The sequence below is a fragment of the Scleropages formosus genome, chromosome 12 (genome assembly GCF_900964775.1).
Source record: "Scleropages formosus chromosome 12, fSclFor1.1, whole genome shotgun sequence".
Lineage (NCBI taxonomy): Eukaryota > Metazoa > Chordata > Actinopteri > Osteoglossiformes > Osteoglossidae > Scleropages > Scleropages formosus.
Genome location: NC_041817.1, coordinates 21,042,852 through 21,187,030, shown reverse-complemented (window position 1 = coordinate 21,187,030; position 144,179 = coordinate 21,042,852). Strand labels below are relative to the sequence as shown.

The 144,179-nt window shown below is 44.7% G+C and overlaps 4 protein-coding genes across 12 annotated transcripts; 1 reads left to right on the top strand and 3 right to left on the bottom strand.

Moving 5' to 3' along the window:
- Positions 1-12,241: 12,241 nt before the first annotated feature.
- On the bottom strand, positions 12,242-55,900 carry LOC108927892 (anosmin-1-like). Of its 3 annotated transcripts, none has more exons than XM_018741519.2 (14): positions 55,563-55,900; positions 47,382-47,429; positions 30,181-30,243; positions 29,678-29,900; positions 26,323-26,507; positions 24,805-24,934; positions 22,364-22,560; positions 20,573-20,717; positions 19,976-20,122; positions 16,643-16,731; positions 15,432-15,603; positions 15,115-15,335; positions 13,890-14,031; positions 12,242-13,403 (listed from the first exon to the last, which is right to left on the bottom strand). In XM_018741519.2, the coding sequence occupies exons 1-14, from the start codon at positions 55,752-55,754 to the stop codon at positions 13,345-13,347; spliced, it is 2,013 nt and encodes a 670-aa protein (XP_018597035.2). In that variant the 5' UTR covers positions 55,755-55,900; the 3' UTR covers positions 12,242-13,344. The 3 variants fall into 3 exon arrangements, with proteins under 3 accessions (XP_018597035.2, XP_018597042.2, XP_018597048.2); XM_018741526.2 differs by having other exon boundaries at positions 19,976-20,119; XM_018741532.2 differs by lacking the exon at positions 47,382-47,429.
- A 16,559-nt stretch (positions 55,901-72,459) lies between these two features.
- Positions 72,460-99,579, top strand: LOC108930811 (F-box-like/WD repeat-containing protein TBL1X). Of its 4 annotated transcripts, XM_018746228.2 has the most exons (17): positions 72,497-72,574; positions 79,967-80,030; positions 80,415-80,537; positions 91,344-91,448; positions 93,002-93,147; positions 93,413-93,620; positions 94,242-94,374; positions 94,543-94,684; positions 94,968-95,031; positions 95,204-95,301; positions 95,621-95,681; positions 96,099-96,220; positions 96,303-96,377; positions 96,530-96,657; positions 96,841-97,006; positions 97,264-97,365; positions 97,564-99,579. In XM_018746228.2, exons 4-17 carry the CDS (start codon positions 91,391-91,393, stop codon positions 97,588-97,590), a joined length of 1,530 nt encoding a protein of 509 aa, XP_018601744.1. In that variant the 5' UTR covers positions 72,497-72,574; positions 79,967-80,030; positions 80,415-80,537; positions 91,344-91,390; the 3' UTR covers positions 97,591-99,579. The 4 variants fall into 4 exon arrangements, with proteins under 4 accessions (XP_018601773.1, XP_018601744.1, XP_018601753.1 ...); XM_018746237.2 differs by lacking the exon at positions 79,967-80,030 and having other exon boundaries at positions 72,557-72,574; XM_018746257.2 differs by lacking the exons at positions 79,967-80,030; positions 80,415-80,537 and having other exon boundaries at positions 72,460-72,574.
- A 468-nt stretch (positions 99,580-100,047) lies between these two features.
- On the bottom strand, positions 100,048-109,146 carry gpr143 (G protein-coupled receptor 143). The gene is made up of 9 exons (XM_018741288.2): positions 108,644-109,146; positions 106,309-106,418; positions 105,953-106,047; positions 104,938-105,030; positions 104,677-104,786; positions 104,441-104,549; positions 103,162-103,279; positions 101,773-102,025; positions 100,048-100,849 (listed from the first exon to the last, which is right to left on the bottom strand). Exons 1-9 carry the CDS (start codon positions 108,897-108,899, stop codon positions 100,746-100,748), a joined length of 1,248 nt encoding a protein of 415 aa, XP_018596804.1. The 5' UTR covers positions 108,900-109,146; the 3' UTR covers positions 100,048-100,745.
- Positions 109,147-113,674: 4,528 nt separating this feature from the next.
- Positions 113,675-132,835, bottom strand: mospd2 (motile sperm domain containing 2). 4 transcript variants are annotated; one of them, XM_018745632.1, is made up of 15 exons: positions 132,750-132,835; positions 132,569-132,629; positions 130,945-131,100; positions 129,681-129,767; positions 128,724-128,878; positions 126,396-126,456; positions 125,861-125,899; positions 125,641-125,765; positions 125,030-125,203; positions 119,521-119,639; positions 117,200-117,290; positions 116,653-116,749; positions 115,677-115,806; positions 114,374-114,476; positions 113,675-114,196 (listed from the first exon to the last, which is right to left on the bottom strand). In XM_018745632.1, exons 1-15 carry the CDS (start codon positions 132,780-132,782, stop codon positions 114,047-114,049), a joined length of 1,581 nt encoding a protein of 526 aa, XP_018601148.1. In that variant the 5' UTR covers positions 132,783-132,835; the 3' UTR covers positions 113,675-114,046. The 4 variants fall into 4 exon arrangements, with proteins under 4 accessions (XP_018601148.1, XP_018601156.1, XP_018601173.1 ...); XM_018745640.2 differs by having other exon boundaries at positions 132,569-132,626; positions 132,750-132,815; XM_018745657.1 differs by lacking the exons at positions 132,569-132,629; positions 132,750-132,835 and adding an exon at positions 131,225-131,257.
- Positions 132,836-144,179: the final 11,344 nt, after the last annotated feature.

Here is a 144,179-nt window from a genome sequence, read left to right as displayed (position 1 = left end):
TCCCACGCTCGCCGGCCTTTTTTATGAGTGTGGAATCTGCAGTAAACTGGACTATTTCAAATGAATGTGGCGTTTCGCATCAGCAATTGATCAAGATTTTATGGTCATTGATGAGCGCCACGCCAGCGGTGTCACTAGAGAATGGGATCACCCAGCCCTTGTTGTGTGCCTCTCAGCATAATGCTTCATGAAAATTCATGAGCAAACATAAACTCTGATTCCATAATAATATCCCTTATATGTGAATCGCTTTATTATTCATCCCCTCCCCTAATCTTGCTGTTTTATCTTATGAGTCTCCAGTCCGTGACTAATTTGGATTTATTATTTTGAATATAATGTCTTCTCACTTTTACTATTTATTGGTGGTACTATTCAATATATTAAAGTTAATGTTTCCCAAACAGTGTCGTTAAACATCTTTGACAGATTTAATGATTATTTTTGCTAACTGAGTCATTATTTTATTAGAGCAGTGCTGAATAAGTTGGCTGTCTTCTGCTGATGTGATGGCAACATGACAATAAGAACCTTTAGGTGCGATTTTGGTTCGATTTCAAAGTCTAGATAAGATGCCATGAGCGCTACCTGCAGTTGCATCCATGAAAGGTGTAGAAGGGAGTTTGTTGTAAATTTTATTCCGAAGTGGAAAGTTTTCAAAAGCTTTTAAAATGAAAGGCTTGAGAATTCCAACCATTAAAGTTTTTTCCTTAGACACATAACTACATCACTTAATCAACCTTGAGGAACCCCAAGTACCACTTCATGGTGTGTCATTAACGGAAATGTTGTGCTATTTTTAAAAACATGCTGTGTTTCTCCTGTTTTATCTGGTTTCATGGTCTTCATGAGTTTAATAAAATATTTCTTTTAAAATGCAGATGATTGAAGGTTTTATCAGGCTTGCTCTATGCATGTGTATTTTGTTTATTGTATCATTTGTTGCCGTGGCAACAGATGATGACTTCTGTTCATTTTATCTATTTATTTTATTTTATTCTATTTATCTATGGATCTATTTGTTGATAGATACATTTATGGAGTTTGCTGTTCTCCCCGTGTCTGCGTGGATTTCCTCCGGGTGCTCTGGTTTCCCTCCACAGTCCAAAGACATGCTGTTCAGGTTCCCCCATAGTGAGAGAGTGTGTGTGTGTTCCACTGCTGTATGGATGAGTGACCCAGTGTAAGTAATGTATCTAGCAGTGTAAGTCACTTTGGTGAATAAGGTGTGTGGGCTGGTAACACTACGTAGAGTTCATTGGAAGTCGCTTTGATGAAAAGCATCTGCCAAATAAATAAATGTAAATGTAAATAATTGATCTTTGGGGAGCCTTAGTGTCCCCTTGCTGCTCAGTGTGCAGGACTGCCCCCCTGACTCCCCCCGCAAAATTTATAACAAAATTATGCTGCTGTTTAAGTCTATTATTTAAGTACATTTTGACTACAATGTGAGCTGGTAAAATTCCAGTATTTTTATGTTGTACGGGACCAACACCCTGCAGTTGAAGACCGCTGAGATCGTAATTTTTTTTTTCTTTTTAACCAAGATCTGTTGCAATCTAAACATCCCAGAGCCTCATTTGTGTTTAAGGATCATGGGACAATAAAGAAAACGGAAAAAGCACTTGACCACCGGCGCTGTCCCCGGGCAGGCTGACAAGCTCGCTGCAGCACTAAACCGCAGAATGCGCAAGTCTGCCAGCTCGAGAAGGAAGGGGACGTTCCTCTCGCTTCCCCTTCTAAGCCTTGCCGGGCCTTTCCGTCACCAGCCTCCAGCATCCCTGTTCAAATAAAGCATACCGCTGACATGTTGTGATATACAGTTATCCCACACAAATCCATAAAACATCTTCGCTCAAAAGCAACAGATGTGGAAGGTGTTCTTATTGCATTTCTGCCCGTCTATCAGTCCGGTTATTAGAATGTTAAGAAAAATAAATTTCTGCGAAATAAACGAAAGAGAGCCGCGCAGAGCGGACCTTATTTGAGCTGTGCTCCGACAAAAATGTGCGGTGGGTCTCCCAGACTTGTGTGCTGAAAGTCTGTCACACAAGATCAGGCTTGTTCTAGCGCTGTTTATTTTTCTAAATATTAAATGGGACCCTGAGGATGTTATGGCTCACTCCAGTTTATTTTGGACTTCAAAGGTAAAGCGCTGAATTGATTCAGTTGCTCCATTGTTGGAACACATGAGCAGGATTCTCTGCCTGGTCCTGTTTCGGGAGATACGGCGGTGGAGAGATCTAGCGATGGGTAGCGATGCAGTGTATCCTAACATTACTGCAGCTGTAGCCAACACCAGCCGCAGCGGTCATTTAGGACCATAAAGAATTAGACGGAGTCATTTTGTTTTGGCATATCATGGTTTGCATGCTCACATGGGCATAAAGAGCTAAAGTTAAAGCTGAAATGACCACTGATGATCCTAAAATGACCATCTTTTAGAAACAATTTAAACATCCACTACTCAGAAGCTTTTCATTTCGAAATCCAGTGGTAATTATAGTTTTAATGTGGAATCAATGGACGTTGCACTGTACGCACAATAAAAATAGTCATCATCATAGTCATGTTTCATAATTATATCATAATTATTATTTTCAGGGCAATTCAGATTGCCTGACATATAAATCCAAAAGAGAAAATGCATTAAATGGCCCGAAGCTGATAACTTCATCCAGAAAGTTTCTCAAAGAGTAAAACTCATCTCCTGTTTGTGATGAGACTGGAATCACTGTGCCTTCATGACCACAGAAAATTAAAACAATGGTGTGCAGTGATTTTAACAGAAGTTGCAAATCTTCCATCACACTAATCCCTTTTTTGTTTTTTTTTTTTTCAATAATCCCTGGCCTAAAACCCAAAGATGTTCACTCGATTTGCACGACAGAAAACATGCATACACTGTGCATATAACAACGTGCTGCTTTAACCCCGTGGGGAAAAAAAAAACACAGCTCAGCATCGGAACTGTTCAGTGAAGGTCACGACTGGTTAATTCAGTTTTAAATGAAAACATATTTATCCTCTCTGGCTCTCCTTTGACCCTTTATTTGACTTATTAAATGAGTATCCAGATACAAAGAATGCCATTTCTGCTTTTTTATAGTAATCACTTTTTGGTCATTATTATGAAACTCAATATTTTTAGGGAATAAGAGGAAGTGGAACGCCTCCAAGTCAGTGACCTTTATCAAGACACAAAGCTTTGTTGATCTTGTGGTGGAATTCCAGTAGTATTATTCTGCCATTTAAGGCAAAATATGATTTTTTTTTGTCTCACTAAAAAAGATTGGCATTAGAGGAAATTGATCATGTCTAGTTTTTATAGAAACCCTTTGAGGATGACATTTATTGCCACCGTGCGCATCTGACCCGCGTGATTTCCGCTACTTCTGAATGTACACATATTTTTTGCATGAAGCCATCTGAAGCACCACAGACACCCCTGCTATGAGCAAATTTAAAGTTCTGCCTTCCAGTGACATGTTCCATGAGGTCATGTATTAATGAAGGGTTCGGGCAGTACGCCCATGCTGAGCGCTGTCACTGCGATGAGCACCGAAGGGCTCTTGTGACACGCTGAGCTTGAATATTGACATACGGATTCCAAAACTGGTTTGTCAGGGTATCAACGGGCAGTACGCGTGATTTGTTTCACCCGCAGATCTGGCAGGCCGAGCGTTGTTTTGCAACATACATTTCCCGGTGCGCAACAGTCATCCACGCACAAGCAGCTGTAGCATATTAAACTGTGCCTTTCCCCTGAGAGTCAAAACCCACTTTATAGTCTGAGGCAAGCCATATTAGAGGGCATATGAAATTATGTTCCAATTCTGGGACTCTAGATTCATTAGAGGCGATGCATTCTTCATTAAAACTTCTCTGACCCCATTTGTTCAAGCACTTGAAGGATTCTGTACATGAATGTCCTTTGAAGAAAAGGAACACAAGTAAACTGTTCATTTATTTATCGCTGATGTCTTACTGGAGATTAGGATCTAAACATAAATTCAATGGGGCAAGAATATAACATTCATGTTCTCAAGAAAAATGTTTCAGTTGGGTTTCATTGTTCATAATGGGTAAGGGGGTGAGGTGGTGCGGTGGTGCAGTGGGTTTGGTCGATTCCAGCTCTCTGGTGGGTCTGGGGTTCGAGTCCCGCTTGGGGTATCTTTTGACGGCCTGGTGTCCCATCCTGGGTGCATCCCCTCCCCCTCCAGCCTTGCGTCCTGTGTTGCCAAGATAGGCTCCGGGTCACCGTGACCCTGCTTGGGAGAAGCGGTTTCTGTGTGTGTGTATTCTCAAGAAAAATGTTTAAATAGGGTTTCATTGTTTGTAGTGCGGGGGCGCGGTGGCGCGGTGGCGCAGTGGGTTGGACCGGGTCCTGCTCTCCAGTAGGTCTGGGGTTCGAGTCCTGCTTGGGGTGCCTTGCGGTGGACTGGCGTCCTATCCTGGATGTGTCCCCTCCCCCTCTGGCCTTATGCCCTGTGTTGCTCTGGTTCCCAGTGACCCTGTATGGGACAAGCGGTTCAGAAAATGTGTGTGTGTGTGTGTGTGTTTGTAGTGCATGGCGGGGTGTGGTGGTGAAGCGGGTTTGGCCGGGTCCTGCTCTCTGGCAGGTCTGGGGTTTGAGTCTTGCTTGGGGTGTTTTTCGACAGACTGGCATCCCATCCTGGGTGTGTCCCCTCCCCTTCCAACCTTGCACCCTGTCTTGTCAGGTCATGCTCCGGCTCGCCGCAACCCCACTTGGGACAAGCAGTTTCAGACAGTGTGTGTGTGTCTGTTCAGGTTCCCCCATAGTGTGTGAGTGACAGGGAGAGTGTGTTCCACTGATGTATGGATGAGTGAGTCATTCTAAGTAGTGTATCTAGCAGTGTAAGTCACCACGGTGAATAAGGTGTGTGGGCTCATAACACTACATAGTACATTGGAAGTTGCTTTGGAGAAAAGCGTCTGCTAAATAAATAAATGTAAATGTTTGTAATGCATGTCATTTTTTATTGCAGAAATAGCAGTCATGAATGCATGCATGACACTGATTTGTTTGGGTATCAAATTCGGTAAAGTGCTGTGTTGTGTAACCTCCAGTAAAAAGAAAAAAAATTCAGGACAATGTTGTAGTCTTAAACCCCAGTTCGGTGTCCCTAAATTGCTTCATCCAAAAAAATCTGAGAACACTGAACGCCGTGAGCTATTTGCAAGCCATCTGATGGAGCTCTCCTTCGCTGACCTACCTGGAGGAAAGACCGGCAGGCGCGCTCCTAATGCCACCACCGCTTGCCATCAAAATGTCAGTCAGGCTTCTCCTCGCTCTCTGCTCCGCTGAAGCCTATGCTGTGGAAGAGCGAGGGAGAACAAGAGAGTGAGAAAACATCTCCTGATTCCTCAAAGCAATCTTCCCGGAGATTTATGAAACAGCAATTCAATAAGGTTATGAGTAGAGCCGAGGCGGTGGGTTTCAATGACAGGGACTTCAGGGATATATACAGGCAGGCCTCCCTAGCCAGAAATGGAAGTTAGATGTGACTTAATTATTTCCTGTGGTTCCACCTGGGCCAGACCGTGCTGACCACCACACGTCGCCATGCCGCAGAGCTATATGGAGCAGATTCAATCATTCGGAGAGCAAGAGATTCCCTGCAGACAAGGACAACCTTCTGAAGAAAGTGTACCAGATAAATCACAATGCAGAGGTGGAGGGTCTGGGTTAAAGCCCTACATTGGAAGAAATGCAATCTGTTGGACCTTGAATTGCATAGAATTCCAGGAACAGGGATAATTGTTCTATTCAGAGTTTGCGTATTCAGTTCCTGGCAGAATTATACTGAAGTATATGTTGTGACAGAACCACTTTATGATGTGCTTATGCTGGTTGTATGAAACTCGCAGCAGTTCTTGTTTTGCAAAGAGACACTGAAATCAATCAAATGTGAAATCCAGTGGAACAGGACAGGACAGGACAGGAGAGGATAGGTCAGGACAGGACAGGATAGGTCAGGACAGGACAAGACAGGACAGGATAGGATAGGATAGGATAGGATAGGATAGGATTTATTAATTTCTGCAGGGAAATTGAACAGGTTTCTGTATCTTTTTAGACTTTCAAGCAAAATGGTTCTCTGCAGCATCTTTAGATAGTTAATGAGGGATGAGGACATATGAAAGGCTTCAGATTTGCAACAAATTCCATTGGCAATAAAGTAAACAGGGCAGCATAGTCATCCAGTGGGTAGCATAGGTGTCTTATAGCTCATTGCTTGTGGGGTCAGACTTCGGTTTGAATCCATGTCAAAGTGTGCAGAGTTTGCCTGTTCTCCCCATGCTTGTATGGGTTTCCTCCGGGTGCTTTGGTTTCCTCTCACAGTCCAAAGTGCTTCAAGTGAACTGGTGATTCTAAATTGCGCTTAGTGTGTGCATGCATGAGCGAATGAGTGCGTAATTACCCTGTAATCTACCTTGCCTTCCACCCTATGTTTCCAGGGTAGGCTCGGGACTACCGTGACCCTATTCTGAAGAAGCAGTTATCGGAAATGAATGGCTGAATGGATGAATAACATAAATTGGAGGAAATACTACACTGAACAGAGCAACAGGAATCAGAGACATCTGGGAGAAATGGCTCCTTTGCAAAGCTGCTACTCAAAGACAGTCTCAGAATCCACTCCTGACAAGAGCCAGACTGAACAGAGGGCTATACCATTGGCTGCTGCCGTCACCACCACCCTCCAGACCACCATGTTCTCTGCCAGAGGTTCTGCAGACAACCAGCAGAGTGGTTAGTTAATTCTATGTTTGGGTTTCAAATTGTCTTTAGGCATTATGGTTGTACGGTTCTCATTTTGTTAAAGTAACTGCGTCGATCAAGCAACTGTGACGTACCTGTTTTTTGTTTTTCTAAAGGGCATGTGTGGCAAATGAATCACACGTCATCCAAAGAAAATGAAGAGCGGAAGCTAAACGCTATCAAACAAAATCGTGGAAATGAAGCGTTAAATTCGTGTGACTGTTAGCCCTCTTACTCTGTCCATTACTAAGAACCAAAACATTGAGCCAAATCCACGAACAAGGATCTAGGGGGAAAAAATCAAAGAACACGTTAAATAATGAGACGATGAGGGAAAATTGTCAAGTGATATACAAAAAATGAAAATTAAAGCAAACAAAAAATCTTCCGCATAAATGTATAACAGGTGATTTCCCAGTTAGGTTTAAATCAATTTCACACACTGCAAACACTGCACAATGCTGCCGCTAAGAATGTCGTGCAGCCCAGGCTGGAATGAATGATATAAAGCCTAAAGAAGTTGGTAGAGACAACAAGATAACAAGAGGTCCTCCTGCTAAAAGGCCATTTGGTTGAGCTAAGACTTTCTTACTGCAGACGAAATTGAAAATTTTAGAAAAGGTCTATTTCATCTAAAGAAAAATGAATATTTTTCTTACACTTGAGTGAGAAGGGCGAAACGATTTCATTACTGCTTCACACAGTTTGGGGTGACGTCAAGCGTAGGGAGAAGAGATGTTGGCTGACCGTACGGCAAGGCACCTGGGGCTATATCAGCAGCAGGCTTTTTAGAACTGTTTTCCTTTTCCCGGTGAAATGTGTATGAAATATAAGTTACATTTTTCTCTTCTTGCCTCTCATCTGTGCCTCGGTCCAGAGTGGATTGCCTAGGGACATCTCTAGATGTCCCTCACTGGCAGACTACTTTTGGATGGTCTCAGGGGGCCACCCGCTGAGGGGTGTTACAACCCCCCGGCCTAGTTTCGAGAAGAGCGAAAACAGCAACACGGCCCGCCTGTCACTAACACATCATTACCAGTGAAACATATTCGCTCTCGTTTCGCAAGTCGATGGTTCCGACGTCCTCCAAAATTCACAGAGGACCGGCCAGAACGAGTATCTCGGCACACACGTGTTTAAAATCAGAGTGTCGACGGAGGCTTTCTTATTGGTGCTGAAGGCCTGCAGTGATACATGAGGAAACAGGGCTGGGAAGCTGACGGCATTCTGGCAGCTGATATACCCTTTGGAGTTGCAGCAGCACCACTGCAGTCTCGCAAAAAAAGCTCGGGGTACCACAGTCACGCTCATCACCCCGAAACAATGGGAACGTAGATGATTTATGCACAGGTGGATCACATGAAGTGCTCTATTTCATGGATATATGCAAAGATAATAACTTCACCCAGGATTTCAGCAGAGAGTGACTGTATCAAGCATAGCAGAAAAACTACGATTACAACTTTGTCCAAGGCTATGTTAATCAAGGCACAGTGCAAAAATCCCTTGTGCTAAAGACCTTGCTTTGCAGGGACACGGAAAGCATCAATCAGACCCCAATGGAGCAGAAAGGGAAAGCAGTCGGCCTTCGTCCCTGACGTTCATTTCAAGATAATGAAAACCATCTGCTCTCGACACTAGCATTTAACATCATACAAGAATATTACTAGAAAAAAACACATAAAAGTTAGTGCATTGAACATGGCCAGGTTCTTCAGAGTGCCACAGGGCAGAGTGCTCGGTTTGTTGTGATTATAATCAATGGTGCTTGGAGTCGTCAGGGTGGAAACAAGCTTTGGGGCCTGTTGGCGCGCTCGTGGGCCACGTCTCGGATCACTGGAACCCGTGTTATATATTGAACATTCTCCCAGGTCCGCTTGCATTCGCTCTCTGTTCTGGTTTTTTCCTTTGTGTGTTAACAGCACATACTATTGCCTTAACACATAATATTTCCAATTACTGTTCTGATATATCATTCTTAATGGAGTCTGAAGAGAATGATCCCTCCCCCTCCTTCCTGATGTCTAAATAATGAACAAAATAACTGAAAACATGAAAATCTCTCATTCAGAAAGACCTGACTGGTCCAGGAGCTGTGATCATCTCCAGTTCCTTTCATTCCACATGTGATTGGGTGTTTTTCCATTGAGAGGGAAATGGGTTTGCTTGGTATTATGGCAAGTACATTGTTGCATCCTTCGTATTATATTATTATTTCCCTTTCCGCACTTTCTTAGTATTCAGTATTCATGACATATGCAGCTGTGGAATTTGCTTTGGCTTTTATAAAAGCTCCTATTATATTGGATAGTATTAAATAAATATTGGATGGGTGCTTCCCGCTTCTGTGTAAAGGATGGCTGTGTAGATAAACTCTCGAATTGCTGTTCTTCAGGGCAGTCAAGGCTGGTCCCAACATGACCTTCTATAATCTGTCACACGTGGCCACTGTATTTGAAGTGTGGGCTCTGCCTAGAGGTGTGCCGCTTTGATCTCATGCCTCGGTGGGATCTGGGATCTCAAGCCATTGCAACGTGATGGCCACCGAAGGCTGCCGAGGAGAGCAGCTCCAGAAGATTGCGGGTTAGGGTATTATTGACGGGATTATATTCTTCTGAGGATCCTCGGTTCCACTTTGGGCCTGGGTGCCCTGCTCTGCACTCGAGAAAATCTACTTACTGGAGCTCACTCACCACACTGCAGGGAGACGAAGTTTTTACTGTTCCATCCGAAGGAGTAAAGAAAAGCTGTTAGTGGGAGACACACCTGTTTTGTGATTTTTTTTCTTCGAAAGGTGGACACAGATGTCATAAAAAATGTGATATTTTACAAGCTATTTTTGCAAACTTTTAAAAATGTTTTTTCAAAGTTAACACGCATCAGTAAACCAGGGAATGAACTGGTGACTTTTTTTCAGTATCAAAGATGTGAAATGTCACTGATAGCACCTTCATGGTGTAGAGCAGAAGAGGATTGACTCCATGTTTCTTATCTGAAACTCTGTAGGGTTCCTTGCTGTCAAGGGGATTTGTTTTCAAGGCAGAGGGCTTTAACAAAAGCTCAGACATCCTCAGCTTCCAGGGATGATAAAGTTGTGTCTCCTGAGAGACCAGTGTCTCAATGTCACTGTGCGGCTCACTGCTACAGCCAAGAGAACTTGGAGAGAATCAATGGAAGTAAGGTTTGAAAGGGATCATCTGTGAACCATGCCGGTGTAACCCCCCACAACCTTGCATTACACAGGTAGGCACTCCATTGTGATGCATGCTGGGAATGGAAAAAGACCTCTCTGGCCATTATGGGCATTAAATGCTCCTTTTCCAGATTGCTTCTGTGCATTAATATGGGGCATGATCATCTTGGATTTTCATTAAGATCAGAAAAAAAACAGGCAACTGGATATTGTACGCTTGCAGATTTTTCTTATGATTTTCTCCAAAGCACCTCACATTATTCTTTACAGTGGTTGACCTGTTTATACAGATGGCTATTTTTACTGTATCAGTTATGTTAAGTCTCTTGATCAAAAGGTAGAGCAGCAAACCGTGGGATTTGAACCTGTGCGGGCAAGGCAGCAGTGCTAACCTGTTTGAAACCCGCTGCCCTAAAGGTTCCCTCCCAATGACTCCAACACTCATTCACTCCAGGACCACATTTAGTGTCTGCGCCCAGCGGCTAACACACTTCGGTCATGTGACTCCAGAGCCCTAAGGACAAATGGCAAGTTTTCAGACAGCGGTAAATTGGAACGCATACCCCGGCGATGAGGCTGTGTCTGAGTGAACAGGGTACAGGTTGAGCCCTCATAATCAGCTCTGCTCTGGACGGAGGGAGGGGCACATGTCACGGTGCAGGCGAAACCACAGCAGGTGACAGAAGCAAAATAGCATGCGAGCCTGGATGGACATCAGGGAACTGTTCAGTAGCAGACTCCAAATGAGTGAAATGTAAGCATCTGATTCAACTTTGAATTCAAGGCGCCAACATGTTGTTTTTCTTAAATGTGGAAACAACATCACTAATTGCTGTAATTTCTTAATGTCACGCATAGTGAATACAATTTCATTTAATACTCCCCAGCCAGATGTCATTAGAGAAAAATCTCGACATAATACACAACCCATATTTCATTGTTTTGTCTTTGTTTCTTGCTGCTTGGAAGCCTCAATTTTCTACGGATCACTTTGAAAGGAACTATGAGAGAACGCGTATGAAACGTGAAAAAAAAAACACTTCACTGCTACATTTAAAAAAGAGACACAATTCTGGTATGACTGTAAGAAGGGTGAGAGCTGAGAAGGGTTGTGATATCCTCGGCCAAAGAGCTGCAGCCACACTGCAGGAATACTCCACTTGATAACTGGATGCTGCCGAACTGGACCACCTCAGCAGAAGAGGACGGTCAACATGGACTGGAGCAGACTGAAATGTAAGAGCCACTCGTTCCCCTCAGAGGACCAATCTGGAGATAATAACCAGTCTTTGCATTCCGGAACATTCCCAGGAACCCTCAGCCAAGTGTTTGAACATCCAACTGGAATTGGGACAGCCCAGTTTATGACACATAAGTGACAACCTCTATCATAGCATTCTAAAATACAAAAAGTCCACTGCAGAGGACAAAATCAAAGTGTCAAGTTGACGACATATTCAATGTCCTCTCAACACTTACGTTACATATAGAGCTAAATTCCTCACCATTTAATTCCATTTGCTGCATGATTCCTTAGCTGTATTATATTTCCATTGTGGCCTACATGGTATTTGGCAGAAGGCGTAATCCAAAAGGCCGCTGGCTACGTTTCGAGAGTCGAAGCCCTTGTCTGAGGTCAGTAGTGCAGACGTGGGGTACGGCTGTAACGGTTCGCCACACGCAAACACTTTGGGTATCTCAAGCATGAGGGAGGCCTCCATACAGGGTACGGACCAGGAGCTGGGACGAGACAGACCTCCGGTGACAAGGCGTGTGACCCGAGCCTCGCGCCAAGTCGAGCGCAAACACGCAACCCTGCCAAGCTCTATATCCTGCCTTGTACGTGGACTGCATCGTTTCAGACGACAGCTGAAACCATTGGACACTAATCATCCTGTACGGAACACGGAAAGTAATAACCCATACAGCAAAAAAGTGTGCGGCACGCGACGCTGATTTCCAGTTTCCCTACCAAACCGGCTCTTAATTACTTAATTACGCTTCTTTCATCACGTTGCTGTAATCAGGAAAATCTCTCGTACTTATATAGTCCAATAAATCAGCTGAACTCTGACCAATAAAACATCAACCAATGTTACATTAGTTACGGAAATAACCAACATCATATATCACATAACCCAGTATTTAAAAGAAAATTAGCAAAGCAGCAGATTGTCAAATATATTATTTCATATGATCCACATGGCTACATGCACGCTACGTTTAAAACAGCGGGGAAAGTTAATATGAGGTACATAAGGATTCTTTTATTAACTGACAATATGTACAGCACATTTTCTGACACAAAATATAACATGGAACATGACACAGACTGTATTTACAATTCACTTTTTTACAAAATGCCTTTACAATAATTTTTGCCATTTAAAGAGTGACGAAAACACGCACGCACTCACACACGCATCGAACTTTGTAATACATACATAAATAAATAGACATTTATTTACTGTACCACAAGTATATTTCTACACGAAATTAAGCACGTAACACATAACTCCATTATTTTCACTCTAAATTATCGGTCTATTACTAAACTGTAGATATTAATTTCCATAGAGATGTCTATTAGTCACTTAGCATAATCTTGATAATATATTCAAAAGAGGTAACATAGATGTATTGCAGGCCTAGAACTGGACAATATGTTTTGTCATGCAAAACCTTAGAAAAGAGGTTTTAGGCTGTGGACTTCTTTACAGCTTTAATCAAAGGGATTTCTACATGCAATGCATATTTAATGTCTTTCCGGTCAAAACAACATTGGCTTTAGTTACGCAGTCCAACAGTACTGTTTACGACCTTTCCTTTTCTGACACGATGCCGCAAACATTTGACCTGACGAGTCTCCTTACGGACATTTATAATGATTCTCTTTTCAATTCTGCTACGCAGCCTTCGTTCTTTTTTGATTTTTTTTTTTTTTTTTTTGCAACGTTTCCTTTATTTGCAGACTGACGGTTAAATGATTCTGACAGAAATTCCTCCAAACCTCACCGTTATCCCGACCACACGTCACAAAGATGCATTCTCAGTTCGCACGGTCGCGGAGCAGCGGTCTACAAAGTGCAACTCTTGCTGGGTCGTCATGATGTGGCCCCACATAGGTGGGGCTTGGCGAGGAGCAAGACAAGTGTGGGCTTGGGCTGACCCGGGCGTGATGAGCGGAATTGGGCCGAGGGCCAAGCGCGCGCCGACCCGACCCACAGACGATATCCCGCCGCACGGAAATGGACAGAAACACGGGAGTCCCATTCAGGTCCTGTTCACTTTTAGTTTTGCACTCCTTCACTTTGTTGTGGTGGCCAGTGAGACCAGGTCTGGTTCTGATGGTCAGAACGGAGCCTCAGTGCTTCTCTGCCGGTGTCCTCTGGTGATGCGGGTGATGTTGCCTGAGTTTCGGTCCTGAAATCACCGTCCGGTAGCAGTATTATTTCAGATCCCCATGTACAGTTACATTTATTACTCCAGCTGACACTTTTTTCCAAAGTGACTTACAATATTAAGTTGCTTACAATTATATACCTGTTTACACAACTGGGTAACTTTTTTCTTTACTGGAACAATTTTGAGGTAAGTATCTAGCTCAAGTATCCTGGTACTACAGCTGGTGGTGGAATCCAAACCTGCAGCCTTTGGGTCCAAAGGCAGCAGCGCTACCCACTATGCTACCACCTCCCCCAAATTAAAAAATACATCACAAATGAGCTGCAAAATTATAAATTATAAATAGAAAAATTATATAATTTAGACACATGGCTGAACATAACTTGTAGAGCCTCAGCTAACATGCTGCATGCATTTTATTTTGAATTTAACAAATTGCTGTCTGTGAAGCAATGGCCTTAAACACTCTGCCACTCGCTACCCCACAATGCATCAAGCACTTACGGTGTGGATGAACCGGCACTACAGCGGGTGTCTGGAATGTCTTAAAGGTGGCCGGACCCTCCCCTCCAGTGGTTATCACCTGGACTTCCAATCTATAGTACGTTGCTGGTCGCAGGTTCGAAACCACCAAGAGATTGTGGTCCTGAAAGAGACAGGACAGATAACCGGGGAATGTCTACAATTACAGTTCCATTGTATTTACTTATAGTTATGGAATAACCGGTAATGACAGAAGCATAATTTTCAGTACCTTCAGAAAGTCATCATGTACACTATTCCTTAAATAACTATGGACAAGCAAAACTGTTAATGGCTGCAGTTCCACACTACATCATTGTATTGGTATAACCAGAGAACTCTTTAACAAGTACAGTGTGAAATCATATTGTATTTTAGCACAAGACCTCATCCTTTTCCTCTTGCCAGAGATTTTCCTAATCCTGAATTATCCTGGCTTGCCTCAGGCTTTCTCCTGCCTTGTCCCAGACCTCCCACACAACAGCAGTGAATGGGAAACGTTGACTCATCTTTCCACGTTTAATCATTATTTGAATGCACTTTCTGGGAGATTAGCTGAATATAAACATAAAAATCCGAAGCCCCTCCACGCTGGGGAGACTTGACAGTATGCCAAGGGCAGATATTGTCCAGAGTAAATTCAGCATGGCAAATAAGAGCTCTAAAATCACAACATTTTTTTATTCCTTCTTGCATGAACATCTCAATGGAAGCAGGGAAATCAAAATGATCAACGCAGGTGGTGCAGAACAGGACCTTGATGCTCTTAAAAGAGATTACGTGAACTTTAGGGTTTTGGACTGACAAAGTATGCTGCCTGGGGGGGCAAAATGCTAGCAGAGCAATAATCAAGGCATGATGACACCTATATTTACGTTTACTTATAAAGCTATCGCTTTTCTCCAAAGCTACTTACAATTTTAGAGGACTTTAAAAGATTTACCCTTTTATTTAGTTAGGTCATTTTTACTTGTGTAACTTACACGTACATTTACATTTATTCATTTAGTAGACACTTTTGTCCAAAGCGACGTACATCTCAGCAAAAGTACAATTCCGAAAATCCAAAGTATTCCGAAATATAATGCACTATATAACTTAGGGTGTGTACCTTACTCAGCCACTACACTACCTGTTGCTCTGTTTTATATGATGCAAAAAAAACACTTATGAATGTGTTGAGACAGAGGAGCACATGGTGACGTACTGGCGGCAGTATCTGAGACTGGGAGATGATGCTGTTGGGTAAGCTGTTCTGACGGCTCTCTGTTGTGACCTCGGCCCAGGTGACCTGGAACCCCGTAACGAGTTGGTGTGGGAGGGGCCTCGACACTTTCCAAAAAAAGTTCCCCGTGATGTTTCCCTCGTGGACAGAAAAGGACGCTGTGAGATTCTCCGTTCTGGTCAACACTTTGGGAAGCGTTGTTCCTGAAAAGGAAGACAATGACAAACGTGTCGTTTCTTAGCAGAACAAAGCAGCTTGAGCATCATTGATGAGGCAGCGTGTTGGAGCTTAGAGCTTACCTCCTTCTCCGTGACAGTGGATGGGCTTGTGGCTCTTTGCCTGGACAACAGAGCAAGGTGGGGTGAGAAAGGTAGTGGTCTCCGCCTTGGATCGCCCCTTTGACTTAATCGTATGGACGGCGACTTTGTACTTGCAGGCGAACAGCAGGCCGGGGAGGTTCACGTAGTTTTCCTGAACCAAGAAACCCATTTGTAAGCCTGCTGACCTTAGTATTGCTTGCAGGCCAGTGCCCAAGGAGATGAGAAGATGGCCGAGAATGTTTACGTTCACAGTTATTCATTTAGCGCACGCGTTTCTCCAAAGTGCTGCACGTGCAACTCGGAATAACCGAAAGTGCCATTCACAGCAAACAAATGATTCTCGAAGGACAGCTAGCTTGTCCAATGCCACAAATTTTGCCTGCGCACAAAGTACAAGTAGCTGTCTATAGAACTGAACGCGATAGGGAGCAAATTCCACTGCATACAAAAAACTGAGATTTTGCAGATTTTCAGTTTCGGACCTCTCATGAGTGGGACCATGAAGCAGTCTGATCACTTTACCATGCTGTAGAATACAATACATACGCTCAACTACACAAACACACGAGACTTAAAGTGTTCCGGAAAAATGGCACCCGACTTCCGAAACCCTGTAAATCCAGAGAAAATTAGACAGTAGGTGTTTTTAACCTAGAGCCTCTTCACAGGACAAACATAATGATCTAAGCTTCAGGGGCACCAGATTAAACCCAAGCAGGGTGTCTCATAACACAGTAACACACATGTGTTAAAAAGCAAAAAAGAACTGCTTTGGAATTTGGTCTGACATACAGTAAAAAATATTGCCTAGCAACAAGGAAAATAGTGCCTAAACAATGTGTTGATTACCAAATTACTGCCATCATCTGGGACGGAGAGCGAACAACGTCCCCGTCAGGATCGAGACTCTTCTCGCAAGCCAAGGAGCTAAACTCCCCGTTCCCGGAAACATGATCTTAGAAAATGTGTTTTAGTGGGCACCGGGCCATGTGTTTCTACCGTGTTCCGGGCTTTAAGAGGGAAACTTTTTAACGAATGAATGAAGAGGAAAATTAAAATTACTACAGTAGTGGTTTCCTAAGGATGTCTTACTCTGATACATATATATCTATATACAGAAAGCTTTCCCTGCACCTGGCCAAGTCTACTGAGCGTTATATCTCACACACGCAGCATTACTCTTTTCCTACCTGGGTGACAGATTTGCCCGGCTCTGTGGTCTCATTGTGGCTGCAGAACTCCGGCATCCACTGAACATTGTACCGCCTCACTCCCGGGTCTGGATTCAGAAGGAAACAGTGGGCATTTGGTCCATCGATTTGGTCACCCCAAACAATACTGACATGTTTGTTACCGAAATGAATCCGCTTTTTGAAAAGGATCACACTGTGGCACAGTGAATCCATCCCTTGCGGAAATCCCATGTGGCCCATATGGTAAAGTGCAGAGAAGGAAACATTCTCCAGACTCCCACGTCACTCCACTAGTGTCAGTTAGCCTAACCTTTTCATCAGGCTTATCAAAAGCCATTAGGAGACCAAGGTCCTGCCCCTGACTGCAAGAATGACCTAGTTGATATTTCCACCTGCAGGCTTTCTCCTCTAATTGTCCCTTGTCAGCACCATCGGGCGAAATTCGTTGGGTCACATCTTCAAAGCGTGCGCTGATTACCGCACAGAAGCCCTCCGTTGAGAAAATCAGCAGTGTTTACATTCGCATCGCCTCATATTATTCACATGCACTACTACTCATCAGCCTGTCGCTTGGATGGGAAGTTATACTTCAGCATTAATAATTGAACCATGCCGCGCTGGCCCCTGGCAACGTGCTGGATTACGGCGGGGAGATAAAAGGCCTTTGAAGGCTCTGACACAGATCCGGCGCTCCAGAGCTAGCAGCGGCTTGGAAGCAGAAGACAGAAATTATAGGCAATGGAAAGGGGAAACAAAATAAGATCATTAAACAAGACGTACTGAGGTGAGCCGACAAGGTAGGAGAGGGATCTGCGAGCGTGTCAGTCGGGAGGGCTGCGGTCGTGGAGAGCAAATGGCAAGAGAAACCGTGAACATAATTAAGATACTATGAAATGAAAAGCCTATCTGCCTTTGATTTACCCCCACGAGGTTGACGGAAAAATGTGCCCATAATTTACATGCATTCTAAATTGTCAGTGGATGATTAAGCTGTTCATGTGAAATACATGCCAGTAATACCGCACAAATCACAGAGGATAGAAATCCAATATCCCGAATGACCGTTAGCATTCAGCTATCCCTGCACCGTTCCCTTTTTTCATGGCTGAAGTCAATGTTCTGTTCCAAACAGAACAGGTGTCCAAGTAAGTTATTAAGTATTAAACAGGAGTTCGGAGTACGAGACCAGCCCGCGCTCACTGCACCCCCATTCTCAGCACGTAATCTCCTACCTTCAGCCAAAAAGGCTGGCTAACCTTAACCCAACAGTGAGTGAGTGTGAGTCCACTTTTAATTCTGGTTTGGAACTCACAGAACACCAACCACTCCCCTATATCGAATAGCACAGTCGAATATTAATTCGAAACGGTGCAAAGGGGGAGGCGCTACGTTCTGTGGGAATGGGCCGGATAATGACGCTGAGGGAGGATGAGGAGAAGAGAGAGGAGGTTTGGATGCGGGAACCAGCTGTCTCCATGTGAACTCCAAGAATAAAGTATTGCTCCCCCGAGCCCTACTACGTCACATCTAATCTCCATTATCTCACACGACGAATAAGACTGTCCATCTTGGACAGTCGAAAAAAAATAGGTGAGCAACAACCCGGACCACAAGGCAACTCACTACTCCAATTATTAAAATAATCCTTGGGCGAAAATGAGCCTTTTTAAAACCAGTAAGGTCTGCATTACTTCACTACCAGGTATTAAAAAAAAAAAAAAAAAAAAAAACAAAGAAAGCAAATATTCTACTTCCTCCTTAAATTTCATGGTAAAAAAAAAAACACAAATAATCTTCACAGAAGCATGAAGAGAACTGTGCTGGGTTACTAAACGGTACTGCAGTATGTAAAATAAGAAAAGGTATTACTGGAATAGAAGATATTAAATCAGCCTGGTGAGTTCGAAAGAGAGAGAAACGTCTGGTCACTATAAATTGTGCATAAACTGGAGGGCCTTGTCCATTCTGTTAGTGGTTCTCTCATCCAGGAAGGGATGCTGGTCCATAATCTCACAACACTGTGGCCCCGATTAGCTACAAGCCCACTTTGATTCCACTAACTGCTCTGGATAAGGGGGGGGTGAGGGAGACTGACCTTTTAAGGATTCAGCAGAAGGCTTCTTGATCAGGCCTCTCAAGGCCCCAGGGACTCCTTTCTTAGTTATGTGGAGTCTGGCTTTTGCGATGACATGTATTATTAACACAACACAGATGGCTGAATGAGATTTGACAGGCTACGCTTAGGGTTTGACTCCTGATGCTTCAAAATTTCCACTCTGATATAGACAGAAAGCCAAGATATCAGCACCATCAATTTAATGCCTCGAGCCTCGTGCACTGCTTCTTTCTGAAGAATGATGTCAAGTCTGGTAAAACCAAACTGACATCTTTAATGGCAATAGGCTTTTCTGCACAGGGTAACTCTTGAATACACCTGTCACATACTGTCAAACAGTAGACCATGTGTCATGTTCATTCTCAGAACAACACAACCTGAACGTCAGCATGTCCACAACTCATCCATTGTCAACAACCGCTTGTCCCAAGTGGGGTCGCGGCAAGCAGGAGCCACACCCGGCAACACAGGGGGCAAGGCCATGGGTGGAGGGGGTACACACCCAGTCCATCGCAAGGTCCCCCAAGCAGGGCTTGAACCCCAGACCCACCACACAGTGGGCCCCAGATGAACCTGCCACACCACCACACCACCGTAGCCCCCCATCTCCACAATTTCCACCTGGAATATCCAGGGCTGCATTACTCTTCCATATATATCAATTCTCATTTCATAAAATCTTTACTCACTTATCTTGACTTCTAAGCTCACATCCCACACCCTACTACTGTTATAACACCCTTAAGCAAGGTATTTAACCTGAATTACTGTGTAAAACAAAAACTGGGTCATGTATTGTAAACCCTTTGGAAAAAAAATGTTAGCTAAGCATTTTTGGTAATACTAATAGTATAGTTCTGTCTATCAGACTGCCTGCCTCTCTGTACATATATTCCTTTTTCTTCTGTGTCTATCTATTTATAAACATGTATTTCTCATTGTTGTGGTAATTAATGACTAAGGATGTAGAATTCCTGTCCAAATAGAGATAATGAGAAAGAATACTTTTAATTTTCTGCTGATGAATCCATACAGGTACTGATCACGAGTATTAGTCATTAGGGACTGATCACTGCACATTGAACACCGAGTATTAATCAACGGATGTGGACTCTTTGGACCTCGGGTATGGGTCACTGAGTAATGACTTCTGGGTACCAAAGATTGGACTTTGACTGGGTATTAGCTTAAGTATTTAACAATGTCTTCCATACCTTGTGTTTTCTTCCAGTAGACTCGGACTTGCAGCTGTCCATCCTGGTAGAAGGGTGTGCCCACCTCCAGTGCGGACAGGGGTCGTTTTGCAAGGCTGCCTCCTATGGACAGCATCTCAGCTTTCTTCCCCTTTAACAATGGCTCTTCTTTGGCAAAGAGAGAAGAGCAGCAGCTGTAGCAGTTTGTCTGTACAATGCTCTCAAACGGGCAGTACTACTAAGAGCTAACTAAGCAATACCGAGAAAAATCATCCACCAATTAAACTATTATTGGCCAACACACAACAGGACAAAAATACATCAAAGATAGGGTGCCATTCTCAAGATTGTTATCCAAGCTTCAAATTGAAAAAATTAAAGCCAATAAAATATAATTATTCCAAATAAAGCAGTAAAAGACAGAGGCCAAATTTTTAAACTCAAAACACGCACTCCACAGCAGGGAACCAGGCCAGTCCATCCATTTCACACAACAGATTAAACATCTCAAAGCTCAGTACCAAAGGCTGTAGACCAGGGGTGCCATTTTTATTTTTTATCTCGTGTGCTAAAACATCTGGAAGATTGCAAAATAACCAACCTAAAAAAAATACATACTTGTGTTGTTGGGCTGGGCCGTGCCAAAGCGGAGGGATGCTTTGGAGCTCTTCAGACGAACCTGCCCCCAGTAGCTGATGGCCTGCAGCTCCACAGTGTAGCTGCTGTTGGCCTGGAGACCCTCCAGATCCACGAAGCTGTGGGCCTGCAACAGCAACAATGCAAACCGGTAACAAACAGGATCCTGCCCAGGTCGCCCGAGGCTCGCCGCTGCCGTCCAAGCCGTTAGACTTCAGCGGCCAACCGCAGCGCTTCCAAATGGGCTCTCGAGACGGAAAACATTGCCGTTATTAAAAGCACATGTGCGCTGAGTGACACTGTCCAGGGCCAAGCTGGTACTGTGTGATAGCACTTTGCGTAGCTGTGAGAAAAACCCCACTGTCGGACATGGTGGGACTTGGCCTTGAAGCACTAGCACTGTGCTACCAGTTCCTGACTAACTGGTTTGACATCCCAAACATTGAAGTAATATCCAAACCTCATACTTCTCTGGCAGAGAAATATGTTTTTTGAGCAGATTCATAGTAGTATAACCTTCCCGCCTCCCATTCCTGCTTATGAAGTTCTTGTGATCTACGGAGGGTTACTTGTATGTGTGATTGATAATGTGATAGTTAATATTGATTGTTGTGCTAATGCGATTTGCTGACTGGCTTGGCTGCAGCTCTTACTGGTAATATGTTGTACAAACCATGAATGTGCCCAATTTTTTGTACCATTCTGGGAGTGCTAGGAGTGGTATACTAGCTCTACAGTCTAGGACACACTGGTGTAAAATCAATGAATCGAAAAATAAAAAGGTGGAGGTTAAGTCTTCCTGGAGATGTCTTTAACAGTGATTCCAATCGTTAAACGACTGATCCCATGAGAGTGCATTAGGAAGTGAATGAAAGTAAATGAGCTCAAATTACAAAAAAAAAAAAGAAAAATTTTAATCAAAGCGGATTCTCGATCAGCTGCTATCCGAAAACCGTAGTGGATGGTTTCAGTAATATCTTCCTAACTGGACCTCCTACACATGAAAATGCACAACCTCCTGAAGAAAGCAAGTCCTCAAGTGATGCTGATCTTTGCTTGGCCTTATATCACATCAGTGTATCCAGAATTTTCAAACTAGAGTACACTAGCCATGATTGTGTGGCCCTGTGTTGCTTTTAGTTCCTCAGATAAGTACATGATTGAATCTCAAAATGTCAAGGCACATTCCACTTATTTTTGTTACTTTTATCATAATCATTAGTCTCCATATCACCTTTAATAACCACATCTGCACAGCTAACCACAACATTAAATGCAGCAATTTTTTTTCTTAAAAAACACTGTTACACAACCCTTGTAATATTTTGCCAAGTATTCAGTAGAATAAACTGCATATGTAAATACCATAAAACAGAGCTGCAGTTGTATAGATTATGATAATTACCTGGAAACGCCTTATCGGATCCAAAAAATCTCATTATTTAAGGAATTTCAAATGCCATGGTGCTTTCAGTAAAAGGTTAACCATGTCACCTAAACATTTTAAAACACTGTATTTGCCAAAGGTAATTATACAATAATTTTGCACTATTTTGGCATGTAGCCGATCAATTTAATAGTTTATACAATCAAAGCAATGGCAGTAATTTTTTCTTATTTCCACTCCAGTGCTGTGACTTTTTTTTTTTTCTTTTTTTTTACAGTGTTGTGGCTTGCAGCACAGGCCTGAAATGAGCTTAGTCTAAACAGTGTCGCCCAGGCCTCAGGCATTCTCCGCCTGCCAACACATTGGCAAGTGATGGAGATAATTACCCCGCTGGCTGTCTTTCTCCTCTTCTTCCTGGCGCTCTTGCCACTGGCGGCCCAACTCCAGAAAACCTTGTAGTGGTGCACCGGGATGTCGGGTTCTTCAGGCAATGTCCAGCTGAGTCGAGCGGTCATTGTTCCCTCCACAGTCATGCTCACATTAGTGATCTTCAGGTTGACTGGAGTAGGTGGTGCAGAGGGATCTATGGGGACACCGAAAACTCATATCAGGAATAGCTACTGGACCACTATTTCGGCAGGATGCGCAAAAAAAAAAAAAAAAAACAAAAAAAAAAAGAAAAAATCAAATTTTTTGTAAGCCAACATGGAATTAAATCAATACCAGTGAACTGCTCATTTTCCCTTACATCTAGTGACATGGGTCATGAGAACACCACATCTGTAGCTATGGATATAAATACGGGAAAAACATGAGACGGAAAAACTTTTCTGCGTTTGGTTTGGAATCTGCTGAAAATGGTTATATTTATACACTTCTATATACAGTGGATTAACTCCGAAATATGTATTAGTGGAAGCGCAAGCAATTTGGTGACTGAAATTCTCACTGCTACAGTGATGTTCTTTTTAACTTTTGATGGTTTTTTTTTTCAGTTTTTGTTACGCAATATGCAAATTCTCTATTGTCCTGCTCGATAAACAAACAAGTTAGCTAAATTTAACCAGTTACATTAACATTTATTCCAGCCTGTCTCAGAATTCTTCCGAAAACAGACTTGTTTGGAACTCACTCCAACAATCTAGAGCAACAACGTCTCAGAGGCAATATTCTCCCTTGGGTGCGAAACGACACACAAAAATAAAACGAGTACTTATCCGAAGGGTAAGCTAGCCGATTTTTCGGAATAATTTTAAAGGAACAACTGAGGTAAATTCCCCGCTGAGCCAAACTACATGGTTCCTCTCGCCGGCTTTGCCGTGGGACTATTCGTCTCTGTCAAGCACACATGACTGATTCGCATGCCTCAAATTGCACCTTGAAACGTGGCGCTCATCATAACGAGATTCGAATGGATGGTGGCTGATGCAAGGACCTCTACATCGTCCTTCTCTTTTTTTTTTTTTTTTTTTTTTTCAGCGTTGTCAGCCTGGCTCGGCCAAAGAGCGCCAGATGTGTATCAACCGCCTTTTAATGAGGAAATGATTGGCCGTCAACTTCTCAGACCATTTTCCGCTTCCACCTGGGACACGTTGTAGGAGCTGGAAAGCACATCGGCTCAGAGAGCAGCATAATATTATGCAAGCAGGATAAACAAGCATCCACCGTTTTTGAAAACCGCCCCAAACAAATTACTGCGGCGAGGAAGTGTAGAGCAATGATGCGCCCTGGCTGTGTAAACAAACTCCATTGCATAATCAGATCATTATTTCAGCTCTGCTCATTTCATGGCAATGACCACTGCCCAAGACAGACAGCTGAGCTTTTGTTGGCTGATTAGGGAAGTTTTTACAGCTCCAGAAGTGGATGATTCAGATCCATCTGGGTATCCATACTTACATTACGATCCCTCACAGTCTGGCTTGTCAGAGCTGTCATCGTTTTATGTTGTTTTTCGCACTACCCAAGCGATCCATGGTACCTGATCCTTATTTTCACTGAACCAATACTTGAGTTCGATCAACCGCAATCTAGACATGACGCCCTTCCACACAGGTGTGCGTAACCCTATGCATGCTGAGAAAGGAAACTACAACACCTGATGCAATAATGGAGAATTATTCATCATATACATTCAACATAAAGCACTCATGACACCCTAAAAGCAGAGATCTCAGAGAGAGCATCTTAGCTTTTACCTCCTGTCCAGTGACCAAGAGCAACAGTGAATTTAGATCCTGTAACATTTTTAGTAATTTAAACACAGTACAGATCCCTTGTGAGGTTAAATTCAGGCAATCTTTGTGCTTTCAGCTATTTCAGCCGAAGGATATTGATCAACTGGGGAGGCAGGGAGGGCCTGGATGTAGAAAACATGGTAACTGTTATGAGATGAGAAAATATTAATCTTTAAGGCTTTGTAACCATAACTGCTTAGTGTAAACATGCTATTTTTCATACGTCTCAAAAGGTCCATTTGGGGATGCTATTATTATGGGAGAAGACTATTTTAAATGCACTTTCATTGCACTATTTTCAAATTTGTAATATATTTTAATATTTGCAATATAGTTTCCGATTTATTTTTAGTTTTAATTTTTACTCTCACTGACACTGACATTGTGTCTTTCCTTCAAAGGTGTTTCAGTACCTAAACCACACCGGTGTTTTGCATAGACAGCAGACCAATTCACCAGGTATTTGTAGAGGTAATCTAGATTTTGATGTAAAATCCCTTGTTCAGGTGGTATTGAAACTGAAGTGATTCTGTGTCAGCACAGCACAAGACACAGCCACTATCAAAGCGGGCCCACCCAGGCGGACCCACCTCGAGAAGAGCGGAAGTGCTTGCTAGGGGCTGTGAAGCCTCGAGTCCCATGGACGTTGACTGCAGCCACGCGGAACTGGTACCACCTGCTGGCTCTGATGTCGGCCAGTTGGAGCCGTTCTTCTGCGGTCTGACAGGGACAGATGGGAAAGGGATTAGCCCAGGGGTGACCGGGGGTCTCACATTCACGGTTCACGTGTGAGCTCTGCACCATCAAACATGACCTCTTCTCAAAAAAACATCTTACGCAGAAAAGACGCTGAAAAAAAAAAAACATTTGTACCATGTTGCTTTGTTTAATTAACCATAGGTCCCTGATGAAATAGATGAATACGATACGATACTCGCAATAAATGAAAACCCAATGACTAGTATAAAGATAATATACAGTGGAGTGGAGTGTTCAATATGCAGAGTAAGCCATTCTTAAACGAAGTCAGTTCTTTGATCACAAAACAAGCACCTTCTTGTTGAAGGGCCACTATGTCACAATTACAGAAATAAGTGTGAAATGCAGGCAGAGTACTGGTCAAAAGTTTGAGTACAGTGGCTAGAAACCTGATTTTTCTGTGTCAAAAAAAAGCACAGAAAGAGAACATCTGAGTGGAAGTTTGTGCTATGGTGCTGTTTCATAGCTGTTACATACCATACACTTAACATAACATTCATATATACACACACACACACACACACACACACACACACACACACACACACATTTTCAGAACCGCTTGTCCCACACGGGGTTGCGGGGAACCGGAGCCTACCCGGTAACACAGGGCGTAGGGCCAGAGGGGGAGGGGACACACCCAGAACGGGACGCCAGTCCATCACAAGGCACCCCAAGCGGGACTCGAACCCCAGACCCACTGGAGAGCAGGACTGTGGTCCAACCCACTGCGCCACCGTGCCCCTCCCCCCCCCCCATATATATATAATACCTTTACCATGCATGTGGCAGTTTCAACCAGAATGGATATGATAGCACACTTCAGAGACATGCCACTCCGTAAGGATTATGGCTGGTTGAGCAATCCCTTATTCTACAGCAAACTCACACACACACACACACACACTGTCTGAAACCACTCATCCCAAGTGGGGTCATGGCGAACCAGAGCCTAACCCGGCAACACAGGGCACAAGGATGGAGGGAGAGGGGACGCACCCAGGATGGGACGCCAGTCTGTCGTAAGGCAACCCAAGCAGGACTCGAACCACAGACCCACCAGAGAGCAGGACCCGGCCAAACCCGCCGCACCCCCTCTTCTACAGCAAACTAACATCCCAAAATATGGCACAAAGTTGTACAAGAACAATCTGGTCAAGAAGGAAAATGAAGGAGAATTCAAACTAATAACTTTTCTGGAAAATGTTGCTAATTATGAAAAAGTCATCTCTAGTAAGAGTACTCAAACTAGTCATTATTATAGCATGTGAGGCTGTGTAATGTTTGTGAGTAACAACACTGAAATTTACACACAAGGTCCGTATCTTATGGCTGCTGTGACCACGTACCTGTGCAACCGTCTCCCACTCCGAGGCATCGTCCTCACTGGGGTGTATGCCGTAGTTCCACCTACGCTGGACCACGTATAAAACAGGCTCCACAGAAATGTTGAACTTTGAGGACCAGCGGATCTCCAGCTGGCCAGATGGGAGCTCTGAGAAACTCAGGTCTTTTCTGGGTTTCAAGGGAGCACCTGGGCATAAAGCAGTTTGCCTTGAGATGTCTTATACAATGTGGTATCATAAAGACAAGTCTTCTTACATACATCGACACTCATTCACTCACCCGCTATCATTAACCACTCATTCAAGAGGTGGCGGTGGTCAGGAGCCTATCCTAGAAACACAGGAGATTAGGCTACTCAAGGTAGACCCTGGACGGCATACCAGTCCCTCACAGGTACCATATCAGTAGTGCCAGTCAAAAGTTTGAGTACACTAGCGCAACTCCATGTTCTACATCTCCAGAAATTCTAGTTCATCGCTTGTTCGAATTTATTTACAATATGCCCTGTTAAAAAATAAAGAATTATCAAGAAAACAGACTCAAACTTCTGGGTGGTGCCAAATGAGAATCTGAACAAACCATGTGTGAACCGACTGAGTTCAAGTGGGTTCATTTTTACATTTATTAATTTAGCTGACGTTTTTCTCCAAAATGACTTACAATTATTTTGTATTACAATTACCCATAAGCTTTTTTTTTTTTTTTTTTTTTTGCTGGAGCAATTTAGGATAAGTAGTTTGCTCAAAGGTATTGCAGCCAGAAGTGGGACTCAATCCTGCCACCTTTGGGTCCAAAGCCAATAGCTCCGACCACTATGCTACCAGTTGTCCCCAAAATCGTTGAGAAACTGTCGATGCTGTAAGAGTCCGATAACAAATAGACTGAGATGAAAAAGCCAAAGGTTAAACATATTCCACTGTTATACAAGCAGGGGGTTGCTTTAATTTGTACTAGCGTCCGAACACCCCACACACAACAGCTCAATAAAAAAACCACACCGGCACTCAAACCCAACCCAAATGACTGCTCTGTATGGAGCACTTACTGGATCCCTTAGTCAGCTCACTTCATCCCCCAGGGAATCGCTGCCAACTCCCCCCTCCCAGGCCGACGCATATCTCGACAACACCCCCCGCGATGCTGCTGTCTACACACAGCTCTCCCTAAGTGGCTCCATCTCTAATCAGCAGCTCCGCCAATTTCCAAAGATTACACTCATATAGTTCCTGTTTCGGGGGGCGACTCGTACCTTTTTAAAACAACTGCTCTCCGGCATAAAGTTTTCACATTCCAGCACAAACAGACCCCCGGTCAGGCTCCTTGGATTCTCCATTGTTATAATTACCGTTGTATCCCTCCCATAATAAATGTGTGAGAGACTTCCTACAAGTAATTCCTTAAAGGCGCACTAGCTGTTACCCTCCTCCCTTCTGTACGACTTACATTCATACGCAGAGTTCACGTTCTCACATTACAATCCAAAGACACGAGCAGAAGAAGACAAAGGTAAACCACTCCTGTACCCTCCCTCACCAGGAGACCCATGCGAGCGGTCACCACAAGTCATACTGACTGCACCTCTACTGGACCGCACCCTCCCACAGCTCCCGTACATACGTAGGCAGCGAGCGGCAACTTTCACGTCTGCAGCAAATTTCTATTTCAGTTGTTTGTTTCTTTGGGGCAGATCTGATCCTATGAATCAACGCCTTTTCGAATCAGTCTTTCCAGATCTCGGTAAACCGCTCAGTTTTGAGAGGAGTCTTCTCGTGACTGGAATTAGCCGAACCAGGTACTCGAGTGCCCCCCCAAGACCAGAGTTAAGGAGCCGCACTTTAGTCCAGTGATCCTGACACGTAAGCGACATTCCGTCGACTGCGAATTCCCAACACACAGGTGGTTCCACTCTCAAAGAAACCCTCCTTGCCACATAATGTGACTTCCTAATACCCTGAATCCCATGGGGGTGCTGGCTTGGGAAATAAAGCAGCAAACAGAGCTCAGCGGGGTCCTTCGAACGGATGGGAATGTTTCCAACAGGCTGTGTTACCACAACGGTCTCAGGACACTTGATTAAATTACAGCCCATCAAAGATTTACACCAGCACATCAGTTCGAACAGCACTGCTCGTGACAGATATAAATAAATCATAAGCTGAGGATATGTGCCTGCGGGTGCTGTTACTTTGCTTAACGTATTTGACTTTCCATTTCCCTGGCTAAAGAAATTCTACCAAAAGCGATGAAAAAAAGGAATGGCTACAATTATAATGTCTTCAGCTATATGAAATGCAGAAATAAGTGCTTTTTTAATGCTCATACCATTACGGATTCTTTACGAGATCTTAAAACTTGCGTGGCTCTACATTCATGGAAGAAAACAATAGTGTTTTCACTGGTGAGGGGAAATATCATCGCTTGTACATGTGTACAGTACAGGATGGAAATCTGGAAATGATGAATGTAAATGGCATTACATCATAAATTTTGCTCCTTCCCTGCTTTCTTCACAAATGCACTCTGACATGTAAAACCTGGGGCAGTCGCACCTTTTCAGTGTCATCTTCAGGACGCATTACGGGGGGTTGACCCCACCTGCGCGCACACACATGTGAGAGTGATCTCAACCGTGCACCCGCTCAATTTCACCACACTCGCTCTTACTAATCGCTTCCAGCGATTGTGCAGACAATCCCAAACACACATCTCAAAATTCCACACATAGAAACAATTACACTAGTTATACTGAAGACATAATTAGGTCTTTAACAATAAGCAAAGCGGCACTGGAATTCAATGAGAAAAATGGGGGAAAAAAAACACATGCACAAAAAGTGCAAACCTGGCAGAAACACATATGTCCTGGGATTTGTGCACCGAACAAAAGCGCAGCTTTCGGACCACCTTAAAAAACTCCAGTACCATCACATCACGCTGAGGAGTCACCCTTAGACTTTTGCTCAAGAATGAACAGACTGCACTATAAAACACCATTTTATGATCGTTGCTGGTCTGACAGTATTCTCCTTTTTGCTGGTATGACAGAAATTGGGTGGGAAAACACTGTAGATGTGACTGATGGACAATAGCCCTTCAGGAATTCAATTCTTGGAATGAATAATACTATGGGTCAAGGTGCACTTCAGTCCTGGGAATCTCATTATCTTCGGTTACCAATAGAAAGAATGAAATCAGCGCCAATGGACCTTGACACACGACCCATTACAGAGGTAATAAGATCAGTATTGATTATAATCCATTAAAAGGTACTTTTCTTTTGACAGTTAAGTAAAAAATGTTCATGTTCCACAACGCTTATATAACTGGTGCGAGCTGACTTGAAGGTACTAACTCTACCTTTATAGAGGTTCCTGGGCACCTGGCAGGTGTGCCCACAGCCATTGGAGCAGCACTTCTTGACTGAGGAGCATTCCCCATCCTCCTCGCAGCTCTCCACGCAGGCAGCCGCGAAGCCGCTGGCCTTCTCTGGAGCGGGACAGTCTCCCTGCTTCAGAGTCTCCACCGACTTAAGGAACTCGCAGCTGGTCAAGCACTCGTAGTGCTTCTTGGGGAACAAGGGCTGCAGGTGAAGGGAAGAAAGGGACGAGGGTCAACAATGTCGACACTGGTCTTGCTCCTCAAAGTTCCACAGCTGTGAATGCACAAATGGCCAGATTGCTCATTTTCAAGTCTCTGTGCTCCAGAAGGTTATGGATCCCACCCTTTGGGAGGTTGGAATTAACCGGCCCAATGAAGGCCCTTCTCTTAGACAAGTGGTATTAAGTGTGGCTCATTATCTCTCCAGGCGTATTCTGCCCATCCTCTCCTTTATTAAAGCTTCGCCGCATGAGGTGACGTACCTCGCACAAGTCCTGACACTGGTTCTCCTTCAAGTCCCATGATCCTTTGCAGGGCTCTAAGCACTGAAATAGAGGAGGATGAAGATGATTATGGTGCTACGTGAGAATGCGGGGCCCCTAGGAGGAGCACACACGACAATTCTGCTTGCGAGACCCCAGAGCCAAAGCCTGTTCTCTGCAGGATTCTCACCACTCAGGAGTGCCGCCTGGGCTCCCTCACTGACTAGAACCTCCCCTCCGCCCTGATCAAAACCAAAAATTCAGAGAGTGACAATGAACCCAACGCAGAGGTAAAAAGCCTTGTGTAACGCTCACACGATACCCAGCTATGTTCTGGATTTCGTTTGATGATGCCTCTTCACAGATTCCTTTTACAGTAGATCAACCACCCCGAACCCCCTCTGGTCTGTGTCCTACACCGCCTGGCGCAGGCATCGACAGTTTCTCACTGTGGGGTCTGCAGGCACACCGACTGATGAATGATGCCCCCTGCCTACATTTTTCTGGAATCCTCTCTTAGAACACATGGAATGTATTTATTGGAGCCCTGGTGTGGGCAACACATGAAAGAGATCTTAAAAGATCTTAATAATGTAAGAGGCCAGGACAACCTTAATATTGTAAGTGTGGCACAGATTATATGGCTAAACATATCGTATTCGATGGAAGAGGTATAAGTCACGTGTCTTCTCACTACGTGCAGTATTTTGCAGCAGCAAAGTACGTGAACAGTAACATTATGACGGGAAGGCAAAAAAGAACAGTTATTAGCATGACACCGGCCAACGATCCAGGAAGGGAAAGGATCATCCCGAAGACGACACGTGCCTCAAAACAGCGAACGGGAAAATCACTGCATCAGTCATCAGACAGACCTGGGAAATTACACACACACACACACATTTTCAGAACCGCTTGTCCCGTACGGGGTCACGGGGAACCGGAGCCTACCCGGCAACGCAGGGCGTAAGGCCGGAGGGGGAAGGGGACACACCCAGGACGGGACGCCAGTCCGTCACAAGGCACCCCAAGCGGGACTCGAACCCCAGACCCACCGGAGAGCAGGACTGCGGTCTAACCCACTGCGCCACCGCACCCCCCTTTGGGAAATTACAATAAACTGAAAATGAGACACACGAGTGAAAACAATATCAACCCTATCATTACGCAAACAGGGTGAACCCATTCAAAGCGGCCCTTTCAACTCAAGACAACATGCGAATGTTTTGGCTCCTTCGCTTCGACAAGGAGGAGGAGAAGGAGTCTTCCCTACACCATGAGCTCTGACTTGCACAAATCTGCAGGGCCGGTTTAGGTAAATCAGTCAGTAATTTCATTGTTTATTGTAATCGATGTCGTCTGGAAACGTTTTCCCTGCGACGCGTCTCAGCCGGCAAACATTTGCGTAGCCGGTGTTCCAACGCTGCAAACCTCTCGTTCTCATTAGCTAAATAAATAGCAGCTTTTACTGGCATCGCCGCGTGACGTTAAGAACCGACGCTCTTTCTCGACGTCTCCTGGAGACGATCAGTCAACGGGCTCTTCGGCTGGATACGTCTACTGTTTCTCGCTCTATTATTGAAACGTCGTCTCGGGTTCCTCGCGAGGGATGAAAGAAAGACCATGTAAACCGAAACAAATACAACACAATTACAACATCGTTAACAGACGGATCCGTAGCCATGAATTCTAGACGGTCGTTACAACACGCATCTTCAGCTCAGCATACCGCCAACTGTCCTGCTGCACCTTTTATTTGCACACTGGCTACCTGTGCCATTATTGTGCGTTAATGTCAGTTGTTCTGAATACAAACTTTAACGATGCAGAAAGGAAACACTGTGAGGCTGCGCAACTCCCCTCGTTCGATATGTGTGGATCTGCACCAACAAAGTAAACGGTTTCCCCCGAAAAAAAAAAAAAAACCCATAAAAAGTGGCGTCCAAATTTGCACAGAGCCACCTAGGGAGCAGACTCTGTTTATAACTCCTGAAGTTGCTCATTAAGAGGAGTCATGGTTATTCCGCAATAGCCAGTGAGAAGTTTGTGTTTATTGAGTGCGTGGGACGTGCTCGTGGCAAAGCGAAAAAGGGAGGCGAAAAAAAAAAAAAAAAAACTGGCTCCTACAAGACAGTCGGAGCCTGGGTTCTCGCCAGGCCGCCTTGCAGTGCAGAACACGGTCACTTTAACAAGCGCTTGACCTGTCTCATCTTCCGAAATGGATCCGCGATGCTGCCGCGTGCGCCGCGTTCACAGCTGCGCAGAGCAATTACCCAATTGCCAGCAGACTGGGAGAAGGCATCCAGCTCATTTGCATATTTAAAATAGAGTGCCAGCTTGCCCTGACTGATGCGCCATGATGCTCCAAAGAAGCTCCAGGAACAAAAAGAGAGAATACACACACACACACACACACACACACACACACACACACACACACACACACACACACACACTCTCTCCTGATTTCAATAATGGTCAGGTTTCGAACTTTCGGACATAGAAAAATTTCCAGTTTATTTATCTCAGTAGTATTTTAACTTATCTATATATAAGATGCATGTTGCAGGGAAAATTGTACCTCAAGTGATACTACAAGGAGGTGTGGTGGTACAGTGGGTTTGACCTGTGTCTCTTCTTTGGTGGGTCTGGGGTTCAAGTCCTGATAATGGTAAAGAGCACCCCAAGAGAGCAGGATGACAGGACCATTGTAATCCAACTGACTTTTGTAGTGTTTACACTTCCTGTCTGGTGCTTCCAAGTGTGGGCAATCAATTGCAAGATGATCTGAGTTCTCTGACTGTCAACTGGCATTATTGTTACTAGTTACCATTATTTATTGCTATTGCTGTTGCACTACTCACTGTCATTGTTTTGTTTGTGCAGTATTTCTATTGTCTTTGTCCATAGTCTGTGGAGAAGCATTCAGGAAGAAATTCATGATACATGTACATGGTACTCGTACCTATGACAATAAACTTGAAACGTGATGGACGCTTATTGGATGCGTAGTAGAAAGTGAGCACTAGAACGTGAACAGCAGTTTGTGAGGACGCCATTTATTTTCAGGCCTTTTAAAACAGTTTCAATTTTAATGCTGCTCAAAGTGGGTACAAACAAGTCTTATAAAGTATGTTTTATTTATTATACCCATATGTGATATTTTGAAGCAACCTAACTGACAAATAAATCTAGAGGCATCTGTATTATTTCCTAGTGCACGAAACCCTCCCTCGACTTCAAGGTGGTGCGTCACACTTATTTTCCACTGCAGGTAAAAAGAGAAAAAAGTAAAGAACTATAATGAAAAAGAAGTGTGGGGAAAATTGAAGAACTGGAAGTTACAAGTTACAATCTCAGCTACGGCACGATGAGAAAGCACCGCAGGGCAGCGGTCCGAGAACCTGTCATTTATCATATCTCCAGCCGGCTGATCGCGGCTGATGGCTATCATCCACACAAGAGACGATCTTCTACCCGAGTGGAGAAAATCCACTGGCGCACGCGTTTCATGCTGCTGCTCCTTCCTTCTGCCCCAAAGACCCCCATCAAGCAGCCTTGCAGAAACAACAAGATCAACATCAACATCGCGGCCAGAGTTCCAGCCGGCCTTCGCCTGCGCCAACGCTGGCAGATCCCTCTACGCATCATGGGACCCGCAAACGTTAACCACAGAATATCCCCGCTGAAAGGCCTTGAGTCTCCAGCATGAACACACTCCTTCCAACACATAAATACTTTGAGAACGAAGATCTTAGCATCAAAGGGACGCATACGCCACAAGTGGAGCGGCAAGAAATGCGCAGCTCTGAAAATTACTGCCAGCGCCAGGAACGAATAGTTAGGGAACAAAACGCTTTTCAAGACAATCAAAGCAATCGCCAAAATATTTAAACCACTTTACATGCCTTACATTATTGAAATAACTTAGTCTATCCGTTACTGTTATATGTATAATTGATCTAGTCTTTCTGGGCTACAATACATCATATCTTGTGATACGTCTGCAGCAGACACAGCAAACCCACAGCTCATAAATAACAAAAGGCGGAAAAGCAGCAAGAAATCTTTCATTTTATTTTAATATAGTTGGGCGAGATGCACTATGTTTTTTTCCCCCCGTCTCTTGAAACAGTCAGTACGTCATACAGGCTGGAATGCAAAGTTAGACGAAAACAATTAGGGTACGGAAACACCCAAGCGGACACAAAGACAATTTGTCATTATTCTCAGACGTACACACCCGAGAGGAGACGACCAGGAGGGACGATGAGAGGTGATGACAGAGGTTTAGCGGCAGCACTTGTGAGAACAGCGGCAAGAGCTACATCATCAAGCTCAAAGTCCGTTAGGGATTTGTTAGGAAAAGGGACGCTCCTCATCCACAGAAATCAGGGGGATTTCAACCTTCAACCTCAACACGGGTCCAGAAGATGTACACCAGCACTGCACCGCAGATTTACGTTATTCATTTAGTTGTCGCCTTTGCCCAAGGTAATATTTGATTTTTACAGTTGGATTTTTTTTTCCTGTATCAGTTAAGGCCAAGTACCTCAATCAAGGGTACTAGGGAAGCAGAAGGGATTCCAGTTTGAGTCCTTCAGGCAAAACAGGACAGCTCACTATGGTCCCTACTGCCTGAACATCAACTCACTAATATTTCTATGCCGCTTTTGAGGAAAGCATCTGAAAAATGTAAATGTACATGTACTCTAGTATGCATAACCTTGGGGCGTGCAGTTTTCCATATGGGAGCTTCCCAAGTCGGAATCAGTAGGTCCGCATGCTAGACAACATCCCAGCAAGAAAGCTCCACTCCACACACTGTAATGCGTTGTGTTTTTATCATAACTGCTCCGAGTAAAATGTTCTGCGTGGATAAGCACAAGGGCCACGGGGGCTTTCTGGGTCCGATTTCACGCCGTTTTAAACGGGACCTCGGCAGTGCTGGGTGAATCCCAAAAAGCGCTGATGAGGGCCGCTGTGGAACGTAGGGCTGTTTCCTACAGGGATCTCCTGTTGGTCTACACCTGGTTGCGAGGAAATATTTGGGCGCTTGGGGAAGTGATTCAGGGGTTCCGGACAATGGTTTCTAGAGAAAATTTTCCCCCGGAGGGGATGGGGCACCTTTATGTCCGATTGTTGTGAAAACCCGCGTTTCCAAAAGGGAATGACTGGAACAATGGAAACTGTGAATAATGGAGGCAGAGTAAACATGCAAATGCATGATCATGAATGGTACCCAAGTGACTCGCTCTGGTTTATGAACCATGACACACTACTGGTGGAGATCGCCGGCGGCAACACAACACAAACTGGGGTCAGAACAAGAGGGAAACACACATGCCGAATGTAATTCAGAAGAAAAGCATTCCATCCAGCCTTGACAAGTACATGTAAACACCGGACAGGAATGATGGAAGAGGCGTGTGTGTGTGTGAGATTTTGGGCAACTCTGATTAGTGTTTTTTATGACTAATGATCCATGTGGGTTTATACTGAACATGGATTTTTTTTTTTCATTCTTTCATATGAATGGTACAGCTCTAAGGCAAGGATTCAGAGAAGACATGCCTTACACCTTACATAGCGTCACAAAGTTTTAATATTGGAAAAGAAAAACTGCCACAAAAACCTTTCTACAGCGGAACAATCAGTGTCCATCAAATTCAGATTCAGATGTGGCATAGTTAATATTATACACACACACACACACACACATGGAGGTAGCTGGGCAGATCACAGGTGGCAGCCTCTGGAGCTTCCTTCCTTTGGGATACATGGAATACGGAGAATTATCAGAAACTGTAAATCCCGGCCATGTGGTCTCTGAATTATGGCCCCTTTCTGCTGTACCGGCCTTTTTTAGTGAGAAAACATCGGGCAGCTCAATTACAACCCATTCCAACATGCGGTCATATTTATTGACCTCCCCTCCTCCTTGCCTGCTTGGCTCTCACTCAAGGCGGGTCCCTATCTACGCGTCCAAGACCTGTTTGAGGCTCCCAGCCCTGACACCATCCCCCCCAGACCCCTCCAGCCTGTATGCCTGTTGTCAGCACCATTACTCATGTACAGACTCCCCCGTCAGCCCCATATACTCCTTTACACCTCCCCTTCACCAGGACCTTATTCTTATTCATGGATGCGGCCTCTCGCTCCCCATTATTATCACGTTCAAAGTCGGTTTTATTTCAATCCCACGGAACGATAAAACAGACCTCTGTATTTCAGCTACCCCCCCCCCCCCCCCCCCCAACAACACCCCTACCGCAGTCCAATAAGGCAGTAAAAACTGTCTTAGAGAAAACAAAACGGGAAGACGCCTTGAGATCTCAGAACTATAAGTTCTGCAGCTGCCTGTAAAAGAGGATGAAAGCATCGCTGGGTCCTCAGAGAGCGGCAAATCAAATTTAAGTTCACCTCTCAGGGCTTTTCATTAGGAGCATTTCTCGGCATCTCTCCGGCGTCACAGGAACGCACCAAAAAGCCCTCGTCTTCACACAGAAACGGCGTTTCTCACAGTTAAGATACCAATATGTAAAGTATTTTCCCCCAGTGCATCTGCGCGTAAATACCGACGAGGTGACGGGCCTCCCTCCTCCGCTTTTCTGCTCCATTTGACCGATGTGACGCTGCCTTGGAGGAGTCCAAACATCAACATAACCTGATAGTAACCTTGGACACCGCTACAGCGCTACTGAGAGGGTAACGGATTTGAAAGCATGGCTATTAAATTCCTATGCAACTCCAGGGTTTGCAGAGCACTAACTCACTTATTCAGCATCGCAGCGCTGCAAATGAACAACACCTCCTATCTGTTATAGGTGCAGCTATTATCATAATGTGGTTCCCCATACTTAATAAGTCTTCACATTTATTTATTTAGCTGATGCTTTTCTCCAAAGCAACATACAATGATTTACCCAGCTGGGTAATTTCAGTGGCGCAATTTTGGGTAAGTACTTTAATCAAGGGTATTATAGCTGGAAGAGGGATTCAAACCTGCAACCTTTGGGTCCAAATGCAGTAGCTCTAAACTCTACGCTATTCACTATCCCTTTAAAGCCCCTACCGTGGTACAATGCAAACAGCCAGAGAACCCACTGCATTGTTCCTACACCCACTAATACCACTGCCCTCAGATTGTCTTGGATTTTACTCATACATTCATGCACATATAGAGGTTATGATATGTGTGTGTATTAATTATTATCATTATCAACTGACACCTTTGTCTAAGACACTCAGAAAGTTAGATAACATTGCAGTGGTTTCCCTACTTTTATGTTAGAGTGTCAGTTCAGGATAAGTACCTTGATCCATGTGGATTACAGCAGGAGTGGGGATTCAAACCCATGGCACTCACACCATGAGGCGAGAGCTGTTACCACTGATACCCACTGGCCCATTTTTACTAGACAGCTTGGTGCAACTACATCTCTCGTAATCACCTGAATCTTGTTTCTAAATAAAGCGGAATAGATGTACACTTTTATCTGCTGTGGCAGCTCATGTAAGAGTAAATTAACTGTGGAATAGCTGAGAATTAGGAAGAAATCGGCAAAGATCTCTGCGAAGTGACACCCGCCCTCTCGACGAGTTTCCTTATCCTCCACCTGCAGGGCGCGAACATTAAGGCGGCTCAGCTTTAATTTCTGACAATGTTTACAGAGGGTCCATAAGAACTCCTACATCAGAGTCAAAAGGTGTGCAAGCAAAGCGGTTCTCATGGTTACCACCACAGGATGGACGTTGCGGTGGTGGTGTCTTGGTCTCCAGATGGTCCTGAATCGTGAAGATGAAACCACAGCTTCTCCGACATCACCTAACCTCCAAAACATCACCTCTTCATTTTGACTCAGAAAATTGTCATTTCCGCTCCTATGCTCTCATAACATTACAAACAAAGAGCCTTTAAAAGTGACTAGTTCTTCGGGGGGATCAAAAACAGGTTCTGTTTCTGAGTCGCTCGTCAGTTCCATTAACGGGAATGTTTAGTCGTGGGTCACGTCGCTTCTTTTCTCTCGCTCAAGGTAATTGGAGATAATTTACAGAGACGGGCGGATGACAAAAACGGGCTATACCTCACGTATACAGTTTCGCTGCATTCCAACCCCCGCTGGCACGGCGCGGCTCTACGGGTTTTTCCGACACTTGGCGGGGAACGGCACCCAGTTGTTGACACAGCAGGTGGCGTTACGCTGAGACGGTCTTGGAGCTCCGCTTTAATTATTAATCCAAGTGCATTTAGAGGAAGACACAACAGAGTCTTGAAGGAAGCATCTCTGCAAGAGTAGGCCGAGACTTGGGGGGTGGAGTGGGGTAGGGTGGGGGGGTGGTCTCATAAATTATACATGACTCCACAATCAGAAGTGCCTGCCTTATTTATGAGCAGAGAAAAAAAAAAAAGTTACTGCCACGCTTATTCTGCTGTGGAATGAAATGTGTTTATTGCCATAATGACACATGCAACGGAGTTTTTTTTTTTACTCCCGCCCCCAGTACATTAGACTGAAACGCAGCACAGCCGCATACTGTACAATATATGCACTTTTGGATGCGGGGGTACGACGAACTGGTGAAAAAGCAGAACGACCTCCAAATTTATCACGTTTCTTAAAGGGGGCGGGTTTACTTTTACTTTTACTTTTGCGTGACCATGAGCCTCAGCAGGACACATCTATCACAATGACTAGACTGTCGAGGAGAAGCTGGCCGCCATCCTACCGCGGGACAGTCCTGGGAAAACTGACTTGTTATGAGCTAATAATACCATCCATTGCAGCCCAGAGCTGATTCACATAAAATCTACTCTACGCTTTCTTTAATGACCAAGTTTAATCTTTTTTTTCCCTCAGTTCTATGAGAACAAAACATAAATCTGATATGAAAACTGTTAAAAATCAGATCATCTGATCCTAACCCTAATTTTTACTACTGTCACCTCCGAAATCAGTGGCTGGCTGGTGCTCCCTTGTCTTATTCATATGTTTTTTTAACCATGCCTTTATTTTTAATACGTCTCTAATTTTATGTGGGAGCTATGTGCGCTAGGTCATGTAACGCTAGACTGAACCAGAGAAAACTATATTTCTTTTCCACTGTACAACCGTAGTAACAAGAACAAAAGAAATTTACTGCACATCACAGTGGACTGACAATAAACAGTAAGTACATTTTTCAGATTTTTACTGTATAATCAGAGAATTTAAACAAGGGAAGATACCCCTTTATCAAATACTCATTTAAAATGGAAAGCCACACTGTAATTGTTCCATTAAATGTGAATATTGCCACTTTCAAACACCCAGTCTCTGTTAATCTGCTCAATTTGGAATCACTGCGCTTCTAAACAGTTACACTCGGCGCAGTAACATAATTATTCGGCAATACAGAAACAATAAACATCTATAACGACCCGACTGCTAACATCTGAACCGCGGTAACGTGCCGGGATTAAGATGGGATCGAGCATTTGTTGGAGAGAGCCGCGCTCCGTCTCGGAAAGGCACGAGCGGCAGCGCCCAAATCGCGGGCCCCAATTCGGCCTCCCACCAAAAGCAAAGCTGCACTTTTTCACGCTGCCATTTGTGTCGAAAGATAAGCGCCACTTGTGTACACTTTAGGACTGAAGGGATTACAGGCAATTAAATTCAATTGGGCCACGCCGAGCGTCTCCCGCTGAGTGCAAGATCAGCTCCGGAGAGGAAACAAAGGCGGACGAGGAGGTTTGTAAACCGACGGTTTCCCGGTGCCCGCTGCGAGCGTGGCGGCGGCCCCGGCTCCGCGTTCAGACTGCACGCGTTCTGTTTGCGGCGTCTTCCCCACCCCCGGCGCCGTCGGGAAAGCGCGGCCGATTCATCTTCCGCCCAGCCCGGGAAAAGAACGCCGCGGGACTGAGGGGAGCGCTGTTTCGCGCCGTTCGGTTTGAGCGCCGAGCGCTGCCGACCGCGTTGGTCCGGAAGTCCCATCCTCTCCGTACACGTGTGAGCAGTCATGTAGCAGGACCTTCCCAAAGAGCTTAGTGTCAGAGGAAGTGACAGCTGTAAACTCGCATGATGGGTACCGATCTCTTCGTTATCTGTCTACGGTCAAAAGACCAACACGGAATGGAAATGCACTGATTCCTCAGCTTACAAGCTCAACCAGGGCCAGAAGTCTGGCTGTCATTCGTTCTGCTCATAACTCTGTAGTCACTTTCGCGACCGAGCCACAGTTAATGAAAGGTTTGTAATGCAGACACGCTCCCAATTTGTGGGTTAAAAAACAGCTACGATAAAATCAGAAATGGGGCAGCCGATAGCAGGTTCGAGTCACACCTCCCGCTGTCGTACCCTTGCGAAAGGAACTTCCCCAAAATTGCTCCAACAAAATAACACAGCTGTATAAATGAGTAAATAATTCCCTCAACATTTTAAATCGCTTTTTGAGAAGTGTCAGCTAAATGAATGTTAATATTTTTATTAACTTTGAGCTACACTGGAAAAAAATCATTTAAAATGAATACAAAATTAGTTTAACATAAAAATCGATGGTCTCCATGGGGAAGAGTTGAGTTAAGGTGGTCCGATATTCCTGCTCTGTTTCGGCGCTCTCTACTGCCATCTATCGGCTTGGCGAGTAAATACAGGTTACATCTGTTCTGCTAAATAATCCATCTTTAGTGAAGAAAAATGAGTGAAGAAAAAGTTATGAAAATTGAATAAATAGACTGGTAAATGTATCTTTAAGAACTGCTTAGTCATCCATTCACAACACAAATTTTTGGATGTACAAGAATTTCATGAAAACACTGAGGGCCATCTCTTTCAAAACACCACGAGGGTAATAAACTACGTACATTCCTAAAGATTCCTAGTTCGCAATTATCATCTGCAATGTACAAACTGAAACTTTCCAAAAGCATCAGGACCTTTTTTTGCCGAACCTCGGGGCAAGCCATTAGGAAACGTCACGGATGGTAATTGCAGACATTGAAAATGACAGGGATTTAGGCCTGGATTAGGAATGAAATAGAAGGACCTGAATAGATAAGAAGTCTTTTGAGATTTTGATCTACAAATAAGTAGTTGTTAGGGATATTTCCAGCTCAGATTATACCATTGTTGCTCCTAAAAACATTGCCCTTAGGCTCCTGAAACTAAATTTTCAATCACAGGCTGAAATCTGCTTATCATTCAAAGTAACACTCTATAAAATCCCATCTTTAATTTTGGTCCTTTTGTAGTAATAAAGAAAAGTAGAGGAGGTCCGAAATATATTTATCTTTACCTTTAGGTCGTGTACTTGAAAAACCACAGAGGCCCATCTGGAACTAGAAACCACAACCACCCGGTCAACATTTTAACATATTTTAATGCTTTGCGAATCATTCTTGTCTAGATGTACTCCGCATTGAAATAACTCTCACCCGCACAAGCGCTCCGTTCATACTGAATAAATGTAACGTGGTTTGACAAAGAGCATAACCAATGTGATTTCAGGCTGAGCTCCAGCGAGGGGTTGGCGCGTCTGTGGGTAAACTCACATCCCCCAAGCGGCCCATTTGTCCGCATGCTTGGGAGGATGCGTGCCGCTGGGCCGACTCTCTTTCGGAATGCAGCGACAATGGCCCGAGGGGCTCCACCTCCATTTATCAACCGAAGGCTCGCTCCCATGACATGACGACATTCACTGATCGCCAGGCGTGTTTCAGTCTTGAGCAAATCTCCCCAGACGTTCGAGTTGGAGTAGACAACAAAGGGAAGCATTGTGAGGGTAAGCCTTCAATACAGGACTCGAGAAAGCAAACTGTTTTGTTTTTTTTTTTTTTATCTTTAATGGCACATGCAATGTAAGAGCAAAGCTGTACCAAAAGCAAAACAATTCCCTGGGTGAAAAAAAAAAAAAAAAGCGCTACGAAACAAACGGCAATGCTTGTTGTTTCAAATGCTGATCGCTGACGGGAGCCTCGTTTTTCCGTTACTCCAGAAATCGGAGATAAGATGCATTATGTATGCGCTCTCGAGAGAGAGAAAAATCAAGAGAGCGAGTTGTTGGGCAAACACATTGCGCGAACCCCCTCCCCCCCCCCACACACCCTGTCAATTTAAGACTCCCAACAATGAAGTCCCACAACACCGTCACACATTGAGAGGCTTAATAGCCCTTCTTTAAGAAAGATACTATTGATTGCTTTCAGGGGATCTCCTTCAGGTCTCCTCCCTCTTTGCGAGCAGGTAATGAAAGACCGGTAGGGTGTTTCCTCAGGAGCAGCGGCTAATGACACGGGGGCGCATCGTGAGAAGGGGCCCTCGAAACGAAAAAAAGCAAAAAACAACAGAAACACTTGTGCAACGTCGATGAGAGAACAACAAAACATATAGACACCAACAACGGGGTCTTGCTGTGTGACAGAAAAAGATTATTCAAAGGAGATTTTTACAAGCTTTGCTGATTGAAGAAAATCCCAGAGGGGGGGGAAAGGCGGGAAAATAAAACCGAAATAGCAGCTATCGGCCGGGTATAATAGACGAAAATGCGGAATGCTTGAAGGCATTCGCTCTTTGTGTTCATTAAAAACAGCGGCGGCAGCTGTATCTCACTGCGCTGGGAATAAATAATTCAGCCCATTCAGCAATGGCTTACAAATAACTAAATCATGGGAAATAAATCTTCAAGGCTTGACCTTGGCTCTGGCAGTGTCTCTGTCACGGAAACAGCTTCTCCGCGTGGAGACTTTCGCAGTTTTGGGAAGAAGATTATGAAGAAGAATGAAAATGGGAAGTCTTGCTAGCAGACAGTGGCTCTTATCTCCTTTGTGACTTCCGCACCCTCTCCTGCCACCCATCATGTAAGTAACGAGCTTCACAGCTTCGAGCCACAATACGCCCCACACGCGCGCGCGCGCACACCCCCAGCAACAGATGAAATTTAACAACTGTGACCAAAGCAGGCTCTTCCTGCTGGGCGCCGACCTGCCCTGCTCTCTATTCCCCGCCACCCACGCGCCAGAAGTCGGCCCGGAACTTCACACAGGCCCGGTCCCACACAAACACACACAATTATGCTCTGGGTGTAGAAAGTCAGACATGTGCGTGTGCTGGGAATTCAATGATCTACCTAAGAAAAAAAAATAAAAATTTTAAAAGTTTGGATGAGTAAAAGGAAAACGAACGCTGTCTGAAGCAGCTTGTCCCAGGCGGGGGTCACGGCGAGCCGGAGCCTAACCCAGCAACACGGACCACAAGGCTGGAAGGGGAGGTGACGCACCCAGGACGGGACGCCAGTCCATCACAAAGCACCCCGAGCAGGACTCGAACCCCAGACCCACCAGAAAGCAAGCCCCGGCCAAACCCGCTGCGCCGCTCCGCCCCCCCAGAGTAAAAGGAACTCCCAAGGTTTTCAGAAGGAGACACTACATAGTAACAGGAAAAGTTCAACGAAGGCTGGACTTTGTAGACCCTCAACTGACAGTATAATTCCCAGCAACATTCCCACATAAGTTTCCCATTTTCATAAAAAAAGGGACTAAAACTTCCTTGGTCCAGATTCCACAGGTGTAAGGATGCCAGAAAGATGAGAAATACGGAGTGCACCGCGTCTCGGCTGCAAGGCGGCAAAGTTACGGTTTCACCTCTGCAACATACTGGTCCACATGACCAAGAAAGACAAAGGGTGTCCACCACATCCTGTCTGGAGCGTATAAACACACACCCAAAAGTGTTCTGAAGACGCATCCTGCCAGACGGACAGGTTGAGCTTCACCCGACAAGAAAGCGACCGACACACACCTTTCAGAAAGGAGCACAGGTGTTTGAGATCTTCATCCCAAACCATGAGACAAAACAACGGCGACTAAACATCGGCTTCAAACACACCGGCACCGACGCATCTACAGCATTCTGACTTTGTAGCTTGAAAGCAGGCCGTTCCATGTGAAGTCTGTTATTATTTCTCCTTTTTGATAAAGATCATTGTTCACTCAAGGCTGCGCCAGAACGTCCGATCTGATTTTCGGCGGACTGACTGACCTAGAAAATCGGCCATTGTTAGGGAGGTCAGGCAGTCTTAGCATGAGAAAGGGATGGAGCCGGGGCTTTGGAAGATATCTCTGAGTTGGAGGAAGTTTTCCCATGATGATCATTTTAATTTTTTCCCCCTTATTCAAAGCTGACACACTTTGAATTTGCAGACATTGTTCTCTGTAAGTTACTCTTCTTTCGCTACGCATATTTCACAGATGAAAAGAACCTGGGTATATATATAACCTCTAGTTATGCAAGACGCAACTCGATCCAATTAAAATATCGTGAACCAAACAGCGTAGATTTGAAAAGGTTTCGTGATGATGATATGAAATGCCTTTTCTCCCGGTGACGATCCCTCAGCGTGTAAAATACCGTTAACGGTGTTTCGTAACGTAATGTCGGTTTCAACTAAGCTGCTTCACCAAAAAAAGGTTCTCGTTAAATAACTTTTCTTCGGACAGTTCCTAACCCTAGCGTCCAGTCCTGTGTGCGGAAGTCCATCCTTTTTTGCACTCCTCACAATTCAGAGGGCACGATGACGTCTCCAGATCAGGGATGCAGAAGGGACTCGGCTTCGGATTCAGCTTCTTCCAGCTTTTCCTGTTTTATTATCTAGTTTATTCCGACTAGTTGGGGCGGGGGGGCTTAAAATAGTTTAGACAAAGGTTTGCATTCCTGCCTTTCTGTGGTCCTCACAGAAAATGGGGGTGGGACTTTGTTGCGGCATGCTAATGACTGCTCGGCACTCGTAAATGCCCCCGCTGTCCGTCGGGGCGAGAGGGCAGTGGGGTTAATTATCATGACAATGGGGGTGTTGGCGGAAAGGCAGCCCCCCGGCTACTGTGTGTGAGAGAAGACCAGATCGCCATCCCCATCCCGACTCTGAAACTGGGAAAAGCTTTGATTTCCCCCCGGGACAGATGGGAGAGGTCAGGCCCCCCTTTGTCGGAATCATTAAGTAACCTTTCCGATCGCCTCGTCCGTAGGGAAGCCCACACAGATCGGAGACCCCACGGTTTCGGCCCCTTTACCCCAGGCTCTCTATTCCCCAGCGGCTTTGGCGTTCACGCTCTCCTGGTCATCGCCATGAGGGGCTAATGAGACACCGTGGAGTCGGCGAGACTCCGCCAACACGCAACACGCAGCCACGCAAACAAACTGTTCAAACAGACATAAAGGAGCCGCAGGCACTGAGCGGCTACACTAAGCACTTCAGCAAACACTTTAGTCCATTATGAGGCTCAGAAACAAACTCCTAACCCTCTTAGAGGCTTTATGATCCTTCAGAGCTTCGAAGCAAATTTTGAATAACTCAACAAAACATTTGAAAAAAAAATGCCCACGTTCATCTGACCATCAGTCAACTTCCCAGCTTTTCAACAGGCATCATTTAAATAAGAGTAAAAATAAAAAGAAAGGGAAAATCTCTTGTTTAATAGCATTATCTTAAGAATACAAAGTATCAGCATCACCTCAAAATGGGATATAGCTGGAAATAGCTCATAAACAACATGTTTGTTTCAGTAGAGAAAACAGGGCAACCAGTAAAACTCGAGGCGTCCTTACGCTGCATGTGGCTGATTATGAAAGAGCGCCGAGCCCCCTGCACGCGGAAACGCTGATTTCATATTTCATCGTAGCATGAAATATTTGCTAAAATAAATAAAAAATAAAACGCCAAAGACTGTCTGAGCAAAACGTAAAATTTGCATGGCTCATGGTGTCGTTTCAAAAGAGGGTGTGTGGCGAGGAATCAATGTTTGTCACTCAAAAGCGTGTACTCCCCGCTGCATCGAACACTTCGCACGATGAAGAACGGAGCGTTTCTAGGTGAAGGAAGCGGCAGGTGAATCTCGACACGTGGACAACCTGGGTACACGAGTACGTTCGAGATATTATTTCCCGAGGAAGTGATTTACACCCGGTCCTATAATAAAACTTGGTGAAACTCGAGGTGTTTCGAACACAGATGGAACGTCAGGCGGATTTGACTAGTCAACACCTCGACAGCAGCCGCCGTCCCAGCGCCATTTACTTCTTCCGTCGCATGACGACATGACATGATGCTGTCCTTGCTGTCTGCTCCAGTTAATGCGTTACGTTCCACAAGTTAAGCGCTTTTATTTCGTTACGTTCAGGCTGCGGTGGAGTTTTGTTTACATCGAATGCCGCCGTGCATCAAAAGGAGAGGATGTCATTCCTGCGCAGAGCACCCTCTTCAGGCCTTCACATCCGTGGCGCGCCAGCGTCGAAACCTCGCCGAGATCGGGAATACCGAGGTGGATGTGATCAGCGTAGGTGCGCGGGTGGCGCGGAGGGGCCCGCGAGAGACATGTCATCGCCGGATTTTGACGGGACGGGACGCGGGAGCCGGCAGACACCGGGACGGCCGACACAGTCAAAGCAGAAATTCAATTAGCCTAGACGGAATGTCATAATCGCTGTTTTGGCAATACAGGCACCCACGAAGCACGCAGCAACGCAAACATACCAACAGGTCGAGGCAAACGTCCGCGCTGAAAACTTTTACCCCTTCAAAGATCTCAAGCTGCGTTTTAATTCCTGCCCCAACTTTGTTCTTGAAAGACAGAATCATACAAGTGTTTCCAAGTGTTCGCTATAAAAATGTAATTAACGCCATATATTTATCACAGTCATGACATGAATGCAGTACAAACAGACATAAAAATATAGGCAATGTAACCGAAACCCGTCTTTGGAAGCAAATGCTATAAATCTTGTGAGTTAGCGACCACTTAGATGACTGTGATGGATTGGCAAACGCTTTCATCGAAAGCATGTCCAAGTCACCGTTAAGTCAGTGTTAAAAGAATCATTCTGGCTTGCGTTGACTCACTATTTATCAGAAAAGTTTTCTCCATCATGCTTTTAATTCTCATTTAATGATCCATCATAGGCAGTTCATTGCCACATTTCCTCGGCATTTACCATTCGATACCACGCTGTACCGTTAAAATCAGGGGTTCCCAAACTACTGGATATATTTCTCCCTTTGAACCACAAGTGCAATTCATTCGACTAATCAAGGGCTTGATGATTATTTGATTAGTTGCACGAGTTATACTGGTGGAGGAGTATAACAAATATATGATGTGGCAATATGTAGAGATCTGGCAATAAATCATCAATCAGTGCTAGTCCAGAAATTTGACAAAAATGTTATATTACCTTTGAGCACTGCTTATGGTTCTGACACCACACCAAAGACCCATTGCCCTGAAAGAAAAAAGGAAAAAAAATCACAGTTCAGCTTCTGAAATTCATAACTTCCTTCCGCACAAAACCGTGCACATTTATACGATCACACAGCAATCAATCAATCGGAGACACAAGGCAATGAAACGAGGCGAAGGCATCCGAGCCCTCCCAAATAATGTCCTGCTCGATGCTGTTAATGTAAGGATGGACGTGGCACGGTCCAAACTGCGCGACGGATCAGATACCGCAACCTTGCTGCCGGATCAAAAAGGGTTTAATTAAACTTTTCTGATGACTTTTTCTGACTACGGTAAAAGGAGACTAATGCAGAATGAAAGCCGTTTCCCTGTTGAGTTTCAGCCTGACCTCAGCTTTATTCAGCACTTGTCAGCTTGTCTGATCTTGCCCACTGATGTACTGCTGATGTTCTGCAGCGGTCATCCAAACAGCAACTACGGACAGGAGCTGACCTTTGGTGCAGACGACAAACGCATCAAGCGCAATTTAACCGGGCCCGGAGGTGGCAAATTACAGGCTAATTGTGCTCGGGGAACGAGGTATTTCTCGCGATCATTTCGAAATGTGGCCCTGAAACTCAATAATAACAATACGCATTTACTGAGCTCACGTGGGAGGAGCAAATCTTTAAGCCCACCCCCCGCCGATGAGTGACAGTGCCATTAAACAACAGCGTCTTACCCGCCTGGGATAAACGGGGCCTCGCATCTGTGCGGCACGAAAAAAAGCACACGAGCATACCCTAAATGTTATATTTCCATGAAGCTGCCAATCATATTTAGCTGACTGACTTAAAATGTCCCTTAATATGGAGTTTTTTCTATATAATTCTAGCCAAGCAGGCAATATAGTGTGTGCTATAACATGATAAGCCAGAAAGCCTGCAACATATGTTTGTGCTTGTCACAACAATTCAATAATGCTTCCTGATTTCTCGAAGACCTTAAAATATCACAAACAGCTGACGAGATGCATATTTTTTTTAGAGGTAGGCCAAGGCAATATGTCTGCGGTGGATTACTCCCCATGTTCCATTTCGCTAAGGCTAACCGAAAATATATAGGCTCGTAAGCAGCGCGCAACGTGCGGCCAGGCGTGCCGAACGTACACGTGCGCCCCCCGCGCGATTCCGTTTCGGTCGGGTCATTACTCGTTAGCTAAGAAAATGAGGTAAGGAAAATAAATCGGCCCGCACGTCCTCCCGAAATATGCCTCCGTCTCATCGGAAATCAACTTTTAACGGCGCTTCCTTCGCGAACGCGAGGCTGTTGCGTATAATCTATCGGGGCACTGTGCTCCAAGGCAAGGGGCTAGAGTGGGGCATTGAGGAACTCGGGATTACCGCAGGACTGCTAACAAGGAGTCTGTGTAAGTTCAATGTCAAGTTCAAAGCCTTTGCGCTCAATGTAATCCAGTAGAAATTCCCAGTGAAACCTCAGGAAATAACTTATCATTAAAAGGCTTAATTTGCGGTCCGGCACCGATGGCTTCTCCGTAGACGGTGTGAAGGACTCTGGTCGGCCTGCTTCAAAGGAAGCCGCAATCGATGACAAATTCTACAACGGAGACTATAATTCTTCTCAATTTATCCTTTCTCTAAAGGCTGGAGGTTACATGCCTTTTTTTTTTTTTTACTGTTTTATACTACTTTTCATTAGGGCCAAAAGCGAACTGATTGCGAATTTTCGCAAAGCAACCGGCAATTTGACTTCATTAGCAATATTACTTTGAAATGGTGATTAAAACGGGAATCTTTCATCGCGCGAAACGCACGAGAGTTGCCGGTTAACTTCGCCCTTTCGATTAATCCGCCGACGGAAAAGTGTTCGCGCAATGCCTCCGAGGGTGTTTCGCAAGGTCAAGATCATCCATCACCGGGAGTCGGGTTTGTCAAACCGTGCTCACGGTCGCACTAATAAAGTCAATCACTGTCACTGTCCTCTGACAGTCCCGTCGTAGGCGACAGGCGATATTCATAGGTTGACAGCTAATTCCCATCCGCGCCCTGCTGCCGTGGGGTCGGCTCACGGGGATGTTGCCCCAGCTGTCCCAGGCCGACCCGCCTGCATCCCACCAACGGCGGGATAATTATAGGGCGCATCCTGATCCTGTAAACCCCCCCAGCCGCATTCCTGACCTATCCATCACAATGCGGCGACGGAGGCAGCCCGTTCCCTTCTTGACCTCGTCTTCTACCGCTTCAGGCCTCGCCAGTTTCGCCGCTATGGCACACGGCGCCAGGAGCAATGGAAGCCGTTAAAGACTCCGTGAAGATGTCCTCGGATCTGACGTCCGCCCCACGTCACGGGCAAGGGCAGCAATGCACACAACAGGGAAATTTATTACCGCCCTGGTGCTCGGAGGCGCAGACCGAGACCAGCTGAGTTTGGAGGGGACGGTCAATTTCAGCATCAGCCCTTGGAGAGCGTAATATGTTTCTTGGTTTTATTGTGTCTGTCCGGCAAGTAAACAAATGGTGCCACGCCTTAAAAATGCGTATAAATGTTCGGATGCATCGCTCTACACTACACCGCACGATACTTTCAGCGTTTCCTGTTTTCTGCGAACGCGGACAGGCGCGCCGAACTCGCCGAGCCCATCCCCGCTCATTTCAGAACTTCGTCCTCCCGAGAGCACATCTACGAGCAGCAATTACGAAGTCAATTGTTGATCTCCTCACATTTTTCAAAGCAGTGTGGCACAGAGAAAAGTGCAGGGTTTTTTTTTTTTTTCCTTATTTTCTCCCCCCAGAGACAGTTATATAAGCTTCTACATACATATATAACTCCACACCATTAGATAACCTTCCTGGAGTCAACATTTACATGTGGCGCATGAAAAATGTGTTAATATTTTTGAAAATTCTCAGTTTTGATGTCCACATTATGTAACATCATCTTTCTAATGTATCGTTTTGTAGAAATAAACGGGATGCGGAACACATTCATCGACACCAATTTGTACCTTACTGACAGCGACTGCGGAACTAAGGCTTGCGGCTGATTATTTGATACCAGATACCATGTCGGTGAGTGAAGGTAACAGATTGAAAAACAAGCCGTAATCACCCCCTCCCCCCACCCCACACACACACACACACACACACACACACACAAAAGAGAGCTTGACGAAGAGCACATCGCCACACACGGTCGGGTTCGTAGGGTTCCAGGAGCTCCGCACTCTTGGAGCGGCGGCAACGCAGCATACAAGAGATTTACTGACTAGTCCTTCAGGGTTTAAATGCCTTCACCGGGAGGTGAAACCGGGCAGCATAGGGCTCCATTCATCCCGCCTTTGCGAATGAAAACATCCACACATGAGACGAGCACAGGTTATTTTATATCAAAGGCGAAACAAGGGGATACAGCAAAACTACTTTCCAGTGTTTATCTTTCCGCAGGTCTCAAAGGTAGGACATCAAGTCCGACGGGCACAGGCAGGGGGGAACGAACAGCTAATTCTAAAAGTACTACGTGGATTTTAGGAGGGGTGCGGTGGCGCAGCAGGTTTGACCGGGTCCACTCAGCAGCGGGTCTGGGGTTCGAGTCCCGCTTGGGGTGCCTTGCGATGGACTGGCATCCCGTCCTGGGTGCGTCCCCTCCCCCTCCGGCCTTGCACCCTGTGTTGCAGGGTTAGGCTCTGGCTCCCTGCGACCCCTGTATGGGGCTAGCAGTTTCAGATTGTGTGTGTAAACACAATATTTATCGGCTTTAAGTAAAGTAACAAGTCCCCACTTACACACTTCCGTTTTTTTTTTTTTAAGTACTGGACTTCCTGCCATTAAGAAGACAGATGCTTTCTGGAGGACTCGGTCCTTGAGGAGACCAATTACTCGATAAGCAAGTCTGATTATTTAGTAAGATGCGGGAGAAAATGAAGGGGAAACTGCATTTTTCCCCATCTGCATATGACCTAAACTGTGCATTAATGCAGAATAAGATAGAAAGCCTTGCATTTCCATCACTCTACAAATGTATAATTTACATACTTACGCAGTTTTTCTGTAGGGGATGTCACATTCTTATCCAGCTTCTGGGCTGAAACAAGTTTTAAACTACATAAATAAGTAAACCGCACGAGCAGATAAATTGGCAATGACTACTAATAATGTTTACATCCTCATATATATTAGATGCGTGTGTCTAGAGCTGAAGATGAACAAGAGGTTACCCAATTTACCGAATATGCTAAAGTGCATTTTGCAGTCAAAGCTGGGAAGAAAATTAGGGGGGGGAAAAAATCCTCGTATAATTGAGTAAAGAAGAAATAAATGCAGAGATGTGTTTGGGTGTCTGACCAGCGATTCATTTCGGTTTTATTTGTTCTAATGGACATGAAGTCCAGTCACGCAGTCCACCGGGAACATAGACAGAAAATTAGATATTTGATGAGTTATGTGCCTGTACTTCTGCCGCCTTTAAAAGGAAATCTAAACATCCGATTGCTAAATTGTGTTTATGGAGACTCAAATATGGGCTGTATTGACAAGGCTCACCGAAGGACATAAATCTGTATAAATCTGCATCGCGCCATCTGTCGCGATCGTCTTCGTATTTCCGCGTCTGACTTCCAATTGTGCGGGCAGCTACCCGTGCGATGCGGGCTGGCGGGAACGGCGGGACTGGCAAAACGGGGGGCGTTTCGACAACGACGAGCCGAAATCGAAAGCTCTCGATCTGCTGGCGAAATGCGCCTCTGTTTACCGTACCGAGTTGCACGTCACTTCGGAGAAAAGCTTCTGCTCAACGAAGAAACGTAAATATAAATATGGCACCCGCGCCAACGCACGGAGCTCGCTCAGGGGTGCCGTTGCGCAGCGTAGGCCTCGGCATTGTTCTACCGCTTCTACGCACGCGCGATGACCTGCTTCGGTCAGAAAAAAATGCCACAAACGTATTTCATTTCGGATGAACGAAGGCAAAGGGCGGCCACATCCTGGCGAGGGCCTTTGTGACGTACCTTCGCCAAAGCGGGCACCTACGGCTGGTTAGCGATCAATGGCGGTGCAAGCGAACGATCGACGCAATCAAAGTAGCACGGGTCCAGCACACGGCACGCTCCAAGGCATTTGCTTCGAAACACATCGCCGCTTTGACCGTTTTTGGTCGCTGGCTGTCGGTGCCAAAGAGGGTCGAGCGATGGGACACATGAAAAGAGCACCATATGGCCGCCCCCAATAAACGCTGCCTAAGCATTTGATGACCATTTTCCAGATGTGCTCGGCAACGGCCGACCGCGTTGAAACAATTGACCGTATCGTCGAGGAAAAAAATATTTGACCGCATGACATCTTGACAAAGCTCAGCGTTTGGTTAAAAGTGTGAACAAACTCGCAGGCCTTCCCATGGGCTGTTATTATTTTAATCAAAAATGGGTTATTTGGAGAGATTGACATATTTTTTTTTTCAACGAGGCACCGAGGGCGGAATTGCGCAATATGGATATTTTTGCAGTTAAAACATTGGCATTTTCTTTCAGAGAAGTGCACTTAAAGTCCAATAAAAATGTTGTTTGAATTGTTTAAGCCAGCTCTTAGCTGACGCAGCGGATGTCCAACTGTAACATTCTTCGGCTCGAGCGTGGAGATCGTTTATAATGCGTCTGCTGTCATTTACAGGTTCGTTGCTTTTTCTTCCATGAAATCCAAAGCTCTCTCCTCAAACTAGCAGTGGTCCTTTTTACAACTGAGGCTGCAGTAACGACATCTCCATATTTATCAGGGCGAGTTTTTTGGGGTTTTTTTTTCCCCCCCCCCCCTTAATGGGGTCGCCTTCCAGTCGCTTACCGAACCTGCAGAGAACCAAGTTGAGGTCAGCCTTCCATGAAAGATCTGCAGATCTTTAAATAGGCGAGCAGGGATCTCAACGGGGGCCACCAAAACCGCAGGGTCAGGAGACGATCTGAGAGGTGCGACCACGGCTTTTGGTGGCAGGAGGGCCGTGTTGTTGCAGCTGACGGGACCTGCTTTTCGCGCACGGCCACGCTGAGATCACCGCACCTACTGCTCCACGCAGAGCGTAAGCAACAGTCACGAGCTATTCTTAGACAGGCAAACCTGTTGAACCTAGACCACTCTCACAGACTCTTCATTCTCCATTAGAATATATCCAGTCGGAAACACCACCTCACGGGCTTCCCCCAGAACATCCGCGCGAAGCGTTCCTCCGACGTCATCGCGCTCTAGAAAATCAAGTATTTGCATTCAAAGCAGACAGTCGTAGATTTTACAATGCAGAAAGTTCACAAAACCAGCGAGAAGATGAGACCGTGTTCACCCTCCTCCATTTCCTTTAAAAGACTGCATGTTTCTGTAGCTGGTGTTGCGGGGAGCTTTTTCAAACTTACAGTGTGTCCAGTGAGTAATCATTTACATACAACTGGATTAACAGTTCAATTAACCACAGTGGATAAAAAAGGCTTTCCACGGAAGCCTAGATCTTCCACAGTTTCCTCCAACGGTTCTGAGGAACAAATGCTGGAAATGTTCCGTATTTTTTCTGTCTAGGGTGATCATTCAAAATAGAATTACTTTTAACCGCTAAATGCAAGGTTAGCACCGGCCAACCGGGCTCTGTCGCGATACCATGCTTTACCGTCACTTGGCACTCGAGAAAACAGTGAGATGCACGAGCGGATTGTTACTTTGCAGGGGAACATAAATTCAGCCCAGACACATTTGCTTAAGAAAAGCCTTCAAAGCATTCACAATAGTTTGAGCTGCCCTTCCAAGCGAAGGAGAGAACTACGGCGGACCCTTTCTCCGAAGCCCCGCCAGGAACAGTGGGCCCGATGAAGTGTGAAAAAGGGCTCCTGGCATCTCCGGGAGGACCTCGGGACGAGTCCCTCCGCGAAGACAGCCTTCCTCGAGCCGTGGCGCACTTGAGAACGCACAACCAGATTACAGGGAGATTGAAAAAAACGTGCCCGTGAGACATCACATCGCAGAGTATTACAGGGACATGTAAACACCACATGGAACATGCAGATCAGAGGAGCTGAATGCGAGGACTGCTAAATGAGGGGACTGTGAAGAACCTCCTCGGGGTGAGAACACAGAGACCCAGAAATGGTTCCACGCCCCACACACACAAACACACACACACACACACACACACACACACACACACACACACAGACATCATAAAAACACTTGAGAATTAACATGACAGGATATCTAAAGCTGTGCTTCTGATGCATTCAGTCAACGGCCCTTCTGTTGGAAACTTGTGCCTGGTGGAAAAAGGAACACTGAGCAGCCCAGAAATCATGTTATATGTTATTATTAATATTCATCATTAAATGACATCTTGTCATCTTGAGGCCACCGCCACCACTTCCCTAATTGTTTTCTATGCGGTTACACATTGCTTTTTTTCAAAGTGAGTAGGGAAACAAGTAAATTAATTATGTGGCTGGTGATTTCTCTGACAAATTTGGAATATTTAATAATTCATCCCAACGGGGTACTTACAGTTAGTTAGTGCACAGGACCGTTTTATCATTGACTGTGATGATACATGTTTCGCCTCCCACGTTAAGGCGCTGAGAGCTGTTTCATATAATATAATATAATATAACATAATATGACATAAATATGTGAAAAGGAGCAGCGCATCTTTACAAGGGCGCGGACCGCGCAAAGACGCGCCATCCATCCGCCAGTGGCAGGTAATAAAGAAACAATGAAGCGAAGGAGACACATCACATGATGATGATGTAGGAACTTGGCGCTCAACTTCTCCGTAAAAACAAGTGTGTGTCGAGCGCAAAGCGGACATCATAAAGTTTTATGGTCGCAAGGAGCGACTTTTCCCCAAACAGAACCCCGTCCCGCGCGCTGCCCATGATACAGCATGATGATACTACTACACCTAAGTTCTTTACACATGACAAACGCGTTTTGTCATCGAAACGGGGGGAAACAAACAAACAAACAAACCAATAAATAAATAAATAAATAAATAAAGAAGTGACGAAGAAGAAGAAGTTGATGATGTGCTACACACACACAGTCACAGTGCCGGCGCGGGACCGCAACGCATCGCAGCAGCAGCAGCAGCGCCGCGCGCGGCGCACGAGACGAGAGTGAGCGCGCCGAGAGACGCGCGCGAGCCTTCCTCGCGACCGTACCTGGAAATGCGTGAAGAAGGCGGGTATGCGCGTGATGTGCAGGCTCAGGCACCTGGACGCGCATCTCGCGCGGTAGATGCTGTCCGTGGCGAAGGACTCGTCGTGCCGCTTGGCACCGGCGCTGCCCGGGCTCCACGAGGCGGTAATCCACAGACACAGGGCGAGAGCCACGCGGGGGCTGCTGGAGAACATCGCGGCGGCGCGCTTTTATTTATTTATTTATTTTTTCCTCCCCTGCCTCCCCCCCCCCTCTCTTTTTAAATCTCCTCCGCTGTGCGCAAAGCCACACTGAGCGGCGATCAGGGCTGGAGAAACTAGAAGAAACTTCACTAATACACTGGGGGAGGAGCCGTCGGCGGCGCGCGGCGCGCGATTGGAGGGCCTCGCGTGTAATTGACAGGCCGCCGAGCGCGAGGGAGCAGGTAGGACAAGAACCGCGCGCGAGGAGAGGGGTCCGCGACCGAGTTAACCCCACATTCACAGCAGACAAAAAATCATCATGTCGTACCATCTCAGGTCTACTATTATTATTATTATTATTATTATTATTATAAGTTTTACCAGGGATACAGCATCTAATGTCATATTATTTCAGACTGTATTACACGGGTGGTATCTTAGAATGAAATTTCCTGCGTACTTTGGGTCATTTGTAAACAAACAAACAAACAAAACTGGGATTTTTTTTTTTTTTTTTACTTTCAGTTATATTAGAGTCCCGCATAGCACAGTGCTTACAAGTAAATTCCAAATACAGCAGCAGAAAAGAAAACTTTTAGGCACCTCGTAGTTGAGGGTTTGAAAACACAAGCTGTGGCCCTAAAGGTTGTGGGTTCAAATCCTACCTTCAGCTGTAATACCCTTGAGCAAGGTACCTACCAGAAATTACTCCAGTAAGATTATGCAGCTATGGAAACGCTTAGATATGTGTAGGTACCTCAACACTGTAAGTTTCTTTGGAGAAAAGTGTCAGCTAAATGGAGAACTTTATGGATCGTTTAATTTACTTTGTACAAACTTTCCCAAAGGATACAGCAACAATTAGTGACAAAGACATACTGTAATGACCTGTGTTACCGTGAATTTGAGCGGGAGAACGCATTCATTGTAATCGGTTGGATCTGGATGATGTGCGGGGAATATAAGGGGGTGACTGTGTCTGCCAGAGGGGGAGAAAGAAGAGATAATCTGGGGGCGCTGAACAGGCTGGTCCCTGAGGATAAGGGGTCCTCAAACCCAGAGCATTATTTCCCTGTGCGCCGATGTTCCAATAAACGTTCGCAACGAACGCTGCCCGTGTGTCCTGCTTCGCCCCAACCGAACCCAGAGCACCGCGCGCCACAATACGTACATGTAGTGACAAAACGTGGAAGGTCAGACATGACAGAAAGAATAAGAGAACAACAAATGAATGAATGAGTTTATCATTCAGATATGGTGGGTTGGGGGAAAAAATACATTCATTTAGCTGACACTTTTCTCCAAAGCAACTTAAAATGTTAAGGTTACAGTTATTTAATTTATACAGCTGGGTCATATTACTGGAGCATTTTTAGGGTAAGTGCGTTGCTCAAGGGTACAGAAGGTGGGGATCAAACCTGCAACCTTCGGATCCAAAGGCAGCAGCACTAAGCACTACGCTCCCCAAAAAGACAGCAGAAATTAGAACATAATAAATTTAATTAAAGGTACTACTACTAATAATAATAATAACACACACGGTCTACAATCGCAAGTGGGGGTCGCAGTGAACCAGAGCCTAACCTGGCAACACAGGGCGTAGGGCTAGAAGGGGAGGAGATACAAGGCACCCCCAGCAGGACTTGAACCTAAGACCCACCACACAGCAGGCCCTGGCCAAACCACTGCGCCACCATGCCCCCCACTAATAATAATAATAATGATAATAAATTGAAGATCCAGCTCCCCACCCTGGAAGAGCCCAGAGGTGAACTGGTATTGTAAAGAATGTGGATGGCGGGCAGGCGCACTGAGGTGTGTTGCAGTCACGCAGCAGGAACACCACACGTCCGCTCATGCGGATGATTCCCGTCACAGATCGTTTGAGGAAGGGATGTAAAAAAAGAAAAAACAAAGATGCTCACTAAGCTGAATAATCTTCTGTTTCATATTTATTTGCCAGATGCCGCGATCCTGAATGACTTACAAGCGTCGCTTAGCCGGGGTTATGGCGGTATTAGAGCTGCGCTGCCAAAGTGAACACATCTGAAGAGTGGTGAAGAACTGCCAAGGAGCGAGTTTTCCGACTGGCAGAGAGCCGCTTTGACCGGCACAGGAGGGAATGTGATCTTTAATGGAACATAATTTGTTTTTTGGGCAGCATGATGGTACAGTAGCACTGGTGGGTCCAAATTTACAGTTATTCACTTAGCTGATGCTTTTCTCCAAAGTCACTTACAATGTTAAGCTGCTTACAATTATTTACCTATTTATACAGCTAGGTAATTTTTTTTTTTTTTTTTTTTTTTTTAAACCAGAGCAGTTTTAGGGTAAGTACCTTGCTCAAGGGTATTCCAGCATTTGAGGAGATTTGAACCAACAACCGTTAGTTGCGAAGGTGGCCACTCTCACCGCTACCCTACCAGCTGCCAAAGCCATCTCATATTGTGTTGAAGTTTGCATGTTCTCCCCAAGTTCACATGGGTTTCCTCTGAGTGCTCTGGTTTCCTCCCACACTCCAGAGACATGTGTTTCAGGTGAACTGGTGACTCTAAAATGCCCTTAGTGTGTGTGTGCACGCGTGTGAATGAACGAGTGTGTGATTGCCTTGTGATGGACTCGCATTGTGTCCAGGGTACAGCCTCTCTCACGCTCTGTTACTGGGATAGGCTCCGCTCCACCGGGACCCTGCACTGAATAAGCAGTTATTAACAATGACCTGCTTTTTTGCTGCTCCGCAGGGGAGACGAGTACCAACATTCGACAAGACAAACCGTCCTTATAGCAGCCCAGACAGTTTAGTTCTGTTCAGCACCTGGTCATAAGGACGCCGTCCAACTTCGGAGGGAAGCCCTGGGTTCGAGCAGAACCGGTAGCTCGGAAACACCGTCAACTTTACTCGCACAATAGTAAAAAAAAAAGAAAAATTCCCCAGCACTGCACCGCCCCCCCCCCCATGCTGGCACCGCTCCCTACGGCCCGAAGGACAGAGACAAGTCGACGCACCAGAACACAGTTAACAAATCCGGCTCTTTTTTCCGCCAAAGTCGGAATTTAATAAGAAAGTTCCCCAGGGGTTTTACGAGCGGCTCCGACTTTGCTCCTCTCGGCTTATTGACTGCTTTGCGGGCTGTTCCGACACAATGAGGTTTCACAGGCGTGGGTTTAGAGCGGCGTACAGAAGGGGGACGGCAATGGAGGCGAGTGCCAAACACTTCCGTCTCGACATCTCCGTTGACTCCATCCACTAACTCACAAGGTGTCTCTCGAAAAGCACGGAGTCCTTTCAGGGACGGGGACGAGCGCAAGACGCCCGCCATCTGTTTCAGACGTCCTTTCCTCCGCCCGGTAGCGGAGACGGTCCAGCTGCGGTCAACATTTCCGCGAATCACACCGAGGACGTTGCCGCTTTGCACGGCACGCAGCAACGGCCATGTAATCTGCTTTGGGGGACGCGTGTGTGTCGAGCGGACTGGGATAAGTGCCGTTCGTCTCATTTTCGCCACGTCCCTCCGTACGCTCAGCGTCGCCAGGTGGTCCAGCCACACCGCATACCTTGGGGTGAGAGGTCCCAAGCCGACCATAAAGAGTTGCAGAACGGAAGTCTGTGTAGCTTTAAATCACACTCACACACACACACACACACACACACACACACACACACACACACACACACACACACACACACACACACACACAAAAAGTGTGTAAGGGCCTAATTTGTGGCTGTTAGGGCCATGTGTGGTGGGCCTTTATGGGCCGGGCTGGAGGAAACACACTGCCTGTGTGAGGTCCCCTTGTCTCCTGGACCCCCTGCGCTGGCGGACCAAGTCGACGTCCAGGCCATAAAGCGGGTCGGCAAGAGCCGCCATTCATCTCACCAGAGGGCGTCACTGACTTCGACCACCAGCGTTCGCACAGTTAGTTCAGACCGCTAATTATCGGGGGTCTCTGCTGGAGGCGTGTTTGCCTGGGGGGGGGGGGGGTCGAGTCCGACGTTGCGGCACTTTGTTTACCGGACGCTCGCTATCGGATTTTATACGAGCTCAGATGCGGAGGTTGTGCGGTTGGTGAGGTTCCCCAGTGGGACCCAGCTGACCGTGATATGAAAACTTTTTGCGTATGAGAGAACGAGGGGAAATTTAGTTTCAGAGGGCAATCTAAGATCGTGCATGAAGTATTTCCCCCCCCAATGTATAGAAACGAATAAACATGTTCTTTGTCCGATGTACCAGTTTGACTGTGGAGACTGGGAAAGTGGTGGGTTTATTTTTTCTCTTTTTTTCACCAGGCAGTGAAGCGATTACAGCTGCACTAGGTTCGAATCCCACCTCCTGCTGTAGTACCCTGATTAACCTACTTACTCAAATTTCCCCGTTGTGTAAATAGGCAAATCAGTGTATTTAGCCCAATACCATAAGTGCTTTGAATTTTTAATTAAAAGATCCAGGTTCGAATCCCACCGCCTGCCGTTGTACCCTTGAGCAAGGTATTTACTCTGAATTGCTCCTGCAAAAGGGGTGTGGTGGTGCAGCAGGTTTGACTGGGTCTTGCTCTCTGGTGTGTGTGGGGTTCAAGTTCCCCTGGGAGTGCCTTGTGGTGGACTGGTGTCCTGTCCTAGGTGTGTTCTCTCCCCTTCCAGCCTTATGCCCTGTGTTGGTGGGTTAGGCTCCAGTTTGCTGCAACCCTGCTTGGAATGAGCAGTTTCATACTGTGTGTGTGTGTGTGTGTGTTCCTGCAGAAATTACCCACTTGTATAAATGGTTAAATAACTTTAAGTAGCTTAACATTGTAGGTTAGTTCATTGGGAAAAGTCAGCTGGTAGTGTAGTGGTTCAAGCTGCTGCCTTTACATCCAAAGGTTGTGGGTTTGAATCCTTTCTCCACGTGTAGTACCATTGAGCGATTTAGTTATCCTGAATTGTTTCAATAGGATAACAGTGGAAGCTTTTTTTGGAGAAAGTGTCTGACAAATGAATGAATATGTAACAAAATAACAATAAATGTGCAGTTATGGTCAATTTATTCATTGAGCTAATGCTTTTCTCTAAATTAGCTTACAATGTTAAGCTATTTATTTACCCATTTATATAACTGGGCAATTTTACTGGAACAACTTAGGGTAAGTGCTTTGATTAAGGGTACTGCAAGTGGAGGTGGGATTCAAACCTACAGCCTATGGGTCCAAAGAGAGCAGCTCGAACCACTGCACTACCAGTTGTCCTCTGCTCAAAGGTCATACCAAAAACGACCATCACAGATTGAAAATCACAGCACAGCAGTCAAACCTGTCCTCCAAATATGACCTGTACGGATGTGAACACTGTGCCATCAGGATCGTAAGCAGTCATGGTACGTCCTTACGTTACCCCGGTAAGGGTAAATCATGGACGTGCTGAAACGTGACTCTAAACACCTCGAAAGGTGGTATTACGTATCTGTCACAACAAGGCTAATAGACGCGACATTCGCACATTTTCACACCCTTGAATCCATGCTGGGTTATGAATGTGCATTTATGAATGTGGCTCAATATCTCCAGCCTGGAAAAGCTGCTTTTGCCTCCTTTATTCCGACACCCTCGGTGCTTCCACGGAACGTTGAATTAATATTTTCTTTTTTCTCTCAAAATGCATCAGTGAGAGTGTTGTAAAACTTGAGCAGGCGCGTGGTTCTCCAGCAAACACCGTCTACGTGACACGCTTTAAGAAAACGGCCTTTTATCGAGGTTTCCGTTACGTCGAGTTCCGGGTTCATGTTTCCGATGCCATAAAACTTCCGTTGTACCTGGATTGTACATCTCTGTGTAGGAAACCGTCTCCCAAATAAATACTGTACGTGTTAAACCCTGAAGCTGTCTGAGTGGTTTCGGGATCCCGTTCGTCCTCGAGAATCTGTTTCCAAATGAGCGCACGTTATCGGGGATACTTTTTGACTCACCCTGTAAAACATTAAATTGTTTGTCGTAACTGTTGACTTTGAAACAGGCACCTTCCCATCCCTAAATTTTCCAATATCATTCAGCCTAGTAATAATAATAATATTAGTAATATATATGATGATCATGATGATAATGATCCTAATAGTAATATAGGGCAGCTGGTAGCATAGTGATTACAGCTGCTGCCTTTGGACCCAAAAAGGTCTCTAGCTGTAGTACCCTTGAGCAGGGTACTTACCCTAAATTGCTCCGGTGAAGTTACCCAGCTGTATAAATAGTTAAATAATTGTAAGGAGCTTAAGATTGTAGGTTGCTTTAGAGGAACGTGCCACCTACATGAGTAATACTAATAATGATAGTAGTGTTTCATGTCTACCACCAGGGGGCGCAGTGTGTAACGAGAGCCGTGTAGTGATGCGTGGCATCCCTGAGCCAGACAATATTTAAAAAGTGTGTCCTCGGTGCTGGAGACCTGTAACTACACCCATGTTTAACGACAGATAAAATTACGTATCGGCTTCGTATCTGCAGCAAAAGTTGCGCCTTGAAATGATAATTTCCTCTAAAATGTTCCACGTTTAACAGCTGCTTTAATTGTGTGCTTGACATTTGCCGCGTTGGGAGTGTGCAGCGCTCTGTCCCCAGCTTGTTAGTCAGCGCACACTGTCTTTTTTGTTTTTTTTCTGCCGCTGCAACCAGAAATGTCACATGTCTGTAGCGGATAGCATGGTGATAACATGGTGATATGATAACATGGTATCTGCACCGAGGAGCTCCTCTGCCTTAATACAGGGTGCGGTATGGGTTCAGCGCTTATTGTTCATGCGACTTCCCACCTAATGTGGTCACTGGCAGCTGTTTCCAACATTCCTGCAGCAGCAGTGGACACACACACACACACACACACACACACACACACACACATACATCATCTGAACCGCTTGTCCCATGTGGGGTCGCAGGGAGCCGGAGCCTACCCGGTAATACAGGGCGTAAGGCCGGAGGGGGAGGGGACGCACCCAGGACGGGACGCCAGTCCGTCGCAAGGCACCCCAAGCGGGACTCGAACCCCAGACCCACCGGAGAGCAGGACCTGGTCCAACCCACCAGCAGTGGACAGGGTTGGAAAATGTTCCTCCACTGCACGCACACACACACAGATACAGATACAGATACAGATACACACACACCCACCCACCCCCCCAAGTGGTGTGGATCCCCCTGGAATCCCGACCCCTGTCGTGACCCTTCTTCTCAGTTCCTTTTTACAAGGTGCTACTTCTAGCCCCCAAGAGGAAATGTCCCAAGATTGAGCAGTTTATCTCCACACACACACTCACACACATGAGCTCCACATTGCATAAATGCCTTAAAGTCTCCTTGATAAAAATGACATTTAGAATGAATCAGTAAATTGGCATTTGTGAGAACCCTTGTCGACGACAGTCCACTATATCTGCCCACACACACACACACACACGCACACACACTTCTCTCTCTCTCTCCGGCCCCAAGCTGTCATTCCGTTCCAGCGGCCGGGACTCAAACAAAAGAAGTATCTGGTCATGTCCCGCCTCCCGAAAGCCGGAGGTGTGTAAGCGGAGGGCAGGACGCTTTGACTGATGACACCCGTGTTTTTCCGGCGTGTGGCCCCCCCGCCGAGCAAACGCTGCACATCGCAACACGATAGTGCCCTCGAGCGAACATTTCTGGCACGGGTGACGCGGGGTGAGATGAACTCAGATAGGCCCATGCGTTACTGGATTAAAAAGCAGTGCTGTGTACCCCCCCCCCCCCCCGACCCAATCTGTGCCATTTATCACGCGTTACGTAAGTGTGTAAGCGCACGTGGGGGTTCTGAAAGGACGGCGAAGGAACGGAGACCTGGTTCCACACGCCTGCGCAAGGAAACCCACACGCTCCGAACGTGTGCCGGCGCTCGTCGAGTTCTGCTTTCCGGGCCCGAGCTTGATGGACGGGCTCAATTACAGTACATCATAGGATCAAAGCCCAGACAAGTGCGTGAACGGCCGTTCAAGGGAGCGCCGCTTCAACTTGACTAATGATGTTTTTCCATCCTTTTTACATTTTAAGACCTGTCGTGGAGACCCTCGAGAAGCTCGGCCCGTAAAGCGGAACACACTCCACACGCTACGCATGATGTGTCCCACTGTGTCGCTCTCACTGTCATTAACCGCTTGTCCTGGTCAGGGCTGGTGGTCCACAGCTCGTCCTGGAACCACTGGGTACAAACCTTGGTGGGGGGCTGGGGGGGAGGGGTACACCCTGGACAGGAGGAGTAATTACACTGTGTGTTAAAACGTGGGAGAGCTGGTAGTGTAGTGGTTAGAGTGGCTGCCTTTAGACCCAAAAGTTGTAGTTTAAGTCTTACCTCCAACTACAGTACTCTTGAGCAAAGTGTTTCCCCTGAATTACTCCAGTAAAATTACCCAGCTGTATAAATGAGTAAATAACCTTAATCTTGTAAGCCACTTTGGACAGTAAGTCAGCTTATTATGCCACTAAGATGCCCATCATATGTCTTTAAAAAAAAAATGCCAATATAGATTAACATGCACAAGTGAAACTGTGAAAAAGCAGCAGACCCCCCCCTTGGAACTGGCAGTGACTCAAGATAGGAGCCTGATTTCGAACCCAAGATCAGATGTGCCCTGGTAATAAAATAGTGTCTTCTCAAGGAAGGATTTTTGTTCCTACTGCATGGTGACCTTTTTTCTGTCACGCTATGACTCCACTGGAGATTTGGCCAAGTTTCATTTTCGGGGGGGGGGGGAAGGAGAGCTAAATGTCACGCGCAGTAACAACATGCAGCCAGCAGATGGCAGTGTTATTTTGTTGAATTCTGTCAAGCTTTATGACTGTGTGTGTGTGAAAGAGAGAGTACATTGCAACAGAATGAACTTTCTCAAATGCCCCTTTTGTTATTGTTGCTGTTTTTCTCCAATTATATAGGATGGACAACTATTTTCAGAGGTTGGAACATCAGGAGAATGCAGTGCAAAGCCATTACATGTCATAAGTCACACACAGTCTGAAACTGCTTATCCCGAGTGGGGTCACGGCGAATCCGAAGCTAACCCGGCAGCACAGGGCGCAAGGGACACACGCCGGACGGGACGCCGGTTCGTCGCAAGGCACCCGCGGCAGGACTCGAACCCCAGACCCATCAAAGAGTGGGACTTGGCCAAGCCCGCTGCGCCACCGTGCCCCCCACGTTATAAGTCAGAATGACTCAGAATAGAGATTATGAAATAAAAACTGCTCTCTGTTGGAATAGGAGGCCTTAGAATATCGTTTAACTTCTGTGCTCCGTTGCACCTTTTGTGTAAAACTGACCATATGCAACATTACATGATATGTTCTGCAAGAACCCACCCAGGTTTATTTATTCATTTTTACAGCTGGGTGGTTTTACTAGAGTAGTTGAGGGGAAGTACCTTGCTCAATGGTACAACAGCCAAAGATGCAATTTGAACCTGTGGGTATAAAGGCAGCACTGCTAACCACTGTGCCACCAAAGTAACTTGAAGATGCTCTGATTGAAGGTGCAACAGCAAGAGCTGGATCTGAACCCAGGACCCCCCAAGGGTTGTTGTTAATAATAATATGTTCAGTGTGTCTGCACAGAAATTAAATGCAACAACTTATTGCACTTGATGGAAAATGTAGAAAATTATGGAAAAAATGATGTGGAATTAAGGCTGAATGATTATGTTGGACAAATGGTGTTGGTGAAACGAGTAAAAGTATCGTTGTGGCCACGGAGCTGATGAGCATATATCGTTGTTGCCGATTTGCCGTCCGCTGCGCCGAGTGGGCCAGACCCATCACACCCACTTGCGTCCGGCTGCCAGGGTCTCCATGGAAACGTGTAATCACTGACATTTCCACCAGCAGGAGCAAAATTTGGATGTTGCCATTTAACCTGTTCGGAACTGGAGCGAAAGCAGAGGACGGGCTCATCGTGTCTGAGTTACAAACTCCTCTCTAGTCATCATCCATACCTTGTGTGGAGTTACGCTCGCTGCACACGGATGCAAGCTGAAACAATTGTCACTTATTTTTTAAATCAGAGTCACCACAAATGATCATTCAGAATATATTGTTTCATTACTTATTTCTTACCAGCCTGTCCATTAAGGGTGTCACTAGAGTTACATTTATTCATTTAGCTGATGCTTTTCTCCAAAGCAACTTACAATTATTTACCCATTTATACAGCTGGGTAGTTTTTACAGTCAGTACCTTGCTCAAGGGTAATACAGCCAAAGGTGGGTATTGAACCTGTGACCTTTGGGTTCAGCAGCTCTAACCACTGTACGTACTACCAGCTGTCCCACTGCACAAATGCAGGGATTACCCAATTTACCAAATACCAATACCATTACAGTACCAAAATTTCAGATTCCGGAAACCTATTTCCCAATATTTTAAAACTAATGGGAAAACTAATGCAATCCCAGCCTATGCAAAAAAAAAAAAAAACAATTTTCCAAGAACACTGTAAAACACGTCTCTAGCTACCAACCCATGGTTTCAGCACAATACAAAGCACCTTGTTTTCAATTTCTTTGGAAACACCTCAGATACGTTTTGTCACACGAAAAGCCAAGAGCTGTTATGCTGAAATTTGGGACAGAGGGTGTTCATAAACTGAGGGACACCTGTACTTTTTCATCCTCCAAATACCTGACTGGTTTTTAACCACAGCCTGACTGTTTGACTTCTGTTTCACTGAATGTGCACAGAGAATGCGTTGTTCTGTAACAAGGTAAAAAAAAAAAAACCTATGGTGAAGTAACACATAGGAGGTGGGATGAGGAGACATCCTCCACGGACACTCGTCTCCAGTTTTCCACCTTAGACAGTACTGCTAAAATAGGAAAGGCCAAAACACTGGAGGCTTTCAACGTTTCAGCAGCAGGTAGAAAAAAGCCGGAATATTAAAATTCATTAGAAATATATTTTAAAAAAAAAAAAGATTTTAAATTGAAATAAAATTTACATTACATTTACTCAGTCAGCTGACATTGTTTGCCAAAGCAACTTACAATTTTAAGATACTTAGAATTATTTACCCATTTATACAGCTGGGTAATTTTACTGGAGTAACTTAGATTACGTACCCTACAAAAATATTAAAATATAATATATAAAATAATTTAATAGAAAAATATTCTGACAAATGTTTATTTCCAGGAACTGGTCTGCAGTTTTTTTTTCCCAAACTTTATTTAATGCCATAAGCATTAAAATGCTCCAATATTTAAAATCACAGCCACAATTCATCATTAAAACCTTTCTCATTCTTGAATTTCTCAAAGTTTGCTCTTCAGTTATAAGAGATGCGATCAGAACATTCTTGATAGTGACAATGACGCAGTGCCTCAGCGGTCACCCGACCCAGACGCGATCGGCTGTAGAGGTGGACCGTGGTGGACGTGGTTACACTGACTCAGCCAAAATGCACCTCCCGTCGTTCAAAGCGCGAGCGCACAGCTGCTTGTTTCCCTACGCCAACTGATAGCCATACGGCTATTTTAGGCTCGCAACAGTCGAAGGTAATAGCTGGTGCGTTGTTATAAGTGAACAGGGAATTAATGAGACAAAGTGTCAGCCATCACAGTAAACGCTGATGACTGCTGTGTGATGTGGCATGGTAGTGCAGTGAGTAGGGCTGCTGTCTCACAGTGCCTGGATGGTACAGGAGAACATGGGTTTGCTTCCTGCTTGGTCTGTGTGGGTTTTCTCTGGGTGCTCTGGTTTCCTCCCACAGTCCAAAGACATGCTGTCCAGGTTCATCCACAGTGTGTAAGTGACAGAGAGAGTGTGTTCCACTGATGTAGGGATGAGTGACCCGGTGTAAGTAGTGTATCTAGCAGTGTAAGTCACCTTGGTGAATAAGGTGTGTGGGCTGATAACACTACATAGAGTTCACTGGAAGTCACTCTGGACAGAATTGTCTGTTAAATGTGGGGGGTGCAGTGGTGCAGTGGGGTGGACCACGGTCCTGCTTTCCGGTGGGTCTGGGGTTCAAGTCCCGCTTGGGGTGCCTTGCGATGGACTGGCGTCCCGTCCTGGGCGTGTCCCCTCCCCCTCCGGCCTTACGCCCTGTGTTGCCGGGTTAGGCTCCGGTTCCCCGCAACCCCGTATGGGACAAGCGGTTCTGAAAATGTGTGTGTGTCTGCTAAATAAACGTAATGTTAACAGGAGAGGAAACCTGTCTGGGCCCATGGCACTGATACATAATTATTTACAACAATATTTTGAATATATATATTTCACATTTATTATCAATATCCACTGGTCCAGTGCAGGTTCATGGTGATCCAGAGTCTATCCTGGAAGTGTTGGGCGTTAGACAGGGTACACCTTGGACAGAGCGCCACTGCATAGTCACACGCACGCTTTCACTCACACGCGGGGCTATTTGGAGTCACCGATCCTCCCGAAGCACGCGTCTTTGGACTGGGGGAAGATACCGGAGCATCCGGAGGACACCGACATTAACGTTTCAAGCCGAATGCGAGATAACGAGGGACGACGAGGTGCACCGGGGGTACGGCATCCGTCACTTGCCGTTGGTCCGTGAGCTTTTGGCCTCGAAGCCGCTGCTTCAGTCTGTAGTATCTGATCGCTGTCCCACATCTCCTGATTATAAGATATTGACCAGTAGTTTATAATGTGAGCAGCAGCAAGTTTTTTGTTCCGGTTTTGCAGACCAGCTATGGGGAACGGTTTCCCTTTGAGCTACCGTCCTAGTGAAGCCGACGGACTCTTTCAGAGTCTTTCCAATTTAAAACCGTCATTCTCCCCTAGTCGGAATGAAAGTAGAGTTTCATATTACCCTGTGTTCTTGCGGCCCTCCGAAATGTTCAGATGACCTCGAAATGCTACGTTGCCGGACTTCGGCGACGGAGAAATGCAGCACAGGGTGCGAAACGGTAACTGGTACCGCGTATGTTTTATTACTGCCAATTTATTAAATGCTTTTACTTCGCTCTGGAGTGCAGCGAGTGTGTGACATAACAGTATCAGAGTTAAAAATGAAACTCCCCGAAGAGCTGAAGGGTGGAGGCAGCGAAGGGCAGAAGGGGACACACACACACCACTTGATTATTTAAAAATAAAAATTATTTTAAAAAATTTTTAAAAAATTAAAAAAAAACAGCCCTCTCTTTCAAATTCAAACCAAACACGTACTTCACCTCTAGCCTAGAGTCAGACTTTGTTCTTATTTAGTCGCGTAGATGCAGATAAGCTAAATGGGATGTTGTGATGGGTCTCGCAGCAAGAGTTCCGGTGCAGAGCGGTTCCCCACCGGCGCGCGGTCCAGTCGATCGCGGCCTCAGTAACAGCCTGACAAGGGCCCTGTGACTGGCCGCGCCCCTCCCCCCCCCCCGTCGGGCCCCGTATCGCCGCTCCTGCTCTGCTGCGCCGTCTATAAAGGTCATGTGACCCTCATCAGTCTCCGGGGGGGGGACACCGGTGGGAGGGAGAGCAGATTGAACCTGTTCTTTGTTAAGAGGTCAGAGGCAGATCTCTGGCAGGAAGCGCTCTTGCTACGCAGCCTCTAATAGCTGCGCACGCAAAAAGCGTCGAGGTCGAAGCGAGCTGGGAGTCAGGGGGAGGCGCCGTGGGGGGGGGGCACCAGTCTAATCCGTCTGAACAAACTTCTTTCTTACATTTAAATGCGAAAGCTGTGCTAGAATGTAAAGGCTGTTATTAAACTTCTATTTCAGACAGACTGCTGCCAGTGTGTAATTACGATATTTTTGACTTATGTTTCACTAAAGATTTAAAAATGCTTGGAGACCAAATATACTTTACTTATGTTTTTTTTTTTCTTGCGTAACCATTTCAAAACAAGATGCAGACACTGCACTTTTCTTTGGAGGCTCCAGTGTCTTGCTTCGAAATGCACATTAACACTACATGACATTATTATTTATTGCCTTACCAGATATACTCATATATGAAGTCCAAAGTGCATTCTAAAAAAATCGTGGGTTTACACTAAGTGAATGCAAACATGTGACACCCAAATATAGTCTGCCTTGCTATACATTTATTTAGCAGACATTTTTTTCCAAAGCAACTTCCGCTGTACTCTGTAGTGTTATGAGCCCACACACCTTATTCACCGCGGTGACTTGCACTGCTAGATACACTACTTACACTGGGTCACTCATCCGTATGCCAGTGGAACACACACACTCTCTCTGTCACTTACACACTGTGGGTGAACCTTAGCAGCATGTCTTTGGAGGGTGGGAGGAAACCAGAGCACCTGGAGGAAACCCACGCAGACACAGGGAGAACATGCAGACTCCACACGGACTGAGCAGGGATCAAACCCATGAACTCTCATACCACCCAGGCACTGTGAGACAGCAGTGCTACTCGCTGTGCCACCTATAAAAATGACTGTGTCCTATGGGATGTATTCTTTACCACTTTACTAAAGCAAAAATACTATAGTGAAAAGACTAGAGTAAGCTGGACAGGCAATGTGTGAAATAGGACCAAGAACACAATGGTAAAAAAAAATGAACGAAAGGGGACTGAAACTGAGCAAATTGTACAGAAGCACGCCAGCATGTGTTCTCTTCCACACACTCTTTTAATCCTGAACTTTTCCCAGTGTAACGCGGAAGGGACCATTCAAAGGGAGAGCGACAATCTGCACAGGATTCAGTGGGGGGGGGGGGGGGGGAGTACATCAAAAACGATCTGTATGGCATTCAGTATGGGGGCATGGTGGTGCAGTGGGTTGGACCGGGGCCTGCTCTCCGGTGGGTCTGGGGTTCGAGTCCTGCTTGGGGTGCCTTGTGATGGACTGGCATCCCGTCCTGGGTGTGTCCCCTCCCCCTCCAGAGCCTTACGCCCTGTGTTACTAGGTTAGGCTCCAGCTCCCTGCATGGGACAAGTGTGTTCAGTGTCTTCTGTTCTTTTAAAAAAACTGTTCTAATTGTAGATGGTTTCTATATTGTACTGTCCAGCACATCAGATATAAAGTCTATTATTATTATTATTATTATTATTATTATTACTATTATTATTGCATCTTTTGAAATTAAACTTAAGGACTTTTCAGACATGGAAATGCAGTGCCGGCAAACGCGGTTCACTTGGTAGACCTCCCAAAGACTCTTGGATTATCAGATGGATTTCAGGCTTCCTGAGGGACAGTGCGGTCTTTCGGATGGTCTGCCAACGTCCTCCTTCCCGAGACACCTCCTTGTTAAATAACAAGAACCTGCAATTATCTCAGAATATCTGAGACCGGTTCCCGGTTCCAGTGCCGCCTCACACACGTCTTAGGTAACGCGTCCGTTAAAACAAAGCTTTGCTCGGATTTCTTAGCGCAGGACAAAGCATTGGGACGCTCCATTATTATTTCGCGCCGCGGTTTAATTAGCGTCCAGGCTTCGCCCCTCACACTTCCATTGGCGCAGGTACTCGAAAGAGCACGGCAGCCGGAGGAATGTGTCACACTAATGCAGAGCTGTAATGATGTCAACTTTTTATTTACTTTCCAAATGTGAATGACTGAGCAAGGCGAAAGGAGAATTAATCAGCCACAATGTGACCGCGCAGGCGGAAAAGAACAGGCCTCTCGGAGCGCGCGGCTGTCGTGGGGGGAGGGGAGCCTTCTGGCCCAATGCATTCAAGGTATCGCTGCCTGCTGGTAGCGGCAATAACTGAAGTGAACATACATGTAATGCATCTGGTGTTTTTATTTTCGTTCTTTCTTTCTTTTTTCCCCACACTCTCAACCTAAGCCTGTTTCATAGGCCTCAGAAGTTAATGTATTAGGGGGTGATGTATGAATCCCGAAAATAGCACAGTGTATTTTGGTAGGGCTTTCATCTATTTTTTTATTGCCAGTTAAGCCAGTATTATTTATGTATCAGGTGCAACTTCTGTCTAGTTTTGCATAAGGATGCACATATTTCGGCTGCTAGAGTCCACGGTTGCATGTGAAATATATGTATTGCTTATTTATGCGTGTTCTGTTTTTTTTTTTCTTTTTACTTTGCAATATGTCTGGTAATTATTAGGGATGCAGTGAAAAAACGTGAGAAAGGCTGGTTTTAAGGTAACGCCTCCAAGGGAATTTGTTGAGGCCCGAATTTCACATATGATGTAGAAAGAGGCAACAGAGCCTGTGTTGGACGCAGACGGGGACCCTACATCCAGTCACTGTGTCCTGTGGCACATTTTTGAAGACATGTTCGTGCTGCAGAACTGGAAATGACCCTTAACTTGGCAAAGCACATTAAACACATCATATGTGCCATGGACTCTAGTGGAACGTACAGGCTGAATCATTGCTACCGGGAAGTGACCGTTTTAATCCGTTATTACGCATATTCGATTACACATCGAGTTGCTCTTTTCATTCATTTCAGGTGGATTGATGTATTTTTGTAGGTCTTTGAAAGTCTGGGTGTTTGTATATTCATTTCCTCAGACTTTGTCTCCACAAACAAGAGGAGATGTTGTTTGTCAGGAATAATGGTGACAAAGTTCGTCACAAACACGGACGGAGTCAAGCGTCGCACAACTTTTCACCGAACGCTGCAAACTAGGCGAAGCATATAATAAACATATATACGTGTGTACTCCATAAATGTACACTTATGCGGCATATATAGTCATACTTTTGCATAAATTGGGCTGTTTTTGTAAGGGGAGGGGGTGTGGAAGACGGACCCGCAGCCGCAGCAAAGGACATGAGAGGGAAGTACTTCTTCGCGCGCTCTCGCGCTCGCCTGCGCTCTCTCGCTCTAAGTTGGAAGCTCTCTCTTTCCTGGTGGAAGTGGAAGCGGCGGGGCTCGCACGCGCCTGCACACCTTCTCCTCCAGGTAAGTTCAGCTCCTCGCGTCACTCTTTTAACCCCCCTCCCTCCTCCCCTTCCAAGTTTCCCGTTCTTTTTTTTCCCCATTTGGCGATCATTTTGAATCCGAGAGTCACGCGGTTATTTTAGAAAAAGAAAAAAGATTTTGTTTGTTTAATTTTGTAGGGGTTATGGCTGATTTCTCGTCCTCGTGCTCCGGCGGCGCGCGCGCGCCCGCTCGCTCGCGGATGTCCACGTTGAGGAGGGTGTAAAAATAAGAATAAAGCCACCAATATGGGCAATAAGCGTGAAATATCCAGTCTCCCGAAGGGCTTTGTGGCGCCGTGGCCGTATTTTTCGGCGTGTTTTCGACACGACAGCCGTGCGTTCTGTGAGGAAGCTGGAGGAGCGCGGGCACGAGGCGTCCCTTCTTTGTCAGCAGCCCACGCTGCGTCCGCTCCTCTTCTCAGCCTCTGTTTTTGGGACGTTTTGGGGGCTCTCGGGGTGCCGTTGTGGAGAGTTGGACCCGGGGGCTGAAGGACACTGGGCCGAGCACGCCGTGGGCGCCCACGGGGTGGGGGATGGGAAATAATAATAATTAAAAAAAAAAAAAAAAAACCACACACACGTACACATACAAATTCCACAGTGTTACTCTGAAGTAACAACGCGAGGGCGGCTGTGTGTGTGTGACCTTCTCCGTCGGTTAGTATTCCTTACAGCTCTTCTAACAACAATGAAAGAAAACGCGAGATATTCTCTTTAAAATCGTAGGAAACCCTTCGTCTAAAAAAAATCCACTAAAAACTTTCAAGTTAGTTTCATTCCATCATGACATGCTGCTTCCTTCTTTCCAACTCTGGACAGGCTGGACAAAAGTCACCGAACGGCCCCCTCTCTGCTGCAATTTTCTATTGAATTATATGGCTCTTTGCTCGTCATTTCTCCTCATTGTGACGCGTTTTATTGCTTTATGTTCTTTTATCACCTGTTGAAAATATTCCTGGAGGTGACTGGTGAGTAATTTCCCTGTGGGGTTCATGTGTATCTCAGGTTGATGGTTTCTTGGTGGGTTGTCTGAATGGTCAGCGAAGGGCCTCCACGTTGGGTTGCAGTTCAAAAAAGTTCTAAACAGTGTAATAATTTGATTTCTTCATATATTCTATACATGTTGCATAAGATGAAAGTTATCTGCGTGTATCCTGTTAGCTGTAGAGCCGAGATTGTCGACCTATCATCTATGCCCATTCATTGTGTCGGCACTGGCTGTGAAAACAAAGGTTGCTGGATATATATCATTTGGAGGTTTTCCCCTGTGGAGGATCTGAATATTTACGTTGGAAGAAGTGAAACAATGAATTTTTTTTTTTTTTCCTTTTCCTTCTTAAAGCTGTCCTCAGGCAACCTTTCTGAAGAAAATGAGTGGCGTTTGAGAAAGCCCAGAATTTCCCCTTTGAGGTTTGGGGCCCTGCACGCACTTGTCACCGTGCATCTGTCATGTGTGTTTTGGGTGGGGGAAGGGAGCTCTGAAATTTGCACTGAATTGTAGATGCACATTTTCAAACGTTTTTGTGTGCGCAGAAACCTATAAATTTTAATTGGAGTTCCCCAAGTGCACCACTGGTTACACGGAGGCCTCATTTGAGGTTACGAAAGAATCTGCAGCGCTACCATTTTTGTGAGGTAGCACAGTTGTGAGATTGGAAGAACTTTGTTACACGCATATCATTGTGTGAGTAGAATGAAGTTTTTGTGTAAAATGCATAAGCGGGCTTTGAGATTTTTTTTTTTTTTGGTCCATTCCCTGGGGTCCTGTGAACTCCTGTGAGTAAATTTATTATGGTTAAACAATAATAAATGACAGGTACTTTAGTTATATGCAGCTCAGTGGTGTGTGTCCAGGTTATTAGCTGATTGTTGCCCTCATACGGGTAGCTTTTTTGATTCTGGTGTGCAATTCCTGTGATATTTCTACCGGTAATAAGCCACCAGATTGTGTCTTCCATCTTTGAGGCGCACGTGTCACATAGTTTGCTGGAACACTTCCTTGCCTCTGCCTTCAGCGGGATTTAACTGTATAAGCAAGAATTTACAGGTGGTCTCCTGATCTGCTGGTAGGGTTATTTTAAGAACATGTTGATGACTAATCTGTCTTACACAGACAGACACACTGGAAACGTTGCCGGCAAGGTGTGGGCATCTCCGTTCACCTCTCTGAAAGGTCTTTCTTTTCCATCATGCAGCTTTTGAAGCATAGGAAGTAGAAAAAAGAGGGGAAAAACATACACAGCAATTGGTGGAAAGATTTTTACTGTTTTGATTTTGCCCATTGTACATTTTTATTGTACTGTACTAGCATTTTATAATCAGGTGTACATTTTTTTTCCAAACCCAACTTCTTTTTAACAGTACAAGAGGATCTCTGCCTTTTTCGAACTGACCAATTTGCAAGTGATTACACAATCATAATACCTAAAAGTAGAAATTCTGCCAAATTGCTCTTTACAGCAGAATTATATGAAATGTTAATCCCAGTCACTGGAGAAATGTTTAGTGGTTGGATGGGGAAGTGGACCATTTTATTCACTTTTATATGTTCTCATCAGACTGTGGGTCCAAAAACTTACTTTTGTAAGGCCAGTTCCATTTAGATAAGTTGTATTTTAGATGTTTTAGATAAGTGCATTTTTAAACTTGTTTCCTGTCTAACTATAGCTTGCTGAAGACCCTTGAAAAGCTGGGGACAGCTGGTAGTGTAGTGGTTAGAACTGCTGCCTTTGGATCTGAAGGTTGCCAGTTTGGTTCTCACTTACTGCTATAGTTCCCTTGTGGAAAGTATTTACCTTAAATTGCTCCTGTAAAATTACTCAGCTGTATAAATGGATAAATACATCTATGTAATGTAACAATTTAAGTCACTTTGGAGAAAGCATCAGCTAAATGAATAACTATATAAATGTGTTAAATTTTTTCACTCATTATTATTCATTTAACTGATGCGTTTCTCCAAAGCAGCTTACAATCTTAAGCTGCTTACAGTAATAACAAAACCATCTATATAATTCCTTCTTCCTGTTACATTGACAGTTTCAACTAACAATAACCATCAATTAAACATAAATAACAACTGATTTAATAGTATTACCATTGTTACTATTAATTAATTTTGCTGATGCCTTTCTCCAAAAGCATCTTAAAGTGTTAAGCTACTTAGTTATTTACTGATTTATACAGCAGGGCAATTTTTACCAGATCAGTTCAGGGTACGCTCGTGGGTACTACAGCTGAAGGGGAGATTCTAGCCTGTCTCAAGACAGTGGCTCTAATCGCTGTACCTCTTGCTACTCCCATCAAGAACGTGTCTTTGACAAGAATGAGCAGCAGTATTGGTATACTAATATTGACAATACGTAATGTAGCCCACAACTCAAAGATTTACCTGTCATTAGCAGTCTTCATGGGGGTTTCCCTGGTGATTGAATTAATAATCTTAATGGCTTGTCCAGGTCCTGTAAGGCATAAATGTGTAGTGAGCAGTTGTAACTTATGGCTATAACATCAAGTCACTTTTCTGCTTGATGGCCCAGTTAAATTTGCCTGTTTAACTTTGCATCCCTGTGTGTTCATTGCTTGCTACCCCATTTATTCATGAATGTTGTAGCTTTTGAGTAGCTCTCTGGTGTCTTCAGCAAATTTTACTTTGGTGTGTGTTTGTCTTGCTACCTCTTTGTTAGCAGTCAGAGAGAGAATGCTGCTTTGTTGTCCATGAGTAATGTCCAGTCCATGTGGGTCATTTGCCAGCTGGCAACCTGCCGGTGTTCAACAGCACTGTGCTTTTTCTGTGAACCTGTTTGGGGAACTGAATAATACATCTGAAGTTGTCCGGTTCTCCTTTTCTGGACAGATTCTACCTTGACCTCATTTCTGTTAAGAATAAGCTCGAGTGAGATCAGAAAGTCTTAAGGGGAAGCCGTGCCCTACATGTTGTCATGCCAGCTATTCCGTTGCCGGCATGAAGTGGGGGACTCGCTCCCTTTGTTTGGTGGGAACTGTTTTATCCCAAGATACCTGATTTGAACCCAATTAACAACAATTGTCAGCTGTGTATTTCAGCTACTCATGTTTTTTGTCGCCAGATTGTTCATATGTAGGTCTTTTAGACAAAAGCAGTGGTATTTGTGTAGGTGTCTCAACTTTACCTGTATGTCTAACACACAGTGGCTCCCAATAGAATGTACCCAATAGAAGGTTTCAGCAAACTTGGGTCTGAAACAGCGTAATTACCTGGCCTTTGACCAGGAGCATATGCGAGGCTAAAGTAGAGCGTATGGCAGATTTCTTTCAGTTTGCAGTGGACTGCAGAGCAGAAAATGACAGAAAGAGCTACGTCTTTGAAAAGCCAGATGGGCTACAGGTATCATACTGTCGACTGAATGCTTCCTCAGGGATTAAAAAGTGATGATATAGATGAAATGATGGAGAACAATGAATGGTGATGCACATAGCTATCAGTGGCCAGGTAGGCATGCTTTATGTAAGATGTCTGTATGCAGCACAGAAAAGACATTATTTAAAATCTGTTTGGAAAGGAAAAATTGACCTGTTAAACTACACACACACACACACACACACACACACACACACACACACACACACACACACATTTTCAGAACCGCTCGTCCCTTACGGGGTCACAGGGAACCGGAGCCTACCCGGCAACACAGGGCGTAAGGCCAGAGGGGGAGGGGACACACCCAGGACGGGACGCCAGTCCGCCGCAAGACACCCCAAGCGGGACTTGAACCCCAGACCCATCGGAGAGCAGGACTGCGGTCCAACCCACTGCGCCACCGCACCCCCTCCCTGTTAAACTAAACATTGCTTTTTTACCAAAGAATACATGTTAGGATTTGAGTTCCTTTGGCCCTGTTGTGCTTTTTGGGCGTTTTCTTTGCAACCCACATTTTGCTTTTTAATACAGGTGACTGGCATTTGACTCTCCTGTATGAATGAAATGGAACCTTGTAATTTTTAGTGGCATTTTCACCAATTTTTGGGATAGGATGTTTTGTCTTGTTATAAGCCGGTGCCAAAAAAAATACAAACAATGCACCAGCCTGTCATTTGCACTTGGATTGTCAATTGTGTAGATGATAGATGATCCCAGTGTCAGGTAATGGTCATCTGGTTACCCAGGATCTTGAGCTGGCATGCGGATATTCTCCCTTCTGTCACAGTTTGTGCAAGGTTATATGAGCCCTGGGCCTAGAAATGTATCATCTGTACGAAACCCAAACATCTGTCTTATTCAAATCTTCGTCATATTTTAAGATGGTAATAAAAGACAGTGTACAACATCTAATTTCTTTACAATACTTTTCACTTGTTTATAGCACTGTTTTAGTTCTGAAATATTTTGCTCAGTATAAAAGACAACTGTGACCACGGTTTGTAAATGGTGGATTGTGCAATAGCCGTAGTCCTCGTGGCACGTGGTTAGCTGAGTGTGTATTAATTCCTTCAAAATCTCCAGCCAGGGAAGGTTTTCGAAGCTGGCAATACCTCAGAGCATCTGTTGACATTACTTTCTCGACGTGGGTGGAAACAGTGGGTCATGATTCCGATGACCTGAAATGGGAGCTGGTAGTGTGGGCATGGGAGCACTCACCTTTTTAGCAGAACTTCCTAGGTTCACATGCCCATTCCTTCTGTAGTACCCCTGAGGAAAGTACCTACCCTAAATTGATACAGTAAGAATACCCAACTATATATGGAAAAATAAGTAATGTACAAATGTAATGTTGCAAGGGGTCAGCTAGACACGTATGTAAAATCAGTCGGCAAAGTATAGTTACTGTGCTCCTTACATCAGAAAGTAGAGGCAGCACACAGTAAAATGGTCTGATTAGCAGACTTCTGCAGCCTGTTAATGTTATGATGTGATGCTGTGTTATGATATGGCACATGGTGACTGAGCCAGAATTGCTCTCTAGTGGTCTTAAAATAGAAATGAAACCAATGGGCCATGTTGTGAGACTGTCTTGTGCTTTTCATGTAGAAAAATAGAAACCCTCTTATATATATATATATTTCTTTTTTTTTTTTTTTTTAAGTCAAACAGCTTCTCATCAATAAATATAAGAAACAACCCAGCATGACAGGTTGCTCAGTGCTGTGTTGTAAACATGGGGTGTTATCTTCCTTCTTTGAGACAGCGGTGAAGAGGGTTTTTAAATGAATGGTTGTAATACCCTTGATCAAAGTACTTACCCTAAAATTGCTCCATTAAAAAAATTACCCAACTGTATAAATGGTTTAACAGTTGTAAGAAGCTTAACACTGTAAGGCACTTTGAAGAAAAGCATCAGGTAAATGAAGTAAATGTAATGTGATTATGTAATGATTGGCTTCTACACTGTCTGTCTAGTATGGGACATAAGGTTTCAAAACTTTGAGGTTGTGTGCTTAATCACAAAAGCAGGTTACCTGTTAAGTTTGTTTACCAAAAAAAAAAAAAAAACGCACTGTTCTTGAGCAGATTCGGGAGGTGAGAAGGTGTGTTCAGCACCTGTCTCTTGTTCACATCCTGAGTTTGAGTTTGTGGTCATGATGGCACACAAGGTTTCCACGCTAGCTTCATTTCCGGAGCAGACTGCATATCGGACCCTAGCAGTGCAGATCACGTCTGTGGGTGGCTCCACATTCGGAAGAAAATGCTTTTCAGGATGTTATGTAAGACCATACTTTGGAAATATTAGGCTGTTTTGTACCGAGGATGTTTATGCCGTCATTGAACTTTTGAGTTTTTGAGGTAGAACTGTGGCTATCATACTGCAGGATTTTTGTGGATGAACAGACTATCATTAAAAAAACTCCAGAGCAGCTTAAGGAATTGGCTTTTTTTTTTATTATTTTTTAAAGTCCCCTTCTTATCCTCAACACCACCTACAATCCTGTATAAAACAAGTACATTGAACACAGGCACATTTAGATCACCATAAGTAAACCCATAGCGTTTATACATTTTAATATCATTTGTTTAGAAATGCAATTTTTAGGGAAGTAGATGTTGACCTGAAGTGGCAAATACTTTTCGTGTTCTTCAAGTTTGGGTCTCACACACACACGTGCATACGCACTTTGTCTGAAACTGCTTGTCCCGAGCACGGTTGCAGCGAGCCGGAGCCTAACCCGGCAACACAGGGCGCAAGGCACCCCAAGCAGGAATTGAACCCCAGACCCACCAGAGAGCAGGCACAGGCCAAACCTGCTGCGCCACTACGTTCCCCGGGGTCATACACAGAGTTTTAATTTTAGATGAAATACATGCAAACACGTTAGGGTGTTGTTTTCAGATGGCAGTGCATCAGAGTTTGGCCGTACATCCATACCTTATTAGTAAATGTTTATCCACTTGCAGGATCATGGCGTGCAAAGAAGTGTAAGGAAGGGAAAGTCCTGAAAGAGAGGCCAGTTTATCGCAGGTCAGTCCCACACACACCCCCCACACTCAGTCATTTCTTCCAAACTGACCAATAAGTAAGTATAGCAAGAAGCTATAGCTTCTGAGGTGCTTCTGTTTTAAAATGCACTTTGGCTATTGTAAAACTTATGGTACTGAAATTAAATTCCCACAGAGTGCATTTTTATTTATTTATTTAGTCGCTACTAAGCAGCAGACCTGTCAGCACGCACGGAAGAAGACACTCTGAGGGATTGTTGGAAATTCCTCAGAGCGCGCTGCTCGTGTCTAAACTGTTGCAGCCCTCCAGGGAAATGGATATTGTAAGATCCAAATTCAACGGCTGTCAGCTTGTCAATTTTTTTTTTTTTTTTTTTTTTTTTCTTCTTCTCCCCTCTTTCCACAGGAGGCTCTCTGCTGTCTTGCCACCTCTTTACCTGTCAGTGGGAGATCTTCACTGTATAGATGGTGATGGCATAATCTGTCAGTGCAGCAAAACAGAAAGCACCTCTCCAAGGCTATAAGAAGGGTAACGTAAAGTACTGGATGCTGTGTTTTAAATGGCTGTGTGGAGACCCTAAGCAAAGAAAAGGCATAGGGAGCCAAATAGCTGTCTGTGCAGTGTGGATTTGTAGTTTACTGATGTGTGATTTCATACTGGAGACCCAAAGTCTGTGCTCCAGGCCAGTCAACATTTGACCCAACTTTCTGAAATGCTGAGAGATCAGGAATCTTCTGGCTTTAAAAGTTTATTGCTGTGTGTCTGTGAAAGCAAGCGTGCAAAATACAAAGTTATCCAGTTCACACAGTTCGTTATAAATCATTAGTTTGGTTTGGTTAATGTTTGATTTTGGCAAAAATCTATTAGTAGTCCAGTGTGGCCAAGGAATGTCTGGCCAAAGTCCTCACTTTGCACCTTCTCTCTGTGTGCAAACTTTGGCAATTTTTTTCCCCCCTCTAATGGAGGTACCAGCTTCCTTTTGTTGAGAAGGATAAGGGTGGGGTTTATGACAGGAAATAAAGCTATACTATCTTTTCAGCACATATTGCATAAAATCATTTTTCCTCCCCCCACTGCAGACATAATTTCTTGCGGTTGAAGACAGCATACAAGCTGCTGTTAAAAATCTGAAGTGTCATGCCTTCTGTAACAAGTTTGAAATGAACTCTGTCTGGACAGTGAAAGTAACCTTAAGTGATTGAATGTGAGCCTTGAATAAGGTAAATAACTATTGGTCTAAATATGATCTATTGTATGTCTCTAAACTGGTTTAGTGATCTATTCAGCTTCACCTGGAGAGCTCATTAGAGATCTATTACAGAAGGTGTATATATATTTAAATGGGCGGCACAGTGGCACAGTGAGCAGCGCTGCTGTCTCACACCACCTGGGTGGTGCAAGAGGACACGAGTTTGATCCCTGCTCAGTCTATGTGAAGTTTGTATGTTCTCCCCGTGTCTGCATGGATTTCCTCCAGGTGCTCTGGTTTCCTCCCACAGTCCAAAGACATGCTGTTCGGATTCACCCATAATGTAAAAGTGACAGAGAGAGTCTGTTCCACTGATGTATGGATGAGTGACCCATTGTAAGTAGTGTATTTAGCAGTGTAAGTCACTGCGGTGAATAAGCTGTGTGGGCTGATAACACTACAGAGTACATTGGAAGTTGCTTTGGAGAAAGCTCTGCTAAATAAGTGCATGTAATGATGATGATGATGATGATGATGATAAGCTTGGCTGGAGATAATTTTCAGTCAAAACCACAGAGCTATATGCAAAATTTGTTTTTTTTTGCACCCTCCAGACTTTTACAATCCCTTTCCAAAGCTGCTCTTGTTTATGTTGGTAGGTTCATCTTGACCGAGATGCTTGGAAATCAACTTTATTTTCCTCTAGCTGCATTTTGACCTGTAAGAATTATTTGTATGTTTTATGTGCTAAAAGAACATGTACAGGTACAGCAGGTAACATTTAACAGCTCAGCCATTGCTGGCAGCCAAATACTTCATCAAACAGCAACAATTTTATGTAATACAGCAAAGCAAGCAATAATGTTTAATGGGGGATGGATATTGCAAACGGCAGTGTGCTGCCAGGGTTGATTGGTGTGTGTGTGTGTGTGTGTTTTTTTTTTTTTTTTTTTTCTCTCTCTTTTTTTGTGTGTGCTTTCATGCTCAAATGTTATGCAAAAACATCCATTTGGAGAGCTCACAATCCAGAGCAGAGCACAACCACAGGGGATTTTAGAGTCTGCTGTAATAATTAATGGAAATAGTGTGTTCAGCATTACTGGTGCTTTTACTTTACTTATTGTGCTCTCACTGGATGTGACTTAGCAAAGAACACTTTTACTGTAAGCTGTTTTGTATATTGGGGGGAATTACCTAATCTTGCCTTGATTGAAATATGTTTTAGTCACTGATACTAAAGGAACATTTCAATACCATATGAAACCTTTTTCATGTTTTATGGTGACAGAGGATGCTCCATTTACATATTATGTCAGAATACGAGTCTCTTCACTCATAATTGGGAGACTAGATAGTAATTTTGAAATTACTCTCGTAATGGTCTTTTTTATTTTTATTGTGCATTCTGCTTCTGTGTATTGCTTGTATGAATGTTCTTGTCTGGATATTTCCTTGAAATGAGGATTGAGACCATGCTGTTCAGAAGCAATGCAGGTTGGATGGTTCAGACCTGTAGGTGGCAGGTTGCTGCCGGATGGGCCAGGCTGGTGAGTGTGACCCCCCACCAAACACCCCACAACTTCATGCTTTCTTTCCCCTTAGTCCTCAGGTTGCTTGACCCTTCAGCAAGTCACGTCTTGCTTTGAGGTTCACGTCTGGTCCTAGAGGAGAGCATTAGCACTGACACAATGTAGCATTCGATTTTTTTTTTTTTTTTTTTTTTGGTTGCTCTCCTGTGATGTTGGTCACAACTTGTCTGTCTGGCTTCCTTCAAGGAAGTGATGTTGGCTGTGTTGCTGGAGCAGCCAACCGTGACACTCCCTGGTGCAATTTTTAACCAAGTTTCCTTCATCCCCCCTCTAACTGGTTCATACTGTGTATTTAGCAGTAAATGTAGCACCAGCATGACCACACTTGTAAGTACTGTAGACTGCCTTCTCTCAGAATAGGTGTCTCAGGTGGGGTGATTAACATACTTGCCAAGTTATTTGCCTGACTGTGTATATAAAAATATACCACTCCTGTGGATGTCATGTGTTTTTATATGTGTGCCTTCATTATTATGTAACCTGAGTGTGTTATCCAAGTGTTGTGTTTTTTTTTTTTTTTTTTTGCGCAGTACTTTTTTTGGTACACTTACACTAGAGCCTGGCTGTGAGGAGCATTGAGAATTCAGTGTTGTTACACTCTTATTTTCATGCATGAAAATGGGGTACAGAGCTCAAAACAATCCTGAGGGGATTCGATCCTGACTCACTTCTGAATCCTCTGGAGCTGTTCGTACATGGCAGCCGTCATTGATTTGGTGGTGCTGAATTTATTCGCCAGCTGCATGGGCTGGATAGGTAAACTAAACCAGGCCAGGTCTGAGAACACTATCACTGTGATGATGAGAGAGCAATGGGCAGTTACTACTACTACTTCCACTACCTTTACTAACACTGCTAGTGTGATTAGCAGTACCTAGTCTTGAATGGCACATACTAATGTGATACACTCGTTGACTTGCATTGACAGGTTTACACTTCAGTTTTAGGAAGGATTTTATTGAAACTTTTCAGGTTAAGGTGGTGGCTTGGAGACCCATGAGTAGTGCTGGTGCCTCAGACCTCTTGGGGTCAGCTCGGGTTTGAATCGGATTCAGTCTGTGTGGAGTTTGCACGTTCTCTGTCTGATCGTGTGGATTTCTTTTGACTGTTCTGGTTTCCCCCCACAGTCCAAATATACATTTCTGATGATTGCACGACTTCGAATTGCACTTAGTGTGTGAACTGTGAATAAGCATATGGGATTGCTGTTCCCGGGACTAAAGTGCACTCTGGCTCATGCCCTATGATTCCAGGATACACTAAATGGTTATTATAATGACTAATGGAGGTTTTGAGGCTAAGGATTCAACCTGTCCAGCAACATTGTCAGTGCACTTAGCCCCATGATAAGAGGAGTGGTCATATTGTCATTTGTGGTTTAATTATACTCCTTTTTCCAGCTAAAGACCCACATAATTAAGAACGCTGTACAGAAGATGAAAAGAAAGTGACCAAACAACGAGGAGGTCTAATCTGGGGGGCCACTGATGCGCTGTCGGTCAGAAAACAGAAACCGAGAAAGCCTTGCTTCACATCCTGCTTTCTGTGATAGGTGTCAGGAGAAGCCCCAGACAAGGCCTGTTGTTCTTTATACATTGTTTAATATTCCTTCTGTGTGCCGGTCTTGTTTTTAACAAAATGCCCTAGATTTCTTAGAATCTTTAAAGTTTCTCTTGCCCTTTAGCCAGTTGTATACTTTACTGATAATGTCTTTTTATTGGAGAAATCCCTCACCTCGCCCATCATGAATCTAAAGTAACTTGAAGTTTTTGGGTTACATTATGTTTTAAAAACTACAGTAAAACCCCAATTTAACATGCCCTGATTTACCGTGAATTTGGATGTAATGCGATGGTTTATTGGACCCTTTTTTGCTCTTTTCGGAATATGAGAAACTGCATTAAAAAGTTCAAAAGCTGGCAAAGTTTACAAACTCAGAAAACTGTTGTACAGTGTGAGTGGATTAGAAAAGCTGAAATGCTTGTAACAACAACAATTAATTCGTGGAATTCTTTAATTCAAAGTTAATACACGTCCCAGAAAGTAAACATGCAAGAAACGGGTAAAATACAGTGAAAGTAGGGGTGATTTAGGATGCTCGGTCAACATTTGGTCAGTTCGAATGCTGATTTTCTTGAACCCTGATTCAGCGTGACCCTGCTTTTTTCCACAATGACATTTTATGGACCGTAACGATCGGAGTTTCACTGTATTTCTTTGTTGCGGTTTACATTGCTGCTTCGAAGTGGAACGGATTATTGTTCTGGTGGTGGAATGGTGGTCGCCACCCATCTATGGTTGTACTGCTTTGTCATTTGTGCAGGACCATGGAAGGTGAGCTCACCCATTAGTGATCACCATCGATGAGACGTTTCATGTATCGTGCAATATTTCCACTGTGTGAATTTGTCCATTCAAGCACCACTGCTTTATTTGATGATTTTCAGGGCGATGCTGCCTCTGATTAGGAGTGTGTTGTTACTCCCCTAGTTATTCTGGGCTCCACTGGGGGCGACCCTTTTCACACAGGACGGGTCTCTGTACCAGTGTTTGTCTTCAACTGCCGGCAATGGAAATGTCAGAAAGCACACTCAGATCTAGCGGTGCTGAAATGAGCTGGAACACGGTCGCCTCCGGTTGAGAAGCGGCGAGGCACAACAAGGCGCCCGCAAACACGGAGCAGAGGGGTTATTCCTGGAACCTCTACCTCACCCGCAGTTTCACATCCTTTATTTCATTCTCATGTTGTTTACACTGTTGTGCGCACACCGTTGCTAAGCGGAGAGGCCTGGCGTAGACATTAGGTTTTGGCGCTTTTGGGGGGCATGTATAATTACACACGTATGCTGCTGGTGGGAGCAAGCGATCATGGATTCCCCTCTCACTTGGAATCCCCCTCCCCCACTCACGCCGCCTGAGATGATCAGCAGCGACAGAAGAATGCCGAGCCAGCAGAGTGCGGTGGCTACCTACCTGTTTGTGGTCGATTAGTTGAACCCCCCTCCCCCACCTCCTCCCCTCCCCCACTACCAATGAGACTGCAGCTCATCCCCTGGCTTCAAAGACGGGTTTTACTCAGCAGAGCCCTTCAAGAGAAAATGGTTGCTGGTTCCAGGCGGGCCTTTTTTGCACATCTGTCAAGAGGTGACCGCTCATGAGAAAATGGGGCTTTCGGCATGTTTTTTTTTTCCTCTCCCCTCCCCCTCCTTCTTCCCCGTTGTGTCTTGTTTTTATTTTTCCTCCTCAGTTATTTTCAGAAACAATGCATTTTACATGCCAGACCCTTTGCATTTTTTTTTTTATTTTATTTATATACCTTTTCTGCTCATTCTTTTTTTTGTTATGTCATCCATCTCTGGGGGGAAAAAAAATCAGCCGCTCCTACCTTCTCTGTTTTTGGGCACAGTTCTGTTTTTATAGTTGCAAAATTGTAGCAGTGCATAGCTTATGAAATCTTGCTCTTCCTTCAGCAGTCAATATCTGCAAAGTTCAATCTGTGTGAAATTGCAAAATTCAAGGTAACAATGTTTGAAACAAGTAAATAATGAATCTGTGTAATAACACTACAAAGCAATGGGACAGGGTGCGTGCTGTGGTTACAAGTTAATGTCCAGGGAAATAGTCTTGCTCCTCATAATGCTCATTTCTCTTTTAATTTTTTTTTTTTTCTTATTACTTCAGTGTATGGTGAAATGTCCTCATAGCTTACCACACTATATACCATCCCCCAGCCTATATATAGAGCTGCTTAGCCAGCAAAAAAAATAGAAAAAAAATCTGCAGTGGCAAAAAGATTAATTTTTTTTCTTTTTTTCCCCGTAGTTAGTTTCACAGTGTGATCCCTGACAAACCTTGGCACATGTGGTCAGGTGTCAGGGCAGTTGCCAGCTAATTGTGCATTTAATGAAGGCCTGTCTTGCCCTTAGCCGCCTCCCTCCATCCCCTCAGTGGAACTTTCAACCGAGGCCGAGCTGCAGGAATAGAAAGGGGCACTGAGATCTTGAGCACCATGGGCTTGGGAGTGAGCAGCATCGCAGACTCGCCATAAACATCCTAATTGCGAATTTAATGAGAGGAGGACCTCTCGTTTCAGCACACTAACAGAGCAAACCCTGGGTGGCGCTCTGTGCTAATTATGCCGCTCCGTCAACAGAATGAGTTCTCAGCCCTGCAGTTTGAAGGGCTTGAAGATTAAGGTTCTGAGCTGGCTCGCTCACTCGGTCCCAAGTTGGGTGTGTGAAACCCATGATTGATGATGTGGAAATGGGTCAGGCGTACACCCTAGGGTCCACTCTGGCAAAGTTCTCTCACATGGTTTAAACCTCCCCCCCTCAGCCCAGCACTCAAAGACACGAACCACACCAGGCAAAAAAAAAAAAAAGACCTTTTGCTGAAGTAAGCCATCGTTTCTCTTCCAGCTCTGTTTTGTCAGACTCATTTCTGACCTTGTTATGACAATTATTAATATTTACTTTATCTGGGAGGTTTTTTTTTTCCCCCATGTGGAAATTGCTGGAGAAGGTTTAACAGTAAACAAGAGGACACTTTGCATGCTTTGAAGATCCTTCATTTTACAGGTCTTGCAAAACACATTCGTTGCTTCGGAACAGTAGAAAACGTTTAATTTGTATTGATATGCCAACAGGTAGGCGAAACGAATATATCACAGTTGCCATGAACAGAAGAGAAAATATTTTGTGGCTTTCTGCAAGCAGTGAATTCCTTGAGGCCACAGAGTTGCTTGGGAGAGGCAGCGGTTCATGAAAGGGATGAGGAAAGCGCAGATGAGGACGAGCCCTCCATTTCGGTCTGGGGAGCCTCCCATCCCGGTTGGTGGCCTGTTACATTCACATGTCAAATGAAGCTGGGATTTGCTTCACACCCTTGAAATGCTTCTTCTGCCTCTACGACCAACAAGGCTTCACCTAAACCTCAGTGCGTCCGCAAACGTCAACTTGACAGTCTTTGTGGTCGCGGAATCCGCCGGAGAAGTTATTGGACAGACGGATTAGCGAGCTGGACGACCAGTCAGCTGTCGCGCCCCTCAAGGCCTTGCAGCTAATTAGATGTTTTCTGGGTGTCGAAGGGCACCAGGTTCAGCAGCAGCGGCAGCGCCATCTCCTCATTAGCTAATTACCCAGAGGGGACGGCGGCGGTTTGCGATGCAGCCTTTAGGAGCTCACGGCTGAGTGTTGCTCTCAGTGTCTCCGCATGGCTGCGGGAAAGGGCTGTTGGGCTCAAAATGAGATATAGATCTTTTTTTTTTTTATTTGTACACCTTGGTAAGGATTCCTCATCCTGCTTCTCCTTGTCTGTTTATGCTGAGGTGATATGCTGAGATGTTGAAGGGGTCTGTGCCATGAAATGTTAATACTGAAGGAAGTAGTGGGCGTTTTTGTTTTTTTTTCCTCTTTAATACATTTGTCGCTTTCTCTCGGAAATTAGAGGAAAAAAAAAAAAAAGACATGATGTAACAGTGTGTGTGCACTTTCATTTAAGACCAGCTCTTGTTGAGACCCAAAAGTGCTGTTCTATGGCCTTGGTAAAGGTTAGTGTGAGCTGTTCCCTTGTAAATACTAGTCTTTACCATGAATATTTGAAAATGTTTGACTGTATGTGCTTCCTCTAAAGTGTTGTGACATATATATGCAAAGATGTGCTGTGGCTCATTTATTGTAAGCATTAAAGCCCTATTTTATGTAGATGGAAGATAGCTGTGTGTGTGTGTGTGTGTGTGCGCGCGCGCATGCTGGTGGTGTGAGGTATCTAGTTTTTTCTATGGTTGAGGAAATGTTCAGCTTGTGAAATGTCTTGTTGCTGATGTTAGCAGTTTACTTTTTCAGACCTAAAATGATTTTCAGTTTTCTTAGGCAGGGTCTTACACAACTGTAAGACAGTACTTCCAGTTCTGTTTCAGACCTGACCTCTCTGCAAGGTCACCTCATCCCCTCAGTGGCTCGAAAGCAGGCAGCGCCCAACCGGTGTTCCCTTCCAAGTGCTTAAGTCTTCACACATTGTAGGTTATGCATCACTGTGCAGGAGAGTAATTTTCTCTCCTTCCAGTGTTTTTGAGCTGTCAGTCTGCTATTTTAACCTGAAGGCCCTTCTTTTGCAACCAGGCAAGACCCTTCTGTTCACCAGGTCCAGCTTACAGCCACAGTGCTGGCAAAAATCCCTTTTAGAGACATTTTCCTTTGCAGAAGTTGGCCCTTTTAAAGGACGCGGTATGAATTCCCACGCCACCGCACTGTCTCGCTCCCCAGGGAAAGCTCATTCAGGACCTACAGTAGGATCATTGTGTTTGTACATCAGTTTGGTTTATTTATGTAAGTCTTACTCTCAGACAGGGGGCTGCAGTGTTCCTAAATTTGTTCACTGATTCAACTGGAACCTCCAGGCCATGTCTGTTGACTTGCTCATAGACCTGTGTCTTCTTCTCTTGACTGAAGTTCTGTTGCACTCTGGGAAGAACTTTGACCTGGAGCTATTTTGTGCTCCACAGAATTTGTATTTTAAGTTTTCACCCTAGTGGTTCCATGGTCAGTTTACACCATCTAACGGTTTTACTGGTGTGGAAAAATCACTGGGGTTCAAGTGTTGTTTTGCCTTCCTATCGTCTGTTTGATGCTCACTGTAGTAGTCGCAACTCCTTTCTGAGGGCCCTCGGTATGGCTTCCTGGAAGAGAGTTTGTTCACACAACTCTGGTTGACCTCTGATGGCTCTTCAGTTTGAGTACTTGAAACGTCCAGAAAGGTTCCTGACAGGTTGTGTAACGACGGTAAACTGTCAGTGTATACATGTAAAACATTACCTTTCTGCGTGGAAAGTTTGGAAAAGTGTACCGCGTATGAAGAAGCACTATCATGTTCTGAACTTGTTCACGCGTGAAGGTTTTCCATGTTTGAAGGTATGGTTAGGTTAGATATTTCATCTGTTTTGCTTGTAACTACAGCTGAGATCTTTTAGAAGTGGCAGAATGAGAAACAGATTCTTTTTGTAACGCTCATCAGACCTTAATAGGAGCCACATGTTTTTAATATTGAAAATGTTCAGCTGAAAGAACTCAAATTTCCTGCCTTTTTGCATAGAATGCAACTTTGTAAGAACAAGCAGCTGCGAATATTTTTTTTGAGGTTGTTGTCAGTCACAGATACTGAATTTAAAAAAACATTTGTCACCTTTATTATAACAATAAAATTAATTTTGACTGTGTAATTTATTTTTAAAATGTAAATTTATTAATTAATGGTTTTTAGGTTTGAAGAGATTTTTTTTAAATATAATGACAATTTAGGATTCCCTGAAACTGCAGTTGACCCTTTCACAACGAGAGGCTTGGGGTGCCGACCCCCCCCCCCCCCGTCGAAAATCTGCGTTTAACTTTTGACTCTTCAAAAACTGAACTACTAATAGCCTACTGTTGACCAGATGCCTTACCAATAACCTACAGTTGGTTAACACATATTTTGTATGTTATGTGTATTATGTACTGTATTCTTACAATAAAGCAAGACAGAGAAAAGAAAATGTTAAGAAAATCATAAGGAAGAGAAAATACTTGTACTGTACTATAAGAACTGCTCACGGAAATGATTAGCGTCGTCCTACAAACCGTGCAGAACCGCAGTACTTTTGTGGACTAACTTTAAAAGGGAAAATGAACTTTTTCTAAAAGATTTGTGTAATATGTGTTAGTTAATGAGAAAATAGATCAACAATGCCAATATTTTATGCATTTATGATGTACTGTATACTGTACTAAGCAGTTTTTTTCTTTGGATTCATAACCTTCTGCGCATCGTCTGCATTCACGTATGTGCGTAAAGTTTTACAAAATATTTACTCTTTTCATAAGAAATGTGTATAATTCATGGTAGTAGATGATAAAGCGGACTAATTATTACAGTAGTGCAGTATGTACTACAGTTCATTTTATCTAGTTATGATTTTATACATCTTTACGTTTGTTTACATTTCTCTCGCCTACGAACGGTGCCATGTACTGTGTGCGCATAAGTTTTGATAAATTTTTTTCTTTTTTTAATAGATTTCTATATATTTTGTGGTGGTAAATGATAAAATAGACTAGTATCAACATATATTTTATGCATTCATGACATACCTAATTATTCATAATTTTTTCAATATTTCTAGGATACCCAATTTGTCTTTTTTTTTTTTTTTTTTTTTTTTTAAATTATTTTTTTAAATTGTCGCAAATCTCAAATTTTCCAATATATTTATTGGGGGGGAAAAAAAAATCTGTGCACAAGTGGACCTGCGCAGTTCAAACCCATGGTGTTCAAGGGTCAGCTGTAATTGTGTTTTTCCTCATTGTTCCTGTTGCATTGTTTCCTGCCCGGGTGCATTGGAAAAAAGCATCCTCTGTCTGCAAAATGGACAGCATTCTTTTTTTTTTTTTTTTTTTTTTTTTTTTTTTTTTTTAAAAGAAAACTGTCATTGAGAAAAGATATTTTTCCCTCCTTACCTGTGGATGACATATAGCTGTGTCTAAATGTACTGGTCTCATGATCATCTGTCTCCTCACTCCACAGAGTGTGCCCACCTGTCACGCAGACCTCATACGTTGAGGTTGGCTAAGATGAGTATAACCAGTGATGAAGTCAACTTCTTGGTTTACAGATATCTCCAGGAATCAGGTAAGAGCACTTTATTTTCATTAATACACATGGAGGTGTTCCTTTTTTCAGTAAAAGTTGTCAGGTTAATATCAACAGGCTATATTTATTCTGTTTTCCAGGCATTAAATACTTGTATGACTCCCCATGACTCATTCAAAGTGTCTCCTGCCATTATAATATAGATTTGTTTAATTGATATGATTAGGTAGTAACACTTAGTTATACCATAATCTTTCTGAATAAAAGATCTAGAAGTGAAGCAAAGTAGTTGTAATTTGTTGAACACTTACAGTGAAAGTGAATGTGGGTTGATGGTAAGAGGGAAGGAAGTCAATTTGCAATGGATCTGCTCCTGTGAGCAGAACAGTCTCCATGAAGTAGTGGAGTAGTGTCTCAATGTGTGCTTGAGGCCTTTTGCTTTGGAATTTCTGGGATCCCACTTTCCCGTGGCTCGACCTTCTTGTCTGGCCGCCTATGGCTTGTCTGCCCCTTGGCCTTCTCAGTTATACACAAAAATCTTGTAACAACCAGTGTTTTTTTAAAAAAAAATAAAAATATGTACTGAACCATGTGCACACTTTAGTGAGAAGTGTGGCTCTTTTCTGTTTCATGACCCCATACTTGTGGCCTGATTATGCCTGCTTCTTCAAATGGAGAGGGGGAGTTACTAATATATTTAAATCTGATAAGGAAATATTAGTGATTACTTAATAGAAACGAATTGCGCATGAGCCTTGTCTTTAATTCTTCTTTGATGCAGGGCTTACTAGAACTAGGCTAAAACCTAAAAGTTGTGATTTAATCTGTCATTTTGCAGAAATGGAAGGTTGTGTGTTTTTTGTTTTGTCTCTCTCCTCTGTTTGTTGTTTCACTGTTGACGCTATATAGCTTCAGTTGGCTTCCTGAAATATCGTACTTCGAATTCCTGACTGAGGGGACAGAAGTGTGTCAAGTGAGAGATGTCCCCCGCCTAGGCATGCGGTTCTACTGAGGGCTGTGCAGAAATTGAGATTTTCTCATGAGTCAGTGTGGTCGAGAACTCTGTTCCCAGAAAACCAACTGTACTCGTACATTGTTAAATTAGTAACTGAGAGCGTCCCCAATCCACTTTGCTTCTGAATGTACTTAGGTGGATATGAGGTGCTGTCTTGCCTCTTTCTGTTCAGAAATGACTGTCTTGTTCACCCTTTTCGACTTATTCAAGGGCTCAGTTTTTGGTTCGTAAAAGTGGAGGCAAACATTTTCCAGCACACAGTTTACCCGGATTTGGTTTAATGGTTACTAACCATTATATACCACCCTGGGCATTTTTGCAAAAATGTGACTGAAATGTTGCTGAAACCAAAAAAGAGGCGCTTTGTTTTCATGAAGATTTGGTCCCATGGTCACTAGTTCTGGAGGTATGAAATCTGTTTCTTGCGCTCGTACTAAATCCTGTCTGTGCTGGATATCTTGTGGTGTGAGACAGAGCTGTTTGCCGCACATTTGTGTGTGTCCTCGCTGGCATTCGAGTGCCATGCGTGTCTGTCTGTGTGTGCACGCATGACCTCCATGGCATCTGCGTTTTCTAGGTTTCTCTCACTCTGCATTCACGTTTGGCATTGAGAGCCACATCAGCCAGTCCAACATCAACGGGACGCTGGTGCCCCCTGCTGCACTCATCTCCATCCTGCAGAAGGGCCTTCAGTATGTAGAGGCTGAGATCAGCATCAATGAGGTGAGTGGGAATAGAGGGGGTCAGATGTTACCGTGATGCACACATGGTTTCCCTGACCGTGCGTACTCACTGTGTTTATTTAACTATAGTGTGTGGTAGAGAGACAATTTGTACAAATGTGTTGCTGTCAGACTGAATGAGAATTTTTCTGCCTAAGATTCGAAGTCCTCTGCCACCAATTGTTTAGTAAGGGTTTCCACTAGTCTGACTGGTTGAATGTGCACATGCTTGCTCTCTGGTTAGCGCCACTGCGTTTTCCTTGCAGGATGGAACTGTGTTTGATGGTCGGCCGATCGAGTCGCTATCGCTCATCGACGCTGTGATGCCAGACGTTGTGCAAACACGGCAGCAGGCGTTCCGCGACAGGTTGGCCCAGCAGCAGGCTGGCGCCGCAGCCGCTGGCATCCAGCAGAACGTATCCAAGAATGGAGAGACTGCCGTCAACGGCGAGGACAGCAGGGGGCACATCTTGAGTAAGGGCTCGGGCTCTAGCCCTTTTTGCATTTCTCATTATTGTACATGGGTAACAGTATGGTACAGATCCTGCAGAAGTATGGCAAGCACTTACAGGGCTGCAAACTTTAACCCTTGTGCAAATTAATTTTGTTTTTCAGTGTATTGCTCTTGTTTATTCATTTAGATGACACTTTTCTCCAAAGAGACTTACGATATTCAGCCACTCTCTGAAATAATCTTCCCATTTATACACCCAGATAGTCATTACTGTAGCAACTTGGGATGAGTACCTTGCTCAAGGGTGCTATAGCAAGAGTGGGTTTCAGACTCGTGTTCTCCAGGTTTAAGGTAGCTGTAACTATAGTATGAGACCTGCTGTCTTTAGTCACGTTGCGTGCTAAAATATTCGGAAGATTGACCCGTTGGGGGATTTAAAGAAAAGAGGAAAAAAAAAAAGAGGCAGAGAGACACAACTCTTTGTATTCTCTGGAAACTTGGATGCAATTACAGACTTGCTGATTTTGAGAAAACTGACAGGAAGTGAGATGTGAAAACCAGGCCCTGGTGACTTAGATTAGGCTCATTGTGAGAAGCATAGCTTTGGGTTTACAGTAACAAGCAAATGTGTCTGGCTTCAGATAACCATACAGAGCCCATGGAGGTGGACGGGGACGTGGAAATCCCTGCCAGTAAAGCCACGGTGCTAAGGGGACATGAGTCAGAGGTCTTCATCTGCGCCTGGAACCCTGTGAGCGACCTACTGGCCTCGGGGTGAGTCGTCAGCTTCAGCTCGTCTCTGATGCCCTGTATCCACAAATGCCTCAGTTTCACATTGCTCTCCCTTTTTTTGGAAACACTGCTGGTCTGAGTGCTCTTAGTGTGGTATTTTAATGGCAGAGTCAGTGACCGCAGCACTCTCACTCACCATCTGCCCCTCAGGTCAGGAGACTCAACGGCGCGGATATGGAACCTGAACGAGAACGGCAGCAGTGGCTCCACCCAGCTGGTGCTCAGGCATTGCATCCGGGAGGGAGGCCAGGATGTCCCCAGTAATAAGGACGTCACCTCCCTGGACTGGAATGTGAGTGCTCTTAGGAGAACTTCGTTCTGCAGCTGAGCCGTTTTATCCAGGCATTATGAACTGGAAGTGAGGGGTCATGGGAAATTCTTCACACAGGTCTGCATGAACATCCGTGATGGAGAAAATAGGGTTTTATGTGGACAAAGTGGAGGTTTTCGCTTTGGGTTTTGTGCATGCAGTTATCATTTGTGCACTGCTTTTACTAACAATTTCACCTGGCTGAAAACACAACCAACCATTTAGGTCATAATAAAGTAGTCATTCAGTTGTTCTTTTCACACAGAGTGAAGGAACTCTCTTGGCCACGGGATCATATGATGGTTTTGCAAGGATATGGACTAAAGACGGTAATTTTATATGTAATGTAATATTATTGCAAAACTACTCATCATCCCCCCCCAATTTGTCTCTTTTGGTACTTGTGACCTGACAGTTACCAAATGTACATTTTGCTTTGTGTAGATATACCCTTATTGGAGAACTGAAACATGAGCTAGTACTTTCTGTAACTCCTTCCAGGTAATCTGGCGAGCACTTTGGGGCAACACAAAGGTCCTATTTTTGCACTAAAGTGGAACAAGAAGGGAAACAGCATACTCAGTGCAGGAGTGGACAAGGTATATTCATTTTATTACAGTGGCTGATGGCAGATTTCTCCCTGGTTCCTTTCACAGGGTAAATGGTCAGCTCCTTTGATTTCTGTAATGTGCCTCCCGGGACTGTTTGTTTACTATGCACTCTGTAGTTTGTTAAATTGCTCCTGAACAGAGTAGAGCAATTTAACAAATGTCTGGTTCGGGACTTAAACTGTATTCTAGATTGGAGAAATGGTCTTTCTGACTTTGTCTTTGGGTGACTGGAGGGGTCGTCCTCTGCGCTCCTTGTTTGCAGGAGCTTGAATTTTCTGTATGGTAATACTGAACCTCTTCTCCCCAGACCACCATCATCTGGGATGCTCATACTGGCGAAGCCAAACAGCAGTTCCCATTTCACTCAGGTATGACTGTGAGCTACGGGAGTGTAGCAGATGAGGTCCGTTTAGAAATGATGCCACCATATGCGTTTGTCCTGCTGCAGTTGACACATCTGCTTCACTCACAGGCACTTGTTACATCCTCGTTCACAGCTGTCCTCGAGTCCCCCCTGCCCCCCCTTCCCCTGCTGCATCTGCTTTATTACTACTAGTTCACTTACTTTATCAGTAGAGGCAGTTGAGGTCATTGTGATCATCTGAATATTTAGTTTGGAGCGAAGCAGTGCGGAACTAACGCAGCAAGGATCCAGTGCCGCAATCTTTTTGTCTGGGACTGCATACATCAAGCGGCCAAGCTTCTTTTTGTTGTTTCAGTATGCCATTGGTATTGTTGGGAACCGTGGAGTAAGTAATCTCCTGATGTCTGTCCCCGGCTCACAGCTCCTGCATTGGATGTAGACTGGCAGAACAATACAACCTTTGCCTCCTGCAGCACGGACATGTGCATCCACGTGTGTCGGCTGGGCAGCGACCGGCCACTGAAGACCTTTCAGGGACACACGGTAAGGGCACGTGAGCTCCTTGTACAATGGTAGTCTCATAGCTAGGTGGATGTACGCTCACATTTGCCGGTCCCTCTTTCAGAACGAAGTCAACGCCATCAAGTGGGACCCATCTGGCATGCTGCTGGCTTCATGCTCGGATGATATGACCCTCAAGGTGAAGAGTTTACCCAACTCGTTATTTATCCAGACGTGAAGTTGCTTATCGGTCACATTTTGCCATGCATTATATTTAGGTGAATGTTTTATATAGGTGCATTTCAGTTACATATGGTTGGTTGGTTTTAAAAAGCATATTTCTTTGCACAGATCTGGAGTATGAAGCAGGACTCATGCGTGCATGACCTCCAGGCGCACAGTAAGGAGATTTACACCATCAAGTGGAGCCCCACGGGGCCCGGGACCAGCAATCCCAACTCAAACATCATGCTTGCGAGGTGGGGCATTTTCTCCTTTCTGAGAGTATATTATTCATGAGCTCGCTTCGTGAAACAACAAGTTTCTAAGTGCCGTAAAGATTACCTTTTCCATCCCATTGTGAACAGTATTTGTTCATGTTGGATAGTACGCCAGTCAGGGTAATGATGTCAGATGTTACACATCTCCCTTTCTCCCTGAAGTGCGTCCTTTGACTCAACGGTGCGACTGTGGGATGTGGAGCGTGGTATCTGCATCCATACCCTCACTAAGCACCAAGAGCCTGTGTACAGCGTGGCCTTCAGCCCCGACGGCAAGTTCCTGGCCAGTGGTTCTTTTGACAAGTGTGTGCACATCTGGAACACCGTGGTAAGGACCTACATACTCTCCTAGACTGTCTCACAAAACAGCCATCTGAGGGTTTTACCGAACTGGCTTCCTTGGCTTGCGGTAAAAATCCTGAGCGGATACCTTACGCTGCAAGTCTACTATATTTTCACATTAAATGTGTAAAGTTGGGAACAGTTTGAATGCTTCTACTTATGTACATTTACTTAAATTGACAGTGTAAGTAGAAAAGAACAGCCTCTACTGTGTCTCACCAGTGACTGCTGTGGTGTTTTCAGAGCGGAGCCTTGGTTCACAGCTATCGAGGGACAGGAGGAATTTTTGAAGTGTGCTGGAACAGCACAGGAGAGAAGGTTGGGGCCAGTGCATCTGATGGATCGGTAAGTCTGTGTCACCACTGTCGCCGTCATCAGTGTTTGATGGTGCGGAGCAGAGGTTAATGTAAGATTTAGATAGGAAGTGAAAACACTATATTCCCACGCAGGCTAAATTTGATAAAGATTGATTTTGTGGTAATGGGCATAGAGTGGCAATAAAAATTTAAATGCATTGCTAATCATTTTGAATGGCCTCCTCAGGTGTGTGTCCTTGACCTTCGGAAATAGCTTCCCAGCAGTGATTTAGAAGACACAACTTGGAATGTGTGGCAGGACGCCCCCTCAAATCCGCCGTGGCGGTTTGATGTCGAAAGACCTTGCTGTTGCAAATCTGTGTGAACGCAAAGTAGACCGCACCATGGCGAAGCAGACCACACACCCCCCTCTCCCCCCCCTGCCAAAACACTCACCTCCCTGTGCCAGACACGAAGCCAGAGAATGGCAAGGACCCAAACGGCTGTGCAACAAGAAATCCACACTTTGAAAACCAAAAGGAAGGAAAGGAAGCCACGGGAATGAAGCAGGTTTGCGTCATTGTGGGAACTCTGGTGCCTTAGGTAAGAGTGAGCGTTCGACGGCGAGTCACGTCGGCACGTCGGAGAAGGGGGTGCAGTACTTGGCCACACTGATGGATGGGCAGATCTGCAGCAAACAGAGGAAGGCTCTTCACCTGCATTTTGATGGTGCTCTGAAGAACTGGCACACTAGGAGCTCCGTCAAAGGAGGAGACCGGTGTATGTGTATTTTTGAGAGGCAGACGTTTATATGTCTAGTTTTCTATGTACAGGTTTGGAGAGCACACGGGAGAAGAAGGAATACACTGCTTTCGTTGTTGTTCTCAGCTAGAATGACATCTTCTGGTGTGAGCATTTGTGATCTCTCTCAGGACATCGTGACGGCTCTATAGTTCTCCTTTATGGAGAATTGCTCTAGTTCCAAGTGTAGCACTCATTGTTAGAACCCCCATCCAATATTGTTTTTAAATTGAACTTCTGGAAGGTGAAAAATGTTTTATAAGGTTATTTCACATAGGTCTGTTACTAACATCGGTATCGGTGACAAAACTGCCAAAACTTTTTTTTTTTTTTTTTTTTTTTTTTTGCCCCATCCCCCGATATTCAAATTAACAAGAAGCTTTCTACAGAAATGAGTACTTGTACACACACCAATTAGTAATTCTGTATTCCTCCTTCTGGATGTAAATTTTAAATGAATGTACATGTTTGTAAATTAGATGAACACACAAATTTATATACTGTGTATATGTGTTTATATACAGTACAAGTTCTAGTCTTTCAGAGGCGCTGCACACCTGGGTTCTGCTTTTCTTTCACAAGCATGATTAGAACTACAGAAATGCCCTCTTTGGGAATTGTTTTGCAATTCTCGTAACCCCCCCCCGACTTTGGCTTGTGACGGGCTGAGTCTGCCATCACAGATGATCAGGATGGGACATATGAGTGTTAACAGCACTATCAGTGACTGGGATTAGGTGGTTTCTTCTTGAACTGAATGAGTCGGACTGGTTGTAAGGTCAGAGCTCACATGTTCTTATTGTGTGTCCCTGGAGGGTCTTCAGCGGCGTAACTGTAAGGAATCGCAAGCTTATGGATGTCAGAGATGTATTAAGGGGAAGGGGGGGGTTGTTAAGATTCTTCTGTTATGTTCTCTGTCATCTGTAGCTGGTCCTTATTTTTGACTAGTCAACTAGATGTCTTCTGTTAGCACTCAGTTCTCTAACATTGTGTCCCGTTTCCTCTCAGCTAAGACTGGCTGCTGACCCTCCATTGCCTGTCGTCATGATTGTTTATTATTGAATGTCAGCTGTCTGCTTTGAGATGCAGCTGATTTAAACACTCATTGCACAGCATACACAGGTATTCCCCCAATGGCTCCTCTGCTCTTTTTGCTTTAGTGACCCTGATTTGAGAGAAATGTGAAGTGCACTTTGTCATGTGGTAACATCTGCTTTTGTCATCACCTTTTTTCTTTAAAAAAATCTTACTGAGGGGGCAGTCAGCAGTCTGCTGCTGTCCCACTTCCTTGTCTAGCTGAGAGCTGTACGGCCTCTGCTGCCATTGCCGTCTGTGTCAGATGGAGGAGCGGACCGTGATGGCGCGGTGCAATGGGCGAGGGGGTTCTAGAGGTCACACGACAGCTTCCTGTGTCACCTCTGCACAGGGTCGGGTCATTTCGTCTCCAATATGTTTCAAATAAATCGCTCTATTTTGATATTAGAAAACACTATGGCTGTTTTGTCTTGATTTTTGTTTGCTGCGTGTTTTTGTTATTTTAGTGCTTCACTGATGGCTCAGTAAATTTTACTACTTGTGCATCTGCAGAAGGGAGACAAGTGTATGTAAGTTTTCACTGTGCATCTCAAAGCCTGTATCTAGATCTTTTCCTAAATCATGCAGCAGGTGGCTTCCTGGTGGTTAGAGCTGTTACCTTCAAGTTGGAAGGTCCTCAGTTTGAATCTCCACTGTAGGGCCCTAGAGCAAGGTATGGGTAAATTATTGAGGAGCTAATAGTGACCTTGGATAAAGGAATTATCCAAATAAACTAGTATTTGTAATAACAAACAACGAAACTGTTATAGACACTATACTGTTTCAGTTCACCTCTAATGAAGGATCTTGAGAATGAAGTTTTCCTTTAGACATTTACAAGAATCATCAGACAGTATCTATGTTTATTTTGTACAAAATGTTTACTACACAATCCACACATTCAAAGCTGAATGATCAGATTTCAAGTGTACATCCATTGCATTCTAAACTAAGCTGTAATACATGTATTACCACGTTGACTGCAGTGGCATATTGTAAACCGCCCCCCAGTGTTTGGATTTTGCATGCCTTTACCTCTCATCATGTTTTAATAATTGAATATTAATGAGAAGCACATTTACATCGAAATAATGTGGAAAAATATCATATTGAAAATGAGCTTCCCTATAATGAGTTTATACAAAATTCTTTCCCATCAGTTATCTTGGTCTTTTTCCGATATTTTGAGGTAGCCTTTGGGGAGTTTCATCAATATAATGTATATGCATAATCCATCTATTAATGGATCTATTAATTGTGGTAGGCTTATGTGCGAATAGACTATGAAAGAAAATGGCTAATATATTGATGTAAAATATAGATTGTGTATTTGTCACAAGAGGATTAATGTTGGAAATGGGAAGCCACCTAAGTTACCATTGAATCACGTGACTAGTTAACCGATTACACTCGTAAGTGGACACAGTGGAGCATGAAGAAAGGAAGTACAACGGGACACAGACAGGAAGTGGAGCTACAAAGGAACACTTGGACAAGAAGTGGAAGTACAGTGCAGCGGATGCAGGAAAGGAGGCCTGTAATGCCTGTTTCCAGTTACTGCTTTGCTGGGCTCTCCAAAGACTCTTCATCTGCCTCTGCTTCCTCAGTGCCTCTCCGCTCACTGGAAATGGGGATTTCAATTGTACTAGACTCTGAACCTAACAAGAAAATGGGTGGAATTACTCAATTTGGCTGAAAAGGTTTAACAAATGTGCAGTATTTTTATGTATATGTCTGTTCCAGCGAACTCTGAAATCTGGACCCTGTGTATCTCCACGGTTGTGCTCCTATAAGCAGCTCGTGCAGCAGTGGTGAGCGTGCAGTGTGGGGCCCGGGGCCATTCAGAATGGCACCCCTCCCATCGGGAATCGCATCCAGCGTCATGGGATGAAGATGTGTGCTCACATGCCGTACTGATGTTCCTCAATTTGGTCTGAAGGATGTCCCATGAATGCAGATTGTTTCAACAATAAGCATAAATGCAGTAAAAGTTAATATATATTCACCATTTTCTGTTCAGTCTTTATTCACATAGACCAATGTACGAAGTCGAAAAATGTATACCAGCAGCATTTTTAATTCAACTGAAAAATAACATGATCCAGTTCATGAATTTTAAATATTTTACAGGCTTTTAACCATGAATATGAATGTTTACATTTATTTTCTTGAATTCATGACATACACTGTTTGTTTTTTTTTTTATGTGGTGGATGTACATGGAACTATTTTCTCGGGGAGACTACCCATTTAATTACTGTTTGTTCAAGCCAGATGTGTTGGTGTTTCAGTTTTGGTCACTTAACCCAGGTTCTTCACTTTTGTTCATCATTCATGTTTTTATTTTTTTTTTCCTTACCTCCACAGCTCCACCCCAACAGAAGTTTATTTCATGTATGTATTTGGTTGTGTTTAAGACTTTGAAATGAGGGAAAGGTCTGATTAACCATGATTCTCCTTGTATGAGGCTCTTAGGTACCTGTAAAGGTGATGCCACCAAAATGCCATGAATGCTCCCCAAGGAAGTGTCACAAGCCCTGGTAAACAGGAAAGCGGCCGCTGCCTGCTTGGTTCCCGTTACCTTCGGAAAGGATGCCGATGGTCTCAGGGTGTTGCTGGCCATTGCTGGCTGAGTTCTTCACCTCCTGCACATGCCCCTGGTAGAGCACCGTGGAGCCCAGAACAGAGCTGTAGACACCTGCGGCTGTTCCAGAAGTTGAGGCCGAGTCCCAAACGACCTCCCTGCGCTGCCGAACACTGAAGTCCACGTCAAAGCCCGTCCAGCCATGGAAGGCTAGCGTGTTGAGGAACCCCTGCATCGGATTGAGGATTCCCTGGAGAACCATAAGGGAATGTCAGACTTTAATCAGCTCTTGTCCTTATCACCAGAGAGTGATGTGATTAAACTATTTCCACACATTGTGCAATGCTTTCTACAAGTGGCAAGTAGGGTAAGTTCTCAGCTTTTATTTCCTTGTTGCAAACCCTCGCTTTAAGTAAAACAGACAAAGCGAAACATTTATGCGTGAAAACTTCAGCAGGGTGCCAGGGTGGTAAGCTGCTGGTTTTGAGGGGATTTCATGGGGATTTCATTTCCGCAGCCTTAACTGGAGTGGGATCTGTAGAATTTTCAAGACTCAACCCCTGTTGCCTTGAACTGTAACCTACAGCTGCAAGGGAAATGTCTGTTTCTTTTGGAATTTTCTGAATTTCTTTATCAATTGCTGTGGACAGGAGTTGAATGTATCTGTAAAAGTTCATACCATTAGGTTTGGGTAGGGAAAAAAAAACTACTGCATCCCCTTATCCAAACTGAAGCATGGTGGGGGCAGCATCATGATATGGGGTTACTTTATTGCCTCTGGGTTTATATGGTTTGCCGTAAAGTACAATTAATACCAAGCTGTATTAAGAGATTCTACAAGAGAATATCTGATCATCTGTTTGATCTGAAGCTTCAGCGTTGCTTTTAGATCATGCAGCATGACAATGAACTGAAGCACAGCTGTAAATCAAGGACAGCATGGTTTACAGAGAGGAAATTCTGCATTTAAAAATGCCAAAACATCCCAGAAATATAAATGAGCTTAATTCTACAAAGAGGAAAGGCCATAACACCAGCAAACTGCTGTTCAGGTCTTATTGGAAGCTATAGAAATCGTTTGGGTGAGGTTTCTTCTGCTTAAGGATGTCACCTGCTACTAAATCTAAGGGGTTGTGTACTTTTTTGACCTTTCACCTTGAATAATCAAATACTAGATAATGTTCAATTTTGTGTATGTGTTTAATGGGACTGTCTTCATTATGGCATAGATGAAGACTACATTAAATGTTAGATGCCCAGTTGTTCAGAAATCCAGATAATTCCATAGGGATTGATTTTAGTTGTAGGGGGCTCATTGCCAAGCTTTAGAATGAAGATCCGAATCACTGGAAGGAACGGGCTTATATGGCCGTGCAGGACTCTCACCATGATGAACCATGTGATGAGGGCGGCGTTCCTTACGTTCTTCAGATTGCTGGCTGTGAGGTCTGCCTGCATCTCCAGGTAGAAGAGCAGACTCTCGTTGACGAGGTTGGGCAGCCAACTACCAGGAGCACAGAAACGCAGCCGAAGTGGCAAAGCTTGCAGCACACAACAGCACGAGCTGTCTGAGAAAAGCGCGAGCGAACCGCTCTCGTTTTTACAGCCTAAAACCAAATAAGTAAGTAGGTCACGTGTGCTATTATGCGGGTGCATACCATTTACTGCTTTTTAAGGCAATTTTGAAGGTGTCGAGCTGACATACAATGCGCATCACCAAAGATTAGTGACCCAGACAGAAATGAGACATCAGAAATGTGAAGGGCAAAAATACGGTGGTACAGCGTTTCAGCACAAACACCGCTGCAATTGTATTCTACCTAAACTGCTTTGATGCTAATTTTTGGTCTAATTCCCTGCCTTGCTGAAGAATGCAGAACCTTCTTAATCCATTGTTTCAGATTAAAAAATGTCTGGGTTCCGTTTGCTGTAGAAATTGTGATATTAATTTTCTTTGCTTATAGAGACACACACACACTCTGAAACCGCTTGTCCCATACAGGGTAACGGGGAGCCAGAGCCTAACCCAGCAACACAGGGCACAAGGCTGGAGGGGGAGGGGACACACCCAGGATGGGACACCAGCCCGTCAGGAGGCACCCCAAGCGGGACTCGAACCCCAGACCCACCGGAGAGCAGGACCCAGTCAAACCCGTTGTACCACCGCACCCCTCTTATAGAGGCAGTATTATGATTTATAGTTACAACACATCAGAGCAGGTCATGCTCTAGAGGGGGTATATTTGCATGGTACGTTCATGGTGACGACAGTCAACGAGCCCATATCCCCTAAAGGCAGACACATGATCTTAACAGAAATCCTCATTCACTGCAACCGTGTCTTGCTCTTCGGCTCGCCGGAAATACGGTAAATCATGTGTAAGTCTTGTGTGGGGCTATGAGAGCAAACAACCAACCTTCAGATTTTAGAATAATTCTCTCTTGATTCTCAATTGCCACTTTGGAAAAATCAAGATTTGTGAAAATTCTTAAACCTTTTAAATGAGACACTGTTGCTAGACTTTACAATTGAATATGAATTTTTAATTTAGTATTCATACAATTTATACACAGGCTGAAGGGGACTATACGGCTCTTAGTTTAATGGATATATTAAATCATTTTATGGCACAATTTGAATTTCTTTGCGGACTGGGGAACTTACCACACTGAGAAAACCAGCATGATTTTGAAGAATCGCATTTTAATCTCGGATCCCAGCCGCCTCTCGTTCTCAGTGTAGATTCCCTGGCGGCCTTTTAACAGCGACGTCACTGCATTGACGATGGAAAAACTTTTGCATAAATGCAGCACATGTATGTATTACAGTAGGTCTGTTTGGTCACCTAAATGGAAATACTCATATTGTTTCCCGGTAGCGGAGCTGCGGAGCAAACCTACCAGCTGCGACGGTCCTGGAGAAGAGCACTGGGTTCACGAGAAGAACCAGCAGCATGGGTGCGTAGGTCGTGATGTAATGGGGCACGGCGTGGAGCAGCCCGTTCTGACAGCTGCAACGACATCGACCTCATGTGCGTCTGCAAACCGACGCCTTCTGTTCCCGAGGCGGCTCGTTCATCCCCCTTCGCTGGCCATGAATACACTCGCGAAACAGTGTACTGAAAGTTCAGTGGTGTGTGTGTTTGCGTGTCAGCCGCCTACCTTGAGATAGAGGGGTAGTAGAGCATGGCGACGCCCTCGGCGCACAGCATGGCGGCCAGACCCCACGTGATCATGTGATACAAGACGATGGTGCTACGGCACAAACCACAGGTCACAGCAGAGTCCTGAGGCCAAGCAGGGTAACAAACGCCAAATGGGGTAGAAAGTGCGCATCTCATACCGGCCTCAGATGCATAACTCCCCCTTCATAGCATCTAAGTGAAAGCCTGGCCACTAGGTAGTAAAACACTATTTTACTAGCGGTAGAAGAGCTGGCATTATTGGCTATAATTGCACACTTGACGCAAAACAGGAATTAATACAGCGCTACGTTAAATGGGTCAACTGGGATTTGGCTTTTTTAAAGCATTCCTGGATTAAAACCGACAAGGTAAAGCGGTCTGTTGTGAAACGGTTATAATTTCGGCGAGTTTACGAAAAAAAATTGAACACTGTAAAAAAATATCTAAGGCTCTGTACAAAGAGAGACGGGAACAAAAAACTCAGCCGACATGAAAGAACACCTGTGTTACAAATTAGTGCATGAAATATATCTTTTAAGAAAAAAACTAATATTGGGGGCGGCAGGCACAGCAGTGGATACAACTTCCTTCCATCTAAAAGACCCAGGCTTGAATCCCACGTCCTACTGTAGTACCCTTGATCAAAGTATTTACCCTTAACCGATACAGTAAAGAGGACACTGCTATATAAATGAGTGTGGAACTATTAAAGTAATAAGTGAACGAATGTAAATATGGCAGTAAAAACATGGTTCGTAATTAAATGAGAGATGTGTTTGAAGAGAGGCCTGATGAACACTGATGTGCCAGTTGACCGAAATCGGTTGGACCTTAAAACGATTCCTTGATTGAAGTAATACAGGAGATCGGAGCCTTACGGACCCATGCGAAAGAAAATATCTGTGGAGATGTTCTTGGGAGCGGTGCCTACCTTCCCCATTGAGGTAAAAGTCCAAAGAGTAAGAAGAAGACCAACACGAAGGCGACCATACCTGATGCCAGCTGACCGTTTCACAACCAAGTAGACGTCGATGGCGTAGCAGAAAGTCCACCAGAAGGAGGCGCTGTAGAACAGCTGGATCCACATCTGACAACATTTAACAGACAGACGAAGCGCAACATGAAACCACGGCTGAAGCGAAAAGCTAAAAATATTACAGTACCGCTGAGGAAAATGTGACATTTAAAAAAAAATTGATGTCAAATACCATGTAATCGAAAGAAATGAGAATGAAAGAATCCCTCAAAGGCGACTGCGTCAAAAGCCTCGTCATGCAAGGAACCGCGTCTAATCTCCGCGCGGTCCTAGGGACACGAGAGTAGCTCGGCACATGCCGCCCGTTCGTACCGCGCTGCCCACGCAGAACACCTCGGGCCACACGTCCGGGTTCTCCGGCACCGAGATTGCACTGATGAGGTCCGGCACGCCCAGCCATACGGAGGACCTCATGATGATGCCTGGTGAGGAGAAGCAGTCAGAAACATTGGTGCCTGAACACGGGTCACCTCCGAGCGAAGGGGTCCGTTTCCATTTTCACCCCCATTATAAATAACCACAAGTTCAACGGTGCGTCAAAGCGGTCCCGAGTCCATCCCAGGGGCACGGGGTGGTACGGTACACCCTGGATGGGATGACAGTCCGTCACAAGGCACACGAACACACGCTGTGGCCAAGTTGGTCACCTGTTCAGCTGAAACACATCTTTGGACTGTGGGAGGAAACCAGAGCACCTACAGGAAACCCCTGTGAACACAGGGAGAACATGCAAACTGCACAAAGACTGATCCAGATTGAAGCCCATGTCCAAACCCACATCCCAGGAGCTGTAAGGCACCAGCGCTACCCCCCCTTGCACCACTGTGCCCCCCCCCCCGCGTTATAACGGCATCATAAATGAAGTAGAGTACAACACAACCCACGAGGCACGAAGAGAAACGAACGATAAGATCACGTTTCACGCGCACTGGAAAGGCAACATGTGCAGTTTTAAATGTTTCCCACAGGTCCATCTTGGTTTAATGTGATCCAGACACATTTTTTGTTTTTCAGCTCTGGCAGCAGGACGCGGTGGAGTCACACGCCCGCAGGCCTCCATAGTAAACGGTTGACGCACTTTTTTGTTGTTGTTGTTCTTCCCAAGCGAAACCAGGGGAGACACCGGTAAAAAAGGCTCAAACCCTCAACGTCGTGGCCTGATCCGATACTACAGGGGGGTCTGCGGGTGACAGCGGGGCTCCGTTCCAATGACCTCGTGGTAAGTCACCTGTCGTAAGTCGCAAACCCCCTTCTACTGTACTGCATAAACCAAACAGATATGAAACCAACTCACACGCATGAATGTTATGTTCCATAATACTGCTTGGTTAATTGTTACCATTAGTCACACATTATTTATGTCAATTCTAATAGAGAACAATAATACTAACAAATACAGCACAGTATTATATCACTATATTTTATTCTGCACGATTGTGTAATCACTACCATTCATAAATCTTTGCTACTTTTTTCTTTTCTGTACCACCAGAATACTCAGTCTGAACGGAATCAAACTGACCCTGACCAAGCGTCGGGACTCGAAAGCAGTAAAACAAGGTGCTATGGGGCGGTCGACGTAAGTCGGGGTCGACGTGAGTCGCACAAGTTGTAAGTCGAGAACCACCCGCGGGCTTCTTCACACTGACATCAAATACATATATATATATAAATGGAGTATACTGTAGCTGTCATGCTTTAAACATATTAAACTGATACACGTTTGAAAACGAGCGACTGCCTCGAAACTTATTTCTTTACAAAAAACCAGCTCTGATCTTTTGACTTTCCGTCTCCACGTCTCCAAATCCCCACAAAATCCACGCTTCGCTCCTCGGCTCCTATTCACGCCGAGTGTGTTTGCGGCACCCCGTGAGGGGTTCGGTCCAGCGCGTCGCTCCACACCGTCCGGCGAACGCGGAGCGAATCTCCATGGCGACAGAACGGCGCTACGCGTCCTCGAGGCTCACCGAGCACGTGGGCGCCCAACGATACGGACATGTTTCATAAGCGGAGCATTTTGCATTATTGCCGTGACCCACTTCTGTGCGGCTTCGCTGTGAATTGAGAATGAAAAACACACACACACACACACACACACACACACACACACACACACACACACACACACACACACACACACACACACACACACGCGATCAATAACCGCGCGCCCAAAACACAATCGTGGCGGTCCAGAACCTGTCCTGCAAGCAGTTATGCCGTTTTAAGGTAATTACTGTAGAATAATAATAGTAATAATAATAATAATGCTGCTCCAGTAAAACCCTTAACCCTGCTGTATTAATGGGAAAAAAAATACATAAATTAAGACAATTTTCTCCAAAACCACTTACACTGTTAAGGTTACAATTATTACCGTCACAGACTTACAGTGTTGGTTAACTTCTTACTGGAGTAGTTCCAGGTAAGTACGTTGCTCAACGGTACGACAAGTAGAAGTGGGGGTCGAACCTACAACCTACGGAAGCAAAGGCAGCAGCGCTAACCACTACGCTACCTGCTGTTTCGCACAATACAAGACATAAGGTGAAGGTTATGAGTTCGAGTCCCATCCGCCGCGTGATGTAGGACTCGTGGTAGGGGCTCACGTGGCGTTGGGGGGGTGGTGGTGAAGGAGCCTCACCTGCGCAGCCGAGCACGTCGCACACGCTGATGATGAAGAGGATGCGCGAGGAGGACGCGGGCTTCGGCACCGGGTACTGACCGAGGCGCCGGCTGCCCCTGCGCTTGGGCAGCACCTGCAGCACGGCGAGCGCGAGACTCACGGCGGCGCTGCACGCGCACAGGGCGCTGAAGACGCGCGGCTGGAAGCCGAGCACGAAGGCAGTGGTCGAGTCCCGGTTCGGACAGCAGAAGGTCTCCATGCGGGGCGACGCCATGACGCGCGGAGCGCGAGCAGGGAGCGGCGGGAGGAGACGGAGACGGAGGGATCAATAAAGATGCTTAAGGCATCCATTAAATCCGCGGCGCCGCCTTCCTATTTCCTTTTCTTTTCTTCTCTCGGCGGATCACGGGACCGAGGCGTCATGTGCTGCGCTCTAATCCCGTTGCCAGTTGAGTTGCGTGAAGGGCTGCGCGCGCGCGCACGCACACACACGCAGAGTTCTTCACACGCGCAAGTTACACTTTTCATTTTTCTGTTTTTTTTTTTTCCCCAAAAGGATCTGATGACACGAGGCTCCCCGAGCCCCTCGGCCGCGGCCTTTCCCTACATCACGCCGCCCCCTAGTGGCCGCGCACGAGCACTGCACCCCGCTGTCCGCCGTGCAGGACCGTAAGATCAGCAAAACACGACACTGTAATAATTCATATTTAAGGACATATAAGAGACAGTTTGTCTACCTTGACCTAGGGCACTACAGCAGGAGTGGGATTCGAACCCGGAAATCATCAGATTGAAAGAGGGCCAATAAACACAGTGTAATAAACTCCACCCTCCTGTCACAAAGGGCAGCAATATTGTACAACATTAATATTGCTATTTTACTGAATTCAAGTAACAACTGTGCGACAATAAGATTGTCTAAATGCACCACGAACTTTGCAGATGGATCTTAACTCCCTTTTTACCATCATCATGGTGCTCACACTGCCCCTTCACCTGCAAGTGAGGTACGTGTGCGTGGAGCAAACATTTCCTGTAAGCGATATGTTCGGAGGGAGGGGTGCAGCGGTGCAGCGGGTTGGACCTCATCCTGCTCTCCGGTGGGTATGGGGTTCGAGTCCCGCTTGGGGTGCCTTGCGATGGACTGCCGTCCCGTCCCGGGTGTGTCCCCTCCCCCTCCGGCGTTCCGCCCTGTGTTGCCGGGTTAGGCTCCGGCTCCCCGCGACCCAGTATGGGACAAGCGGTTCAGACGCTCTCTGTCTGATTCTAGAAACAATACATAGAGTTATAGGAGGACACCAAGTGCTCCACCGCAGGGTCCTGCAGATGAACATGCAGACTGTGGAAAAGGAAAGTTCTTCGGGGCACTTCAATCAGCGCAGGATGACTCATCCAAACAAGGCGATACGCATTCCAAGGCTTCGTTGCATTTCTGTCCGCACACGCTTCTCAGTTTCCTTGGCGACACGCGTGCATAAATATTTAGTCCACCTTTAGGCCTCTGTGAGTGAAATAGTGATGAGCTGTTTAAAGAGGTGTATAAGGGATAGAACCAGTCAAGGTTCTAAATATTGTTCACGTTCGGTTCCGGCTCCTCACGCAAAATTATGTTCTCCATCTGGTGGCTGTGAAAACCCAACGATCCTGCTCATAGGAGGGAGACGTCTCGCTCCCCACATGGAATTTATACTTATATATAAAGCACAGAGGTTCTCGGTTCTCGCTCAGAACTGCTGACTCTCTGTCTACATTTTAAAAAAGGGTCTTAAAACTCACCTCTTCCAGACTCGCTTTGTCAATGATCTCTTAAGTTCATCTAGAGTATAAATGTTCATGATCATTGTTCGGACCAGTCCTTTACAGAGACACTCCTGCAATGTAATGTAAATGTTTATATTTTCTCCAAAAAAAAAACTACTAGGAAGGTGATCAGGAATCGGCGATATTCTGGTAAAGTTTTATGCAGCTACTTGTGTGATGAACGTCGGTGCACATGGTGAAGGAAACAAACTGTACTTAAGAATCAGACGTCTATAGCTGTCTCTTTCTCCTAATGTAATGCACACATTGTATTTTTTATGAGATGTACATCGCCTTGAAAAAAAGCATCTGCTAAATGAATAAATGTAAATATATGACACTCCCCCCCCCCCACCCCCACAGCAACGTAAAATGTTAATCTACCTACAATTACTTACCTATCTATACAGCTGGAGGTGGGATTCAAACCTGCAACCTTTGCAGCAAAAGGCAGCAGCTCTAACCACTATGAGAGTCTGGAGTCTGTGGTCAGTGTGTCCCAGAGGACATGATCCAACCCCACGGGCTGCCCATACCTGCACAGCCCAGCCTCTGTCTTCCTGAGTGGAGTGGTCAGGCTGAGTGTTGTACCATCAAACGTCCACAAGAGGGCGCTATGGTCACACTGTCCCTGCACCACCATCCAAAGCATCTGTTGAAGCGCAGTATATTTACATTTATTTATTCAGCAGATGCTTTTCTCCAAAGCAACTTCGGCTGAACTCTGTGTAGTGTTATCATCCCACACACCTTATTCACCACAGTCACACTACTTATAATGGGTCACTCATCCATACATCAGTGGAACACACTGTCTGTCACTCACACACTGTGGATGAACCTAAACAGCATGTCTTTGGACAGTGGGAGGAAACCAGAGCACCCAAAGGAAACCCACACAGACAGAACATGCAAAGTCCACACAGACTGAGCGGGGTTCAAACCCACATCTTCTTGCACCACCCAGGCGCTGTGAGACAGCAGCGCTACCCGCTGTGCCCCCGTGCCACCCACAGTAGATGTTTCACAGCTAAAAAGCGGTTCCAGTGAGCAGCTCATTCAGCAGACAAAGTGGCCCAAAGAGCACAGTGCACCTTCACTGACTTTATACCACTTAATTCACTTTTTAACATTATACTGAATTTGCAGACATTGGTCTTTTAAGTGAATGGTTGTTCGGCCACAAATTACATGTAACGTAATACAAGGTTGTATGATTTTTTTTTTAATTTAATGTGTAGAGAGATCTATGGTGCATTTTGGTATGATAGTATTTACACTAATGGAATTTATACGGAACGTGTGCAGCTTCATGGCTGTATTAAAACAATGGCCGTTAAGGCAAGACAGACAAACGAGGGTTTACTGGAGAGAAGATGTATACACCTGTAGTATGTTATGGGCACGTTTACAAAATTGCCATTTAGAAGACATGGGTAGCAACGGGTGGTTCGGTGCAGATAAAACTTTTAAATGTAGTCCATCTAGGACACCCATGACTTATTTACACTCTTGGGTTATTAACAGAGCAGGCTTTAGCAGAGCTTGGGTACAGCATGCAGGTGCCAGTAGAAAGGAACAAAGTGGCTCTTATAACGGACAAAACCTCTGACAAGGGCTGTTGATCTTGCATCGCCTTGGTAACGGGCTGCCAAGGCCTCCTAGTCGTGATTTGGATGAATATTGACGCAAGACCCCGTGGGTGTCGGCAATGTCGATGACGGCTGAGAGGCGATACCGCACTGAGAAGATGAAAGATCGCCAGCTCTGAGAGGTGATGGAGGCAAAAGGAGAATGGGGGGAGGAGGTTTAAAAGCACCTTGACCCAACATACAACCGTACAAGTCAAGAGTGTGCGGATCACTTACCCTTTCCCGTCCGCTTTTGAGTTGAGGCTACAGCTGTTAAACGTTGGACCCCTCTTCAGCATGACAGACGACGTACCTCTTCACTATCCCCACTCGATGATTCGCCAGCGGTCGAGTGGTGCCGTTTTCATCGAGAGCAGAATCTTGGCCCTGGAGCCTCTTGCTGCGTGTGCCGACAGGGTGCCAGAGGCGCGAGGATCACAGCGGTAGGGGCCTCTAGGTGTCTCCCGCTACAGGAGCCTCCTCTCCCACCTCGGTTCTTGGGAAGGTGGTCATAAGAAAAGACGAGTGGAGAGAAGCAGGTGCCGAGACCCCTAATAAATAGACTTAAGCGTGAACAAAATCACAACTCATTTCATATCGGTATTAATTCCCATCATTATTAACCATTCTCAGCCGACACCTTTATCCACAGCGACTTACTATGTTAGGGTGGTCAAGACTTACTGCAGCAGGAATGCGGATTCAGTGCCGGGCCTTTCGATAGCAAGCTGATGACTAACCGCCGCGCCACCTGCAGGGCTACACCTAGTATAAATATTGCACGTGAACTCGTGCGTCTCACACGTGATTGTATGCGCAACTGCGCACATCACATGGGCAGCTTTTACACTTTGTGTGATCTCACTTATAACCTGAGAGCACCAGGTAGTTTTGCGGTTAAGGAGCTCTAACTTGGGAGCGAGGGGTTGAGCTCCACCCATGTTTTTTAACCGCGTCGGCGCCTTCAAGGCAGCATCTTTATGGATCCGCATCGACTGCCTGCGGTGTCACCTGCTGCACGACGGGGGCGGAACCAAAAATGCTAATTTGTTTGGGATAAGCGCATCAGCTATGCTAATGTATTCGTACGCATGGCTCCGAGCGCGACTTCCTGGAGCTGTGGGCTGGTCAGATACTCCACTATCTTCCCCCAGGCAAAGGACAGGTAATTACTGTGGTATTTTTCGTTGCACGCATTGGCCAATTGCAGCCTACACTGTGAAACCCAGGAATTCAAGCTCGGAAATCACGGTAAATCTCAGCGAGGTCAGCGAGAAGGGCATGCGACACGTCACGCACCCGTCTGTGTGTTGTCTCCCCAGCAGCCTTCTGTGAGATGAAACCTGATGTGACGTTAAAGAAAAATGGCGACAAACACACCCAACGACCCACTGTAGGTTCGGTGGCACGGCAGAGTGCAAGCATTTGGAAACATCGGCGCGTCTCTGTGCTTTTTAAATCCCCACTTCGTTAGTTTTTAATAGTAACAGGTTCGAGTTGAATGAGCACACTTCCAAGAAGCATCAAAACCAAAATTAAAGTTGCCCTTATAATAAAACAAATGTACACAAAAATGACTGCAGGCCAATATAATCAAAATGTCATTTATTACCCTTGATAAGCAAACACTGTACATATATTCAAAGTAAATTAATTACATGGCTATTTTTTTCTAATTAGTAGTTATGATAATAAATAGCGGCATCTTTAATAATTTCAGGTATTAAAAAATACTTTTTTTTTTTTTTTTTTTAAAGTCCTGAGCGTCCGTTGGACTCACAACGAGAGCACGAGACTCTGAAACACCAACACTGGTGCAACTGGCTGTCTTACTGTGCCTTAAATCCCATCTTTCTTCATGTCTCAACCCCCCCCAACCCCAAGGCTGGGGGAGCCAGTGCTTAGGTTTAGTCCTTATGTCACATGTGAGGGTCTTACTGGGTTAGCAGGCTTTAGAAGTCTGCATTCTGGACAGAGGGGCAGCGATCAGTTAAAAAATCCTTTGTCTGGCATACAACAGGGAGAACCCGAAGCTCAGTGCCATGAAGACAGAAAGGAGGAACATCAGGACCTTCTGGGTCCACAGGCACTGGTTGAGTTTCTGCTCCAGCCGGGAGTTGCTGGCCATGACCTGCATAATCTGGAAGAAACAACCATTTGTCCTGGTCATGAGTCACAATGGCCAATACATTACATTTCTTCAGGTGTGTTGTGTTCACATTGTTCTTGTTCATGTTGGGATTCAATCCTTCCTCTGTAGAACATAACTTCTCGAATGAGGTCAGAACGCAGATCTGCATGTACTGTCAGAACTCACCATGCTCTGCAGGTCCTGATGACTGTTCATCTCTGTTGCTGGAGAGCTGTTGATCAAAGGGCTCAAAGTGGGTTTGCTGCTCTCAAAAACATGACATCGCATCCTGAGGGATGGAAATAAAAAGTGATGTCAAAGGGGGAGAAGTCAAATGACAAACTAATTACTCATCGGTCACAGCATGGATTCCATTAGTAGCACAAGTTCTGTCCATCCATCCGTCCATCCATCCATCCATCCATCCATCCATCCATCCATCCATCCATCCCTGCCAGTCAAGGTGGTCCACAGCCTATCACTGATGCATACTGCGTGACGCTGGGTACACCATGGATAGGACTCCAGTCCATCACAGGACAAAGAGACCCACCCACACAGACACACAGTAAGGCCAGGGTAGAATCACCAGTTCACCTGAAACAAATATCTTTGGACTGTGGGAGGAAACCAGAGCACCTGGAGGAAAACCACACGGACAGAAAGGAAACGAGCAAACTAGACACGGACTGGGTTCGTGTCGCATAGCTATGCACCACTTTAATGAAAGAATATGAAGTGTTAAACTTCCTCTGTCACAGAAAAGAAATGTGCAGATACACACCACCAAACTGCTCATTTCGTTAGCGATCCTGCACAAGAAACATCTCATGGAGATGTGAGCGAACCTACTGTCAGAAAGGGTCGTGATCACCAGGAGCATTTGCAAGTGACACAGTGACATCAGCCAGGAACTGGCACTTGGATTCATTTCCTGTGACACCCGCCTCCCTCTGAGCTACCAGGTACAGACAAAACTGTTTGAAGACAAAAACTCGGATTTGGAATTACTACTGTACGCTTATGGGTCTCTGCTAATGCAACAGGCTGGAATTGAGCTTGATAACGTAACAGAGAAGCGCAGGAATTGTACATAGGCCTACAAAAAGCGTGTAAAATGTATATACTGGCGTATTGAGCAGTGCAGTGGTTAGAACTTGAAATCTAAGGAATTTGGTTTGAATCCCTGCTCCCAGCCCTGAGCAATGTACTTCATCTAAATTGGTGTGTGCGTGTAGTAGCACAGTGGATAAGGACAGTTATGGATTTGTAATAAATGTTTTTGGTTCAAGACCCAGGAGTACAGATGCTGGTGAATCCATAAACCTGTGCTATTCTTCTGAAACAGACTGAATAAATAAACAATATTCTTGTTTGGAAGAATACATCAGGTAAACAATACAATGATAACAAACACGATGTTTCTGACGCGCTGTTGAAACATCGTAATCTGATAACTGTTGTTAACTGATTGTAACTATTACTTCACCTGTGCTCCATTATCCTGGCTTTTGGAATTTCCTTCCAAAACTGTGCTAGGTCTGGAGGACCAGCTCCGGCATTCTGCTCCATCTCCGCAGCCATGACCAGAAACCGGTCCTGAAGAGAAGCCTGGGAGCCTGCAGCAAAATGAAGCCAATCAACAAACATCGAAAACACAGAATAGCCAATAAAAGCAGAGCAGACGCAGCATACAGCCAATCAAAAAACAGACAGTTGATAGTTGAGCCAATCATAGCCAGGTATTCAATGGGGAGCCCTTTAAAAGCCCTGACTGTGTCAGTAGTCAACAAAACTGGAAAAAAAATTTATAGCTCTTGGAATATTAACCGATCAAAGGAAGTGAAAAGAAAAAAAAAAATTCAGGAAAAAGTTAATCATATTTACAAAGAATGTGTCTTAGATTGAATAGGGGGTGCGGTGGCGCAGTGGGTTGGACCACAGTCCTGCTCTCCAGTGGGTCTGGGGTTCGAATCCCGCTTGGGGTGCCTTGCGGCGGACTGGCGTCCCGTCCTGGGTGTGTCCCCTCCCCCTCCGGCCTTACGCCCTGTGTTGCCAGGTAGGCTCCGGTTCCCCGTGACCCCGTATGGGACAAGCGGTTCTGAAAATGTGTGTGTGTGTGTGTGTGTGTGTGTGTGTGTGTCTTAGATTACAATCACGTCTAAAATGGAATTTTAGTAACCTGGTCTCTTATTGGTTGACAAAGTGGACTTTTGTTACGAGCATTGTAGAACTGTTCTAGAAGTAAGGGTTTATTAACTGTCCTTTAGGTTTCCGACAGGCAGGTTTTGTGGCCAATAAAAGATGACCGGTATTACCACTCCTAAAATACGCACGGCTTGGAAAAGGAAGCTAGACTTAGTCGGCACGTCGAGAAGTTAATCGACTGGGCCGGTTACACTCTGAAGTTCTGCGTTCCGTTTTACAACGTCAAAAAGCAATAAGATTGGAGCGTGCACGAGTACCTCCGTGCAGAGACACCACGATGTTTATGGACGCTCCGGGCTCGCAACTCGAGCTGCTGGGCTTCACTCGGTACTTTTCCGGTGCCGTTGTTCGCACCTTCGAGACACAGAAATAATAAGAAATACGGCAAATAACTGACATCGGTTTGTCACTGTGGTTAATCTGAGTTCACCAATCAATCAATCAGCCATCAATCAGTGTTCAGATTGTAAGAGCGAAACCCATTAAGGAGATTTCTGTAGGTATATACACAGGTATGGGCAGGGGGGCAAATATGGTCTTCTGGACCACGCATGTGTGAGATGAAATCCTATTTTCTGCTGGATCTTGTAGAAGTGTCTGTAGTACTTACCACAAAAGCGTGGTAAAGTACACTGAAAACGCAGCAGGTGTGTGATATAAAGCACCGCAATGAAATTACACAGCCCGTAATTTGTAATAAGCTTGTCATTTGTAGGTTAGACTGGTTATGAATCCCAGGAGTGTGGAGAAGGGACAGGAAACACCCCCACCCACCCACCCGCCCGCACGCACACACACACAGACCTTGAAAGCCACAGGATTTTTGGTCACGTTGTTGAGGGTGATCAGGCATTTCCTCTTGTCCTTTGGTTCGAAGCAGAGCTCCTCAGCGGGACTGAAAGAGAGTTCGGTCAACCCTGTTACTGTGCGACGTCACACGTGGGAAAGCGCTGCGAATGACGTGCAGAAACCATGACATCACCCTTTCATGTAGTTCCACTCATTTCTAGCTGCTCGCTTCCTCCTCACTTCTAAGTAATACATCTGGGTTTAGATAACCTTTCATTTATCATACTGCATTATTTCTGGAAACAGTGCAATCATTAAGACGGCTTTCACTTCCACACAAAAGCATAAAAGAAAAAAAGAAGAAAAAAAAAAAAACCCCAAACAGATCACATGCCTTGGATTAATTCCAGCGACTCTCGACCCGGACCACCGATGGCCTTAAGATATGAAAACCCGCTGGTTTTGAAAAAGGGAACAGACAGACTTCTAGAGTTGTGGGTGAACACAACGCGAGCTAAAATTAAGAGGAGTCTAGGAACGAGTCCACTGGTCCACAGGCTCGTACACCCATCTCTGACTGCTACCTACACACAGGGTTCAATTAAGGTGAATTACCAGAATTCGTTGGATGAGTTTCATCAAACATTTCACACAGACATAAATTCGAACTTACTGAGATTTGCCAAAAAGCCCCAGCAGCTCAGTCTTAGTGTGCTGCATATTCTCAGTACCCACGCAGCTGGTAATGTAGTGGTTAGAGCTGCAGGCTTTAGACCCAAGAGTCACAGGTTCGAATCCCACCTCCAGCTGTAGTACCCTTGAGCAAGGTACTTACCCTAAACTGCTCCAGTAAAATTACCCAGCTGTATAAATGGGTAAATAATTGTGACGTAGCTGAACACTGTATGTCGCGTTGGAAAAAAGTGTCGGCTAAATAAATAAATGTAAACGAACCCCTTTCCTTCAGCTGATACTTTTTTTGAAAGTAACTTTCAATGCTAAGACACTTCCACTGATTACCTAGCCGTATGAATGGGTGCATTTTTTACCGTAGCATTTCAGGGTAAGTACAAACATCCGCATTTATTAATTTAGCAGTGGCTTTTCTCCAAAGTGACGCACATCTCAGAGAAAAATACAATGAGTGCTTTACATCAACAGAAGGAAAATATAACTGATGTAACCCATATCATAATTCCAAGGAGTTTTATCATAGTACAGAGTCTGTAAGTGTTGTTGTGACCCTGTTCTGTTGTTAATCAAAATTACATATATATACACATACACATATATAGATAAAAAGAAACTATTGCCTTCGTTTCCGGCAACAAAGTGTCTCTCATATTCACCGGCTCGTGGCTACACGGAACACTCTGGAAAAGATATTTTCCCGGGCAATTTCCCCTGAGAAAACAGAAAATTTAGAAGAAAAATTCAAAAATTATAACTGCACTCATCTCAAGATGCAAGAGTCCTCACACCTGACCTCACAAAATCTGTCTGTTTGCGATTTCTGTGCAAGAGTTAGGAAAATAACCGTTTAGCTCTCGCACGCGGAGAACCGGTGATTATTGCGGCAACGGCAGGCGACGCGCCAGGCAAAGCAAAGTGCCCCACCAAGGCTTCCTCGTGTGCTACTTCCCCAAAAGGCCAATTCAGGACAACTAACAGGGAAGGAACGTGTTCGTGCTGAGCAAGAGCGCTTCACAAACACAGATTGCAGATCTTAAACCTTCAAATATCACTTATTTTGGATTTAACACACATTTGAGTCTGAAATTAGGATTCTCCCAGTATGATGAGGGGCATAATAAGCAGAACTGTGTGGGTTTTTTTTTTTTTTTTTTTTTATATATTTTTTCAAAAAAATTGGAGCCACGTTCCAAATTTCCGCCACCATGTCCCTGGTATCATTTCAGGTGTCATGCGAAGAATGTGGCCGCCACCTATCACAGCTACTCCGTCACCCCACTGACGGTAAACCTACCACATGTGCAAGCTGACTTTCTGGTTCTTTTTTTTTTTTTACCGACCTGGCAGATCCGGTGATGATTTTCTTATACTGTTGCACAACGTCACTTACACACACCAGCACTGAGGGAAATTATGTGGCAAAGTTAAGTACAAAATGAAACCACACGCTCTGTAGCTACTAAATAAAACAACTACATTTTATTGATTCAACTTTCACCTACATGTTGTTCTGTGTCAAACTATATTAATAAACTATCTGCACAATAATAAGAAGTTTTACAAGCCAAATGGGGATGAGGCCTCAGCAATGCTTACTGATCCCCATGTCTATTAATGAAGGCATGTAATTAAAAGCAATGTACCTGATGTGAAGTAACGGGCCCTTGAAGGTGGTCGATGGTCTCCTGGTGCTTCTGCTCCCGTTGGCTCCATCGATTTTGTCAGCTTCCTCCAACTTCGCATTCTCCTCCACAAAGTTCACCTGGAGAGACCACAAGAGGAGCTTGCAAAGGGGTGTTCATGTGGGTTTCCTCTGGGTGCTCAGGTTTCCTCACACATCCCAAAGACATTCTCAAAAGGGAGGGAGCGGTTGCCAAGTGTAGACCCTATTTGCAACACAGGCTTTTGACCTCATTGTGTCGCGTATGTTGTGTTCTTACCCGCTATGAATGACACTTGTATTAAGTGTATATTGTCGTGTCATGTACCCCTCTAGGCTGCAATACACTAAAAGCTTGATGCTTCATAGAGAGAGCCCAGCTTAGGGAAGCTGATTTGAAAAGAGAAAATAAGACAACGACAAGCAAAAACAGCACTGTTTCTGGGAAAATCCTGACCACTGAACAGGCAAAGTGAAAGAGAGGAATACAGAACCCAGAGACCTCTGACTCTCAGATAAGATCACAGACACACACTGACACATGTCTGATTCTTCACACAGGGTGACGTTTGGACTCAGATTTAATTAATTTAGATGTAGGCTTTATTTGTAAGATCCAAGGACAGAACTACAGTCTGTAAAAAAAGAAGTCAAAAAAAGCAGCAAAGACTGTAAACTTCACTTAAGCACATGTGGGAGGTATGGTAACCAGGTGCAAGTGTGTGTTTACAGTAACTAGGTACAGTTGTTGATATGTTCACTCCCCATCTTGCCACATTCATTCACATCCACACACCAGCCAGGACTACTTGGTCAAAATGGCTCCATCCCACCCTAATGAGAGGAAAGCGAGAATGAAAACCAAAGCTCCATCGGCCAGAGGACCACATGAGATTGAAGAGTTGCAACTCCTGATATCAATATGTCTTGATGAGTGAGGACTTCCTCCGGAATCCCCACCCAGAAGAAAACTTAAAACAGCATGTCAGCGATGGTTTTTGCAGAAAGAAACTGCTCTTAGGTATCAGGTTAGAGTCCATAACTAATAGTGCAAACCAACATCCCCCATCAGTTTCTACTCTCAGATCAGACACAACAGTGTCATCTCATACTGTTCAAGGATAAGCTCTCTTACCACCACAGAAGCGGGTGAAATGGATCTTGAATCATCAAGTGACATCATGTGATTGTTCCTGATTCCTACTCCAAGCTGAGAATCTAAGATGCCCCTGTGTCATTTAAGGTTGCTGGAAGGCACTGTGGACACCTACCCATATCTTGACCCACTTCCAACATGTCTGAGGGAAACATCTTGCTATAACCTTTACAATCAGCCCCTATAACCTACTGATCAACACCTCCCTCACTGTGGACCAGGGATTTATATAGACAATTGGAAACCATGGCAACTGAGACTTTGTTTACAGTCACGTGGCTGCCCATCCACTTCTCATATGCTATCACCTCAAGGAGGTTTCCTTGTACTTCCTATTCTTCCAGACCACAGGATTGCCGTATGACCCTGAGACTGCAGCCTGGAGCTTCAGGCTTGTGATCTGAGAACAATAATCAGCCAAGCAAAAATTCAGAAAAACAAATGTACTGCAAACACATGCATCGCAGACTTCTGTAGCGCCTTTTCAGCTCACCCTCCACAAGTACTGAGTTGCATGGTTGTGATTCAATATATAAAGAAGGCAGTTATGTTGAAGTAGTCTAGTTACTCTACTGTACCCAAACTGACTTTGAATGTGGCAGAAACGTTGGTGCTCAGAAATAGCCACCCCCTCTCCAGGGGCTTTTACACAGTACTGTGTAAAGAATTTATAGAGTATAGTGCGATAAAAAAAAAAAAATCTGCTAAGGGGCACGTGTGTGGGGGAAAAAACCTTGTTAATGAGACTCATTAAACGTAACAGGAAAGCCACAACTGTAAAAATAACAGCTCAGTACAAGAGTGGTGGGCAGAAAGGCATCCCTGAAAGCACAACTCATTGAGCCTTGAAGCAGATGGGCTGCAGCAGCAGAAGACCATGAGTGATTCATCTCCTCTGAGTGCAGAACAACAAGATGAGGTACCAGTAGACATACAGTCCTTAAAACTGGACAACTGAAGAATGGAAAAAAGAGTGGAAAAACACTGCCTGGTCTAACAAATCCCAATTTCCGCTCAGACATGTGATGGCAAGGTGAGTATTTGGCATCAAAACAATGAATCCATGGAGCCATCATGGTCGGTGCCAACTATACACACTAGTTGTCATGGTTGGGTAATGGTGTGGGGACTTTTCTCAGAACACATTAGGTTTTTTTTTTTCCCCCCATAGTTTGAATGCCATAAAGTACTGAAACATTGCTGATGACCAGGTGAGTCCTTTCTTGGTCAGTTTAATCCTCTTCAACTTAATTCTTTCAGCAGGATAACATGCCATCCCACAAAGCAAACATCTCAAGAAGGTTCCACAACCATGACACTGCTTTCACATCTTTCCAGTTACCTGCACATTTTTGGGATGAGGTGGAACACAATTTTATCAGAATAAATGTGATTAAAAAAATTTGAGGAAAGGGTGTGAAGCTGTCAAACCAGTTAAGAGCCAAGAATCCTATGGAATGTGTTTGGAAGTGATTTGTTGCTGAATTCATGCTGTTCTATCAGCAAAAGAAAGATACTAGTTCCCACATGGTACTAGTAAAGTGTACCTAAAAAATGACAGCGTATGGAGTGAGTGTATGGAGACGATGACGAAGTTCTACAAATTTGCTGCTCTTGCTCATTATATTTCTTTGCCAGGAACGATTATTAATCCAACAAGTGAAACTAAAATTACTGCTCCAGCACCAGTTGCTTCCCTCATTTATTGCGCGCGACTGATTTGCGATCTCATCAGCCTGAGCACTGGAGCTCAATGTGCCAACAACCAGTTCTGATGTTTCTTCACAGGGCTGAACAGACAGAAGCAATTGGTCGATATCTGCACCAGTCACATTTTAACATTGCTTGAAATTTTTAAACAGCTATTTATTTTAATTCCTAATTTATTTCTTATTTCCATATTTTTCATTTATTTAAAGATAAAGTTAAATCAAGTAACATAGCACTTGCATATGCAGTCCTCAATTGTTCAATGACTCAATTCCTCACTAATTCGATTTGGTGTAAATCCGGATCATACGTATGTGGTGTATCCAAATAAAGTGTAAATGGCTGATGACGACAATACTGGGGACAATGGGTGGGATAGTGGTAAGAGCTGTCACCTTGTAAACTAAAGGTTCCCAGTTCTTTTGCCATAGCTTCACTAGGTACTTACCCTGAATTGATACAGTACAAACTTACAATGGTGTAAAATAAGTGAATTACTATAAAGCACATTATCTACAATAATAATCCTTGGACAAAGGTGTGAGCTAAATAAAGGTAAATACATGCTGTAACACACACACAGGAACTCAGATTACATCTGCAGAAAACTATGAGAACAACAATCCAAATGTGTCTATTGAGAATGTTGGGTTCTTCATGGACGTGGGAATCAGTGAGGAGTTTCAACCTGCAAGTTCAAATTCTTGCCACGTCATCATTTCCAACTAATTATTCGGAGCACTTGGGAAATGGACTTATGTACATAGTATACACAAACATGTCTCTTATAAAAATCAAATTAGAAGGACTTGGGTTTTCAAGGGAATCTGTGACCTTAACTAAATTTAACCTGGTCAAACCTTCCAGCCATGATTCAGCCCAAACTATGGACTGGTTGCTATATCTGTAAATAAGACATCAAACTGATGAAGTGTTTTAACTTCCTTTACTTCACATTGAACAGTTACCGCGTATTAAAGTTAGGGTTAGTGAGTACTCTTGAGTTGACGAGAATTGATCGGTGAGGACATTCACTTGGCGCTCTCAGTGGTTAGAGATTTGTGTTTAACCGAAGCGCACCAGAGTTGCCGGCATTCTCTGCGGGTGTCTCGCTGCGACCGTGGGAAAGACCGACAGCCGTACAGGTACAAAGAGCCTGAAGGCTCTGCATGTGACTCGTTACTGCGGTAAAGAGGGGCGGAGGGGAAAGTGCTCGCTCTGCAGGAGCATCAAACATTGATTTGCCACTATTGATGTGAGATAATTATCAAGGAGGGGGGTTCCTTCCACTTTCACTTATATCCACTAAAAAAATGAAATGACACATGAAATAGTTTAAATTAATTAGAAACAATATCAATAACATTCACAGGTAGAAAAATGAAAGTAACTTCAGCTCTTATGAATCTGTACCAACTACGGGAGTCATATTACTGTCATGGTTACTTTTTAATTAATGCATCTATTTTTATTTATTTATTTATTTGCATTGTAGTCGGCTTCAAAATCCTCCCATCTGTCAGTGCACAGAACCTCCATAGATTTTGCCAAACATAAGATTCAAACGGTCCCACTGCAGCCAAGCAACATGCGTCTACTGACTGGATGGGGCAGTAGGAGGATGGTGTGTTCAAGACCTCTGGTGATGGGGGGGGGGGGTAAAAGTTGAGGTGCCTCACTGAAGGCAGGGTTGAGGGTTAGGGGCTGTGCAATACACAGATGACCACCTCTGAAAAATCTGGGTGTACAACAAGGTCAAAGGTAAATAGCAGAGCCAAGACCAAAAGAATACAGTTAAGTCCCTTTTAAGGGGACTCACGGGATCAGCGAGGTTTGGAGCAAGAACTAAACATAGAATGAAATATTACTACACTATTACCCTCTACAATGTCATTCTATATGAAGTTTGAGTGAGGTAAACTGGGTGCAATTTTTTCACCAACTTTATATATGGAAATTTTTTTTTTTGGCGGCATCCTTAACTTTCATTAAGTTTTTAAAGGGGCTCATGGCATAGAAAAGGTTAAGAACTGCCGGCCTAAAGCCTTCAGAAGGTGAGGTGTGAATGTGATGACCAGAATCCATGAGTTATCACCACGCTAGACAGAAGCCAGGCTCCGATGCAATGGTACGCTTTGGCGGATTATCAAGAGGAAGACAGCAGCAAGAGTCACCTTGACAACGGCGCCAAGCTTAACCCGAGGCCAAATTGACATGTTGCTGCTTCCCAATTCAGAGTCCCTCTGGAGGACCTGACATCTAAGCTTTTATTCAAGGACTTCTACCTACTGGTTCGATGTCTAAATGTTCACGAAACACAGAAACTTTTTCTGCCAGGACTGTGTGTGTGTGTACAGACTGTGATGAGCATCAGGGGAAATATGGATAGCAGCTGCACAGGTCACAGGAAAATAGGCCCTCGGCTTTCAACCTTGAAACTGCAGGTTCAAGTTCCAAAAGGGGGCCTGCGCCAGTGCACTTGAGAAAAGTACTTAACCTAAACTGCACCAGGAAAACATACAGCGATATAATGTAAAAGGGGTAAAAAGTCTGTGGTTTTTGCTAAGCCGCCAATAGTAATGAATAATAATAACAGTAACAACAAAAACAAAATGAGAGCCCGTACCTTCCTGGGCTTGCATGTTGCCTCAATGTTACAGCTCAACTCCAAGGGGCTGCTGGGCTCCGTTTCGCCATCCTTGCTCTCGTTCTCATCCTCGCTGAGCAGTCCACCATTCTCAGAGATCGGGCTTTGGAAGTCGTCATCGAGAAGAGGGGGGTAGCTATATCTGAAGGGGTCCTGGAACACACGCAGAGCACCCCAATGAGGGAGGACCATGTACGAACAAACGTGTGCAAATGTTGCTTCTCCAAATACAAATTCTCAGCACTTTACTGTCTACTCCTCCCCCAATCTGACAATGTCTGTCTTGCCCATTAAATCAAGAGAGACACTGACAAAGTTTTAAAGCCAAGTATCAGGAGTTTATTCTTCTCCCAATTCTTCAGTCTGGGAGTTTTTGTTTTCGTTTCCTCAGTTGCCAGATGGCTTATTATGGTACGTTAGCAAACCTCCTTCTGTATTTATTGTCTCATTGCTTTCTCTTCATTGCGCTCCATTATTCAGAGAGCTGTGTCACTTTGTTGATTGAACTGAAGAATCAATACACCTGGAGGACTGTACACAGATCAATATGGAAAGGAGTGAGCGTGTGAACCTCAAGCACAAGTACGTACAGTTCCCCCCATGTGCGGCGGCAGGTGCTCAACATCAATGTATGTCTGGATGTCACTCTTTGAGACAAACTTCAGTTTGCTGATGGCGTCTGGGCCCAGCCACGACCTGACAATCTTCCAAGCCGCTGAGATGGGAGGGGGGAAATCACACATCATCAGCAGCGAGGGCAGCACATGGCCAAGCAAAAGAGTGGTCTTATGTCCTCTCCAGCCTACTCACCATTCATGATGAAAGGCATCTCATACATGACCATCTTGGCTGGAAGGAGAAATTGGAACAGAACATTTATGAAACACAGTTTAGAGTACATGTTTAGATGTTATTAATATTAATGCTATTATCATAAATTGTTATATAAAATGAACAGTTATAACCCTCATCATAATCATCATTACTGATTTCTCCTAACCCTGTCATCTACAACATCACCATCCCACAAACCCTCTTTTCAATATTAGTATAAAGTGCTGAATTAAATGTCTTACTCTATTTTATCTGAGCTGTATAATCTCCTGCAACCTGTTTTCACTCTGCGTGAAAATCAACAGCAACTGCACAGCAACCAAGCATACTGTACAACCTTCCTACGGTGAGTCGGTCTTACTGGTGAAGTTCACATTCAAACTGGTTCATATGACATAAAGCAGACATTTTTAATTTCTGAGGTTTGCATGGTGTTAAAAAAAAAAAAAAAAATTGAAACTCATGAACTAAAAGACAGCCATACATGTTTTGTACAAAAACACAAACTTACATAACATCTTTGGATAATACACCCGGAAACAACTGACGATATACTTCACAAACTCCATGTCCTAAAGGGAAGAGTAAATTAAAATGTCCATGCTTTTTTCATGTAAAAATGAAAATCCTCAGAAAACATCTGACCTGTCGACAGTTGTATGTTCTGTACGTTTTAGATCTTTTTAAGGTGGAAAATGCAACCAATTTCTGGCAATCCCAGAAATATAATACTATATGGTCATTTAGTAGGAACAAAGAGCGAAAAAGCATGAGTACAGCAACACCATTCAACAGTAAAATTAAACTCTCCTCTTTCCTTATCATCATCTCAGCTGCTTGATGTTATAAAATCTTAGTCACTGATCCACTCCCCATACTGATTCAATCCATGGAAAATTCCCTTCAAAACCAGGGATCTCCATCTGAAAAATTCAGAGAGTTTTAAATAAAGTTTCACTGCATACCAAAACACACCAAACAGCAGGGTACTGATCCGGGGCTAACACATTCCGGTAGATTCAGAAAAAGACACACAAACAAAATCAAGATAAAGAGCACACTGTTTTAAAAAAGACAGAGTAACCAGTGTGAAAGATGTTGCATTTTTAAGAGAGAAGGGAGGGGTGCGATCGCACATGACACTCACACGAGAATCAAGAGGAGTAACAAAAACTCGACGGGAGTTACCTTCAAGCGTCTCCTTTTAATGAGTTTTTATATAAAATAAAAAAAAAAAGGCAGGATTGAGCACTGTATGAGTGGGAGAGCAAACGGTGGAGAAGAAGCCGCAGGGCACACGGCAAAGTGGGTTTGAGTACACCTGTCTGTGGCATCCACTACACACGAGAGCCTTCTGGAAGTCCATTTAGACCTCCCTTTAGACCTCCCTTCATTTCATGCTTTTGACTTCCCATTCAGAGGTAAATTCAACCCACTAAGAGACCGGCCTTTGACCCAAAAGTCTCTAAACCATTAAGTGTACTTTGCATTTCCTTTATTCCTCTCGAGAAGTGGGCCTAATGCTACACAGGAGTGTTTTTGCTGCTCTAACTCTTGATCATAGGGTTCCTACAGGCATCCCCTCAGGATCTGCTCATGTTTACATGTCGATATAACCCTGAACAGCCTTGGTTTTTCTTCTCCTTTTGTCAGATCAGAAGATCATACTAGCAGTAGAAGCAGCACGAAGGCAGTTGAACATAAAAAGTGTGATAATCTAAAGTATGATAAACGTACAATAATCCAACACATAAGATGTTTGAAACAATCTCTTTAATATACAAGATGTTCACCTCCATCCATGGCTGTTTGGTGGTCCCACTCACAAGGGCTCCAAAATCAATTCTCAGTCATGGATCTGAAGTACCAAAATTAGCTTCCTCTGTCCCTCCGAGCTGCTGAATCCCTCCCAGAATTTGAGATGGGTCCCCTTTCCTAATTACCTTGTATCACAACATCTGTGATGATCTTCATATTTCCTATCTGACCTTCAGTTCAACAGGCACTTGTGTGAAACAGGGGTATTTTGACAATTGTTTGTATCTAAAGCGCTCTCTCTCTCTCTCTCTGCCCATTACCGAATTCATAAGTGTTTACTCTGAGTTGTATGTAAATATGGAGAAAAGTGTCTGCTAAATGAATAAATTCATAAATGTAAATTTATGTAAATATAAAGCAAATGTAAAATCAGGGAAATTTCAACAGCCATTAAGGAAGCACTAAAATTTACTGAAATAATTGATCGGTTTAAATGTCTCACTACATCGTGGAAATGACGTTAACATTGGGATAAATTTGCAGGACACATTGAACAGCACATAAGAACAAACTAATTTGCAATGAGGATTATACATGTATGCATTGTTTTACCACTTTTGAACACTCACCCATAACTGAAGTACTTTTTATATGGGGGGGGGGAACACAGTCAGCAAACAAACAGTAAATTTCAAATAGGAAGCTGGGACTGAAAGTCAAGGAGAGGATTAAGCAGCTGAGTTGGATTCTCCAAAAGGATTTAAAGCTTTTTTAATCTACGGAGGTGGAAAATGGCATAACCAAGATTGAGCTTCCCCTGCAAGCTGCCTGAGCGATACACTCTATCCCAATACACACCACGACTTTAATTAATAAGTTTACGCTAATAAGAGACTTCATCATAAGGCACTATGGATTTTAAACCCATTGTTCTGACACAAACCAAATGAATACGTAGCTAAGTTCAAATTCAGAGATAGAAGACATGCTGACCTGTACATTAACCAGACTAACATATGCACATGTATGTACATGCTGTGTTTGTGTGTATGTATACATAGGGACAAATTCAGGGTCTTACGATGTTGCTGAAGCCGGATTCGGACATGTCGAACACGACTGTGAGGGGCATGCCGGGCTCCCGCCTGAAGTAGCGCTCCAGCCAGAAAGCCACATACTTCTTCTTGTCTAAGAAGGTCCTTGCGTCCTTGACGTGCAGCTTAACCTTGAACCAGACTGGAATGACAGCAAGGAATACTGGCATTTGAACCATAAACATAAACCCAACAACTGAAAGCTCCAATGCATTCTGGGTCTTGTCACTATGGTAACAATGCCCTTAGTGAAATTAGTTCTCCAAAAAAATAAAATATCTTAAGGCAGCGAATTTTTAAAAAATTTAAAACATTTCTTAGAATGCTGCATCAAGAGTTTTCCATCAATCCATTATCAATAACCGCTTATCCCCTGGAGGGTCACGGCACTGTAGAGCCGATCCAAGAAGCATAGGGGTCTTACCCAGTGTGTTAATTCTTCATTTATATCCTTTGGTTTGTGTCTTTTGATAAATCTTAAAACAATCTTAAAATATATAGCACATGTAACATTACATGCTCGTATCTAATACCCCTGTGTGATTATTACAGTTATTACCTCAATAACTGGTGACCTACAACCTTTTTCCTCTTAAATAATCATCACGTAGCACATTTACCAAGACATTAGATAGCTGATAAAAAATAATGACAGCAAAGTCCACATAAACCAAAAATGTTGTGTTCTAAGTGTAACTTGACAGTATAATAAATATAATTGTAATATATAATATGTTATATATTAAATTTAACTATAAATTTATAATGTATAAATAAATTACATATTATAATATAATTTTGTCTATTTAAAAGTATCCAGAGAAGAGGGAAACAAATCACTGGTAAACCAACCCCTCTCTGCGGAACTCTGATCTGCTCAGATAGGGATCAGCAGGGGAAGAGCACTGAATAAACAGAAGGAGAAAACAACATCGACAACCTACACAGTTTGTTGCCTTCCTTATCGTAGCCGTGGAGGTAAACGGCACCCGTCTCGAACATCCATTTTGGAATGCTGCCTTCGGTGAGGTCTGCAGAGAGAAGACACAGCACTTGGACAAAAATTGGAGAGTTAAAAGAAAATAAAAAAGGCAATCACCGCGAGCGATTCCTTCACACACTCAGACACAGAGGTCTTGTGTGTTATGAATTATGATGTGCACCTCACAAATGGCTGTACCCACAAGCAATGCTCAGCGACAAATCAATTCATACAAGACACAGAAAATATTAGCAACCGAGGACCTTGTTACAAACCTCAAGGTTTTTTTTTTTTTTTAAATATCATATGTTGATGGAAAAATAGGGCTGTTCTAAAGTGAAATTAACTCTCACTACCCATTGTGAACTTTTCTGGAGTGGAAAAGCATCTCGTCATTTTAAAGTGCTCTCCTGTTAGCTGAATAACAAGTGAATGAACCGAGCAGCAGCACTTTGAAACAAGACCGAACCCCTTACAAACAACGGTGAGCGCCTCCTTCAAGCGGCGAAGGGCAAATTCAATCGACTGGCTGCAATCCTGCGTTTTCGCTGCGTGTGCAAATAACTGACGAAAAGCAAACAGAGACAACTTGCAAAATTTCGTTACAAAAAAAGTGCTCATGAATGCAGTCACACTGGATTATTAAATACTCTTACAGGGCTGCCAAAATAAAATATTCACATGCACAAAATATGTAAAAACTTAGATCCGACCCCAAACGATGACTCAGCAAGCGAATATGCGCTACTGACAACTATGATGGTGCTTAGTTAACAGGAATGCGTTTAAGGAACTCTGTAAAAAGGTATTTTTAGCATTATGTTACGGGACAGAAGGTGCCGTAGTGGTGGGCGTTAACACCTCGTGATCTGAAGGTCCTGGGTTCAAAAACGACTCCTGCTGTAGCCCAAGACACTTACCACGAATTGATCGAAGAATACCCTGCTCTATAAATGGGTAAATCATTCAAAAGCTGACAGCCTAAGTCACCTTTCACACAAACATCAGTTAAATATAGGCTAATGATAGTTTAATAATCATCATCATCATAATGTAGTGAATATGTTAGTTTAAGAGTCCACTTTACATTTCTTTGTTTATCCTTCCCCAGGATCCAACACCAGTTTACACTGTCCCATTATGTGACACTTCTTCCTCTTCTAACGTTTCAGTGCTTACACAATAACAATAATGCCGCCGTCCATCGAGACAGAATATCATCCTACCATTAAGTCCATACTCTTTTCTCCACTGCAAGCTTTCGTCCATCATCTTCAAGGTATCCTCCACCACAAAGTGTCGCCAGGTGAGGTAGCTTTCCACCAGGCTGTCATCCTTCTCCAGTCTTTCCACATCCCTGGGATCATACTTGTCTGTTGAATCTGTTTGAATAAGGAAGTACATATGGTTTAGAAGTAGAAGGGTATGGGTCTGTGACTAAAGAAAAGTTTTTCTTATTATTGTTATTAGTGGATGAAGGGGGCGCGGTGGCGCAGTGGGTTGGACCTGGTCCTGCTCTCCGGTGGGTCTGGGGTTCGAGTCCCGCTTGGAGTGCCTTGCGACGGACTGGCGTCCCGTCCTGGGTGCGTCCCCTCCCTCTCCGGCCTTACGCCCTGTGTTGCCAGGTAGGCTCCGGTTCCTCGCGACCCCGTATGGGACAAGCGGTTCTGACAATGTGTGTGTGTGTTATTAGTGGTAGTAGTATTAATAAAATTAATAATTATGGGATTAACTGTAACAGCCACCTGTTGCAAAAAGATACCTTTTCAGGGTATTCTTTTTCAACTGTTATTACAAGTAAAAATAATCATCAAATTCCTGTCTTGGCTGAAACTTTTAAAGAACTAACAATTACTAAGAAGGGGCAACAATTTTCGGAAAGTATCGGGGGAGGTGGCATCGCCCTCTTTGGGCTGGACCGGCAAAAAGTGAAGGTCCTGGGTTCAAAGGCCACTCCGGCTGGAATTACTCCGGTAAGAACACCCTACTTTAAAAACAGGTAAATCACTGTAAAGTCGACTGCAGGTCACCATGGACAAAGGCATCACTTAAACAAAAGCTAATAACAACAATGTATTGTGTAAAGTGTGGCATTTTACTGGAGCAACTGAGACTATTTATTTCTGGCAGTACGAGGTACAAGAGCAGGGCTCCTCCTGGGACTAAAACAGGAAATATTACTGTCTGTCCTTAACCATCCGCAGCCTCTTCCTTTCTTCCTTTTACTTTTTTTAATTCTAAGCCAACCCAAAGCTGCCAAAAGAACCAGATGAAAGTGCAGGAGGTTTTTAGACACAACGGAATTACACTCGATACTTATGGGATTAACTGTAAAACTGTAACAGCCACCTGTCTGAGCGAGAAGGGAAAAACCCAAAAGTTAACTACAAACTACGATAATACAGATAAGACACAATCCAACACAAAGCGACAAGAGGAGAACCAGATTAAACATTAAAAAAAAAAAAAAAAAAATTGCACAACAATGATACAAAGGTCCTTTAAATCATGGCCCCACACACACACACACATCTGTCATGATGCCATGTGTCCCGGACCCTGTCTCTGGGTAAACACACTGATGAGGACAAGAGGTCTGGAAAATAACATAAAAATCAAATAATACACATTAACGTTCAAGAAAGATAGCAAATGCAAAGGATCAGATTCACACACTTTCTGATACTATGATGAAAAAGGGTGTGTGTGTGTTCCAGCAGGGATGTCACTTTCATCATCATGTGCCTTTTTTTTTTATACTATATCAATTTCTGCATCCACAGACCTCACATTTAATAAACTGGATAACAATTTTATTAACTGGTCTCATTTAAAGTTTCTTTTCTTTACCTTGCACATACTCGTTCCTGAACCTTTGCCTTGTTTCTTCTACCTTCCTCTCGACTTCCTGCTGAGAAGGACACACGACGGACAGCGAATAAACAACAAGAACTGGGGGAACGCGGATTTAAAGTCTTTCTTACTTTCTTTCTTTTTTAATTCTTTTACTGTCGGACTCGAGTCTAGCTACCTGCTCCGCTTCCAGCTGTCCAGCATCCGCCATGTTCACACTGTGAAAGCAGTGGGTTGAGTCAATGGAAATGAGCAAAGCAGGGCCGATTTTGAAACTGTTTGCGGTGCGGCCGACATTTTGGCTCTAATAACCTGATTCTTTAGGCCGCGGTTGACATGTTGGCTCTACCAGACAGAAACTACTCTATAGACTATACAGTCGACATTTTGGCTCTGGCAAACAGAAGCAGTTGAGTTGGTGGGTGATTTCTGTTTTTGTCAACCAAATAGAAACTGTCTACGATAACCGCCATTTTGGCTCTACTGATCCATCAATAAAACGGACTATGATCTGTTTACAAGATACCGAAATGTAACTCCTCCTCTTCTAGAGAGAAGTTTCGCAAGCACGTGATTTTCGAATGTGCTGAAAATATTTGAGTAGGCAATTTTAAACCTCTTATCTTGAAGATTAAAGCAGAAGGAGCCCACAGTCTGATTTTGTAATTTTATCTCTTGAAAACTTAATCTGATTATCTGTATTCCAGAGAAGCACTTCTCACAAGAAAATATTGACCCATACAGCTATTACAACACAAAATTAAACGTACTTGATTGAAATTCAACCAAATTTAACACAATTTTCAAATGCTTCTATTACATCTTTTTGGTTCTTTAATTTGAGAACCATTCATAGTGGTCTAACATAAACCATCCTATTGAACAAGCATAATAAAATTTCCTTGATTTCATAGCATGTGGCACCACAGGCTGAAAGGGGGTGAAGAAAGACACAGCAACAGTATTAGCTCAGACATTTTATTAAACACAAGAAAATAATACTCTAAGTCAAAGACCCCATTTCCTCCCAGACCTGTGCTTCCAGTCAACTTTCCTCATTTCCAACACCCTCCGAAACACGGTCACCCCATCATTTCCTCCAGAAGTGCCCCCAGTGGTTGCAAACCCACATGTCACATTTTTCCCACAATGCAACTATTTACATTTAACAAGTTTCCCGCCTAAAAAGCAGTAACGCGGGTCGTTACAATTTAATTAATTAAATCAGCTGCCATCGTTTTTGACTAGAACTCATCCAGTTGCAATAGAACAGAAAAAGTTTATTTCTTATGGTAACAACAAGGCCTCTTGTAATAACTTGCGGAAACTTTTACATTGCTTCACTGACTTACCAAAGGGAAAAAGAGCGCTTGGCAGTTATGAAGGGAAGCAGCGTGGCGAAATCATTTAGTCATTTTGTACCATGTTTTCTTGCCCTCTACCACAGCGTGGCCTGTTTTCATTAATATGGCAGAACCTTACTTACAAAAGCTGACATACTGTATACTGTAACCTTAGAATAGTTTATTGATGGCTCATAGCAAATCAAAAAATAAAATAAAAAAATTGAGTCGATGTACACTCGGTTCTTGTACGTTCCACCATTTGCTGCCACTGTTATCCCTGTTAGATATTTCCAGGTGTGAGGAAAAAACAGGTGTAACTTGCTGCTTCCCAGCAATGCAACATCACAGCTCCGGCCTCTGCGTTGCTGTCATGCTGCTTCCCCATCTGCTGCGAGTATCTGATTTGCAGAGAAGCATCTGTCTCATTATAGCAGTCGTTCTAGACACTGAGAAACATCACACCATGGGAGCATTGTGTCTAGTCACCATGGTAACGGACACATCTCACCCTAGGAACTCTTTCTCGTGTGCTTGGGGCCATTAAGGACTTACGCCCTTGGGTATCCCGTTCTTGTTTAGGCTCAGAAGCCATACTGGGATGTTTAGAGCAGATCCAATATGGGATTTTGTTAAGTGCCATCAAATTAATATGAATTCTTGGAAGCCACAAATGTAGAGTGACCCCAGAATGTTCTTTCCTCCACTTGTGACCTTTGGCAGGTGGTGTTAGAGAGCGTCATTTAGCCCTCGTCTCAATTTTGGAGTCATTGGTTTATGCAGTATATGCATAAACATATTCTTTTCTTACCACTGAAAGTTGGTAAGTAGTCGAAAGACTTGGCTTTGAGCTTTTTAAACTAAATCTTATAAAGATTAAAAGAATTTTCCAGGAGAACTCCAGGTGAGACATCAGTCAGTGGGACTGACACGTATTTTCCAGTTCACTGGTGGCAATCATTTTGTCAGTCCTGAAAGGTTCAGGTGGTGGCTCTGACCCGGCCGCCCTCCAGATGTATGGATGGAGCCATAGATCAAGGGCTCCAGGTGTCTCACCCAGCAGAAGATCACACAAGACCGGTTTGGTACACCTGCGCACTGTCGCTGGCACCTGGTGGACCTCTCTTTTCTTCTCCTCTCAGATGTTTGCTGTCACGCTACATCACCTCCAAAAAAGAGTGACTGGGGATCAAAAGTAAACTGACTGGAGATCGTGCCAAAGCAGGTCCACGCAGCAGCTCTGCCATCACAAAACAAAACATAAAAAGTTGTAAGATCCACACACACTGAGGTGTTTCTCTCACATAAAAATATTCCTACAACCAACAAATGAAGGCACGCTGGAAATTTTTCTCACACGATTCAATTCTAGAGAAGCCGTCTTTGCAGGACAAAACCAAAGGCAGCTCCTTAGGCCATCAGGACTGAGAAGAACTTGCTGGAGCAGTTATTGATCTGGAGTCTCTCCCTAACATTTTATCTGGATAGTTGATTCTGATTAGCTCTACATTAGGGGGAGCCATGGCCATGGCAGCTTGTACCACACTTGCACGGGACAAGCTGGACAGACGAGTGAAAGCAAAGCAAAACACAAGTGTCCTACATCTCTAGGACCTGCTGGGAAGACATGGCGGTTGGTTTCCAGCATGTGTACTCAAACTTTTGACTTGGTAACCCTAACCCTAGATTATCCAAATGGACCTAAGAAAACTGAAGCAAATAGCCATGATAACCAGTTAGCACACATCACCAAAACTGACATCTCTCAGCAAATTCCATTTCCCTTGAGCCAAGTCCACAAGGCAGGACTCAACACCGCCTCTTTTGTACTATGCAACATTCACCCATGCATGACTGCACCGACACACGTGTTCACATGGCCGGTTGTGGACCCAATGCGGATAAATAATTGATGTTGTTTTTTCCGGCAGCTGTCTGCCCTCTGCGTCCTCTCTCTCCTCCCCGTCATGAGAGTCTCAGCAGAGCAGAGCAGAGGATGGAGGATCCAGCCAAGGGATGGGTCTCCTCCTGGAAGACAGGACTCCATCTGAATTTCCTCCATCTGAATTTGAGGAACCATTGACACTGGAGAGGAGCAGCGAGTGTGCAGGACCGACTCCTGACCACTGGGGTTCAAAGATACTTGGCACCAGGTGAGAGGGACACATTAGAGACCAGAAGGAGACCGTGGACACCATGCCCTCTGTTGGCACCGCCGCGCCATTCCAGGTCTTTGTAACAAAAGCCTAAAGCCATGCTGTTCGTGCCTTTCCCCAGCCCTCGCAACTTCACAATGGGATGTACTTCTTCAACCCTTCAGCGGCTGGACTCCACTGGCATCTTACAGAACCTCCGGCAGAAGAAATGAGTAATTTCTGCACGAGTAGATTGAGAAACCCCACTTGGGTTCTGAGGAGGTTATTTCTGCATTATAATCTGCAACAGCCTTAAATTATTGGACCTCCATCCTTTTTCACTTACTGGGATTAGCAGTTGAACGGCACATAAGGACATACCCTTGCAACCCGAATATTGCTGATTGAATAACCGCTGCCACCTACTGTGGTTGAATCTATGAAAAAAGTGCACCGCTGTATCGATGCGTCAGGTGTTCTGGATAAAAATGATGACTTAGGAACAAATTGGTAATAAAAGATGCTCTGGTAAATATTCCATGGGGGCCTTTGAGTCAGTTATTATAAGGTGTTGGACTGGTATTGGTAGCAGTGGTTGTGTTCGCGCCAGTAGCTGTGTGTGATAATGGGAAAGGTCCTACTCTGGCGAGGTTTATTTAAGCGCCGTGTGACTGCCTTTGTCCCCGCTCCAGTGACACTAGTGTTTCCCATCTGCCTCTCTGGACCAGTGTGATTAGAGGTGAAGCGAATCCCCTCCACCCCTCCTCCCGCTTCCCCCGGTTCTCCGCCCCAGCAGAGCTACAGAGCGACCCATATGGACTCCCCATGTCACACACACTTCATTTTATGGACAAAAGGATTGAAAATGATTTGTGTATCAGTGGTCATGTGTGCTTTTTGTGAGCCTAACACAGGCGGTTATGTTATGGGGTACATTTCTCTTTTAGACCTAGGAACACTTTGCCAAAGCGAAGGAAATGATAGACCACCTTCTTAGCACAAATTCCCCGGTAAAATGAAGGTGTATTTGTTACCTATGGTGACACAACGAGTAGCGCTGCTGTCTCACAGTGACTGAGTGGTACGAGAGGACATGGGTTTGATCGCTGCTCAGTCTGTGTGGAGGTTGCATGTTTTCCCCATGTCTGCGTGGGTTTTCCTGAGTGCTCTGGTTTCCTCCCACAGTCCAAAGACATGCTGTTCAGGTTCCCCCATAGTGTGTGAGTGACACAGAGAGTCTGTTCCACTGATGTATGGATGAGTGACCCAGTGTAAGCAGTGTATCTAGCAGTGTAAGTCACCGCGGAGAATAAGGTGTGTGGGCTGATAACACCAAATAGAGTTCATTGGAAGTCGCTTTGGAGAAAAGCGTCTGCTAAAAAATAAATGTAAATGTATTTGTGTGTGAAGGGGGGCGTGGTGGCGCAGCGGGCTTGGCTGGGTTCTGCTCTCTGGCGGGTCTGGGGTTTGAGTCCCACTAGGTGTGCCTTGCGATGGACTGGCGTCTCATCCTGGTTGTGTCCCTTCCCCCTCTGGCCTTGTGCCCTGTGTTGCCAGGTTAGGCTCTGGGTCGCCACGACCCTGCTCGGCCAATGTGTGTGTGTGTGTGTGTGTGTGTGTGTGTGTGTGTGTGTGTGTGTGTGAAAGATTCAGGGCAAATGATGGCATAGTGGTCGGAGCTGCAGGTTTGGTTCCTACCTTTAGCTGTGGTACTCGTGAACAATGTACTTACCTTAAATTGCAAAACTACCCCGCTATATAAATGGGTAAATAATTACTTATTATATATACATTATACATTTACAACAATATGTATACAATACATTTATTGTTTATACAATTATAATTGTGAGAACCTTAACAGTGTAAGTGACTTTAAGACAAAGTGTCAGCTAAATGTAAGGATTTTTAAACAAATAAATACGATTCCTCAGATCCATGAATGAAAAAGTTTATGTGAAGAGGGTAGTTGCATTTGATGAGATATCCAGCTGATACCTGGATCAAAGCCGGAGAACTTCAGTTTCACGTCCGACTTAACATTTCATTATTTCCTAATTTTTTTCTCTTAATGTGGATTGATAGGTTGGAACCGATGCCACGAAATTAAGTTTTGCTGTTGCAAAGTAGATTGAGCTGGGTTGGCGCGAAGGAAAAGATATATATATATACACACACACACACACACACACACACACACACACACACACACTTTCAGAACCGCTTGTCCCGGACAGGGTCACGGGGAACCGGAGCCTACCCGGTAACACAGGGCGTAAGGCCGGAGGGGGAGGGGACACACCCAGGACGGGACGCCAGTCCGCCGCAAGGCACCCCAAGCGGGACTCGAACCCTAGACCCACTGGAGAGCAGGACCCAGTCTAACCCACTGCGCCACCACACCCCCTTGGAAAAGATACATTCGGCGGCCAATTTTTACCAGAAATGAAGACGAGATAAAATGAGAAAATATTTCACAGTAAAGAAAGCAGAGTGACATTGTGGGCACAGTACACAGAAACAAACTGCAAGACCTTTGGGGGAGTGATGAACAAGGGGCCTCGGTGATTACGACGCTCGTGCTGTGACATAACTCGGTAGGCGAGGTCTTCGTGTGAACGAACAGCAGGCAAGTTTAAATTTTAAACCTGTCTAAGTCCATAATGGACTCACATATCTGAGCGATCCGAGCATCGCTTTGCCCAGATACGACGACCGTCGGCTTGCGGAGCTCTTGGCTCACATTTGCGGACCGCAGGTGGTCTGTGGAGTGCACTTTGAGAACCACTGCTCGGAGGGAATGTGCATTTTTCAGTAAGACGTTCATCACTGACACATTTGACCATTTTCTACCGACAGGTACAGTAAGTGTGCTTTCAAGAGCGGTTGAAAAAATAACACGACGTTAGGCTCCAAACCCAGCCGACTGAAGATGTGATGTTGTAATATTTAAGGTAAGACATGATTTGGCACCATTGTGGGTCAGGAGACAGATTTCTAACTTGGAGGGATGTGTGTTCAACTTCCAGAACAGGCGTTGCTTTTGAACAAGGAATTTTGCCTTTTTTTTCCTTAATATGCAATTCAATTTAATTTACACACACACATTGTCTGAAACCGCTTGTCCCAAGCGGGGTCGCGGCGAACCGGAGCCTAACCCGGCAACACAGGGTGCAAGGCTGGAGGGGGAGGGGACACACCCAGGATGGGACACCAGTCCATCACAAGGAACCCCAAGCAGGACTCGAACCCCAGACCCACTGGAGAGCAGGACCCGGTCCAACCCGGTCCAACCCACTGCGGCATCCCATCCCCCCACACTTTAACACACACACACACACACACACACACACACACACACACACACACACACACACACACACACACACACACACACACATTTTCAGAACCGCTTGTCCCATACAGGGTCACGGGGAACCGGAGCCTAACCCAGCAACACAGGGCGTAAGGCCGGAGGGGGAGGGGACACACCCAGGACGGGACGCCAGTCCGTCGCAAGGCACCCCAAGCAGGACTTGAACCCCAGACCCACCGGAGAGCAGGACCGTGGTCCAACCCACTGCGCCACCGCACCCCCTACACCCTATCCACACACACACACACACATTTTCAGAACCGCTTGTCCCATACGGGGTCACGGGGAACCGGAGCCTACCCGGTAACACAGGGCGTAAGGCCGGAGGGGGAGGGGACACACCCAGGACGGGACGCCAGTCCGTCACAAGGCACCCCAAGCGGGACTCGAACCCCAGACCCACCAGAGAGCAGGACCGTGGTCCAACCCACTGCGCCACCGCACCCCCTACACCCTATCCAATTAAATTCAATTCAGTTCAATTAATTTTTATAGAGCGCTCTTCTCACACAGTGACACAGAACGCTTTAACACAGGTATATGGCAAGAAAAACAAATAACATCAGATAAAGAAGCACAGAAGACAGTTGACTACCGACTATCATAATATAATGTTTTTATAGAGCTATAAGTATGCCTACTGGCCACGGAGGAAAGGAACAAAAACTCCCAACTGAAAATCAAGGGAGAAGAAAAACCTCTGGGGGTTCAAGTGCCAGCGGCTGCCCACCCCTCCTGGGCATTCTAGATTAAGTAACAATTCTAAGCCAGTTTACAGGTAATAATGGCATTCTTGCTATAGAGGAGCTTGAATCCCCAGCTCAGCGTCATAGGTTTCGCCCATCATGGCAGTTGGTCATCATCTTCAGTCAGCATGGGGGTGCGTCTGTGACCGCCGGCCGGCCTCCTCGGGTCTTATGCAGGGAGACAATGCTCAACGAGAAGGAATACTTAGTAATTTGTAATGTAAACAAGTACATTTCATTTGCATTGGTACAGAGTGGGAAAAACAAACACAGCCAAGTATTCAGCTTTGTAAATATGAAAAACTGAAAGCAAATTGTAACTAAACGGTGAAGTCGGGCCAGCAGGTGGCGCCGTGGTTAGAGCGGTCACTCTTGCATTCGAATCCCACCTCCTGCTCTAGTAGCCTTGATCAAGGTACTTGGTACAAGGTAAAATTCACCCTGCTGCATAAATGGATAAAAAGTAAAAGTAGCTTGTCTTCATGTACATGTTTGCTGTGGAGAAAAACATCAGCTGCTGTTAATAAATGTAAATAACGATGGTGCGATTCATCAGAACTCCGAGCCAAACGCGAATGGACGCGTGCCACTGCTTTCTGCGGCTGCCCAAGCGCAGACACGCGGCTCACTGGCAGCGTGTCATCTACGCAATCTGGCCTTTCTCTGAACCCCACGCGGAGGGCTCGGATGGAGAGGCCCGATCCGATTATCCTTGGGATCGGTGGAGGACGGTTCCCCCTGAGAGACCGTTCAGAAGATTAGCTTTGTCGCCCTGTTACTCTGCTAACATCATTAGGCAGGAGTGGACGGTCTCCGCGATGCGGTCACACTCCTGGTGCAGCCCTGTCCTCCTGAAAGCTCTGGTGTACTGGAAGGTCCTGGGTTTGAATCCCTGCTCCAGCTGCACTTCCCTCAAGCGTGGTCCTTCCATGTCAAGGTACCTACAATTATTTAGCCATTTATACAGCTGGGTAACTTTTACCGGAACAATTTAGGGTAAGTACTTTGCTTATGGGTACTACAGCAGGAGGGGAGATTTGAACATGGGACCTTTGGGTCCAAAGGCAGCAGGTCTAACCACTATCAGCTCTCCCTGAGAATTTCTCCCTTCTGTAAGTTCACGTGTAATTATAGTCTGCTTTGGAGAAAAGCATCAGCTAAACGAACAAATAACAATAACGTTTACTGCTGATAGGAAGTGTTGCAGATTTTTTTATAACTATTAATTCATGTACAACATCCCCATGTGTAACACACACACACCCTCTCTCTGAAACCGCTTGTCTCAAGCAGGTTCATGGCAAGCCGGAGCCTAACCCAGCAACACAGGGCGTAAGGCTGGAGGGGGAGGGGACGCACCCAGGATGGGACACCAGTCCATTGCAAGGCACCCCAAGCAGGACTTGAACCCCAGACCCGCTGGAGAGCAGGACCCGGTCCAACCCGCTGTGCCACTGCACCCCTCTGTTCATCTCTGATGTTGCTTTAAAAACAAGTGGACACGCTGTCGTACTAAGCTATTACTAGTAGTACATAGCAATGCTGGAATAGTGATGGTGTATTATTGCTTTTTCCAGCTGTACCTTATCATGAGAATTGCATAATTGGTTCCGCACTAAGCATTAGCGAAAGCGATCAAGGTGTGAAATTTAAATGAGATACTTTTTACCGCTCAGCCCGCAGCCTGACCTGCCATTTTACGGCCTTTTGGACCACAAATGAACTATGAAGCTACTGGCAGCGACGTTCTGCTCTGTGGAGAAGCCCAGAGAGCAGCCAGGCGTTTGGGAGAATTGGAGAATGCACAGATTCGCGGTATCCGAGCAGCTATGATGGCTGGGGAAAAAATGTTGAGGGCAGGAGCGTGTAAGTGCCGAGGGCCGGAGCCGTGCAGGTTTTAGAGAATACATTTTAATTAGTGCCCGGTTGACACCTGGAACATGCGCTGCGGGGACGTTTTGTCCACATAATTACTTCAGTGCAGCAATTAAGAGCTGAGACTGAGGGAAAACCAGCACACGCTGCGGCCCCCCGGGAATCACAGTCGTGGAGTCCTGCTCTGAAGCCATGGCATGTGTGCTGATGAATTAGGAACTGTTTTACCAGAGGCCACACATTCTGAAAATACAGTAAGCTTCTCAATGCGGCCGTAACCTTACGATCCAGGTCTAGCCTGAGCCACCTGGGCATAGAGATTTGGCCTAACTGGTCAAGTAATATAAGTGTACAGTGTTGTCCAGCTGAGAGTCCTTGAGAACTGAACAAAGCTGTTAGGAAAAGGAGTGATGATATGAATATGTGACTAGAAGGTTCTTCCATCCATCAATCCATTGTCCAATGCAGGGTCACAGTGGTCCAGAGAATGTACTAGAACCATATGGTGTCGGTAGGGTACACCCTGGATGGAAGACCAGTCCATCACTGGACAATCACACTCGCAACCAACCGGTTTCAATAAGCGCTTGTCCCGAGTGGGGTCACAGTGAGCCAGAGTCTATGACAGTGACAGTGGGCGCAAGGTTGAATGGAGGGGGGGCACAACCTGGACAGGACGCCAGTCCATCGCAGGGCTACAACTAGGCAGCCAGGCAACGGCGCAATAGTAGGGCGAGCACCTTGCTCCGGGGCACTACAGCCGGGGATTGAACTGGCAACCTTTGGAGCCAAAGGCCACTGCTCCAACACACTCAAGGCAATTTAGGATCACCACCTGGAGGAAATCCACACGAACATGCAAACTCCGCACAGAGTGAGCCACATTCGAATGCATGTCCAGGAGCCGCTGAGACACGGCCGTGTGTTGTTTGTCATTAAAAGTTATCCATTAAAAGAGCGAAACACTGAGAAAAGCAGGAACTGCACTTTGCCACATTTTATTGTGATATGAGCTTTTTCAGAGTGACAGAAGGACAGTGGAATTTCACCAGGGATTCTCACCAAACAACAACCGTGTAGGTGACAGTACCTTTTACCTTACTTGCCCTCACGAGCCAGCTTAAAGCCAACATTTGTCTCAAGAACAAGTTACTTAATATCGCAGGTATAGTGAGACACTTTTTTTAATACATGGTGAAATTGCTTCAGGAGGTTGATGTGCCATTAAAAAAGGGTATGATTCCTTTAAACTGGAAAATTCAGATTAAAAATAACCACTATATATAGCATATCAATGTTGCTGTTTATGGAAATAAAACAGTTCCCAGTCTCTTGACAATCCAGCCCATCTACTGCTCGGGTTGTCTCCATGGAAACTGTGGGATTGTGTTTATTTCACAGGCAAAAAAGGAAAAAAAAAAAACAAAACAGTACAATCTTGTTCTGTGCAAAACAACGAATGGTCTGTTTTAGCAGGATTTCAGTTGCAATTCTTAGGGAGCAGGGTTTCGCTCTTTTCAGACCTTTGGAAATGCAGTGCTATGGTGCTGACTAAAAGTATGTGAACCCTAAAGGGATGGTCATTATTCTTCTTTAAAATAAAGTCATAAAATCACACACACACACACACACACACCGTCTGAAAGTGCGCATCCCAAATGGGGTCGCGGGGAGCCGGAGCCTAACCCAGCGACACAGGGCGCAGGGCTGGAGGGGAGGGGACGCACCCAGGACGGGACGCCAGTCTATCACAAGGCACCCCAAGGGGCACTCAAACCCCAGACCCACCCCACCAGAGAGCACGACCTGGCCAAACCCACTGCACCACCGCACCCCCCAAGTCACAAAATCAAAACCTAAAATCTTAAAATAGACTTATGAATTCAATAAATTACTATGATTTACACCCCTGATTCTACTTAATGCATAAATTGTACTTTTGCTGAGATGTACGTCGCTTTGGACAACAGCGTCTGCTAAATGAATAAATGTGAATGTAAATGTACTTACCTGCTTAGCTTAACTGATGCAACTTGGGCTTCACTTATTTTTACACCTGCGCTACTTGTGTGTTTCTAGTACACACATGATTTCCTCTAAAGCAACATATGGAATTGGTCATTACACACCTAT

Excerpts from the sequence above, each read along its gene's own strand:
- LOC108927892 (XM_018741519.2), bottom strand. The coding sequence starts at position 55,754 with ATGTTCTCCAGCAGCCCCCGCGTGGCTCTCGCCCTGTGTCTGTGGATT. Across the intron at positions 15,336-15,431 it reads CCACTGTCACGGAGAAGGAG|GAACAACGCTTCCCAAAGTG; the intron begins GTAAGCTCTAAG and ends CTTCCTTTTCAG. Across the intron at positions 13,404-13,889 it reads AGTGCCGGTTCATCCACACC|GACCGAAACTCAGGCAACAT; the intron begins GTAAGTGCTTGA and ends CGGTGATTTCAG.
- LOC108930811 (XM_018746257.2), top strand. The coding sequence starts at position 91,391 with ATGAGTATAACCAGTGATGAAGTCAACTTCTTGGTTTACAGATATCTC. Across the intron at positions 93,148-93,412 it reads CTGAGATCAGCATCAATGAG|GATGGAACTGTGTTTGATGG; the intron begins GTGAGTGGGAAT and ends TTTTCCTTGCAG. Across the intron at positions 97,007-97,263 it reads TGCACATCTGGAACACCGTG|AGCGGAGCCTTGGTTCACAG; the intron begins GTAAGGACCTAC and ends TGGTGTTTTCAG.
- gpr143 (XM_018741288.2), bottom strand. The coding sequence starts at position 108,899 with ATGGCGTCGCCCCGCATGGAGACCTTCTGCTGTCCGAACCGGGACTCG. Across the intron at positions 106,048-106,308 it reads TGTTCTGCGTGGGCAGCGCG|ATGTGGATCCAGCTGTTCTA; the intron begins GTACGAACGGGC and ends AAATGTTGTCAG. Across the intron at positions 104,787-104,937 it reads TACTACCCCTCTATCTCAAG|CTGTCAGAACGGGCTGCTCC; the intron begins GTAGGCGGCTGA and ends ATGTCGTTGCAG.
- mospd2 (XM_018745632.1), bottom strand. The coding sequence starts at position 132,782 with ATGGCGGATGCTGGACAGCTGGAAGCGGAGCAG. Across the intron at positions 131,101-132,568 it reads CAGGAACGAGTATGTGCAAG|ATTCAACAGACAAGTATGAT; the intron begins GTAAAGAAAAGA and ends TTATTCAAACAG. Across the intron at positions 114,477-115,676 it reads GCCAGGATAATGGAGCACAG|GATGCGATGTCATGTTTTTG; the intron begins GTGAAGTAATAG and ends TCCATCCCTCAG.